The sequence below is a fragment of the Amblyomma mixtum genome, chromosome 10, assembly GCF_055824585.1.
Source record: "Amblyomma mixtum isolate Tamu chromosome 10, ASM5582458v1, whole genome shotgun sequence".
In the NCBI taxonomy this organism is placed as follows: Eukaryota; Metazoa; Arthropoda; class Arachnida; order Ixodida; family Ixodidae; genus Amblyomma; species Amblyomma mixtum.
Window position 1 is genome coordinate 9,786,165 of NC_143021.1, and position 144,179 is coordinate 9,930,343.

The following is a 144,179-nucleotide window of genomic DNA, read 5'->3' on the forward strand; positions in this document are numbered from 1 at the left end:
ACTGTATTTATAGTGTATATTACTGTATGTATTTATTTCCTGTGTTGTAATTTTCAAATTATTATCTCTATTCATGCATGCTCCTCAGAGAAATTTTTCTTTTTCTGCTATGGTTTTATATTTTTGAAATGCCCCTGTGTAGTTGGAAGAACCGGACACAGCAGCAAAGTGCTTACCTAATATGTGTGTTGTTATAATGTTGTTTGCATGTCACTAGTGGACAGAAGTGGAAAAGTGTGGGAAGAATAGTCGCTACTGAATTTACGTACCTCATAAGACAATTTCTTGGGCGGTACTGAATTGTTTATTTTGGAGACATATTTCTTCCGAGACAGTTTTTCTCGCGATTGTGAGAGTACGTCGTGCTTAGGACCTCGTTCTTTTTGAGTTCTCCGCTGTTGGGCACTTTCGAAAGATTCCTCATGTTTTGTTTTGTTGTTTTTTTAATGCGCACTCCTGTTTCCACCAAACCGTGTGATTTGTCCTTTGCAGCACAAATTATGCAGGTAGTAAATTTTTCGCTCATTTCGTCTATGCTTAGTCCATCATCGAATTTTTAAGGTATGCCATTTGAGGCAAGTAGTGACCAGTCAGATAGTTGCAGTTTCCAGCGCGATGTCGTGTTATAATGATTTCAATTGAGGATGATAATTTTAAAACTGTGTGTAAGTGGTGGCTTTCTCGAGGTTCATTTATAGCATCCCAAGCCAACCCATTGAAAACTGGTGGTCATACGAAGGTTAAGTCACGGCAGCTGATTTTTTTCTGAGCTGGGGGAGCAATATGGGACTTTTCCTGTATTAATTGGGCATATGTTATTTGTAACCGTAAGAACTTCAAATATTTGGCCTCTGGTGTCTGTACACTCACAGACCAGACAAAGGCTTTCCAAATCGCGGACAGTAACTGTGAGATGTGGTGGGATATATAGAGAGCGTATTTTTATTGTTTTGTGTGTAACTACACTGAGTGCTGCAGCCCCAAAGTTTGTTTTCTAGGATAATTTTCGTGCAGGGATGCCGCTTTGCGTTAGGATTGCAGCGCCACCTGCGAGCCTCGTCACCTGTCCTCTATCTCGTCAGAAAATTGGGAATTTTTTCGAGATAGGTGTGTATATTGGCCTAGGTTTGTCTCCTGAAGGCGCAATCCTAGGGCCGATGTATATTTCAGTTCGGCGGCAGTTCGGCGGCAGTTCGGCGGCAGTGCGCTAACCACACCTGTCTAAGGAACGTTCTCTGCTCTCTGCTTTTGCAGATTTTCTGCACGCCGCATCCTGCGCTACCTCGCAACGAAAACCCGTTCGCCGTGTTCCAGACAGATAGCATTCTGGAAGCAAGATCATCGTTTGCAACGCCATACCTGCGTCACGGAAATCTACAGGGGAAGAGGCTATCAGCGCTTCCGGGGCCATTCACGGCATAAAAAGGCATCCGCAACGAGCCCACCACGCAGTTCGGCGGCAGTGCGCTAACCACACCTGTCTAAGGAACGTTCTCTGCTCTCTGCTTTTGCAGGTGAGAATTCGTGTGCAACTGTTTCTACCTTATGTATGTCTGTTATTGTTATTGTTATTATGTCTGTTATTGTGGTGCACTGCTGCCGAATACTGCCCTTGCTGCATGATGTGTTAGAATGGGGAAGGGGAACGTGAAAAACGCTGGAAAAGAGTGTGAAAAAGAAACCACAGATATGAAGGAGCTGCAAGAGTTGGTAACCGCATTTGAAAATTTTAAGCGTGATTTCAGGGCTGAAATGCGCGAGCTAAAAGAGAGCGTTTCATTCTGCACTGATGTTTCCACCGAAGTGAAGAACACGGCCGATGAAATAAAGCAGCTCAGGCAAGAAATGCAAGAAATGTTCAGACAGAACCAGGAACTGAAGGCAGAAAACGAACGCTTAGCGCGCAAATGTGAAGACCTTGAACAATATCAACGATTAAACAACCTAGAAATCAAAGGTGTTTCCTCCGGAACTGATCCCCTCACTGTGGTTCAAAAGATAGGTGACCATGTTGGTGAAAAAGTTGATACTGCTGATATCGATGCATGCCACTGGGTTCGTACGCAGAATTCAGATGTGCAAAACATCATCGTGCGGTTTGTGCGCAGAAGCAAGCGAAATGACATTCTGAACAAATGCAGAAAAAAAAGAGTTGATACCACTGTGCTGGGTGATGAAACGGGAAAACCAATTTTTGTCAATGAACACCTAACTCAGGCAAACAAGGTACTGCTTTCTGCTGCAATCAAGAAAAAGAAGGAAAACGGTTGGAAGTTCGTTTGGACTGCAGGCGGAAAAATACTTGCCCGTAAAGAAGAACATGGGTCGGCTATTCAAATCGCTAGTCACGCGGACCTGGCCCTGATTACTGCATAAGAGTAGCAAGCGAAACACCAGCAAACACACCAGCACACCACAGGTTAAGCATGTATAGCTACTATAGCACCCAGGAATTCAATAACCAGCACAGCAACAGAGATAGTACTTTTTCCGCAATGCATGTGAACATTCGAAGTATTAAAAAAAAGAGTGACGATATAAATACGTTTCTCGAACCGTTCAAAATACATTATGACATCCTGGCCTTTTCCGAGACATGGATTACAACTCCTGATGATGCACCACTTTTCTCCGGCTACATTCCTCGGCATGTATATCGCGAACACAAGAGAGGCGGAGGAATCTCTGTATATTTTAAGGAAACACTCACGTATGAAATATTACAAGATTTCTCATTTATATCACCAGATATTGAATGCCTAGGAGCACGAGTTGGGAAGTTTGTGATCTTAGTTGTGTATCGTCCTCCAATGGGGCACAAAAGAAACTTCTTGCAATTTCTTGACACGTTTTTTTCCTTCGTTGGTGCAAAACAATATTCATGCGTTATTCTGGGAGATATAAACATAGACCTTTCTTCTAATGACTTGCACGCCAGCGAACTAAAGACTCTTCTTTCTACATACGATTCCGAAAACAGCATACGCATGCCAACAAGAATAACCACACAGAGTGCAACACTGTTAGACGTATGCGTAACAAATTTAGAACCTCATGAATTTTATTCTGGAGTGCTCTCATCTGACTTGAGCGACCATTTGCCATTATTTTTTATTGCGGTATCCCAAAAGAAAACCAGGAAAGACCCGGATGCGCTGCTTCATACGCGTCGAAAAATCACTGATGAAACTCTGCAGCGCTTTGCTCGTCTGATAGAAAGAGTTGACTGGAGTGAAATCTATAAACAAAAAGACGCTAACAAAGCCTTCGATATATTCTTCACCTTGTTACGTTCCTCGTATGATGTGGCATTTCCAGAAGAAAACGTCATTTCTCGTAGAAACAAAAAATTCCGAAAACCATGGATGAATTCACTTCTTTACAGCCGCATAAAAACAAAGGACAAAATGTACCACGAATTTTTGCACAAAAGAGACCCAGGTTTATTTTTGAAATTTAGAAAGTACCGGAACGCGCTAACATCCGATCTGAAGAAAGCTAAGGCAGAATACTTCCATAGTAAATTCGATAGCATAAGAGAAAATCCTAGAAAGGTGTGGGATGCAGTAAATACACTCACTGGAAGAACTAAAAAGTGTTTAAATATTACTGAAATCACCATTGATGGCAAGATTGTGCGCGGTGATGCTCTCGCCAATGCTATGAACATGCATTTCATTAAAGTAGGCTCGAATGCCTGTGCAACAAAGAATTGCACTGATCAGTCAGTATCGACCATAGCACCGTTATGCGAGTCAATTTATATGCGCCCAACAACTCCTCACGAAGTAGAAATGTTAATAAACAAGCTTAAAAATAATGCTGCTGCTGGAATCGATGTCATCGGCCCGATTGAGTTGAAGTATATATCCGCTGTGATATCCGTTAGTTTGGCCTTTATTATAAATCTTACGTTGTCCACAGGAGTCTTTCCACAAAAGTTAAAGGTAGCAAGAGTCACCCCTATATATAAAGGCGCGGGCCCTGAAAACTTAGCAAATTACCGCCCTATATCCGTCCTGCCAACGCTTTCAAAAATTTTTGAAGGTGTCATTCATAACCGATTAGTGTCATTTTTTGATAAACATAACATTATTACAGAAAGTCAATATGGTTTTCGAAAAGGGAAATCAACGGAGCAGGCTTTGTTATACATTAAGGATAAAATAATTTCTAACATTGAGGATCGAAAATACACTGTAGGACTTTTTCTCGATATTAAAAAGGCGTTCGATTCTATCCAATACAACATCTTACTACACAAATTATCTATGTACGGTGTACGTGGTGTTGCCCTGCAACTTCTGTCTTCTTATCTTTATGATCGATATCAAATAGTACTCATTAATGGCTCAAGTTCATCACAGTTAAAATTAACTCAGGGTGTCCCACAGGGATCGATATTAGGACCGTTGCTCTTCCTCGCGTATATTAATGATATTGTGAAAATACCTGAATCACCAGAGATCATTATGTATGCAGATGACACTAATATTTTTTTCACATCGCATGAGATAGCAGCACTCGAAACCAAAGTAAATAACTACCTAGTGCACTTGTCCAGCTGGCTGAAGGAAAATATGCTAGAACTGAATTCAAAAAAGACAACATTTATCGTATTTCGCCCAGTTAACAAACCACTGCACAAAAGAATAACACTTAAGTTTGATAACCAATGTCTTTCCTTGGTTAAAGAACAAAAATTCCTTGGCGTATGGTTCCAGGAAGAATTGTCATGGACGCCACATGTGAATCATCTAACAAATGAACTAGCACGAACTGTAGGATGTTTATACAAAGTAGGGCACATAATTCCTCTATGGCTAAAACAATTGTTGTACAACTGCCTGTTCTATTCAAAACTAATATATGGGATGATGGTGTGGGGAACCACAACAAAGGGTAATTACAATAAGCTCATAATACTGCAGAAAAAGATATTACGTTGTTATGAAAATTATTATGGACGTTACCAGCTCCTACAAACTTCTCCTTTGTTCTTAAAATATAAAATGCTTAGGGCTGACCAGCTATACTACTATAAACTACTTCAGTTCGTACAACTCCGGAAGCTGCACATTTGCGACAGGGAAGAAAACTCCACTTATCCTTTCCGACACAATAAAAGACGCATACCAAAAACTAGAACCAATTACGGTAAACAAACAGTTCCTTATCAAATGGCTTCGATTCTTAATAAACTTGAAGGTAACTTGAATTTCGCATCTAATATTAGCACATTCAAAAAGCGCATTAAAGATGTCCTAATAATATCAGGTGTTTTGTACGCGGAGTGACGAGTACATATGACATGCATACACAGGATGTATCCTTCTCTTGTACTATGGTTTTTCACTTTACTTTTGTTATAAGTGTCCTTCAATGTATTGTCTACTGCACAAAATCTGTATAATATCCTTGCATTTTTTGTACTTATCATACTGTGTTAATGTTGTGATTATAATGGCATAATTTACCCACATTTGTGTTAATTATGTGACTTACCTTCTTGTTATGCTCAAATTTGTATTGCACTTCCGTCCACTGCAGAGGGACAGAGGCCTCGTCAGGCGCCACAGCCTTTAGCCTCTGCCCCTGCAGCAGATGCTGTAACTGCTCTGCTGAAATAAATCTTTTCAAATCTTCAAATCTTCTATTTAGGTATGTTTGTAATTTCTCTGTAGTCTCTAATTACTGTCCTACTGCTCCACTGGCACAAAAATTCTATATTTTAGTGTGTTCCGAGATAGGGGAAGGATAGTTTTCAGCAGGCATTATTCTTGGCTTCCTTTTCTACAGAGCTTCGCCACCACTCTAACAAAACCATGCTGCGGGTGGTACTTTAAGTGCAATAATTCTTTTGTATTGTACTCTCAAGTGTCACTTTACTATTAGTGGAGTGTTTCTTGAAGAGGGAATATGTCTGAAATATAAAGAGCTGTCTGTAAGTGTACATAGATGTCTTGCTCGCATTCTTTCCCTCAATTTACCGAAAACCTGAAACAGCTGATGAGCTTCGCTCAAATTTCATGGTAGGAAGTAACGGAATCGCCGGCAATATTTTTACTCATGCTTCTCTCTGTATTTCTGCTCAGGCTTCGAGCCCTTCCTCTGTTCCTGTGGCTAGCGCGTCTGTTGCGAACAAATTTAACGCCAGGTTGATCATGACGGCTCTACTTCATGTGTCGTCCTTCGCAGTGTGCACTGTTCATTTTGCGCTCTCGCCTCCAGACAGAGTCTTTACTCGAGACTAGACTCGTTCATCTGAGCTTTTTTTTTCACTTTGGTGCAGTGTTCGTGCAACTCGCTTCTTCGAACCAAGCTGCTTTAGTCCCAGTTTTTCCTGGCCTTTCTACGAGGCCCCTCCTCTTCGATTCCACCTGTATCGGCGGTGCTCAACTCGCTTCTCTTTCTTTTTACTTTCTTTCAAACTGATTTATGGGGCACGCCCGATTCGCTTTCACACGCATCATCTGAGATGTCTTTTCGCCATGAAGGGATAGTTCAGTCCCTTTCGGTTCACGCCCGATTCGCTTTCACACGCATCATCTGAGATGTGTTTTCGCCATGAAGGGATAGTTCAGTCCCTTTCGGTTCTTCGCAGACTGAACTTTCTCCTTGCCCTGACGTTTTCTTCTTTTCCTGTTTCTGACCTTGCTTCGTGCGCAGTGCTCGAAGCTCGGCTCAGGGCTCATTGGAGAATAATTTTCCACAGTTCTGCTCTGCTGAGTACTAATTGCTCCATTCCTTCCCTTAGTTGATCGTTTTCAGTACAGTGGTAAAATGGCTTTTCCTCAGCCTGCTCCTTTTCTTCACACTGCACATGCTCCTTCCTCAAAGGAAAAATTCATTGCCTTCCTCATCGGGAAAGACCGCCTCACTGCTCGAGCATGCACTTGGTACGGCTTCTGGGTTTCAACTGATTGCGCTCTGCTCAGCTACATTTACGACAGAGATTTTACACTCACTGCCACTGAACCACTCTTTCTCGTGGTCTGATATACAACATTCAGACGTGTTGTATTCGGACTTCTCGATAGAGGTCCGAACTACTGCTTCGTCCTGAGGTGGCTTCCTCAATGCGTGCTCTGACAGAAACGTCAGGTTGGCCTTCTCCTCATTGCGTACTGCCGCGGTAGTATCTAGACTTTCGCTTTGCTTAATCTGCAGGGTTAAGCTCCAGTGGTTTGCTGACGTTCCCCAATTGCCAAACTTCAGCAAACTTCCTCACAAGGATTGCCATCTCTCTTTCAAAAGCTCTTTCGGCCGATCCTTCCCTCCTTTTTCATTTTATTTCCTAACGTTTTCTTTGCTTTTCTCCTTCATCGGCTTCTCTAACACTCTGCCTTTCTCCTCTTACACTTCTTGGCCCTCGTTCCATGTCTGATCCACCCACACAACAAGTTCAGTTCCCTTCAGACCTTTTTGAAGGCCTAATTCAGCTATCTCCTTGAGGTTCACTTTGATCCCGAGCTATTCAAATGCCGCACATAACCTCTGCTCGTTGAACCTCTAACCGCTTCAGCGCGGCGCCTAGCAAATCGCTCTGCTACTAACACTTGTTCACGACCTCTTCGTAAAGGCCTTCGGACTCTTCCTCCGTTTGCAGCACTTACAAAGCACCAAACCTCCTCTCCATGGACGCCAGTTTAAAGTCACCACTTCGCACTTACGCGGCGTTCCCAGACAACCTTAGAGAGTGTGGGGGCAGGAGTATCAGTCAGAAAGGAGATGTCCTCGTCTCAGCGTGCAAGCTAAGCCAGAGAACGGCTACCAATTTGTAAGGAATTTAGTCGTTCGTTGCCCAGCTTTCGTTCGTTGCCCGGTCGCAGGCCAGAGAATGGGTTTGAGTGAAAGGTTTACAAGCAAAGAAACTTTATACAGCAAAGTCAGCGATAGAATCACTCGCATGAGCGCATACAAAGTGATTAAGATGCAACTCCTGAGAAGTCACACTCGAGAGAGATTGCAATACAAATGTATTATTGTGCCTAAATGCACCAACACAAGAGACGCAACAAACGTAGCTTGTTCAGCAGACGCCGCCGCGGTGGCTCAGTGGCTATGGTGCTCGGCTGCTGGCCCGAAAGACGCGGGTTCGATGCCTGCCGCGGCGGGTGAATTTCTTTGGAGGAGAAATTCGAGGCCCGTGTACTGTGCGATGTCAGTGCACATTAAAGAACCCCAGGTGGTCGAAATTTCCGGAGCCCTCCACTACGGCGTCTCTCAGAGCCTTAGTCGCTTTGGGACGTTAAACCCCATAAACTAAACCAAACCAAACCAAACCTGTTCAGCAGACACCACGACACTCCGACGACCAGAGGCTCACGACGATGCCGCCCTGCATGCTGGTGGGCGCTGCCTGGCTGGACCGTGGCTTGGGGAGTGGCGTCGTCCCGTGAGTCCAGCGGGCGCGCTTCTCTTAAGCTTAAATTGTCGCTCGTTCAGACCGATAGCGCTAAACGCCCTTCATATATAGGCATGCTCCACGTCTGTTCTTCGCACCTAGGCAGCCGCACACATACACGGTATCAGCAGTGCAATATCTTTCTTCCTCTCCCGCCGAGCGCGCGTCCCTATTGGTCAGGCGCGAAGGCTGGCTTCCAGAGTTTTATTGTTTGGCACTGTCGCTGGCTCGCGAGGGAAGAGGGAGCGGGCATAAGAATCGGCTACTTGCGCTGACGTAATTCTTTGGCGCCGCGCCGGCGGGCGGTGTTGGAGAGGACAGCAACACGCACAAGGCTAGACGCTCTTCGTGGTTTCCTTGCGTTCTATCGGCGCGCGCTGGCGAGATCGCTTCTGCACGGCGCTGGTTTTTTAAAAAATGCGCCTAATTTTGTGACACTGCCCTAAGTTCTACGACCGTAAGGCGAATGACCGGAGCTTCGAACCGGGCCACATGGTGTTAGTAGCACTCCCAAATGATAGCAACAAGCTGATGCTGCATTAAATGTATGCATTCGAGGTCACCGCCGGAAAGGCGTCACCGAGACAGCCAGCGGGTCAAACATTTTTTCACGAAAACATGCTAAAAAGTAGGAAAGGAAATACGTGGTCGCCAAAATACAGGCCCTCGGAAACGGCAGAGTGATTGAAGCCGGTGGGGACAGCGAGTTGCCGGCTCCCGAGTTGGAGAAAACGGGAGCTGTGCGAGACGTGAAATTCCGCGAAGAAACGGGTACTTTTGACCGTTATGGGAGACTCACGCACCTAGTTTCTCAAATGTAGCAAGCAAAACCGACTGGGTGGAGTGCAATGTGCACCTGACGAAAACTGGTCACCTCCATGTCAAGCAATACGCTCTACCGTTCGCTGCGCGAAAATGCGTCGCGGAAAAGGTGAAAGAAGTGGAGAAGCGGAGAATTTTGGAGAAGTTGGAATCCGCATATAACTCTCCCGTTCTCCTGTTGACCGGTTTTGATCGGTATGTTCTAGACAGCCCATTCTATTGAACATATGGCTTTCATGAGAGCTTTGTGTTAGCTGCTTGAGCTGACTTTTGAGGTGAGCTTGAATATGCTCTCGGGCAGCGTTGTGCAATCCAAAGCTTCCAGTTTCCTTGTCGCAGCGTGCGGTGGTAGACCTAGAGCTCGTTTGTATGCTTTGCGCAGAAGTACCTAGAGTTGATCTGTATCTTAACGATTCAACGGGAGGAATGGGGCAGAGTAGAGAACCGGTCTGATTACTAGAGCTTCAACAAAGCGTATGTAACTTCCTCCTTCATACCACGCACGAGGCATTGTTGTGATACAACCGTCCGTACGCATAATTTGAGCGACTGCCTTACTGGGCCTTTGTACGGCCCTTCTGCAGCCTTCATCTGATTAGATGCGCAGGCAAAATCTCATATTCGAGTTACGATTTAGACTTCATCGCCCTCTAACATGCGTCGAATCGTCGAGGTGTTCATGGTATTTGCTTTATGGTATGCATTTGTTTGTTATTAGTTCTCATTTCTGTCTAGATCACGGTAAGCCAATTGTATATTCGTATCTGCACTACATCCGACACTTGCTCTAACGGGTTTCGGATCTGCTCTTTGGAGCCCGTTGTAGTACACAAAATAACGTCATCCACGTGCAGAGAGAGCTAGATGCACAAAAGAGGTTACGTTCAGCTGCTCTTGCAGCGTCATCATGGGCCCATTGCAGCGTTCATTAGTTGTGACTCGAGATCGAGATGACGATGGTTCGCAGTGCACCAATTCCCACAGCTCCTGTACGACTTGCAAGGAAGAAACGAATGCGGCTATAAGTTCCACGACCGCAATTTGTCTAATAAAGAAATATTGCCTGCGCGCAAATATTGTGAAATAAAATATTCCGATCCAGAACCAATATTGCCTTGGGGTTATGCTTTGATATGGGGCTTAGGATATCTTGTTTGATCGTTTGGTATAAATTGATCGTCAATATTTCGGAAAAGCTTGTTGCTTACATGGTAATTGCGAAGGATGGCGTTCATGGTAAGAGCGTGCACTGGTTCACGACTTCTGCTTGTGTAATCAGGACATCCAAGCGGGGATTTTCGTTGCTGCTATACTCAAATTGTTGGGCTCGTGTATCGGGGGCACTTGTGTCTCCTGTCTTTCTTTCATTTTGTCCACATGCCTGCTTAGCTAGTGGCGCGCTGCACGTTTATCGCTTTCTGTATGACCGCTTTATTTCGCGAGAGAGCACGGCGATGGCGGAGTAAAGTCCAGGTCTTGTTCGTGCCTATGGTGCACAAGTGGCTGTTGCATTGTTGCTGCCAGTTTTGGCAGTGTGTCTTGGTGCCCCCAGCGTGACACTCGCAATGCTGAGTTATGGTGCATTATGGTGCTTTTGTCGCTTCCGTCTTCCCAGTAGCGACCGCTGGCTTCCAATAGGTGAAGTAGCTGCTTGTAAACTGCAGTGTTTCTGTGGTTACTGTGGCCTCCTTTGGAGTTGATGCGTACTTCTAGTTGTAGCTCTTGCTCATCGCTCGTAGCTCACAGAAGGCCTTCGAGCCTGTTAGTGTGGTCTTGCGCATTTTTTCTTGATTCCTGTTGCTTGTATGGTCGTGGCGAGTATGCAGTGGTCGCTGCATTCCGTCGGTAGTCCGCGGTTGTTTAGAGAAGTGTCTCTGTTCACGCTGCTGCCTGAGTCTCCAACTATAGTGCATTAAACCTCTGCTAAACGAGTGGCAGAGTGCCGGATAGAGGGAACGGTTCTGTAGCCTGGGTTGAGATGCTGCTGCAGCATAGACTGACATGGGTCCGTGACTACAGTGAGGTGATGCAGTTGAATAGTGTGCTGAATATTATTACTTTTGGCAGTGGCTTTGAGGAATCCCTATTCCGGATCCGCTGAGAAGCCCCCAAAAGGCTGTTCTGGGCCAAGGCTGTCACCCTAGACATATTTTTTTCTATGCCTACCAACTATAACTTAGGGGCTAGATTGGTAGTCTCCTACAGCGGCCAAGTGGGAAAGGAATAATTTCTGTGAATGTGTGGTCGATGTCGCACACCTAGATGTCGCCTCAGATGGTTGCGGGTGTTTTCGATGTGAGCGTAGGCACCAGATTTCAGTCCGCCAGAGAGTCAGAGGCTCCACCTTTTTTTCGTTTCTTTCTTCCTCCCTTACACCAGCGCCTTTCTTAAGACGAGGCTGTGGATGAAGGCTGTGAGAGCAAGACCACGTCGCGGAACCGTTCCCTCTCTCTGACACTCTGCCACTCGTTCAACATAGGTTTAACGCTTTAGAGTTGGAGACTCAGACTAGTGGAATGTGATAGTGTAGGCGCGTACCCGTTTTTCGGATGCCGGCTGCATACGCACAGCGGAGAAGATGCGGCCACTGCAAGTGCAGAGATGGTATAAGACTCCTCTGGTACGTCTTCGCTACACTTAATGTCTAGTATATTACTAAGAGCCTCATTCTTCTAAAAAAAATCTCTTTTCGCAAGGATGCTTCCAGGATATCCTTGTAGATGTCGACTGCTATATTCGCTAGCCCTCTAGCGTCTTTGTCGGCTCCCTGGTTCCCGCCTGTTCGAATATAGCTTGGAACTCAACAAAATATTAGGACTTGGCTACTCTTCTAGACATGAATTGCCTTGCTACGCACCAACATAGAAAGCAGGTTCATCCAAGAAGTGATCGAGTTTAGAGCCAAACAAAGCGTGTCAGTGAACACAACTGACTGTCAGTATTTTTCCTGAGCTATATTATTCGCAGCTGTCACCAACCCTGAAAGTTCGGCTGAGAAAATAATGGCATTTGAGTTTATTCATCTCGTCGATCACGACGTCCTTGCTCTGCCACCACAGGCGGTGATCAGTCTTTTTGTTCGATATGCAAAGAAACTAGCGCGATCCTTATTCATTTGCTGTGCGGTCCATGAATTCATTTTTGATAACAGTTGCAGCGACAAACGCCTTTATTCTTGTAACGGTCAAGTTGCTCAGTTTGTGTTCCCCGTCGTTTTTGGGAGTAAGCCTTTGTTGACGTCCAAAAAACATTAGAAATGCATAAAACTAACGTTGCAAGACGCTTTTCATGGGAAAAGCGAAAAGCGGAGTTACAGTTATTTTGAAATCTGCATTCATACGTGATATTTCTGCTCAAGACATAATTTGGGCAATCGAGGAGGCTTCGAAGTGTTAGAAAACAATGCGCACGAAACAGAAATGTGTGCTTATCAAATGGTCACACATCTCATTCCGCATAGAGACTTGGAAGAAGACTCGCTCGCGAAATTCTTGTTCCCATTTAGACCTCTTCGTGATGAAGTGTGCGTTAACCTTTTTGCTTTATCATGCGTCTCCTCTGTTGGCTGAAGACAAATCTTTGTACCTGCAGGAGTTTCACGCTATTAAGGCTGTGCTAATGCTCCAATTTCTATACAGCTAGCTGTTAGGCGAGATGGTGGTTTTCTTCCAGAGTTACAGCCCGAGAGACAGGACACGAGAGGATGAGAGAACACACCACTTACTTGCAACTGAAGCCTTCATTGGCAAAGCACTCAATATAGTTAGCCCATTGGTGGCCAGAATTGGAAACGAGAAGATATATTTCTTGCATATGGAACATCGACTTTAAAAAAGCAATTGGCACGTGTCAACATTCGCATTCAAGATATTATCTTTCTTTCTCTGATAGACCTATTCAAAGCGCGCTGATACATTCCTCGTAATGTCTTGTTATCACCAGCGCTTCGATTGTATCTCTCGTCAAAGCATCATGGCTTCTTCCTACCACACTGCAGTCCTGATATAGGGGCTCACAATGACTGTCTTCATTGTCACTTCTTTCTTGCACACTCTGCAGTGCCTTGCCACGCGCCCTGTGGTGGCAACACGTGAAGCGTTGTGTTCATCTTTTTGTACTATTTCATCACGGCACCGGCCAGTTTGGGCGATGTAAAACCTTCAAATTTTTTAACGTGAACGCGCGAGCGTCGGTTGCCGAGTCGATAAGCGCCGTATGACTAAGTACAGCGGAGAAATGAGCCACAGTGCGTGCCTGCACTTAGAACTCCAGTACAGCTGTGTTCTGCAAAGCAGTTCTGGGAGCCGGGCCCCACCCGCGCATCGTTTGAGCGCCCTTTCGTCACCATCCTTTGTCTTTTGTGAACGGTGTTGCAGGAGCAGTTGAAGCCATCAGTGCAGCATGTGAGAGCGAGTTGGCTCCTCTCGCGCAACTTCTCGTGGCCAATAATTAAATGAACTGTCACCTGTCACAGTAAGTAGTTTGCTCATAAGCTAGCGACCAGGTTGTGAGGATGCTACCAAGTCACGGGACCTATGATATGAAGAGAATCGCATGTGACCTTTACAGTTTGTAATTATGGTTAGGTGCAAGAGACTGAGCAGACTTCTGTGCCTCAGATTGGCCACAGAGAGGCATCGCGGAATGGTTACCACCCTACGCCGGCCCTATTCCCGATCGCAATGTGAATGACAGCGACGACGAATTCGATGCTTAACGGGAACCTGAACGCTGTCGCGTTGAAAGCTGCGCGCACAAAAAGGCTTCAGCGACTGAAATCTCTCAGAGCCATGAAACTGCTGTAGAAGGCTGCCAAAGTCACCGATTCGTCGGTTGTACATAGCGTCAAATAAATGGTCTTATCCAAACAACGTTGCTCCAATGCCATTTGCCGACCCCTGTTCCTTCTAAAGCTAATGTTAATCCCCAAATTCACGCTCAGCTAGGCGGGCAAGCGTATTGCTCGTGCTAATCTAGACCAAGGTCGACCGGTTGATTAGGGCCCGGATGAGAGGCTTGAAGGGTCGGCCACGTGGAGTTTGGTAGAACTGGTGACAGTCTTCTGGTTTTTAGGAGCGAAGCCAGGTGTGTTTGCCTCACGGTCGCGCCTCTTTCCTCCGCAAGCACCTAGGGACTCTGGACAAAAAACGCGGCGCTGACCTGAGAACCCGTGGCCATCAGCCACTATTCATGGCGCAGGCAAACGCTCGCCGCCTAATGGTCGCACTGCCTCTAATAATTTTTTATGCGTATTTTTCTGCTATGTGCTTTGTGTTTCCCACTTTCCTGTTCTGTACCCGCCCCTATAAAAGGGGATGCATTCACAATGTAAAATCACTCCTGAAGAAGATCGGTCTTCCGATCGAAACGTCGAGTTGAATAAATATGTTTCCTTTAACGAAGCGTATACTTCGCTATATATATATATATATATATATATATATATATATATATATATATATATATATATATATATATAAGGGAAGAGGAATGAGGGGCTCGTTATAAATATGAAAGAAGCCAACAGCCACAGAAACCAAGGGGCACAGGGGATTTTTTTTTTTTTTTTTAATTTCTTTATTTTGTGGTGTTGATCAATTTAGAATATTACTGAACATGTCATCGCTTAAAACTAATTGATTAGAAAAGCAGAAGAAAAAACAACCACTGCCGCCGGTGGGATCTGAACCCACGACCTCCGAATTACGCGTCCGGTGCTCTACCTCTGAGCTACGGCGACGGCTGTCAAATCTTCTGCTTTCGGGGGTATTTATGTTTACAAGTAACCTAACCTTGAGAGTGTTCATCAGCGCCACCCACGTTCATAAGCGGCGGACGTAGAACGTCCTGAGTAACCGCAGGTAGTGACGTAGAACGTCATCGAACGGAGAGGGTGGAAGCTGCGTGAGAACCCTCTTATGCTTCCTATGGAGTCAAGGCTGCCAGAACCGAGGCCCTCGCTAAGCAATTAAGCAAACAAGGGAAGAGGAATGAGGGGCTCGTTATAAATATGAAAGAAGCCAACAGCCACAGAAACCAAGGGGCACAGGGGATTTTTTTTTTTAATTTCTTTATTTTGTGGTGTTGATCAATTTAGAATATTACTGAACATGTCATCGCTTAAAGCTAATTGATTAGAAAAGCAGAAGAAAAAACAACCACTGCCGCCGGTGGGATCTGAACCCACGACCTCCGAATTACGCGTCCGGTGCTCTACCTCTGAGCTACGGCGACGGCTGTCAAATCTTCTGCTTTCGGGGGTATTTATGTTTACAAGTAACCTAACCTTGAGAGTGTTCATCAGCGCCACCCACGTTCATAAGCGGCGGACGTAGAACGTCCTGAGTAACCGCAGGTAGTGACGTAGAACGTCATCGAACGGAGAGGGTGGAAGCTGCGTGAGAACCCTCTTATGCTTCCTATGGAGTCAAGGCTGCCAGAACCGAGGCCCTCGCTAAGCAATTAAGCAAACAAGGGAAGAGGAATGAGGGGCTCGTTATAAATATGAAAGAAGCCAACAGCCACAGAAACCAAGGGGCACAGGGGATTTTTTTTTTTAATTTCTTTATTTTGTGGTGTTGATCAATTTAGAATATTACTGAACATGTCATCGCTTAAAGCTAATTGATTAGAAAAGCAGAAGAAAAAACAACCACTGCCGCCGGTGGGATCTGAACCCACGACCTCCGAATTACGCGTCCGGTGCTCTACCTCTGAGCTACGGCGACGGCTGTCAAATCTTCTGCTTTCGGGGGTATTTATGTTTACAAGTAACCTAACCTTGAGAGTGTTCATCAGCGCCACCCACGTTCATAAGCGGCGGACGTAGAACGTCCTGAGTAACCGCAGGTAGTGACGTAGAACGTCATCGAACGGAGAGGGTGGAAGCTGCGTGAGAACCCTCTTATGCTTCCTATGGAGTCAAGGCTGCCAGAACCGAGGCCCTCGCTAAGCAATTAAGCAAACAAGGGAAGAGGAATGAGGGGCTCGTTATAAATATGAAAGAAGCCAACAGCCACAGAAACCAAGGGGCACAGGGGATTTTTTTTTTTAATTTCTTTATTTTGTGGTGTTGATCAATTTAGAATATTACTGAACATGTCATCGCTTAAAGCTAATTGATTAGAAAAGCAGAAGAAAAAACAACCACTGCCGCCGGTGGGATCTGAACCCACGACCTCCGAATTACGCGTCCGGTGCTCTACCTCTGAGCTACGGCGACGGCTGTCAAATCTTCTGCTTTCGGGGGTATTTATGTTTACAAGTAACCTAACCTTGAGAGTGTTCATCAGCGCCACCCACGTTCATAAGCGGCGGACGTAGAACGTCCTGAGTAACCGCAGGTAGTGACGTAGAACGTCATCGAACGGAGAGGGTGGAAGCTGCGTGAGAACCCTCTTATGCTTCCTATGGAGTCAAGGCTGCCAGAACCGAGGCCCTCGCTAAGCAATTAAGCAAACAAGGGAAGAGGAATGAGGGGCTCGTTATAAATATGAAAGAAGCCAACAGCCACAGAAACCAAGGGGCACAGGGGATTTTTTTTTTTTTTTTTTAATTTCTTTATTTTGTGGTGTTGATCAATTTAGAATATTACTGAACATGTCATCGCTTAAAGCTAATTGATTAGAAAAGCAGAAGAAAAAACAACCACTGCCGCCGGTGGGATCTGAACCCACGACCTCCGAATTACGCGTCCGGTGCTCTACCTCTGAGCTACGGCGACGGCTGTCAAATCTTCTGCTTTCGGGGGTATTTATGTTTACAAGTAACCTAACCTTGAGAGTGTTCATCAGCGCCACCCACGTTCATAAGCGGCGGACGTAGAACGTCCTGAGTAACCGCAGGTAGTGACGTAGAACGTCATCGAACGGAGAGGGTGGAAGCTGCGTGAGAACCCTCTTATGCTTCCTATGGAGTCAAGGCTGCCAGAACCGAGGCCCTCGCTAAGCAATTAAGCAAACAAGGGAAGAGGAATGAGGGGCTCGTTATAAATATGAAAGAAGCCAACAGCCACAGAAACCAAGGGGCACAGGGGATTTTTTTTTTTTTTTTTAATTTCTTTATTTTGTGGTGTTGATCAATTTAGAATATTACTGAACATGTCATCGCTTAAAGCTAATTGATTAGAAAAGCAGAAGAAAAAACAACCACTGCCGCCGGTGGGATCTGAACCCACGACCTCCGAATTACGCGTCCGGTGCTCTACCTCTGAGCTACGGCGACGGCTGTCAAATCTTCTGCTTTCGGGGGTATTTATGTTTACAAGTAACCTAACCTTGAGAGTGTTCATCAGCGCCACCCACGTTCATAAGCGGCGGACGTAGAACGTCCTGAGTAACCGCAGGTAGTGACGTAGAACGTCATCGAACGGAGAGGGTGGAAGCTGCGTGAGAACCCTCTTATGCTTCCTATGGAGTCAAGGCTGCCAGAACCGAGGCCCTCGCTAAGCAATTAAGCAAACAAGGGAAGAGGAATGAGGGGCTCGTTATAAATATGAAAGAAGCCAACAGCCACAGAAACCAAGGGGCACAGGGGATTTTTTTTTTTTTTAATTTCTTTATTTTGTGGTGTTGATCAATTTAGAATATTACTGAACATGTCATCGCTTAAAGCTAATTGATTAGAAAAGCAGAAGAAAAAACAACCACTGCCGCCGGTGGGATCTGAACCCACGACCTCCGAATTACGCGTCCGGTGCTCTACCTCTGAGCTACGGCGACGGCTGTCAAATCTTCTGCTTTCGGGGGTATTTATGTTTACAAGTAACCTAACCTTGAGAGTGTTCATCAGCGCCACCCACGTTCATAAGCGGCGGACGTAGAACGTCCTGAGTAACCGCAGGTAGTGACGTAGAACGTCATCGAACGGAGAGGGTGGAAGCTGCGTGAGAACCCTCTTATGCTTCCTATGGAGTCAAGGCTGCCAGAACCGAGGCCCTCGCTAAGCAATTAAGCAAACAAGGGAAGAGGAATGAGGGGCTCGTTATAAATATGAAAGAAGCCAACAGCCACAGAAACCAAGGGGCACAGGGGATTTTTTTTTTAATTTCTTTATTTTGTGGTGTTGATCAATTTAGAATATTACTGAACATGTCATCGCTTAAAGCTAATTGATTAGAAAAGCAGAAGAACGTCACTACCTGCGGTTACTCAGGACGTTCTACGTCCGCCGCTTATGAACGTGGGTGGCGCTGATGAACACTCTCAAGGTTAGGTTACTTGTAAACATAAATACCCCCGAAAGCAGAAGATTTGACAGCCGTCGCCGTAGCTCAGAGGTAGAGCACCGGACGCGTAATTCGGAGGTCGTGGGTTCAGATCCCACCGGCGGCAGTGGTTGTTTTTTCTTCTGCTTTTCTAATCAATTAGCTTTAAGCGATGACATGTTCAGTAATATTCTAAATTGATCAACACCACAAAATAAAGAAATTAAAAAAAAAAATCCCCTGTGCCCCTTGGTTTCTGTGGCTGTTGGCTTCTTTCATATTTATAACGAGCCCCTCATTCCTCTTCCCTTGTTTGCTTAATTGCTTAGCGAGGGCCTCGGTTCTGGCAGCCTTGACTCCATAGGAAGCATAAGAGGGTTCTCACGCAGCTTCCACCCTCTCCGTTCGATGACGTTCTACGTCACTACCTGCGGTTACTCAGGACGTTCTACGTCCGCCGCTTATGAACGTGGGTGGCGCTGATGAACACTCTCAAGGTTAGGTTACTTGTAAACATAAATACCCCCGAAAGCAGAAGATTTGACAGCCGTCGCCGTAGCTCAGAGGTAGAGCACCGGACGCGTAATTCGGAGGTCGTGGGTTCAGATCCCACCGGCGGCAGTGGTTGTTTTTTCTTCTGCTTTTCTAATCAATTAGCTTTAAGCGATGACATGTTCAGTAATATTCTAAATTGATCAACACCACAAAATAAAGAAATTAAAAAAAAAAAAATCCCCTGTGCCCCTTGGTTTCTGTGGCTGTTGGCTTCTTTCATATTTATAACGAGCCCCTCATTCCTCTTCCCTTGTTTGCTTAATTGCTTAGCGAGGGCCTCGGTTCTGGCAGCCTTGACTCCATAGGAAGCATAAGAGGGTTCTCACGCAGCTTCCACCCTCTCCGTTCGATGACGTTCTACGTCACTACCTGCGGTTACTCAGGACGTTCTACGTCCGCCGCTTATGAACGTGGGTGGCGCTGATGAACACTCTCAAGGTTAGGTTACTTGTAAACATAAATACCCCCGAAAGCAGAAGATTTGACAGCCGTCGCCGTAGCTCAGAGGTAGAGCACCGGACGCGTAATTCGGAGGTCGTGGGTTCAGATCCCACCGGCGGCAGTGGTTGTTTTTTCTTCTGCTTTTCTAATCAATTAGCTTTAAGCGATGACATGTTCAGTAATATTCTAAATTGATCAACACCACAAAATAAAGAAATTAAAAAAAAAAAAAAATCCCCTGTGCCCCTTGGTTTCTGTGGCTGTTGGCTTCTTTCATATTTATAACGAGCCCCTCATTCCTCTTCCCTTGTTTGCTTAATTGCTTAGCGAGGGCCTCGGTTCTGGCAGCCTTGACTCCATAGGAAGCATAAGAGGGTTCTCACGCAGCTTCCACCCTCTCCGTTCGATGACGTTCTACGTCACTACCTGCGGTTACTCAGGACGTTCTACGTCCGCCGCTTATGAACGTGGGTGGCGCTGATGAACACTCTCAAGGTTAGGTTACTTGTAAACATAAATACCCCCGAAAGCAGAAGATTTGACAGCCGTCGCCGTAGCTCAGAGGTAGAGCACCGGACGCGTAATTCGGAGGTCGTGGGTTCAGATCCCACCGGCGGCAGTGGTTGTTTTTTCTTCTGCTTTTCTAATCAATTAGCTTTAAGCGATGACATGTTCAGTAATATTCTAAATTGATCAACACCACAAAATAAAGAAATTAAAAAAAAAAAAAAATCCCCTGTGCCCCTTGGTTTCTGTGGCTGTTGGCTTCTTTCATATTTATAACGAGCCCCTCATTCCTCTTCCCTTGTTTGCTTAATTGCTTAGCGAGGGCCTCGGTTCTGGCAGCCTTGACTCCATAGGAAGCATAAGAGGGTTCTCACGCAGCTTCCACCCTCTCCGTTCGATGACGTTCTACGTCACTACCTGCGGTTACTCAGGACGTTCTACGTCCGCCGCTTATGAACGTGGGTGGCGCTGATGAACACTCTCAAGGTTAGGTTACTTGTAAACATAAATACCCCCGAAAGCAGAAGATTTGACAGCCGTCGCCGTAGCTCAGAGGTAGAGCACCGGACGCGTAATTCGGAGGTCGTGGGTTCAGATCCCACCGGCGGCAGTGGTTGTTTTTTCTTCTGCTTTTCTAATCAATTAGCTTTAAGCGATGACATGTTCAGTAATATTCTAAATTGATCAACACCACAAAATAAAGAAATTAAAAAAAAAAAAAATCCCCTGTGCCCCTTGGTTTCTGTGGCTGTTGGCTTCTTTCATATTTATAACGAGCCCCTCATTCCTCTTCCCTTGTTTGCTTAATTGCTTAGCGAGGGCCTCGGTTCTGGCAGCCTTGACTCCATAGGAAGCATAAGAGGGTTCTCACGCAGCTTCCACCCTCTCCGTTCGATGACGTTCTACGTCACTACCTGCGGTTACTCAGGACGTTCTACGTCCGCCGCTTATGAACGTGGGTGGCGCTGATGAACACTCTCAAGGTTAGGTTACTTGTAAACATAAATACCCCCGAAAGCAGAAGATTTGACAGCCGTCGCCGTAGCTCAGAGGTAGAGCACCGGACGCGTAATTCGGAGGTCGTGGGTTCAGATCCCACCGGCGGCAGTGGTTGTTTTTTCTTCTGCTTTTCTAATCAATTAGCTTTAAGCGATGACATGTTCAGTAATATTCTAAATTGATCAACACCACAAAATAAAGAAATTAAAAAAAAAAAAAAAAATCCCCTGTGCCCCTTGGTTTCTGTGGCTGTTGGCTTCTTTCATATTTATAACGAGCCCCTCATTCCTCTTCCCTTGTTTGCTTAATTGCTTAGCGAGGGCCTCGGTTCTGGCAGCCTTGACTCCATAGGAAGCATAAGAGGGTTCTCACGCAGCTTCCACCCTCTCCGTTCGATGACGTTCTACGTCACTACCTGCGGTTACTCAGGACGTTCTACGTCCGCCGCTTATGAACGTGGGTGGCGCTGATGAACACTCTCAAGGTTAGGTTACTTGTAAACATAAATACCCCCGAAAGCAGAAGATTTGACAGCCGTCGCCGTAGCTCAGAGGTAGAGCACCGGACGCGTAATTCGGAGGTCGTGGGTTCAGATCCCACCGGCGGCAGTGGTTGTTTTTTCTTCTGCTTTTCTAATCAATTAGCTTTAAGCGATGACATGTTCAGTAATATTCTAAATTGATCAACACCACAAAATAAAGAAATTAAAAAAAAAAAAAAAAATCCCCTGTGCCCCTTGGTTTCTGTGGCTGTTGGCTTCTTTCATATATATATATATATATATATATATATATATATATATATATATATATATATATATATATATATATATATATATATATATATAGCACAATAAGATAAACGTACTTGGTTGCTAGTTTAATAAAGATGCGAAATTGAGAAACGCTTCTTTTAAGTAAACGTTTATTGCGAGTCGACGTTTCAGACAGAGCCTGTCCTTTTTCAAGACTGAAGTTACATGGTTCTTGCTTCTCTTCTTAAAGGGTATTCATCTGTACATCACAAAATGAACAAGGGAGGGGAAAACCTCAGGTTGCTCGGCACATGAGCCAAACCAAGCCGACGATGCAGAAGGAATAACGGCTCAGGGAAGAAAAAAAAATTACCAAAAAACACACAAACGGGACAGGGAGCGGGGAGGGTAAATGTCGTCGCCCGCCACCCACGCATGCGGTCGCGGGGAGAAAAGAAAAAAAAGGAACAAAGGGGAGAAAAAAAAGAAGAGCGGGAGGGGAGAATGGACCGAGACTCTGAGTTCTAACACAGCGGACAGCTGGCAAAGTGTATGGAGACAAACAGTGGCCGACGCACAGCATAGATTTGAGATGCACTCAAATGTTCTCCACTTAAACGAGTAAACAAGATACAATGGAGCAAAAGGGCGGGGAAAAAACTTCCGCCATGTGCAACTTCTTTGGCAGGATGAGTCAAGGTGGGCAGAGTGGAATTTAAGGAGACACACGTGGAGTGTAGATGAGCTCACCTGCACACACCCACAGAAGCAACAAAAAAAAGGAAAAGAAAAGGCCGGAAACGGAGGCGACTTTGGGGAAGAATCGTCGCGTGGGGCCACTATGAATGGCGGGAGTGCTTAGGTTGTTTGACGGCGCCGCTCTCGTCGAGATGGTCGAACGGGGGAGGTAAGAACGCGGTGTGCGATGAGGACATCGGTGTAAGCGTATGGGAGAAAGCTTGCGAGGCCTGTCAGGCAGGCACTCAAGGTCAGTACTGGATTTGCAGGGGGCGTATTGAAGACAAAGCGCCCAGGTTCTCATTAATGCCTTGGGCAATTGTTCCAAACTTATAAAGTACGACTCGCGTTGCTCCCGTTCCCGGGTGTTGTTGAACCCGCCCTGTAAGGCTGTTAATTTAAGTGCTTCAAATGGGTGTTTTTTGTCATTAATGTGTTTTGACAAGGGGAGGTTAGGTAGAGATAGGGCATGAGCGCGGTGGTTATTAACGCGAATTCGTAGAGGGTTAACCGTCTGCCCAATGTACTGCATACTGCACACACCACATTCTAGGAGGTAGATAACGTTGGAGGAGTCACAATTAAAGTCGCCATTGATTTTGCATTTAAAGCCTGAGGCTGTGCTTATCGCACAGCTGGTTGTTTGCATATGTTTGCAGACGTGGCATCTACTTTTGGCGCAGGGTCGGCAACCCAACCCAAGGTGGTTATGTGTTTTTGAGTGTACGAGAATGTTTTGAATGTTTTTCGGTCGTCTGTAGACTACGTGAGGGGGAGTAGTGAAAATTTTTGCGAGGCGCTCGCTTTGTTCGAGAATGTTCAAATGTTTTTAAGGATTTTGTTTACGTTGGGGGGATTACTTGTGTAGGTGAGTACCAAGTTTGCCCGGTGATCTGTTTCTTCACTGCCTCGACGTCCATCTAGTATTTCATCTTGGTTGATGTGTAGATGCCCTTTCAATTGCATCGTCGACAATGGCGGGGGGATATCTTTGCTTGGTGAGGAAGTCTCGCATGCTATTGTAATTTCTCTCCAAGTCTTGATCTTGTGAACAGATTCTTTTAAATCGGTGTGCCTGAGAGTATGGGATACTTGCTTTGGAGTGGCGAGGATGACAACTTTGAAAGTGTAAGTATTGTTGACGGGCCGTCGGTTTTCTATATACGCTGGTGTTAATTGAGCCTTCCTTTACCGAGATCTCGACATCTAGGAAGTTAATTAAGGTGTGGGAGTACGCCTGAGTGAACGATATGTTGGGGTGGACAAGGTTGAATTGTTCAATAAAATGTAGGAGTTCTTTCTCTGTGTCAGTCCAAATTAGAAAAATGTCATCCAAATAGCGTTTGTATATGGAGTTCGTGCCTTATTCGTTTATCCACGATTTTTCTCAACTTTAATAATTTGGAATTATTTGAGGAGGGCTGTCGGTAGGGTGAGAAAGAGAGAGTCGGCGTACTCACGCGGCCTGATTGTCAGTGTTGACGAACTCGTTGTGCGGAACCACAGCGCTTTCGGAGATCGTTCGTCAACACTGACAATCAGGCCTCGTGAGTACGCCGACTCTCTCTTTCTCACCCTACCGACAGCCCTCCTCAAATAATTCCAAATTTTTAAAGTTGAGAAAAATCGTGGATAAACGATTAAGGCACGACCTCCAGATCCATAGCCTAAAGATCTATATGCAATCCAAAATCGCACCAAAAGGTTTACAAATTTCACTAACACCACCAATGGGTAACCTGTGTGATGAGGAAAAGGATAATTGGAATCGTGCACTAGAATCTGCCTCTGGATTTGCTTGGAGTTACGATTGGCCATTTTGAGAGGGTCTTGGGGGCTCTGAAAAAAGAAGAGAGTCGTGCTCGTCAACACATTCCCCTAACCGCGCCTGAGGCCATCGAACTTACGCTCTTTGAGGAAAAGAGAACCCGCGAGGTACGCGAGATAAAACGCAAAACATTCATTAGAAACGGGATTCCACACCTCGCGTGGACAAACCCAGCTGAACGAGAAGGATCCGAAACGGAGGTAGCTACTAACAAGGGCGTCCGCAGAGTTTTTTGCAGGGGGGGGCCCCGTTGGTGCCCCGAGGGGGGGGGGGGGGTATGTTCGTAGCAGAAAGGCGCTATTTGCGGAGTAAATTTATTTATTTATATATAAATAAAAATTAAACAAAATGCACACATGAAAGAAAAATTACAAACAGCAAATTAAAGCGCGGCTAGGAGAGGTACATTGGAGTTTATCAACGAAGAAACAACTAAAATTAATAAAAATGCAAAAAGATGCTATATCACTTCGTGGAGAAGAGTGCTCAGTCTTGCTGCATACGGGTTCTCGACTCACCCGGATTGATGACCAGCACACAGCACAATATGTTCACAAACACGCAACTACAGTCACTCAGTCAGTCTTCCTTGAACAGCAACTGTAGGCGCCTCGGATTTTTCTGGGCGAATTGCGTAATTACACGTGTGATAAATTCACTTCTGTGCTTCATTACACGCTCTCGGTGCACACTCATCATACACATTGATTGGAAAAACTGTTGAACGCGTACGTTGAAAACAAAAGATGACTATATATACAACGAAAACTTATTTACAAGATAAATGCACGCTCGCAGCTTCATACACCTCGCTCCATCTTGCTTGCGCATCCGCACAGTCGAGCAACCGCACACACACTGCTCTCCGCTTGTCGTTTTCTCGTCCGCTGTCTTGGTTGTTCTCAGCTTCGCTGACAACCGGCCACTAAAAACACCCAAGCACAAACACAGAGGCGCGCACACGTGCAAGGGCTTACTTGCCGCAGTATCCCCGAATGCGCACTTTGGGGGTGAAAGGAACGCCGCGCAACTTCCGAGGGGAAGGGACACTCGCCACTCCAGTCGGAAAATTTGTTTTTGTGTTTTTATGGGGTTCAGAGCCCCAAAACGACTCAGGCTATGAGGGATGGAGTAGTACAGAGTTCCGGGTAATGTCGACCACCTGGGTCTCTTTACCATGCACTGACACGCACAGTACATGGGCGCTGTTGTGATTTGAGGCCCAGCCAGAGGTGACAGGCGAGCCAGGCAGGCGCCATCGGGCTGCGTTGACCAAAGGCGCTGGTTTTCGCAGAAGACGCAAAGAACGTTGGTGTGGGGGCGCCTCGGGAGACTGCGTCGCCGTGAACAAAAGCAGCTAATCCCCTTTGCCGGAGATTCTGAAAGCGGCGCTTCTGCCGAACTGCGCTACCCGTGGATCGGAGGAGACAGCGAGCGGCGGCGGCGCCAACTCATCGCCCGCTTGCCCCTGAGCAGCCCGACAAAGCGGGGGTGGACACGGCTGATTTTACCTTCCCTCCTTAAGAATTCATCGGTGACCGGCGTAACGATAGGCGAAAACAAGATGCCCCGTGCACTGTCTGCCTCCGTGTCGCTATCTCTCTAGAGATCAAAGAAACAGACACCCATCTCAAGGCGGCTCGAAACACATGCTCGCCGGTACCGCTGTATGTCTGGAACAGGTCGCCCTTCAGTAGAGCTAACGATGGCGTGGTTTGAAAACGGCGTAACGACGCACGCCCGGACGCGGCATTTCGCAGATGTGACCATGCGGGGCTGCTTTTACCCTTTTGACTGAGCGCACCACCGCCCCTGGCGTGCGGCCATCACTCACGGTTCGAGGGAGTGATTTTCCAGGGGGGTGCAGCCGCCCCCCCTTGCCCCCCCCTCCGGACGCCCATGGCTACTAATAATCACCCCATTGTTACGGCAAGCCCCAACAACAAATTCAACGCAACGACACAAACACAAGCAGAACGCTCTGGAACGGGAGCAGCCACTAATGATAAACCCGTTGCTACAAGCTCTGGGTCTGGTTTCCAGGATAGCATTATTAATCTATCATCCAGCGCCCTAACAATTGACGAGAAATCAGTTCTTTCTCGACGTCTTACGTTCTGCCCCACCACAAGTAAATACAATGAATTGTCAGTTTTAAAAATTGGGACAATTTTGCACGAATGTTGCGGCTGAAAGAATACTTTTGTGATAGGCCCCAACTTCGTGCAGACAGCCGAGAATTCTGCGTTACAAACCAACACTGGACTCCTAACATGGGAAGAGACAAACACTTGGACATGTATATTAATGCGGTCCAGAACGACATAATTCGCGCTTACAAAAGACACACTCCAGGGAGACCGAACCTGTCCAAAAAAGAACGGGACGCATTGAAGGCTCTCAGCAGACGGACAGATGTAACCATAAAGCCAGCAGATAAAGGAGGCGGTATAGCAGTAATGGATAGTGAAGCATACATTGAGGAAGGCTTGAGACAAGTCTCTAACACTTGCTTCTACCAGCTTCTTGAAAAAGACCCAACTCCACAATACCAACAATATATAGCAGAGACTCTGGATCAGCTTTCGCAAAAAGGGGACATAACTCTAAGGTTATCTAAAGCCCTCATCGCACCACACCCGTCGCCAGGTCGATTCTACTTACTACCGAAAATCCACAAAAAGGATAATCCTGGCCGCCCTATAGTATCTGGCATTGGCACGATTACAGAACCAATTTCCAGTTACATTGACACAGTAATCAGGCATATTCCAACAACACATCCATCCTACATACGAGACACAAACCATTTCCTCGCGAAATAGCGGGGCTTAAACTTCCGGAAGGTGCCTTTCTGGTAACATTAGATGTAATCTCACTCTACACTAATATTCCTCATTCCGATGGCATCAGATCTCTGACCGAAGCGTACAGACAAGACAGAAAAGAGGAGCCTCCTGCCACACGTGTTCTAGAAATACTTGCGAAAATCGTACTCGAATACAACAACTTTGAATTCAATGATCAACACTACCTACAAATTAATGGCACAGCCATGGGTACAAGGATGGCCCCCGCCTACGCCAACATCTTCATGCATAGTATTGAATCTTAATTCTTGCAAGATTCTCTCATCAAGCCCATCCTATACAAACGCTATTTGGATGACATTTTTCTAATTTGGACTGACACAGAGCCAGAACTCCTACATTTTATTGAACAATTCAACCTTGTCCACCCCAACATATCGTTCACTCAGGCGTACTCCCACACCTTAATTAACTTCCTAGATGTCGAGATCTCGGTAAAGGAAGGCTCAATTAACACCAGCGTATATAGAAAACCGACGGCCCGTCAACAATACTTACACTTTCAAAGTTGTCATCCTCGCCACTCCAAAGCAAGTATCCCATACTCTCAGGCACACCTATTTAAAAGAATCTGTTCACAAGATCAAGACTTCGAGAGAAATTCCAATCGCATGCGAGAAGTCCTCACAAAGCAAAGATAACCCCCCGCCATTGTCGTCGATGCCATTGAAAGGGCATCTAAACTCAACCAAGATGAAATACTAGATGGACGTCGAGGCAATGAAGAAACAGATCACCGGGCAAACTTGGTGCTCAGCTACACAAGTAATCCCCCCAACGTAAAAAAGAAATCCTTGAAAAACATTTCAACATTCTCGAACAAAGCAAGCGCCTCGCAAAAATTTTCACTACTCCCCCTCACGTAGTCTACAGACGACCGAAACACATTCGAAACATTCTAGTACACTCAAAAACACATGACCACTTTGGGTTGGGTTGCCGACCCTGCGCCAAAAGTAGACGCCACGTCTGCAAACATATGCAAACGACCAGCTGTGCGATAAGCATGGCCTCAGGCTTTAAATGGAAAATCAATGGCGACTTTAGTTGTGACCCCTCCAACGTTATCTACCTCCTAGAATGTGGTGTGTGCAGTATGCAGTACATTGGGCAGACGGTTAACCCTCTACGATTTCGCTTTAATAACCACCGCGCTCATGCCCTATCTCTACCTAACCTCCCCTTGTCAAAACACATTAATGACAAAAAACACCCATTTGAAGCCCTTAAATTAACAGTCTTACAGGGTGGGCTCAACAACGCCCGGGAACGGGAGCAACGCGAGTCGTACTTTATTTATAAGTTTGAAACAATTGCCCAAGGCATTAATGAGAACCTGGGCGCTTTGTCTCCAATACGCCCTCTGCAAATCCAGTACTGACCTTGGAGTGCCGGCCTGACAGGCCTCGCAAGCTTTCTCCCATACGCTTACACCGATGGCCTCATCGCACACCCCGTTCTTACCTTCCCCCGTTCGACCATCTTGACGAGAGCGGCGCCGTCAAAGAACCTAAGCACTCCCGCCATTCATAGTGGCCCCACGCGACGATTCTTCCCCAAAGTCGCCTCCGTTTCCGGCCTTTTCTTTTCCTTTTTTTTGTTGCTTCTGTGGGTGTGTGCAGGTGAGCTCATCTACACTCCACGTGTGTCTCCTTAAATTCCACTCTGCCCACCTTGACTCATCCTGCCAAAGAAGTTGCACATGGCGGAAGTTTTTTCCCCGCCCTTTTGCTCCATTGTATCTTGTTTACTCGTTTAAGTGGACAACATTTGAGTGCATCTCAAATCTATGCTGTGCGTCTGCCACTGTTTGTCTCCATACACTTTGCTAGCTGTCCGCTGTGTTAGGACTCAGAGTCTCCGTTCATTCTCCCCTCCCGCTGTTCTTTTTTTGCTCCCCTTTGTTCCTTTGTTTTCTTTTCTCCCCGCGACCGCATGCGTGGGTGGCGGGCGACGACATTTACCCTCCCCGCTCCCTGTCCCGTTTGTGTATTTTTTGGTAATTTTTTTTCTTCCCTGAGCCGTTATTCCTTCTGCATCGTCGGCTTGTTTTGGCTCATGTGCCGAACACCTGTACAGATGAATACCCTTTAAGAAAAGAAGCAAGAACCATGTAACTTCAGTCTTGAAAAAGGACAGGCTCTGTCCGAAACGTCGACTCGCAATAAACGTTTACTTAAAAGAAGCGTTTCTCAATTTCGCATTTTATTTAAGCTAGCAACCAAGTACGTTTATCTTATTGTGCTATATATATATATATATATATATATATATATATATATATATATATATATATATTATATGCATACTCTCAAGGCCCATAGGCACTACAGAAAGGAGTGGTGAGTTTGTTTCTTTAGTTGCAGAAGAAAAAAAAAACATAAGGCCCTTTCAACCGCGAAAATGAAGTTAATGGCATCACAAATGGAAACTATGGAGGCGGGAAGGCGGTTCCCTTCAGTAGGCGTTCAAGGCAGAGAGGAGAAATTGCTCGAATTAGTATGGCAAGTTGGCGCTTCCACTTTGCGTTGATGGTCAATGCGAGATGAGACATAACTTGGCGTGCTGAAAAGATTTTCTTTCAGGAAAGGAATAAAGTAGCACATTTTATGAAAAATACATAGCCAAAGTTCTTACTACTTAAAGAATGACCAGGCAGAATAAGTTTTTGATGGACGTTACGCTGGATTGACGTGAATAATTAGGATGAAATGGGAGGCGCGATTCTGGGTGCTTTCAAGGGAAGTGATGAGATTAGAATGAGCAGGATCCCATATGGCGCATGCATATTCTAATTTTGGATGGACGAGTGTTTTGTACAGATCAAATGATAGTAAGGTGGGTTTCTTCCGGGGATGAATAATGAAAGCATTCTATATACTTCGGACATCGGTTGTGACAGAACACTCGCGAGGATATGAGTAGCCTTCTGTCGCGCTCCACGGGAGCGCTGTCATGAGTCCCAAAGCGCTGGTGCATATTATGCACAGAGTGGGGCAGTTAGCTGCTTGACATTGACTAGCGAGCCCTAGGAAGAAAAATAATGCGTAAGAATTGCTTCTGTACAAGCGGCTGGGCACGGGGTAGCATTAGGCGGCGAGCGTTTGCCTGCGCCATGAATAGTGGCTGATGGCCACGGGTTCTCAGGTCAGCGCCGCGTTTTTTGTCCAGAGTCCCTAGGTGCTTGCGGAGGAAAGAAGCGCGACCGTGAGGCAAACACACCTGGCTTCGCTCCTAAAAACCAGAAGACTGTCACCAGTTCTACCAAACTCCACGTGGCCGACCCTTCGAGCCTCTCATCCGGGCCCTAATCAACCGGTCGACCTTGGTCTAGATTAGCACGAGCAATACGCTTGCCCGCCTAGCTGAGCGTGAATTTGGGGATTAACATTAGCTTTAGAAGGAACAGGGGTCGGCAAATGGCATTGGAGCAACGTTGTTTGGATAAGACCATTTATTTGACGCTATGTACAACCGACGAATCGGTGACTGTGGCAGCCTTCTACAGCAGTTTCATGGCTCTGAGAGATTTCAGTCGCTGAAGCCTTTTTGTGCGCGCAGCTTTCAACGCGACAGCGTTCAGGTTCCCGTTAAGAATCGAATTCGTCGTCGCTGTCATTCGCATTGCGATCGGGAATAGGGCCGGCGTAGGGTGGTAACCATTCCGCGATGCCTCTCTGTGGCCAATCTGAGGCACAGAAGTCTGCTCAGTCTCTTGCACCTAACCATAATTACAAACTGTAAAGGTCACATGCGATTCTCTTCATATCATAGGTCCCGTGACTTAGTAGCGTCCTCACAACCTGGTTGCTAGCTTATGAGGAAACTACTTACTGTGACAGGTGACAGTTCATTTAATTATTGGCCACGAGAAGTTGCGCGAGAGGAGCCAACTCGCTCTCACATACTGCACTGATGGCTTCAACTGCTCCTGCAACACCGTTCACAAAAGACAAAGGATGGTGACGAAAGGGCGCTCAAACGATGCGCGGGTGGGGCCCGGCTCCCAGCACTGCTTTGCAGAACACAGCTGTACTGGAGTTCTAAGTGCAGGCACGCACTGTGGCTCATTTCTCCGCTGTACTTAGTCATACGGCGCTTATCGACTCGGCAACCGACGCTCGCGCGTTCACGTTAAAAAATCTGAAGGTTTTACATCGCCCAAACTGGCCGGTGCCGTGATGAAATAGTACAAAAAGATGAACACAACGCTTCACGTGTTGCCACCACAGGGCGCGTGGCAAGGCACTGCAGAGTGTGCAAGAAAGAAGTGACAATGAAGACAGTCATTGTGAGCCCCTATATCAGGACTGCAGTGTGGTAGGAAGAAGCCATGATGCTTTGACGAGAGATACAATCGAAGCGCTGGTGATAACAAGACATTACGAGGAATGTATCAGCGCGCTTTCAATAGGTCTATCAGAGAAAGAAAGATAATATCTTGAATGCGAATGTTGACACGTGCCGATTGCTTTTTTAAAGTCGATGTTCCATATGCAAGAAATATATCTTCTCGTTTCCAATTCTGGACACCAATGGGCTAACTATATTGAGTGCTTTGCCAATGAAGGCTTCAGTTGCAAGTAAGTGGTGTGTTCTCTCATCCTCTCGTGTCCTGCCTCTCGGGCTGTAACTCTGGAAGAAAACCACCATCTCGCCTAACAGCTAGCTGTATAGAAATTGGAGCATTAGCACAGCCTTAATAGCGTGAAACTCCTGCAGGTACAAAGATTTGTCTTCAGCCAACAGAGGAGACGCATGATAAAGCAAAAAGGTTAACGCACACTTCATCACGAAGAGGTCTAAATGGGAACAAGAATTTCGCGAGCGAGTCTTCTTCCAAGTCTCTATGCGGAATGAGATGTGTGACCATTTGATAAGCACACATTTCTGTTTCGTGCGCATTGTTTTCTAACACTTCAAGCCTCCTCGATTGCCCAAATTATGTCTTGAGCAGAAATATCACGTATGAATGCAGATTTCAAAATAACTGTAACTCCGCTTTTCGCTTTTCCCATGAAAAGCGTCTTGCAACGTTAGTTTTATGCATTTCTAATGTGTTTTGGACGTCAGCAAAGGCTTGCTCCCAAAAACGACGGGGAACACAAACTGAGCAACTTGACCGTTACAAGAATAAAGGCGTTTGTCGCTGCAACTGTTATCAAAAATGAATTCATGGACCGCACAGCAAATGAATAAGGATCGCGCTAGTTTCTTTGCATATCGAACAAAAAGACTGATCACCGCCTGTGGTGGCAGAGCAAGGACGTCGTGATCGACGAGATGAATAAACTCAAATGCCATTATTTTCTCAGCCGAACTTTCAGGGTTGGTGACAGCTGCGAATAATATAGCTCAGCAAAAATACTGGCAGTCAGTTGTGTTCACTGACACGCTTTGTTTGGCTCTAAACTCGATCACTTCTTGGATGAACCTGCTTGCTATGTTGGTGCATAGCAAGGCAATTCATGTCTAGAAGAGTAGCCAAGTCCTAATATTTTGTTGAGTTCCAAGCTATATTCGAACAGGCGGGAACCAGGGAGCCGACAAAGACGCTAGAGGGCTAGCGAATATAGCAGTCGACATCTACAAGGATATCCTGGAAACATCCTTGCGAAAAGAGATTTTTTTTAGAAGAATGAGGCTCTTAGTAATATACTAGACATTAAGTGTAGCGAAGACGTACCAGAGGAGTCTTATACCATCTCTGCACTTGCAGTGGCCGCATCTTCTCCGCTGTGCGTATGCAGCCGGCATCCGAAAAACGGGTACGCGCCTACACTATCACATTCCACTAGTCTGAGTCTCCAACTCTAAAGCGTTAAACCTATGTTGAACGAGTGGCAGAGTGTCAGAGAGAGGGAACGGTTCCGCGACGTGGTCTTGCTCTCACAGCCTTCATCCACAGCCTCGTCTTAAGAAAGGCGCTGGGGTAAGGGAGGAAGAAAGAAACGAAAAAAAAGGTGGAGCCTCTGACTCTCTGGCGGACTGAAATCTGGTGCCTACGCTCACATCGAAAACACCCGCAACCATCTGAGGCGACATCTAAGTGTGCGACATCGACCACACATTCACAGAAATTATTCCCTTCCCACTTGGCCGCTGTAGGAGACTCACCATCTAGCCCCTAAGTTATAGTTGGTAGGCATAGAAAAAAATATGTCTAGGGTGACAGCCTTGGCCCAGAACAGCCTTTTGGGGACTTCTCAGCGGATCCGGAATAGGGATTCCTCAAAGCCACTGCCAAAAGTAATAATATTCAGCACACTATTCAACTGCATCACCTCACTGTAGTCACGGACCCATGTCAGTCTATGCTGCAGCAGCATCTCAACCCAGGCTACAGAACCGTTCCCTCTATCCGGCACTCTGCCACTCGTTTAGCAGAGGTTTAATGCACTATAGTTGGAGACTCAGGCAGCAGCGTGAACAGAGACACTTCTCTAAACAACCGCGGACTACCGACGGAATGCAGCGACCACTGCATACTCGCCACGACCATACAAGCAACAGGAATCAAGAAAAAATGCGCAAGACCACACTAACAGGCTCGAAGGCCTTCTGTGAGCTACGAGCGATGAGCAAGAGCTACAACTAGAAGTACGCATCAACTCCAAAGGAGGCGACAGTAACCACAGAAACACTGCAGTTTACAAGCAGCTACTTCACCTATTGGAAGCCAGCGGTCGCTACTGGGAAGACGGAAGCGACAAAAGCACCATAATGCACCATAACTCAGCATTGCGAGTGTCAGGCTGGGGGCACCAAGACACACTGCCAAAACTGGCAGCAACAATGCAACAGCCACTTGTGCACCATAGGCACGAACAAGACCTGGACTTTACTCCGCCATCGCCGTGCTCCCTCGCGAAATAAAGCGGTCATACAGAAAGCGATAAACGTGCAGCGCGCCACTAGCTAAGCAGGCATGTGGACAAAATGAAAGAAAGACAGGAGACACAAGTGCCCCCTATACACGAGCCCAACAATTTGAGTATAGCAGCAACGAAAATCCCCGCTTGGGTGTCCTGATTACACAAGCAGAAGTCGTGAACCAGTGCACGCTCTTACCATGAACGCCATCCTTCGCAATTACCATGTAAGCAACAAGCTTTTCCGAAATATTGACGATCAATTTATACCAAACGATCAAACAAGATATCCTAAGCCCCATATCAAAGCATAACCCCAAGGCAATACTGGTTCTGGATCTGAATATTTTATTTCACAATATTTGCGCGCAGGCAATATTTCTTTATTAGACAAATTGCGGTCGTGGAACTTATAGCCGCATTCGTTTCTTCCTTGCAAGTCGTACAGGAGCTGTGGGAATTGGTGCACTGCGAACCATCGTCATCTCGATCTCGAGTCACAACTAATGAACGCTGCAATGGGCCCATGATGACGCTGCAAGAGCAGCTGAACGTAACCTCTTTTGTGCATCTAGCTCTCTCTGCACGTGGATGACGTTATTTTGTGTACTACAACGGGCTCCAAAGAGCAGATCCGAAACCCTTTAGAGCAAGTGCCGGATGTAGTGCAGATACGCATATACAATTGGCTTACCGTGATCTAGACAGAAATGAGAACTAATAACAAACAAATGCATACCATAAAGCAAATACCATGAACACCTCGACGATTCGACGCATGTTAGAGGGCGATGAAGTCTAAATCGTAACTCGAATATGAGATTTTGCCTGCGCATCTAACCAGATGAAGGCTGCAGAAAAGCCGTACAAAGGCCCAGTAAGGCAGTCGCTCAAATTATGCGTACGGACGGTTGTATCACAACAATGCCTCGTGCGTGGTATGAAGGAGGAAGTTACATACGCTTTGTTGAAGCTCTAGTAATCAGACCGGTTCTCTACTCTGCCCCATTCCCCCCGTTGAATCGTTAAGATACAGATCAACTCTAGGTACTTCTGCGCGAAGCATACTAACGAGCTCTAGGTCTACCACCGCACGCTGCGACAAGGAAACTAGAAGCTTTGGATTGCACAACGCTGCCCGAGAGCATATTCAAGCTCACCTCAAAAGTCAGCTCAAGCAGCTAACACAAAGCTCTCATGAAAGCCATATGTTCAATATAATGGGCTGTCTAGAACATACCGATCAAAACCGGTCAACAGGAGAACGGGAGAGTTATATGCGGATTCCAACTTCTCCAAAATTCTCCGCTTCTCCACTTCTTTCACCTTTTCCGCGACGCATTTTCGCGCAGCGAACGGTAGAGCGTATTGCTTGACATGGAGGTGACCAGTTTTCGTCAGGTGCACATTGCACTCCACCCAGTCGGTTTTGCTTGCTACATTTGAGAAAATAGGTGCGTGAGTCTCCCATAACGGTCAAAAGTACCCGTTTCTTCGCGGAATTTCACGTCTCGCACAGCTCCCGTTTTCTCCAACTCGGGAGCCGGCAACTCGCTGTCCCCACCGGCTTCAATCACTCTGCCGTTTCCGAGGGCCTGTATTTTGGCGACCACGTATTTCCTTTCCTACTTTTTAGCATGTTTTCGTGAAAAAATGTTTGATCCGCTGGCTGTCTCGGTGACGCCTTTCCGGCGGTGACCTCGAATGCATACATTTAATGCAGCATCAGCTTGTTGCTATCATTTGGGAGTGCTACTAACACCATGTGGCCCGGTTCGAAGCTCCGGTCATTCGCCTTACGGTCGTAGAACTTAGGGCAGTGTCACAAAATTAGGCGCATTTTTTAAAAAACCAGCGCCGTGCAGAAGCGATCTCGCCAGCGCGCGCCGATAGAACGCAAGGAAACCACGAAGAGCGTCTAGCCTTGTGCGTGTTGCTGTCCTCTCCAACACCGCCCGCCGGCGCGGCGCCAAAGAATTACGTCAGCGCAAGTAGCCGATTCTTATGCCCGCTCCCTCTTCCCTCGCGAGCCAGCGACAGTGCCAAACAATAAAACTCTGGAAGCCAGCCTTCGCGCCTGACCAATAGGGACGCGCGCTCGGCGGGAGAGGAAGAAAGATATTGCACTGCTGATACCGTGTATGTGTGCGGCTGCCTAGGTGCGAAGAACAGACGTGGAGCATGCCTATATATGAAGGGCGTTTAGCGCTATCGGTCTGAACGAGCGACAATTTAAGCTTAAGAGAAGCGCGCCCGCTGGACTCACGGGACGACGCCACTCCCCAAGCCACGGTCCAGCCAGGCAGCGCCCACCAGCATGCAGGGCGGCATCGTCGTGAGCCTCTGGTCGTCGGAGTGTCGTGGTGTCTGCTGAACAGGTTTGGTTTGGTTTGGTTTAGTTTATGGGGTTTAACGTCCCAAAGCGACTAAGGCTCTGAGAGACGCCGTAGTGGAGGGCTCCGGAAATTTCGACCACCTGGGGTTCTTTAATGTGCACTGACATCGCACAGTACACGGGCCTCGAATTTCTCCTCCAAAGAAATTCACCCGCCGCGGCAGGGATCGAACCCGCGTCTTTCGGGCCAGCAGCCGAGCACCATAGCCACTGAGCCACCGCGGCGGCGTCTGCTGAACAAGCTACGTTTTTTGCGTCTCTTGTGTTGGTGCATTTAGGCACAATAATACATTTGTATTGCAATCTCTCTCGAGTGTGACTTCTGAGGAGTTGCATCTTAATCACTTTGTATGCGCTCATGCGAGTGATTCTATCGCTGACTTTGCTGTATAAAGTTTCTTTGCTTGTGAACCTTTGACTCAAACCCATTCTCTGGCCTGCGACCGGGCAACGAACGAAAGCTGGGCAACGAACGACTAAATTCCTTACAAATTGGTAGCCGTTCTCTGGCTTAGCTTGCACGCTGAGACGAGGACATCTTCTTTTTGACTGATACTCCTGCCCCCACACTCTCTAAGGTTGTCTGGGAACGCCGCGTAAGTGCGAAGTGGTGACTTTAAACTGGCGTCCATGGAGAGGAGGTTTGGTGCTTTGTAAGTGCTGCAAACGGAGGAAGAGTCCGAAGGCCTTTACGAAGAGGTCGTGAACAAGTGTTAGTAGCAGAGCGATTTGCTAGGCGCCGCGCTGAAGCGGTTAGAGGTTCAACGAGCAGAGGTTATGTGCGGCATTTGAATAGCTCGGGATCAAAGTGAACCTCAAGGAGATAGCTGAATTAGGCCTTCAAAAAGGTCTGAAGGGAACTGAACTTGTTGTGTGGGTGGATCAGACATGGAACGAGGGCCAAGAAGTGTAAGAGGAGAAAGGCAGAGTGCTAGAGAAGCCGATGAAGGAGAAAAGCAAAGAAAACTTTAGGAAATAAAATGAAAAAGGAGGGAAGGATCGGCCGAAAGAGCTTTTGAAAGAGAGATGGCAATCCTTGTGAGGAAGTTTGCTGAAGTTTGGCAATTGGGGAACGTCAGCAAACCACTGGAGCTTAACCCTGCAGATTAAGCAAAGCCAAAGTCTAGATACTACCGCGGCAGTACACAATGAGGAGAAGGCCAACCTGACGTTTCTGTCAGAGCACGCATTGAGGAAGCCACCTCAGGACGAAGCAGTAGTTCGGACCTCTATCGAGAAGTCCGAATACAACACGTCTGAATGTTGTATATCAGACCACGAGAAAGAGTGGTTCAGTGGCAGTGAGTGTAAAATCTCTGTCGTAAACGTAGCTGAGCAGAGCGCAATCAGTTGAAACCCAGAAGCCGTACCAAGTGCATGCTCGAGCAGCGAGGCGGTCTTTCCCGATGAGGAAGGCAATGAATTTTTCCTTTGAGGAAGGAGCATGTGCAGTGTGAAGAAAAGGAGCAGGCTGAGGAAAAGGCATTTTACCACTGTACTGAAAACGATCAACTAAGGGAAGGAATGGAGGAATTAGTACTCAGCAGAGCAGAACTGTGGAAAATTATTCTCCAATGAGCCCTGAGCCGAGCTTCGAGCACTGCGCACGAAGCAAGGTCAGAAACAAGAAAAAGAAGAAAACGTCAGGGCAAGGAGAAAGTTCAGTCTGCGAAGAACCGAAAAGGACTGAACTATCCCTTCATGGCGAAAACACATCTCAGATGATGCGTGTGAAAGCGAATCGGGCGTGCCCCATAAATCAGTTTGAAAGAAAGTAAAAAGAAAGAGAAGCGAGTTGAGCACCGCCGATACAGGTGGAATCGAAGAGGAGAGGCCTCGTAGAAAGGCCAGGAAAAACTGGGACTAAAGCAGCTTGGTTCAAAGAAGCGAGTTGCACGAACACTGCACCAAAGTGAAAAAAAAAGCTCAGATGAACGAGTCTAGTCTCGAGTAAAGACTCTGTCTGGAGGCGAGAGCGCAAAATGAACAGTGCACACTGCGAAGGACGACACATGAAGTAGAGCCGTCATGATCAACCTGGCGTTAAATTTGTTCGCAACAGACGCGCTAGCCACAGGAACAGAGGAAGGGCTCGAAGCCTGAGCAGAAATACAGAGAGAAGCATGAGTAAAAATATTGCCGGCGATTCCGTTATTTCCTACCATGAAATTTGAGCGAAGCTCATCAGCTGTTTCAGGTTTTCGGTAAATTGAGGGAAAGAATGCGAGCAAGACATCTATGTACACTTACAGACAGCTCTTTATTTTTCAGACATATTCCCTCTTCAAGAAACACTCCACTAATAGTAAAGTGACACTTGAGAGTACAATACAAAAGAATTATTGCACTTAAAGTACCACCCGCAGCATGGTTTTGTTAGAGTGGTGGCGAAGCTCTGTAGAAAAGGAAGCCAAGAATAATGCCTGCTGAAAACTATCCTTCCCCTATCTCGGAACACACTAAAATATAGAATTTTTGTGCCAGTGGAGCAGTAGGACAGTAATTAGAGACTACAGAGAAATTACAAACATACCTAAATATACATCGGCCCTAGGATTGCGCCTTCAGGAGACAAACCTAGGCCAATATACACACCTATCTCGAAAAAATTCCAAATTTTCTGAAGAGATAGAGGACAGGTGACGTGGATCTCAGGTGGCGCTGCAATCCTAACGCAAAGCGGCATCGCCGCCGCGGTGGCTCAGTGGCTATGGTGCTCGGCTGCTGTCCCGAAAGACGCGGGTTCGATCCCGGCCGCGGCGGTTGAATTTCTTTGGAGGAGAAATTCGAGGCCCGTGTACTGTGCGATGTCAGTGCACGTTAAAGAACCCCAGGTGGTCGAAATTTCCGGAGCCCTCCACTACGGCGTCTCTCATAGCCTTAGTCGCTTTGGGACGTTAAACCCCATCAAACCAAACCAAAGCAAAGCGGCATCCCTGCACGAAAATTATCCTAGAAAACAAACTTTGGGGCTGCAGCACTCAGTGTAGTTACACACAAAACAATAAAAATACGCTCTCTATATATCCCACCACATCTCACATTACTGTCCGCGATTTGGAAAGCCTTTGTCTGGTCTGTGAGTGTACAGACACCAGAGGCCAAATATTTGAAGTTCTTACGGTTACAAATAACATATGCCCAATTAATACAGGAAAAGTCACATATTGCTCCCCCAGCTCAGAAAAAAATCAGCTGCCGTGATTTAACCTTCGTATGACCATCAGTTTTCAATGGGTTGGCTTGGGATGCTATAAATGAACCTCGAGAAAGCCACCACTTACACACAGTTTTAAAATTATCATCCTCAATTGAAATCATTCTAACACGATATCGCGCTGGAAACTGCAACTAGCTGACTGGTCACTACTTGCCTCAAATGGCATATTACCTTAAAAATTCGATGATGGACTAAGCATAGACGAAATGAGCGAAAAATTTACTACCTGCATAATTTGTGCTGCAAAGGACATCAGGACAAGAAAGAACAAATCACACGGTTTGGTGGAAACAGGAGTGCGCATTAAAAAACAACAAAACAAAACATGAGGAATCTTTCGAAAGTGCCCAACAGCGGAGAACTCAAAAATAACGAGGTCCTAAGCACGACGTACTCTCACAATCGCCAGAAAAACTGTCTCGGAAGAAATATGTCTCCAAAATAAACAATTCAGTACCGCCCAAGAAATTGTCGTATGAGGTACGTAAATTCAGTAGCGACTATTCTTCCCACACTTTTCCACTTCTGTCCACTAGTGACATGCAAACAACATTATAACAACACACATATTAGGTAAGCACTTTGCTGCTGTGTCCGGTTCTTCCAACTACACAGGGGCATTTCAAAAATACAAAACCATAGCAGAAAAAGAAAACTTTCTCTCAGGAGCATGCATGAATAGAGATAATAATTTGAAAATTCCAACACAGGAAATAAATACATACAGTAATATACACTATAAATACAGTAATATCTACAGGCAAACAGACAGCACCAGGCCCAGATAATACGCACTACCCCACGCTTGCTCATCTGTCTGAGGCTGCCATTGAAGGACTCCTAAAATTCTTGACAAAATTTGATTTGCAGTGAAGATAACTGAGGCTTAGAAGAGAGCCATGATTGTAAATTCCTTAAAACCTGAAAAGCCATTATCAAGTTCTGGCAGTTCAATTGCACTTACCAGCTATTGGGCAAAAACATTTGAAAGTTTGGTTAACATCCGACTAACATTTGTTCTTGAATCTCATCAGCTTCTTCACATAAATGAATGTGGATACGAAAAAACTTGCTTCACCATAGATCGTCTTGTCCGTCTTGAAAACGCAGCGCTCGGGGGCGTTCATACACAAGCAGCATTGTCTTGCGCTCTTTTATATGGAGAAGGCAAACGACACCACTTGGAGGTTCAGTATACTCCGCGACCCAGCACATCTGGGCATCTTGGCAGGATGCTGGACTGTTTGAGCGACTTTTTAGCGCACCATTCATTCAACGTACGTCTGGCTTCTACACCATCAGTTATTTCATGCAGGAGAACGGTGTACCTGAGGGGTGTTTCCTAGGTACTATACTTTTTTTAGTAAAATTGAAACCATACCAAAAATAATCCCTAAGTTGATTATTTTGAATAATCCCTAAGTTGAATAATCCCTAAGTTGATGCCTCGGCAGTCTGGTCACCGCACTTCGCTAAAGACATCACTAAACTAGAAAATGTGCAGAATAAAGCAATAAGATTTATATATAAACGTTATGACCGCCAGTTCTCTCCCACAGCTCATGCCCGCACCTTATCACTTGACACACTTCAACACAGACGCATATGTGATCGCCTTATCACTATTCACAAGATCATCAACAAATGCATTTATGTTGACGCCCCGCTCTTCTTTTTTTTCGCCAGTTCTTCAGCACGTGTCACTCGCCGTACTAACCCGCTTAACATTGTGCCGTTTATGCCGTTTTTGGACTCTTTCAAATATTCATTTTTTCCTTCGACAGTTGAGCTATGGAATAATTTGGATATTACATTACGTCAGATGTCTGTTGACCGCTTTGCGCGAGAATTGTCTAATCATGTATTTTCTTATTAATAGCACACTTTTGTTTATGTAAATGTTTATGTTTGTTTGTTTGTTTATGTTTATGCACTATCCTACTGTTTTATCTGTTTTCCATCCTATGTACCACTCCTGCAATGTCCCAACTGGGATAGCAGTATTTGTAAATAAAAAATAATGTATTGAGTGTAAGTGGATGACGTGCCAATTGCATGTACGTCCTGCAGGGCATCGACATGTGAGAGACAGATACAGATCGCTGTATATAAATTGGCTCATTGGACAATTAGACATGAATTAAAATTCTTCACCCAAAAATCAGTGACTTTACTGTTCTCGTTCAAACGAAGCTTACAAGCGACGACACTATGCCTCAATAATGTTGTGTAACCTGTAAAATAGGAACACAAGTTCTAGGCATAACATTTGATAACAAGCTCACATTCCTGCGTCACATAAACAATATAAAGCCGCTCGAACACTAATCGTACTTAAGGTACTTTCACGAAAACCCTGTGGTTCCGATAGAACTTGCCTTTTGCAGATTTATCGCTGTCTAGTTTTCTCGTGCTTAGATCATGGATTCTAGGTTTATAGCTCAGCCAGGCCATCAAACTTGTGACGACTAGACCCATTTAACAACTTACGTCTTCGTCTTTCAAACGGAACATACAGAACATCTGCCAAAAATAACATTTATCCAGAAACAAAAGAACAATCGCCTGCAGACAGAAGAACAAGGCTCATAAGAGCATATGTACTGAAAAAAGATCTATATCGATGTTAATTTGTTATCCGATTGTTACAAAGTGCACTCCCAGAACCCTGTTCAACAGTAAACCACAATCAATCAGACCACTGCTTGTCCGTTTCGAACATAGTTGCCAAAACATGGGACTACAGGACAGCCTTCCTGATGCCGCCTCAAGGCACGACCCACGGCCACCATGGTACAGTATTCCCATTGTATGCGACATCACGTTAGCGGACTTCCGAAAAAAAAAGGAACACCACAAGAGAACATATTACAGGAATACTGGGTGTTACAAGAAAACATGTGTGAACTGCACAGGATTTGACACTGATGGCTCAAAAACAGCAGAATATGTCGCAAGTGCACTTGTACAAAGGAAAGTGACAAAATATAGTGAGGCTTTCCAACTGTATATTCATTTTTAGAGCGGATTTTTATGCAGTCTCTATAGATGTAGGAAGAATATTAAATAACAGCCTTCAAAAAACAACGTAATCTGCACGCATTCATCTAGCGTGCTCACGGCATTACACTGCAAAAATGTAGTGCAGTTTTTATTAGGAAACATATTGTACAATATAGAAAAAGTCAGGACACAGAGATATACAATCAAATTCTCCTGGTCGCGGAGCTATGTTGGAATATACGGTATTCAAAGAGCTGCACAAGCTTGCAGTCATGCAATCAAAAAATTCAATATACCCCATGGAGACTGCATAAAATATTAGACAATAATCTCGGGCTATATGGCAGGAAATCGGGACAATGATGTAAATAACAAACTGCATTTGCTTAAGCCCGTGCGGATGAATGCAAAACTTTTAGTCATCAGGAGAGGTTCATAGAACGCATTTTATGCCGTCTCCATATTGTACATACACGCCTTACTCACTGCTTCTAAAAAAGAAGACAGACCTATTTGTGCAAAATGCGGAGTTTAAATTACAGTACGCCACATATTATCACTCAAACAACGTGATTCGCTGAGCACAAAATGTTATTCCTCGCTGCAAGGAACCCATTCCCCCTTCACCCGGCAGTGAGTTTAGGTCAAGATGCACTTATTGATAGCCGAAGTGTTTTTAGCTTTTTAAGGGAAGCAGGTCTCTTGAAAAGTACTAATTCCTACTGTGTGCCTTGCTATATATGCTGACATACCTAAGCCACCTTCCCGTTCTTGCCCAGACAAGGATGGTCGATAAGGATACCTGACCGTTTTCAAAGCTTTTCTATTGGCAATTTTTATCACGACCATCAAATACGAACTAAAGTTTCAGGCACCCTACAACAATGATGAGTATTCACATCTTTGTAAAATTCAGGAGAAAACTATTTTCCTACACCTTGAGCTTGGAGCTTGATAACGTTAGAAGCTTATGCGCCACTTAGCCAAACACAACTCTTTTCCCCAGATGTGCTCCGGAAGCAATCAGACGCATGCAAAAGCAAACTTTCGATATCCTCACCAGCCTTGTTTGCAAGCTTCCTATTCTTACAGAATGGTTTTATGGTGGCATCTTGGACGTAACGCTGTGTTTCGGCCCTGCATTTCGGTATGACAAAGACCTCTTCTAAATATCCCATGTCAACCTTGTCTTGCGGCAGCGGCGGCCACCTTACCACCAATGTCGCTGCGGGCTCAGGGCCGAGGGCTAGCAGGTGTATTCTTATAGAGGTTGGGACCAGGCATTACACTAGGGTGGCAAAATCTCGTTATATGGAGGCAGCATGTGGTCATTTCTCGTCACAGAGACCAGGCCGCACCCACGCTCTGATTGTGCAACTCCATCTACACGCAGATACCAGGAGTTTGTTTCCAAAGATATCCAATTTATTCTACATACCACGCTGCGTCGATTACACAGGGCAGATTTTTTCCCGCTCACCTAAACTACTGGTAGCAGTGGCGAGAGTGTCGACCAGATTCCTTGCGTAAGGATAACTTTTTATTGCCAGCTGTAAGGGGTGTTATGAGCTGCTGGAGGCATTGCGCTCTTCGAAGCGGCCATGGAGAAGTTGCACACGAGGCGCAATCTAACCTAGAGAACTAAAATGCATTTTCAGTACCGCTGAAGGTGACAACGGTAGGGCAGGAAATATAGATACAAGAATTCGTATCCGCAAAGTAGCTGGTATGTCATCTTCATTTTTTTGTACAAAATACTTGTTCGTCAATGTTTAGCATCGGTGCGTTCAAAATTTTGAAATGTTCTTTTTTGGATAAGGGATGACTGCTCAGAGAGCACAAAAACACTGCAGGAAGCGGAGATGCTGGATGAGGTGCGAAGGCGCTGGAATACTTCAAACACGAACCCTATATTCTTCGAAATGCATAAAAAAAATGAAACGAGTGTGCCGAGTAAGCACTGAGGGGTTAGCTTGCTGATGCCCCATTTCATTCAGCTCTTTTTTGTGGACATGACCTAAGTACAGTGTGGGATATTGTTAGAGCCGCTTTACTGCAAGTAATACTGCGCGTCTGCATTGATATTGATTCCCGATTTAGTTTCCTTCGTATTGCCGAGGCGTGCTGCAAATTACCGGGCTCCAATATAGTCCAAGTGAACAGCTCGGTGACCATCTTTTCAGGTAGTCTAAACAGCAGCTCGAAATGAACATCTTTCTGCAGTTCTGGGTAATGAATTCGCTTTTAACGCTGCTCGCAATCAATCTGACTACTGTCTGTATATTCTGCCAAAATGTACATTGATATGTCGCAGACACAGTGGGAGCCGACTCCATCTTTTCTCTTTCATGATCCAGGATACCCTGTGTGTAATAAATGCAATCATTTCTATATTTTTTCTAAATAAAGGAATCATTCATTCATTTATCATTGACACTTTCTTAAGCGTTCAGTATATGTTCACTGAAACATCCTTGAAGTGGCGTTGATTTGCCTACGTTTAAAATCATTCCTATAGCACACATTGCCATGATTTCCAGCATAATTAACAATTCATGTACTAAACATAAAAGCTGAACTGCCGCTTTTATGACAGGTTATTTCGTTAGAAATAACTTGATGCAAGCCGCATTTGCGCTTACAGATATGCTAAGCGTTTCTATATTTTTAAGGATAAAATATTTTCATGCAATTTCGTATATACTTTGTTTTTTACGTTAAAATAAGAAAACAAATTAGGAACAGGTGCAAGTGCTATTCCCTGTTTCCCCTTCAGAATAACGTTTTTCAGCGTAAATGTGGCTTCTTTTAATTTATTTGTTATAAGAGTAATAGGCTGCATTCGCGTTGTGATGTTTGAGCTCTAGTGCTGGTAGAAATAAAGTACGTTTGCTAAATGTCACGTCATTGCAGTTAAAAGATCTCCTTTTGAGGCGACGGAAATGCACTATTTCACTTTTCAGGAGCACAACTGCAGTTCAACATTATTTGAATAACGTTTGAGTCTGCCTATCGCTAAATTTCCAGAGAATTACAAATGCGAACAGACAATCACCTCGGCATAATCATGGGCGAGTATAATCTGGCCTAACGGAGTTAGAAAACAATTTCCACTCACTTTGTCCACAATTTATATAATCATTATAAATACGTTTCAGCAAAATTGCGTATATCAGCTGCCGTCCCAGCAGAAGAGAACCATTCGTGGAGCATTCCACGTGGGACAGCCCGGGCATCCGACATCAACGTTCAGTGCCCAACCATGCACCTCCCTGGCGAGCTGTTCTGGTGAGCACCAGCCCCGAAGAGCATCGACAGTTCATCAAGCAGCCTTGCAAGATCGCGGTGGCAAATGGGGCCCTCAACTGCGTGTTTCATTATTGACGGATTACACCGACGCTTCACTATCAATACGTTTGTCCCTCTCCTCTTGGCGGACCGACCATTCCTCCTTGCGAGGTGGATTGTACAGAGGCTGCTTTGAAGGAAGTAAATCACTTGGATTTCTTTACTTTGTAATTTTTCACAAACAGTGCTTCATTCTTTAATATAATTTTTATCAATAAAATTCAATAAAATCAATAAAATAAAGGGGCTCTGCCGCAGTGGTCGGGCGTGTTCGTCTGTTACAATGCGGTGCTTGGCAAGCCGGGTTTGTCGCACATTCGATGCTGATGAAAAGCAATCGCTGTACTTTTGAAGAAGACTCCGTATTTGGTCTTGTCTGCTCCGGGGTAATGCCGGGTTGATGTTGAACGTGGGTTGATGGCCTTGGTGAGATGGTTTTGCGGGTTGGTCGGGGAGGGCAAATATGTCTCTGATGCCTGGCAACTCGTCGAGAAAGGCAATCGTCGTACCTTTATTCAGATGCCGGTATTCTTCGGTGAAGTTGGTTAGCGGCACCTGGGCTTGGCCATTTCGGATTTCAGCGACTCCCCTTCCGACGCCCAATCCTCGATCCAGGAGTAACTGGGTGTTCCCCTCGATGACGCCTTCAGCATTTTCGTTGTCTCCATTACCTATGCTGGCGAGGATACTTGATCGGGGCGGCACGCTCAATGCTTCGTCGAGGACGTTTAAGGCAACGTTATGAGTCGCGCTCGTCGCAACAGGTATGGCTTTCTCCGTGGAAAGCTTGATCGACTTAGATCGAAGGTCGATGATCGCTCGATGTTCATTGAGGAAGTCCATTCCCAAAATCACGTCTCGCGAGCATTGCTGTAGGATCAGGAAGGTTGTCGCATAGGTTCTCCCATTTACTCTAACTCTCGCGGTGCAGCGTCCTGACGGCGTAATCAGGTTGCCACCTGCGGTGCGGATCAGCGGGCCATCCCAAGTTGTTGTTACCTTCCTGAGCCGAACAGCGAGTGGGCCACTCATGACAGAGTAGTCAGCTCCAGTGTCGATCAAGGCAGTAACCGCGTGACCGTCGACCGTAACTTCAAGGTCACTTGTTCGCGTTCTCGTATTGTACGTTGTCTTCGGTGTCCGATCTCGGCTTCGTCGAGTAGTGAGGCTGCGGTGGGCGTACTCCGACGTTACTTCACTGGGCAGCGGTAAACGTTTCAAGTCTTTCCGCGTCGTCGTTGTCGGTGCTGTCGTCGGTGTTGTCGGCGGTGTTGTCGTCGCAGTTCTCGTCGTAGTTGAGGCATGGTCTTGTGTTTTCGTCGATGAGGGATCTTAGTTCTTGCGCTTAGAAGCAACCTCACCTCCAGAGGCTGCTTTATTCAGTTTAACCTTCGAGGGCTGGGGAAGCGTCCACGCACTGCGTAGCCTCGGTTAGGAGATACAACGTGCGGGGACGATGGCGACGGGGAACGTGATAGGCGGCTCGGTGACGAGCATCCTTCCCGACGCAAAAATTCCTCGATTTCGGCTGGTCGCTGGCCAGGTCGGGGAGGTGGAGCGTCGTAAGTGAACACTCGGATGCCCAGTCTTTTGTATGGGCAGTGCCGGAGGACGTGACCGGCTTCGCCACAGTGGAAGCATAGTGGGCGGCGCTGGTCGGGAGTTCTCCACTCGTCGCATTTCCTCGGCTGCGCGCGTCGCTCGTAGGACGGGCGGGTTGGGGCGAGTGGGCGGCGGTCCAACGCAGCTGGCTGAGGGTGATAGGGGCTTGGGTCCCGTCGTCGAGGTGCAGGACGGCGCACAGCTGCGGCGTAAGTCATGGCTGGGGGCTCCAGAGGCTGCGTGGGTGTCGGCGTCACACCCAAGGCCTGTTGAACCTCGTCTCGGATGACGTCAGTGAGCGATGAAAGTTGCGGCTGCGTTCCCGTTGGCAGCAATCGTCAGAGCTCCTCTCGCACAACTTGACGTATAACCTCCCGCAGGTCATTGCTGTTAGCGGTGTCCAGGCAGCTTGCTGAGAAAACGCACTGCTGGCGGTCATACTGGCGGGCTCGTGTATCAAGAGTTTTTTCCATCGTGGATGCCTCTTCTACAAATTCCGCGACAGTTTACGGTGGGTTGCGGACGAGGCCGGCAAAGAGCTGCTCTTTAACTCCTCGCATGAGCAGCTTTACCTTTTCTTCTTCCTTCATGTTTGCGTCGGTACGCCGGAAGAGACGCTTCATTTCCTCAGTGTACACAGCAACGGTCTCGTTTGGATGTTGTATGCGAGACTGTAGCAGCTGCTGGGCTCTCTTCACGGGCTTCACGTTCGTGAAGGTCTTTAGAAGCTGCTCCTTGAAGGTTTCCCAGTTTGTCAGGCTAGCTTCCTCATTCTCAAACCAGATTCTTGCTGGGCCCTCCAAGGCGAAGAAGACGTACCTAAGTTTCGTGGCATCGTCCCCGTTGTTCTAGATAGCCACACGGTCGAACTGCTCCAGCCATTCTTCGGGGTCGGCGCCAGGCGAAGCGTCGAAGGTTGGTGGCACACGGGGCTGCTGAAGAATGATTGGAGTCATTGTCTGGGGCAAGCTCATGCTAGACGTCGCTGCTGGCTTCCGCCTCCGGGTAGGTTCCGGCAGAATCCCGAACTCTGGTTCGTCCCCTTGCAGGCGTCGGCTTGCGCGGTGGACTGGACTCAGGTCCTGCGGTAGATGACTGAGAGGGCTGGCGTCACGACTTGTAGGGGGTGTCCGGTACATGGAAGGCTACCCAGCACCTCCATCAGATTTCACGTTTTAGTGACGGCAGTCCAGCGGTCACGAAAACACCAACAAGACTTTGAAACGAAGCTCTTTATTTGGGCTGACTTGCGCCCGGAAAAGAATTGAATCACTCGGCGGCGGCGTAAGCAACAAACGTGCTCGTCGGTCGTCGAACTACGAATGTCCGCCGCTCGCGGCATCGCTCAATTTAAAGGCGGCAAGGAAACTTCGAGATAACAGGACAAGATCATCTACAGTAATCTGGAAAAACCTAGATGCAGCCTTTCATGGCTGCGATCAATAGAGATTAGTCTGGTCGCTTCTCGCGTCACGAACAAAAGTGATAACAACCCTTTCCTGCAGCCTTGAGTGTGAACGAACAAACACTACAATGATACGTGGCAATATTTACTGAAATACCACTATTTCAATGACCATCATTCCCAATTGATGTAGGAGCTGACATTGCTTTTCTCTATTTTCCCACTGAGGATACAATTGAGCAAGTTTGTCACGAAGCAAAAATATGAATAACCCCAAGAGTTGACGAAAACTTTCATGCGATGCGTGAAATTGTGCTTTGGAAAGGCCATTCAATTTTCAGTACTAAATAAATTTGCCTTTAGGTCTCAACTTTGTTGTGGTTTAAAGCAAAGGTGGTGCGCTCAGCTTTAACGACCAATTTTCACTACTGATACATTGTAGTAGACTATTTCAATGAAGGCTGTGGCTGTGATTATTTTCTAGTATATCACACGTGGCACAAATGCTGAAACGCGAAAGCAAATGATGGAGTACTGAGACTTCAAATGGTTTCGTAACTGTACGGTTATTCGTACTGTAAAGAAGGCTGGCACTTGGTATGATGTTCAACTCAAATGTTGTCCCATATGCTCGCTCATGTGAGCTACAGTATTATCGCCAGCATAGAATCGGAAATGTATGTCAGGGACTTGGGCCAGCTGGTGGGAGAGAAGGAGAAGGGCTATGTTGAAGAGGATAGGGGACAGCACAGCACGCTGAGTCGCTCCCCGTGCTCCCAGTGATCCACCGGGGAGCCGGTTGTCGCACGTGGTGGGTGTGGCTTTGCCTTCCGCGAGGAAGTCGCGGACGTATTTCTACACCCGCAGACCTGAGCCTAGGGCGTGGAGGCCTTCTAGGACGGCTGCGTGAGTAACGCGGTCGAAAACGTTTCTCAGGTCGACGCTGAGGATAGCCTTGGTGTCGCCCTCGGGATAATCAAAGAAATGGTGTTTGAGTTGTAGAAATTCGTCCTAAGGTGGATAAGGTCGGGAGGAAACAAAACGTTCACGAAGGCATGAGGTTGTTCTTAAGGCCCCGGCTCAGCCGTATCCGAAGAACGTGTTTGATGAGCGTGTCCACACACGACGTAAGGGAGGTGGCACGGAGGTTGGCTGTAGCACGGAGGCTAGCTGGAAGAAATGGGTTGCCTAATTTGGGAATAAAGACTACTATGTCGTATTTCCACCCAGTTTATAGGGCGCCGTGCAACCAGCATTCGTTGAAGTGGTCGGTTAGGGCTTTGATGGAGGAGCAGTCGAGATTGCAGTGTCTTTCTTATCTTGTGCACACCGTCGGGCCTAAGAACTGAGGCGGTGTTGAGACGCTGAAGTTCTGAGTAGACTTTCACCTAGCTGATTGTTTGGTGGATGAGGTCGTTGCGGGAGCCTGTAGAGTCAGGTTGGTCTGCGGAGAGCTATGCAGGGAAGCAGAGATCACGAAGCTCCCCGAGGAGTTACTGGGAGCTCCCCGAGGAGTTACTCCGATGCCTGCATGAGATTTATGAGCTTGTGTTTCGGGTGTGTCTTTGGTTGAGCCGAATCAATGAGATGGCAGAATATGTTCTAGGAGTGGGGCAGATGTTGCCGTCCAGCTTGTTAAATAGGGATTCCCAATTTTGGCGGGATAGAGTCGTGGGATGTGTCCCAATTGACTTCTTGAGCCGGGCTTGCCGGTATTTGAGTGTTCTACTCAAGCGCTGAGGACGCCATCTCGGCTCGACTCCCGCTTTGGCCTCCTACAATGGCATGCGATGAGAATCCATGGCCTTTGCAGCGCAGTCTTATGGGAGGGGGCGAGTAAAGGAGTCGACGCACGCTGGAGTTGGTCGGACAAAGTAGCTATATTTGACATGATGCCTAGAGAGCGGGCTGCTCGGGAGTTGACGAATGAGTCCGACTTCGTGATGGTAGCAACACGAGGGTGTCTGCATGTTGGGCCTACTTGTAGGAGAGTCTAAATAATGTAGTGATCACTACCCACATTCTTCTGAGTGTTGCAGCACGCAGCGTGAGGGAGGCGGTGGGTGAAGGTTAGTTCACGAGTACTGTCAACGCAGATGCTGTTCCCGGCAATAGTAGGGTTGGTGGAGTCTATGGGAATTCGGGAGAACACAGTAACCTACAATTAGAAGGGGGCCTTTTTGTGCACCGCACCTGGCAAGCGCGAATAGTCGGTCGAAGTCGTGCAGCAGGCATTTCAGGTCGCTGTATACGCTGAGGATGACGAGGCAAGTATCCCGAGTGTGCTGCGGCACGAGATCTATAAGGATACAGGACGAAAATGGCGCAAAAAAAACGTGGACAAAATAGACAAACACGGCAGGACCACCGCCCTAGTCCTGTCGCTGGTCCTGTCGTGTTTGTCTCTTTTGTCCACGTTTTTTTTGCGCCGTTTTCCTCCTGAATCATGAACCAACTAGCCCAAACGAGTTTTTCTTGATCTATAAGGAGATTATCTATATTGGGGATGTCTAGGGGGGGGGGGAGGTGCAGAGCGCACCAGAAATGCGATCCGAGGGGTTGTAACAGAAATGGGGACGATGGGTACGTAGCTGAGTAGGGTGAGGGAATTGGCGGGCTGTTGCAGCGTGAGTATGCCCAGCCGTCTGCAAAAGCTAGGAAGTGGTGAACCAGTCACCGCTTGGAACCAAAGCCTCGAAAGTTTCACTGCCAGATGGTGAGGCTAGTCCGCCGTCTCGCCGTCACTGAAGGTGCCGTTTGCCACGGAAGGGTTAGAAAGGGTGTGGAGTCGGGCTTTCTTTTTGTGCTGCGTGTTAGCCCAGGCTGTCATTTGGCCAGCCTCTTGCTCCTCAAATCGCTCATCGAATCGCTCCTCAAAGTCGTGTAGACGAGTAGTGAGTGGAAGAAGTCATTGTTGAAGCTCTGGATGACTATCTGCACCGTGGTCTGAATTCAGGTATCGATGAGTTGTTCCCGTTTGGGGCGCAGGGCTGGGGTTTGCTCTCGCGGGGTTCCTGTGGTGAGGGAGGTTAGGAAAGTTGCATCCCGCTTCTTGGCCGGCCGTTCGCGAGTATGGAGAGTTGGCGGTGAAAGAGTGGGGGTAGGAGCGGACGGGGCCGCTGACTCCGGGGTAGGAGTTTAGACCAGCTGGTGGGCATGCAGCTGGGCCTGGAGGTGAAGGTTGGTGGTTTGGAGGGAAGCGAGCTGCTTGCAGAGACGCAGCAGCTCGCCTCACTGGTGCAGCGTCTGGGTGCCAGGGCAGGTTGTCTCTTGGAGAGTGGACCAAAGTGCTTAGAGTAGGAGTTGGCAGAAGCTTTGCAGGAGATGGCATCTATTTTAGTGAAAGGTAAGAGCAGAGACCGGCTTGCACTTGGCAGGCAGGGTAGTAGCTTTTTGAGGGGTTCCACGGGGGCTCAAGGCGTAGCGGTAGATAGAAGACAAGCATAAAGTGTAATAACGGCGGCTGAGCCCAAAATATGGCCACTAGGAGGTCCAAAAAGAAAGCTACTGAAAAGAAATTTAACTCCACGATCAGTTACATAAACATACAAGGGGGTAGAAATAGAGCGAAATGTTCAGAAATCTAACAGCAGTTAAAGCATGAAGACCTAAGTGCGTATGCTATATGGGAGACACATCTCAGATATCTAGATCATCAACCATTGATCGATGGTTATATCTGAGAAGAGCAATAGAAGAACAACGGAAGGAAAGGGTGGAGGGGTAGGAGCGCTGATACATCATGCAACAAATTGGCAAAGAATAAAATCAACTAGCAATGTCTCGATATGAGGAACAATTGCCGGTAAACAGACATGACTACGGGTAGTTAATTTAGCCAAAGGGGACAAATGCAGGCAAGAAAACAAGGCTGTAGTTAAGTGTCTCAATTACGCTATAAACCAGTTTAAAGACGGTCCGTTCCAATATTATTCTGCTGGGTGACATGAATGGTCACATCGGGGATCTGGATGGATACACGATTATAATGAAATGTTAATGCGAAACATCGGGGAGCGGCACTCACTAATTATTGTCAACAGAGAAACTAAATGTGAGGGAAACATTACATGAAATTTCGTAACAGGCAGACGACAACTGTCTACCGTCTAATGTTGTAGCGGATCTGTAGCAAGCTCGCAATAATGGAAAAAGTCGAAGAGGGGAAGTATAGTCTGGGAAGTGATCATGGACGTAATAGTATACAATGGGAGCCTTGATCAAAATAAAAATGCTCAGAAGTCAAAAAGAGAATGCAAATTTAAACGACGAACAAATACCCCAAATAGCAGATTCGATTGAGCATTAGCGATACGCCGCTTAGAAAACAGAGACTATAATCAGTTACAACTGCCCATCAGTCTAAAACTGAAACAAGTAAAAGGGGTAAACCGCTGGCGAGGAAAGAGGAAGCCACGCAGCTGGTGGCATATGGAAATTAGGGAGGCCATCGATCAAAGACGGCTGTCTTGAAGGGAACACAGAGAAGCAAAGTGGGCAAAGTTATCTGAAAAAGAGATAGTCTAAAAATAGAAATTTTATCTCACGAAAGAAGCAGGAAATGAGGTCCTCGTCCAGGCTAAAATAAAGCAGTCGTCTGATGACTCGGTGAATGAAGTTAGTGGTGTAACTAAATGGGAGCCAAGAAAATTCTGCAGCCACACAACCTGGCTGGGTAAAACGAATCAAATAAACGAAAACAGATTCTAGATGCTAAGAAAAATTGTTTAGAGGGAGGCGACGCTTTGGACTACATTACAACAGCTATAGTTCAGTCAATTATGACTTAAGATAAAGTAATCTCCCCAAATGATCGAGCAGCACAAGTCAGCACAATAGAGAAGAGCTTAGCACTAATTAGTCTGAGATCGAAAAAGGCCGATGTAAATATTCTTACATCCACATCCGCAGAGATAAATAAAATTCCAATTCTTTAAAAAAGACACGGGTGATCCAGAACTGGACGGGACATGCGCTAACTTGCAACTTCATTCTCGAAAATCCACCTCAGTTTGTTCGCTTGTCCACCCAATAGCAGCAGAACTGATTCGCTAACAGCCACAGAAGTAGTGGTAGCTAGCTCCACAAGTCAGAGTTTGGTTGTGGAGCTGCCTGTCGCCGCAAGTGATATGGCAGAGTGAAGTCCAGACCGCATTGTCGAATTCGCAGGAAAGTGAAAGAGTGCGTACCACCAATCTAGTAGGCAGTGACGAGAGGGCCTCTACAGTCAAACTTTACATTCAGGAAGCCGCGTGAGAAGCCATAGATTGAAACAGTGGTCAAATGACATCCGATAAGAAAGCTGCGACGTAACTGTAGCTGAGGAAAGCCCACTGAGTGAAAAACCAGACTGTTGCGAGACAACCCTCGAACAGCATTAAGGTAGGCATTAAGAGCAGCAATAGATTATCTTTTCGACGCTTAGAAAGCCGAAATTACGTTGCAAGGACTGCAGCGTATTGAGAGGAAGGCTATTGACAACTGCATTATTTGAACGACTGAAAAAGGTAAGAGCAAATGGCTGGAAGTGCTGAGAGTGAGTCTTCTATGTCTGGTGAGGCGTTCTTTCAGCACTGTACACCAGGAAAGGTTCGAAATAGCAAAGAGAAAAAGAAGGACTTAGAAAGAAAACGTTAAGGCCACAAAAATTTAAAAAGAACTAAACAATGGAATTCATCACGTGAGCGCCACTCGGGTGATGTAAGTCAGAACGAAGTCGGCCTGCCCCGGAGAAGACTGACAAGAAGACCAAAGAAAATTGTAAGTGAGTCGAACACCGCTGAAGCACGTGAAGTCGAACAGGGCAGGCCTCGGAGAAAGGTAAGAAAAAAAACTGGAAATGAAGCGAACTAACCTGAAGAAAGCTGAGTCACGTGCGGCCGTACTGAACGAGCACCGCAATAAGTTGAAGATGGTGTTTACACGAAATAAAAGTGAAGAGAGAGAAAGAAGCAAACGAAGAGTGAAAGCTCCAAACGCGCTTTGGAAAGGTAGTGTAAGTGCGACGCCAATGCAACTATTGGAACTGTAATACTTACAGAAGCTCAGGCTAAGTCGTCTTCCATTATCGATGGCGTGCTGAAAAACGAGGCGGAAGCGGGAAGAGTACATCGCACCTCGATATATGGAGCCGTCCAAAACGAACCTTCCGTTCGCAACAGAGGCGCTAGCCACATGAAATGGAATCGAAGTCTAGGGAACAACACAGAGGAGTACAAGCAGGGAGAGGAGCCAGGACTGCCTTCGGAAGTTAAGCTTGCCCAGACAGAAGAAAAGAAGCAGAACTCTTGACAGGAAGAAAACCAGCACCAGCACCCGTGTTAGAAAGAGAACCACGGGCGCTAAGGAACGACCTGGGCAAGCGGCAGCGTGGGAGGGGGGCAAGGGAAAGGGCGGTATCTATTAAGCCAGCGTCTTCGCTTCGGCGGATGCGGTTGTTGCGACGCGCGTCGTTTTCGTTCACTCTTTCCTTGCGTATCCTTCAACTCTACTCTATCTGCACGTGGCAGCGGTTATGGCTCAGATCGAACCAACCGGCAGGCCTGTGAAATTTGCATCCTTCTTTTAGTCGCAATAACAAAAGCCGGGCAAGTATGTCCCGAAGAGACGGGGTAAGCCGAATGTGAAACTATAAGCGGAAACATGCCAGCATATGTGTGCTCCGTTTTTGGACAGTTGTGCTACTTTGTTTCAAAGTTGTGTAATTGAAGTATATCTTGACAACTGTCATACGATGCGTAAGTGAAACCTCTTTCTCTTGATGTATATTTTAGCTTCTGAGCACATGCATGTGCGCACGATTTTTGTGTTTTGCGAATATTGTTCTACAATATTCTTAAAGGGAGGCGCAGTGTTAGGTGATTCGGCAAATATTCGGAAATCTGGCGCGGCGCGAAAGGAATAAGGCCCTCGCGCGTCGTATATGGTTCGAAAAAAAATCAGGGGGGCACTTTGTTCACCTAAAGTGCGGTGAGGCGAAAGCCTTTAGCGCGGTGTTGCTGCTTCTGTCACTGATGTTTTGTTAAGATGTTAATTAGGCACACAATTGTTGGTGAATCTTAAACGCTGGAGACACTGGAGGGCGTTTGGGAGGCTTCCCTCTGATTCGACTACTTTCTGCAAACACTGTCCACCGTCCTAGACAAGGACAACTACATTTGCGTTGGCAGGAAGTAGCGTACCCATGAGCACGCCCGGCTGCGGAAGGGAAGGATGCTGGTTCGAATCCCACCATGCACAATGTTTTTTTTTCTGGTCTGACTGAAAAAGCGTGACATCTCTGCTGACACCCTTCTGTCGACAACGATGAGGAATTATAGGCTTTCGCCTTAAAATATTGAGAAACATTTGCGTGAGAACACTTGAGTGCTAAGTGATGCCCTCTCCACTTCGATCGCACGCGGGCGACGCTGGGGCGGAAAGACGTGACTCGACCTTTCTAGAAGCCTGTCTGCATGCCTAACCAATGGCCATGCAAGCCTGGCGAGGTAAGAGAGCAGCTGAAAGGTCATCACTGTATGTGTGTGCGCGCCTGCCTTGATGAGAAGAAACGAACAGGTGTGTCGCGCACTATGTGGGAAGGGCTTCTAGCGCTGGCTGTCAGCCGCTGCAGTAGGTACAGCTAGGGAGGAACACGACCGCACGATTCCCGGGGAGCCCCGCTTTATGCACACAAAAGGGGGGGAGGGGTCCAAAGGTGTCAAAATGATCAGTGTGGAAAGCCAGTGCTTAATAACTGTAAAATTAAAAATGGGTTCATTTACACCACCATCACCTGCAACACGCTGTCACGTTCCACTCTTAAAAATGAAGCGTGAGCGTTCGCTAATTTTTCAATCTTTCGCGAGACCAGCACAGATCGGACAAACTTACCTGCATTATTCATTTGCATTACTAGCACTGACAACTAAAACGGCTGTTCAAAGTTTTATTTCATAGTTTATTGCGCTGGCTGACATCTAATGCTTAATTAGGGTGTTCATTCTGCGTAGTATTTTTTTCCTATTTCTATTTGCTCTACCATAAACATTTCCAGGACCAGTATTATATGTATGAAACATATTTCGTGTTTCCCTTCTTAAGTATACTTCAAATGTTTTCGGTATTTGCGTTCTGAATTTTGTAATGTTAGTTGACTTTATTTATCGTTTTCTTTTTTTAGAACGCAGCTCTTAGGCGCCCGTTTCTGCGTTTCACAGACGTCGCCGTCGCAGTTGTCTGTTGTAACCAGAACAGGGTAAGAGCGCAACCGCCTCCCCTATTTAGCAAGAAAGAAACAAAATTTACGACAATTACATTGTTTCCTAATGGGAAGTTTCAGCGCAGCTCATCAACCCTTTCAGCGTTTCGAAAGATTGAGGCAAAGAATGCGAGCAAGACATGTATGTACAATTACAGACAGCTTTTTGTTTTTCAGACATATTCCTTCTTCAGAAACACTCCATTAACCGTAAAGTCACAGTTGAGAGAGATTACAGTACGAAAGAACTATTGCAGTTAAAGTGTATTATCACAAAAGAGAGACGCAAACAAACAAAACACAATTTGTTCTCCGGGGCTTAAACGGCGGCCCGGAGAGTCAACACCCTTCTTGCATAGGCTCGCTCCACGTCTGTCTATTCTTCGGGCCAAGGCAGGCGTGCACATACACAAAGCGTTGGCTGTGCAGTCTCCTTCTCGCGCTGGGCGCGCGTCCTCATTGGTCAAAGGCCGGGAGTCGCTTCGAGCAGCATCTAAAAATTTCTGTCGTGGCGCCGCCGCCATCGTACGAGTGAAGAGGGGGAGGGCATCCCTCGACGCACGCAAGGCTACGCCGTTTCCGGCAACAACATCGCGTAGAAACGACTCGGGCAGTCTAGAACAATACACAGCAATGCCCCCGCGCGCCGCGTCGGCGATCAGTGGGAGAGGGGGCAGCCACGCACACAACGATAGTCGCTCTGCAGGGGTTCCTTCTCCCCCGTTTTACGACGCGCGCCGGGGAAAACTGTCCGCGCGCCGGTGTTTTCCAGCGAAAAGCTTCACTAGGCTCGTCAACACCGCGCTTCGCGTGGGCTACCCCTGGGCGCCGCCACGGCGCGCCCTTCCTCCTCGCCACCTGTTTTACCCTTCGCCGCTGCCGCGCGGTCTCCGCCGCCGTCCCAAGAGCAGAAGGTTCTTTCGCCAGGCGTTGCGATAACGCTCGAGCGGCGGCCACCGTTTGCCCTTTCGTTTCAGCCGCGTGTTTACCACAGTTACTAAGCATGCGGAAGGAGGGCTAATAACGCGTTGCCTACGCCGTTATCGTGGTGCTCCTAGTGCATTGTGCGCGAACTGCGAAAGCCATGACGTCAAACAAAGCATAACTGCAGCTTTTCGCTTGTATATCCAGGCTTAACCAGAGCTAAGCCAGTGCCAATTTATTTTTTGTTTCTTGCTAAGGAATGGAGGAAGTTGCGCTTTTACCATCACCTGGTTACAACTGCGACGGCCACTCCGCGAAACGCAGAAACGGGCGCCTAAGAGCGTCGCTCTAATAAAAAACATCGCCGCGCGGACGGCCCTCGCCGGCGCGCGTCGTAAAACGGAGGAAAAGCAACCCCTTAAGAGATTAGCCTGTGTGTGTGGCTGCCCTCTCTCCCACCGCTCGCCGACGCGGCGCGCGGGGGGATTGCCGTCGATTGTTCTAGACTGTTCGAGTCGTTTATACGCGCTGTTGACGGATAGAGTGTAACCTTGCGTGCGCTAAGAGATGGCCTCCACCTCTTCACTTGCGCAATGGTGGCGGTGCCACAACAGAAAGTTCCAGATGCTCCTCGAAGCCACTCCCGGCCTTTGACCAATGAGGACGCGCGCCCAGCACGAGAAGGAGACTGCACAGCCGACACTGTGTGTATGTGCACGCCTGCCTTGGCGCTAACAGACAGACGTGGAGCGAGCCTATTTAAGAAGGGCGACCACCCGAGCCGCCGTTTAAGCTTCAGTGAACAAATTGTGTTTTGCTTGTTTGCCTCTCTCTCTCATAGTAGTGCACTTTAAGTGCAATAATTTTTTTGTATTCTAATCTCTCTTAAGTGTAACTTTACTCTTAATGGAGTGTTTCTTAAAGAAGGATAATGTCTGAAAAATAAAAATCTGTCTGCAATTGTACATGTCTCGCTCGCATTCTTTGCCTCAATCTATCGAAAATCTGAAACAGCCGATGAGCTGCGCTCAAATTTCGCATTAGGAAATAACGTAATCACTGGCCATTTTTCCTTTTGTTTTTCCCGTCTCCTCTGTAATGTACTATGTACCCTGAGAGAAAAAATAAATGGATAAATAAATGGCCAACTTACCATAGCTAGCCGGCAAGTTTCACTGCGTATATACCTTCAATTTAGTTGTTTTATTTTTGCTGCCGAGAAGTTCAGTCATTAACTTATCTGCTGTCGGCCCTCATTTCTGTTTGTCCTGCAGTGTGCGCATAGCTGTATTATTTTTGGTGTCGTAAATCCAACTGTTGGAACACGTTGTTCTGAAGGCAAGCTGCTTTATGTAGTAGCGGAACGCCTATGTTGGATTTAAAATTTGTAGGGCATTTAAGAATATTTGAAGTCCATTGTTCCATTCATTGCTCTGTTCAAGTCTATTGTTGAAGGCCCAGACCACAGAGTGGCGACTGGAGCTTTATTTCTGGAGTGGGCGAAAAATACAGTTTGTTTAAAGGTTTAGGAAACGTTACAGTTCGCCTAGGGTTTCTTTCAAGAAATTCACGCAGATCTAGGATAGCGCTGTAAGCCATATATCTGAGCAGCTTCGACGGGACTGTATCGACGTTTCTTCCAGGTAGCTTTAGTGGCTCTTCAGCAAAACTTTATCTTGTGGTCGAAATTTGTGCCACAGCTAAATCTTAAAGTATTAATGACTGAATTTCTAGACTGCGATCACATGAATCTTGGAACTCGTAAAGTTCTTTGATCTCGGTGTCAAATTAAGATGAGAATTTCGAGAAGACAGAATCGCGATAATCAATTGTTTGGAATACTCGCAGAATGGCCATGCAGCCGAGACTGAAATATCATTCAGGTCGGGCCATCCCCATTTGGCTGCGCAAGAACTCACAATACAAGAACTTTGTTGAAAATCTGCCATCACTAGACATAAAGGTAATTGCTCCCTTTAATAGTAAATTCTGCTCCCTTTGTAAACATGCTCACTGGCATTTTAAGTGTACAGCTTGGTAATCTTTCCATCACAAATTACTCCCTTGGCTTCGTTACTTTACGTAATACATCCTTTTTAGGCCATCCCATTGCTTCACATTGTTTTGGCGTTGCACCAGAGCAACCACTGCCAGTCGCCCACCTTTTATATGCCGCTCTACTGCATAAACGATCAACTGTTGACTGCAAGGACGCGCTGCTGCAAAATGAAACATTGCTTTGGAGGAAGGGAAATGGCATACTAATTCTCTCACATATCTTGGTGGACAACCGAACGACGCCGTAACAGAAGGAAGGAAGGCGGAATTAAAGAGGAAATAGAGAAAGAGGTGGAGGTGGCGCAAAACTTTTGTGTGCGGATGCACTTAAGGAGGTTTTCCGTGACCTGACCCAGAGGGGGCCAAATCTTACAGGTACTACGTGGAGGTCCCTAGTTCGGGAAACCAGTGGCGTTGGCCGCCGCCCAGGCTCGTCTGACAAAGGCCCGTTGGGCCTACAGGTCAGAGAAGCCGAGTAGCGTCGCCTCCCAGTCCTCCCGGGTTGGGTTGGGGTGAGGGAGAATGATCGGTTTGGAGGGGCAGGCCGACACCATGTGGTGGCTGCCAGAAGACTTCGCACAGTGCGGACAGATGCCCAAGAATGAAGGGTCGATGTCCTTGAGAGCTGCGGGGCAGAGAAAAGAATTAGTATACAGGCGAGGCAGAAGCCGCTCCTCCGCCTTCGAGATACCTTTACTGTGGCGGGGATAAGATCGTGGCCAGATTGATAAAATAAAACTATGTCTTTGAAGGAGTAAGCTGGAGTGAATTCGAGTTGCTGATCGTCGGGGTTGGAGAGGAATGTCCGCTGAGAGAGCGCGCGGGCGGCGCCGTCAGTTGCCACATTTCCCTCAAGACCCATGTGAGCAGGACCCAAACGATACGCCAGTTAGGGGGATCCCCGGTGTGGACGATGCTTTGGAGAATGCAGTAGGCTAGGTACAGTACCTAGCCCTGCGTGACGTTCGACAGGCCCCTCACAAGTCGGAAATAATTGTTTTCGAAGTGGGATCAGATGCATTCAACGCAATGGTCACCTCCTCCGCATGTATTATGTCACGGGCTCGGAATGTAAGGCCGTTAACTCTTTTGGATTTGCGGACGACAGCGACCGTGTACTACCCCCATGGTGGAAGCCGGAGGCATCCACATAGAATACGCCGGGTTTCGATTCATAGTGGCGGGCCAAGGCTTCGGCCCACTCCAGAGCTGGTATTATGGTCCTCACGGTTCATGTTCTCGGGAGGAGGGCGCACGTGGAGGGCGCATCTCCACTAGGATGGATTGCGTACGCGGTCCTCCATTAGAGTGAGGTGTTGGATGTGTAGTCGAGCAAGGAGGCGACGATCCGACGAGTTCTTCCAGAGATGTGTCTATTGGTTAATCCGACGAGTTCTTCCAAAGATGTGTCTATTGGTAACACGCCGAAATAGAGAACTGCTTCAGGCAACTAAAGTCTGTGCCAAAGAAAAAGGCTATAAGTTCACTTGGTATGTCAATGGAAAGGTTTTCGTTAGGCGAAGTGAGGGAATGAGTGCCATTCATGTGAAGGGAAAGAGCGATTTGGATCGGCTATAGCACTCAGCATGGTATCTTTCGAGTTTCTTCTTTAAACATAATCGACATGCAGCAGATGTATTATCTGCCGAGTGACTTGAACCGCACTGCTTCGTGTGTTGCGCCGACAACGCTTAACGCTATTCACCTGAACGCACGCTCTGTAAAAAACAAGATATTGTGTTTAGAGGAGTTCTTTGGCGAATTTTCATTTGCTTTTTCTTTGATCATGCTCAGTGAGACTTGGAGCACAGATGATTCCGGCGTTTTCAGGATGACCAATTACAAAACTTATTACTTGAACCGCTCCGGCCTCCGGGGGGGGGGGGGGGGTGGAGTGGCTTTACTGGTGTCAGACGACATTGAATGCGACAAGTTGGACTCGTACAGTCTTATTACTGAAGATTTTGAAGTGCTATCAGCCTGTACTGGAAGGTTCGTGTTTTCTGTTTGCTATCGTCCACCGAAGGGAAATATGGTTAGGTTTTTGGAATTTTACGACTGTTTTCTTTCATTTATAACAAATAACAAATACACTCTAATAGCTGGAGGTGATTTTAATATCGATATGTTGAAGGATAACTCCTCTACTAGAGACTTTAACGCAGTCTTGGCCTCGAACGGATTTATTAATCTTATTAACGATCCAACAAGGGTAACACAAGAAAGTGAGTCACTTCTTGATCTGCTGATTACGAACACTTCCCAACCGATAGTTGAGTCGGGCGTAATATCATGTGCGATCAGTGACCACCTTCCAGTGTTTGCATGCATAAAAAAGACTAGACTGGTAAAGTACCGACAGGAGAAAGCGAAGTAACAAAGTATAACCAATGCTACCCTCAATTCATTTCACAGCTCACTGGAACAAGTTGAGTGGGATAGTATTGACGTTACCAGTGACGCAAATGAGGCTTACGATGAGTTCCTCCGAGTATTTAAACAGCTCTACCATTCCTCTTTCCCGCTAAAAGTGCGTGCGTAAAGCGTAAAACTCGCAAACCTTGGATATCTTCTGAGTTGCGCCAAGAAATTAAAACGAAAGACGAACTGTACAAAATCTTTTTAAACACACGTTCAACAGATGACCTAAGCATTTTTATGAAATACAGAAATAGATTAACAAAAAAGCTACGTCTCGCTCGTGCGGAATACTTCGCGACATTTCTTGAAATTAAAAATGGTCGCCACGATCTGTTGTGGTCAAGGTTGAATTTCTTACTGAGGCGTGAGCAACCACAGGCTGCCCCACGGGCTTTAAAGCTTGATAATAAAGATGTATCCGGCAGAGAGTTGGCAGATGCCTTCAACAACTTTTTTACCACCCTTGCCCATAACACCCCGTCAAGTGATTTCAACACCTATTTTAGCTCTTACAATAGGGACACAATATTTCTGAACCCAGTTACGACAGAGGAGGTTATATCAGTCGTACAAAGCCTAAATAACAGCCATAGCTGTGACATTGACGGCATTCAAGTGAGGCCTGTCAAGCATGTTATAAGAGTTATTGCCCCTGTTCTTGCAGATATATTTAACTTATGCTTTACTACGGGCACATTTCCTAAAAAAATGCAAATAGCCAAAGTAACGGTTTTGTATAAGAAAGGAGACCGCAATGATTTAGGAAATTATAGACCAGTATCGATACTCCCAATCTTCTCGAAAGCCTTTGAAAAAGTTCTGTATACACGGTTGTCTGATTTTATTGATAAACATGACCTTTTGTCATCTAATCAATTTGGGTTTTGTAAAAATAAATCTGCCGAGTTAGCACTACTCGAACAAAAGGAATATATACTAACACAGTTTGAAAATAAGGCCTTTGTTATTGGTGTCTTCGTGGACTTCTCGAAGGCATTCGATTTAGTAAACCACAGTGTACTCCTAAAAAACTTGGAGCGTTGTGGTATTCGTGGACTGGCTCAAATGATCCTGAAATCATATCTTTCGCATAGAAAACAGGCTGTAAGCATAGACAATGTGACATCTGAACTAAAACTTGTTACTTCTGGCGTTCCCCAGGGTAGTATATTGGGACCATTACTTTTTAATATGTACCTAAATGATATCTCCAACATTAACTCCGCCGCTAAATTTATTATCTACGCTGACGACACTAGCATATTTTTTACTGGAAATGATCTTGATCTCCTTGTTCGGGAATGCAATGACACCTTGAGTGAATTACAAAAGTGGTCCGAATCCAGATACATGCGTATAAATGAGAAGAAAACAAAAGCTGTCATATTTCGTCCTAAAAACAAAGTACTTCCTTCCCCCATCGAGATTAAACTAAACTCGCGACGTATAGACATAGTTGAACAATTTAAATGCCTTGGAGTAGTTTTTTCTTCCAGCATGTCTTGGGAACACCACACGGACCATATTGTCACGAAACTGGCTCAAATAACCGGAGTCATAAGTCGGCTCAGATACGTCATTCCAAGAACAGTAAAGTTACTCCTCTATAATTCACTTTTCTACACCTATTTAAACTACTGCCATCTAGTGTGGGGCACAGCTACGGTTAGCTGTCTTCAGCGTATCTACATTTTTCAGAAAAAGTTTCTTCGTCATGTTTACAATGTCCCCTGGGACTCGCCAAGCAAAGATCTCTTTCTACAAAGTGGTGTGCTAAAAATACACAACTTGTATAAATATCGCTTGAGTGTCCGGTTTAAACTCGAAACACGTAGAAATGTAAACCACATACGTAAACTTTCTGAACTACATACCCGAGATGCAAGCTACACAACAAGGTATGCGGAGACATGGATAGTCCCGACCCCACGGTTAAACTCGGGTAGAGAACGCCTGCAGTTCACTCTTCCGTCCCTGCTAAACGCGTATATATATAATAATTTAGACCTTTTCAGTTCGTCAAACAGGTCTTTGCGTGCTTTGTATGCTAGCATGTAGGATTTTTTGTCCTGTGCTTTTTTTTCTTCTTTCTCTTTTTTTTTGTTTGCTGCCATTACCTGTGTCTACCCAATGTGAATATTGTGTCAATATTGTATAATGTTCTTTCGTTTTCTCTTGTACCTGCTCATTATTGTATACTTGTTATCACGCTTTGCAACTGCCTTTTGTATTAAAAGCCTTGCTGTCAAGCTGCTGCCAAGCGAAAGGGGGCTGCGGCTTAGTCAAGCTGTCTCTCAGCTTTTTCTGCGCCTCCGCTGTCTGTATCTTTACAAGGCAGAAATAAAGAATTTGAATTTGAATTTGAATTGGGCTTCCCGGAGCTCCCGAAATCTGTTCACCATGCCCAGCTTCCGGAGGCACTTGTTGGAGATGTTCACGGGGGGGGGGGGGGGGGGGGTTCAGAGCTCGCTTGATAAGTTTACAGAGGATGACTTTGAGTGCATCATCGTCTTGCGTCCGCAGGTAGTGGTGGTGAAAATATTTTAATGAAATGGTTTAGGAGGTAGGAGCTCTTAGTCCGGAACCCCACTGGTGGAGGTATGGAGTTGAATATAAAATTCCACTGGTTACAAATGCATGCGGCAGCAGCAAGGGGTCCTTACATCGTAACTGTCCGTGCTTGTTGGAAACCCGGCGGACCATGCAGCCCACCTGGTCACCAACCTTACGTAGTTTGGCCAATATCGTTTCTGTCTTAAATAAGGAGCGTATACGTCGTATATAAAGAGCGCCAGTACCCGGACTTCGATATTTACACGATTCGGACCGGTCTCAAGAGACAATGAAATTTTGGGTGGGAACTTTTATGAGGGGCGTATGTGCAGAATTCAGACTTTTGGGTGGAGGAATGGAGGCCACAGCGGCGAGCATAACGTTCCACTATGGAAGCCTTCTCCTGCACATTGGCCTCAGTTTCTCCGGAAAAACGTGTGTGGCCCACAGCGTGGTGTCATCGGCGTTCAGCGCGCACTGCAGACCGGTGACAGCGCCCATCTGGACCGGTAGGCCCACCATGACCAGCTTGAGTAGCATGGGAGAGTTCAGCGTGCTCTGCGATGTACCCCTGGCTCCTAAATGAAAAGGGTCATGTTCCTTATCCTAGATTCGAATGTACGATTGTCCTTGGTCAATAAATAACAAAGGTTTCGAAAGGCGTTTCTGCCGCAGTTAGTTTGAGAGAGGTGAATGAGAGTGATCTAGCGCGTAACGTTGTCGAATGCTTCCTTCAAATCGAAGGCGAGCACGACGTTGTCATTGCGGGGGCATCCGACGGGGTCGAGGACAGCCCGATTGAGTTGTAGCAAGACATCCTGTGCAGATATGAATGAGTGAAACTCGAGCATGGTGTCTGCGAAAAGCTGTTTGGATTCCATGAAATCCGACAACCTGTCGCTTACCAACGTCTCCATGAGTTTGCCCATACAGGAAGTCAGAGAGATGGGGCGGAGATAGTCAGTGTTGATGGCCTTGCCATCTTAAGGAATGAGGGTAGCTAGGGCGGTCTTCAAGGCGATGGGGAGTGGCGCTTCGCCAAGCGAGACTGAGGTAAAGTAATCCAATAAAGACAGGTTTGCCGGCTCGGGGAAGCAGGCTAATAATTTGACTGTAATCTTCTCCCGATCCGGAGCGGTACCTCATTTAATTTTTGCCAGGGCCACCCTCAGCTCACTGAGGTGGAACGGTTTAGGCAGCTCAGCAATCTCAGAGGCTGCATAAAAGTACACCGGCCCGCGGGGGTCCAGGACGGTGCACGTGTACTTGTACTGGAGCTAGTGTTCCAACTGAGTTGTGTTGCCCTGAAAGCACTTTGGAGGTGTTTTTGAGTTTCCGTGCGTGTTTGCGTGGGGTCAATTAGAGAGTGGTGTAGTTGAGGGCTCCGGTATAATTTCGTCATTTTGGGCATGTTTTGGGATGGGAGCGCCGACATCGTGCAGCACACGGGCGCGTTTTTGCGTTTCGCCTCCATCGAATCGCTGCCGCCGCGGTGGGCTACGCAATACAGGTATCTGTACAGCACGTGTATGGCCGCCTGTCCGGCACCACGTCTGTCTCACAAACCGCATGTAGCGCCTGTGCTGCTGCCAGCTGGGGAGGCAATCCGCGTTTGCGAAATTAATTACGGCTCTGCTCTGAAATGACTTGTTTCCGCAGCAGTTGGCGGAACCCACTGGTTGAACCACGGCTGTTGTTCACTATTACTCTTCGTATGCAGTCACACCGCTGCGCAAGCGGCAAATCCACTGCTGTTGAATATATTTCAATCCCGGTTGAAGCAGAAATATATAAAGATACAGACCGTAGTATGTCCCTAATTTGCCGGAGGAAAATAATCCTGTCATTGCGCCATTCAAATTTATACCTAAAATATTTATCGCCGAATGCGTGCTGCAGTAAACAAGTCTGGAGAATAATCTACATTCACAAATGATAGTGCAATTTAAGGCATTAGGGCAGCTTTTATGGGCATTGGTGCTCTAGAAACGTGAATAACCTAAATCGCGAACCACATGTGGCGATAATTCGCACCTACGCGTTGAGGATTGGCTTCGCACAATATACTGGCACCCTTCGAACCGCTGTCGCTCATAGCGTTGCTCAGGTTCTTCGTTTGCAGAAGATTTCGCTCATCGCCAGGAGCGGTTGACGAGACTTACCAATAGCTTCAGGCTTTGCCTGCATGTAACTTCCGCTCTAGTTACATTGGAATTTAAGAGTTTTTCTAGTGTAAATTCAACGAACAGTGGACTGAAGCTCGCTTAACTCTGAAACATCCTCGATATAATTCAGTCAAAGCGTAGGAGGATTGAAACAAGATAGGCAACCCTCATCGGGGTGCTTACCTCCAGATTTGTATACGACAGTGGTGGAACTCTTGGAGGACAATGGAGTGCATATTGCAACTGCGCAAAACGACGCAGGACGAAGAGAGGAAAGCACAGGACAAGACGCGCAACTTCAGCTAAAGTTTACTTCAACTAAAGTCATTGCACACCCAGGTTCCGCGACACAATTGTCATAAAAAAATTGACGACCCAGCTTAGCAGGGAAAACTTCGAAGCCTACTGCATAAAAAAAGAAAATGATCGGTGCATCAGCTCCACTTCAGTCTTTATCTAAGAAAGAGTTAAACTATCTAAATGCTAACTTGTGCCACATGCGCCCACGTGCCTGTGTTATTTGATGGTTTCGGCTGTTTATCAGGTGTGATTACGGTTCCTGTATAAATGTGGTTTTCCTGTAGTAAACTTTAGTTGAAGTTCCGCGTCTTGTCTTGTGCTTTCCTCTGTTCGTCCTGCGTCGTTTTGCGTGGTTGCAATATGCACTCCATTGTCAACCACCAACTAGCCCGCCTTCACTTGCTACTCTTGGAGGAGCAAGCTCCATCGAGCGAGACAGCCGGAGGGCTCCTTCAAAGTGGCATCTCAGCGCAGTGTGTGATCATCGCTGGCCACCTTGAGTGGTCGTCCGTACGGGTACGGCCGCAATTTTGTCGTTGCCTAAATGATGTCGAGACATTCCTTGTCGCGCATCGGCCTTAGGCGGAGAACGGCTAGCGTACGAGATTACTTTCTCTACTCCGTCGCCTTTGTGAATAATGACGGCACCTAGGAGAACACTGATTCCGGTGGTACAAATTTCAGTCTCAGCGCTTTAATTAAAGTGCATGACGACCGGAAAGCAGTTTAAGAAGCTCTTAAGTTCTTTGAACGCTTCCGGTAGTGGGTGCTTCCAGTTTAAATAGCACACGTCCCTTCTTGAGCTAGGTCAGAGGTGCGATGATGTGCGATAAATCGTAGTTAATGCGCCCAGCCAGAGGGATATGAGAACTTTTTTGTACGCCGTCGGCTGAAATTTTGCACAGCAGCAGTTTTGTGTGAATATGGGCGTACTCTAACCTTGGTTACAATGTGTCTCCGAAACAGCAGCCTCTCATTTGCAATGTGGCCCTTCTCTGCTTTCAAGGTTTACCCTGACGTTTCGATTGGTTTCCAGCACTGTTCCGAGCCTTTTCAGCTGGTCGTCAAACTTCGAGCCGAGGACAACGGCTTCATCTGAGGGAACAAGAAAATTCCGTGAATTCGGCCCTGCCTGTACTGTGTCCATTACTTGTTGGAACGACGCTGGCACGGGACAAAGTGCACGTGACTCCACCTCGAACTCAAAGAGGCGTTTTGGAGTGTTCAATTTTCTGCAGGAGGAAGCGCTAAAAAATGCTAAAAATGAAAAAAAAATATTATTCCAACTAGCTCCATTCGACGGTTATTGGATTGATCAGGGCGGTCTTCTCTGGGCCTCTTCTGTCGACTACGATTTGCCAGTAGCCGCCCTTCATCTCCATCGAAAGCAAGTACATGGCGTTTCAGAGCCGGTCCAGTACGTTTTCAATGTAGTGGAAGGGATAAACATCCTTCTTTGTGTTGTTAAAGTGGTGGTTATTGGCGCAGAATCTGAATGTGCCGTCTTTATTTCTCACCAGAACAGACGGTGTCACCCAGGGGCCATTGGACGACTGGATAACGCCGTCGCGAAGCATTCCTTCCACTTGGTCTCCGATAGCTAACCGTTCTCGAGGCGGCACACGCTATAGCTTTTGGTGGAGAGGTGAGACGTGTTCTTTGGCTGCAATGGAATATTTTTCACTCGGAGTTTGTCCGACTTTCGACGACAACAAAAAAAGCACTCCCTGTAAGTTTGAACAAGTGTGCGTATTTGACCTTGCCTGTTCCTGGGCACCATTTTTTTTATGTCGAAGGTGGGCGAGTTGTCTTGGTTAGCCGAATCTTCTAAAGAGCGGATGGAGAGTGCGAAAGCCTCTGGTACGTCGAATAGTTCGTCTGAGGAACGAATCGTCGCGCCTCTACTGACGTGTTCATGCTGTCTTTGTTCGGCTTCCTTTTTTCTGTCGAGCTCCTCTCTTGGGCTTTCCGCTCAAGCTCTACAAGCCACTCTTCAAAGACTCATCGGCTTCTTCCGCGGTTACCTTCTCTACCTGCATTAGCTCCGAAATTTGCTTTTTGCGTTTTGCTGAGCCAACTGAAATTCCCAGCACCTGGCAGATATGAAGGTCTTGGACTTTATGCTTGTACATCCTGACTTCGCACTCTGCGCCGTTTGCCATCAGTTAAATTTTGTACACAGACCACCTAATTCGTTGCATGTGGAAAATTTTCAGCAATGATCTAAATGCACTAAACTTAACTAACGACAATCTGCGCTAGAGAAATCTTGGGAATCGAGAAGCAAACAGGCGGCGCTCACCAGCCCAGGATAGCTGACACCGGTGGATCCCACCAAGCTCACATCCACTGTTGTTGGGACTTGGTCAGTGACATCGGCACCTCTGGCGTGGTGTCGGGCCCGAGGCAACACACATGCCAAGTTGCGAGAAGACGAAGAGCTTTATACAAAATGTTACATATTGCGGGTTGTCGTGAAGAGGGAGCTGATACATGGTGATGGTCTCTATAAGTAGAGTAGGTGTTCCCCAGGTCGTCACACATTGGCTCTGTGTTTTCACGTCACATTACGTAGCCGTGGGTGAGGGTCAGGAGGACCACCTATAAGGTCGAAGGGCAGCTTGACGCGGCTTTGTTTAAGAGCCGCGCAAGTGGCACGGCACGTCGGAGGATCAGTCGGAGCTTTTGGGAACAGACCGTTCAGTAGGTCGCGTTCTTTCCGCCGCTGGGAAGATGGCCCCAGAGTCACGTCTCGGCCGTGGGTCGCGCACAAGGCATTTAGCCACGAAACGTAGGCTGGAGTGGATTCGCTGTTCGAGACCAGTTTACTGCTGCCTTGAGCGAAGCACTTAGGGCCATAAGTCACGTTGAAATCACTTTCTGATTACAACAGTATGCTTCACTGAAGGCTCTCACCAGCACCTCTCCTCGTCTATTTAGAACGCCAGCGATGCCTATAGCGATGCCCATTCCTCGATTTCAAAGAAAGAGCCTGTTTGTCTCGGTGATACCCTCGGGGGTGTTGGTAATCGTGGCACCGAATCATGACAGTGACTCCAAACGGGGGTTGAAGTTCATTTCTTTATCGAACACACCCAAGGGAACGTGATGCTCTCGTGTAGACATCGACGGTACAAGATAAATAGCTGCTCGATGTTCAGACAAAACGTCCATGCCTAAATTATGTTACTGACCATCGGTGCAGGACAATGAAGGTTGAAGAGTAGGTATTACCGCAGACCTTCACTCGTGCGGTGCATTGTCTTGAGGGCGAAACTAAGAGGCGTCCAGCGGTGCGGATTTGTGGCCCATCCCATATGGTCGTCTCTTTAAGATTCGTGGCGAATGTTCTACACGTACAGTAGTCAGCTACTGTGCGAGCTTAGGTAGAAGCTTGGCCGCCGCCTATTCATAGCTCGAGGTGTGTAGTTCTTGCTCTAGTGTTACATATCGCACTAGGTGTGCGTTCTTGGTTTTGTCGCTGCTGTGACAGCGGATTGCCTAGGCTGTTTCCTATTGTTCTGGGCGGCGGCGTCATAATGAAGTTGGGTTGTGTTGTCGTCTAGCTGATCCTCGTGTGCAGCGTCACCGTAGTTGGTTCGGCGAGCTCGTGTATACTGGTCGTGAAGGATCTCGGTCGCTACGAGGAAGGGGTACATCGCCTCCAACGATTGATTTCCTTAGTTTCCCTTGCAGGCATTCGGGATCTTCCGGCCACTGCCCCTACGTTGCTACAGCCTCACGACGTAAAGCTGAGGCTGCCAGTGATTTATAGCGCGAAAGGTGATTTTCCACATGCTCCTCCCAACGTAACTCGGCGTCGATAGCTTTCGGGCGCTGGCCGGTTCATGGCTGTGATGCGTTTATAGAGAAAACATGGCGACCGATATGTCGATACGGTCTACGAACAAGAAAGTGGCCGGGGTCACCGTATTGCAAGCACAGCGGGCAGTCGCTGAAATTGCGCCCGGCATCGCATTTTTTGGGGGTTGAGCGGCGCTGGAAGGCCGGGTTGTTGGTAGCTAGCGGGCGGCGTTCTGCAACAACTGGTTCGCTCTAAACAGGACATGAGGGACTCGTGGGGGCTGCCGACTGCGTACCGCAGCAGCATAGGGGTTGGCTTGAGGTTGTAATGGAGACGTCGTGGGCGAGAAGCCAAGAGCAGGCTGTACTTCTTCACGAATGATTGCCGCAAGGGTCGCTACTTCAAGCTGGCTGCATGCACCAGTAGCCCATGCAGCTCTTCGTGGACAATGTTGCGGATCACACCCCGCAGCATGTGCCAGATTTCCGTGCTGTCTAATGGACGCCTCTGGGCAACTTTAGCGTTCGTGGGTAATGGAGGCCTCGTGCGTGCATGGTTTGGTCATTCATGGACGCTCCATGTATTCAGTGACGGTATTGGGTGGGCTGCGAAGAGGCCCAGCAAAATCTGCTCCTTGAACAGGCCCCACCAAAAGTTGTACCTTCTTCTCGTTTCATATCTCAGGATCGATAGGTCGGAAAAGACGTTTCATTATTTCTATTTAAGCAGTCACTGCCTCATTTGGCAGTTCCAGAGGGGTCGCAGAAGCAGCTGCCCTCTTTCTTCATGGACTAGGCTCACAAAAGTCCTTGGAAACTCCCATTTGAACTAAGGAAGAAAACGCGCCTCACTTTTTTTTAGTCTTCCCTACTGTTGAACCCAGCGACATGCCCAAACTGGTCCAGTCATTCTTCGGCATCCTCGCCCGGTGAAACGTTGAACGTTTATAATAAACTCCTAACTATAATAAACAAATCCTCAAGAAAAAACTGTTTAAAACCCTAGCGTTTCGGAGCCGCCAAGGCTCCTTCTTAAAGGCTCACTGAGGGTAGTAGCTAGCGTCTTTAAGTATGTATGGAGGGTAGATGAAGGCCTAAAGAACAAAACCTTGATGCGAAAGGCCTGGGGGAGGGGGATTAAGGCTTTGCTTCAAGCTGTCGAATTGTGGGGAGGCGGTCAATGGCGACTTTTCTTATTTGAGCTGCAGAGTGAAGTTGCTGCGCACATACCGCGATGAGGTTTGCCTTTGCGTGGCAGATGTTGTTATGGCTAGTTTAATTGTGCCAGGATTCAAGTCAGAGGCATTTTGGGTAATCAATTTTGGATCCGAGGATGGGGGCTTCGTCCAGGCTGATTCTGTGGTCTGAGTCTTCGGAATGTTCGGCTACACCGTCACGCTCTCTTGCGAAATTACGGGCGTCGTTTTTATGTAGCGTGATTCTCTATTTTAATGTTTGATTTTGCAGATGTGGCTTGCGTCGCAGTCGGCACAAGGAATTCTGTAGATAATGCCTTCCGCCCTGGCCGGTCTTTGAGAACAGGTAGGCAAAACGCTACAGTCTTCCATGGCTTGTGCTCAACCTGGAGACCCCCTTTTTTCGGTATTCGGGCGATATAGCTTTGCTATCACCTTGGACATTAGGCAGAGTGCCGTATTTTAGTGGTGGCTTTGGTGGTTCTACATTGATTTCTTGGCCTATGTTGTGTTTTCTGTGGCCATTGGTTTTTTCAATAAAGTTTTTTGGGTAGCCGTTAACGTTTAGTTCTATGAGTATCGCGCCTTGTTATTGTCACCTGCCAAGTGCTGTCACCTCTTCTGAACAGTGTCTTCACCAAGCATGATTTATGGATGGTCGAGTGTTTTTAAGTGGATTAGAGATATCGACCTGAGGGATCCAGATTGCGCTATATGGAGAATAGAAGGAAGCCATGTTTTCTGGATGCGAAGGTGTCCAAAAGTTTTCTTGTTCCGCCTCTAGCGTGAATTGAACATCTGCTTCTACGGAGTTTGATTGAGGTACGAAATTTGGATCTGAATTATTTTGATAAGCGCGGAGCAGTTACCTGAGGAAAATATTTGGTTGTGTATGCAATCAGAACCAAAGTCACGTATGTCGACGAGTGCTCGGCAGTCATCAAGAGATCTGACATACAAATGTCCTATCTCATTTAAACTCCTTCGAACCAGATATTAAATTTCCACTTAAGGCGGAACAAGAAAAGTCCCTGCCCTTTTTGGGACGTATTCGTATCCCCCTGTGCTCAGCTATCTCTGGTATTTAGGCAGCAAACACTGTCAGGTAAAGACAAAAAAACGCCCTGGAATGTGGTGCACATAAAGGAAGCTAACAGCCATCGAAACCAAATTAAGCGTAGGTAACGTATACTGTCATGACATTGGAAAGTGGACGAAGGCGCAAACTATGGTGTGGGCGTTAGCGTGAAGCCTCGCCCTATCAACAGCGGCACATGGTAGGTGCCGGTTAAGAGGAATTATCTATCTCCGCTTGGCAACGTTGCTAGGTAGCAGCGGAGATCCCACCCCTACTGTACTTCTTTGCGGAAGATGTCCGACTAAGAATTACCTAAGAGGGCCATGAATGCAAAAACTTGGCAATGGTGGGTATACGGAAAAGCGCAAGTGCTACTAGGAACCAGATAGAACTGTGAGGGTGACAGCAGTACGAGATCTTTCTTACGCTTCGTTCGGCATATCTACCAGAAGCGAGGCCCTTCTTAAGATATAATGTACAAAAGGGTAGCAGATATGAAATGAGCATTAGACATTCATATGAAAGAATACAAGAGCGAATGAATCCAAGGCGTATACTGGGCAATGTTTCCATTTTGTCGTTTTTGTGAAGGAGAAAATACGGTACGGTAGCCGTTTTTTGCCTAAAAGTTAAATGATTAGGACAGGTAAAAAAAAAAGAAAACCATCCCGCCAGAGAAATCTCGACCCCAAGCTACGCCTTACGCTTGTGATGCTCTAAAAATTGAGGTCTGGCACGGCGCTAAAATTTTGTACTCTCGAGTTTATGTGTACCGTCACTGCTGTGGTGGTGGCCATTCTCTTCGAAAGCATTCCCCGGTTTCCAATTTTTCACAATCAGCGTACCCTCCTCATTCATTAGTATATACCTCTCGACTGGTTATTTTGCGTTCGCCATACCCTTCTTCATCGTCAGTCACAACGCTTCGTACGTTTCCACGGTAACCAGTTTGCTGGTGAGCATTGCAACGCTTTCGCTACTCCCACCTCCTTGTACGGTACCCATTCTCTAGACGGTTCACGTGCAAAGTATCCTTTTACTCATTTATATATTCTTGCCCTACCCTTCGCCTTTAAGGCTAACCTCCCTCCGGGCGATTACCGGGGAAAATCATGCCAGATCATTAGTTATGGATTCGTATGCTCTCAACCTACGCTTCTTCTTCGACGTTAACCGTCCTCCTTCACCTTCCAAGGTAACTGTGCACCGGGTGGTTATCTGGTAAGTACGCTCCATTTGCGCATTATTATGCTATGGCCATACCCTCCTCTCGGTGGTACTAAGGAAACACCCTCGCTATGGTAATCAACCAAAATCAGGTAACGGAACGTCGTTGCCTTAGGAAACACCCGGAGGGTTTTTACCTTGAAGATTGAGTGTATGACGACAGTGGAAAAATCCCCAACAGCAGGATGGTTATCGTGGAAGGAGGGCTTAGGGCGAGTGTGACGAAAGCTCAACCGGATTGCGGTCCCAAAGAAGACCGCCCTGAGAAGTACAACCTTTCAAGAAAAAGGGTATAGCGAGAACCCTAGGAACCTCTCGGGGGATGATTACCATGAAAGAGGTGCATTTCCAAGGAAGGAGGTTATGGCGAGAGGGGAGAGCATGGCCTGAAGGTTGTTAATGCAGTATACATTCAGTAGGTGATTGCGATTGAAAGCCGAGGGTATTGCGCTAGCGCACAAATGCAAACGGGGACGATGGTTGCCACTGGAAGGACTCTGAGAGCAGTAATCGTAAAAGGAGGAATGTTATCAAGAAGTACTGCGAAGAAGAAAAGACAAAACGGACACAGAGCGCTATTTTATAAAAAATCGTTCTCTTCACGATTGCGCAATTTTCACAACTCTGTGTAAGTCTAGTCCCTTCGAACAAATGTGTGTTTGAATTAACATGAAGACTAACTGCATCAACATTCGCGCAGTTTTGTTTTCAACTTAGATACAAAATGCGTTCTAGATATTCATCTTATTGCGACTTATGAAACCTATAATACTTCTCAGTCTCCAGAGAAACATGATGTAAAAAATAGCGCACAGGGAACACACGGGACGGAAAGTAAACGACGCAGACAAGCGCTAACTCGCAACTGAGGTTTATTGCTGACGCGCGCAATATAAGGTAGTCACTTTAAAAACATAAAACAAAAACAACCACAAACAGTCCTTCATGGAAAGACCAAGTCAGAGGAAAAAATTGAAATTGAAGCATCAGGCGCCACTCATCGCAGCGGAAGATCAGTTAAAAAACCGTTATCAAAAAAGGAATTCAATGCAACGCTGAGGCTAAAAAATCGATTTCACAGTCTGCCAAGTTAACAGAGGGCTCACTGATACACGGATTCCGACATTTCCTAATATGGTATGCCTCCATTATCTTGCGTTGCGGAAGATCAGTTAAAAAACCGCAGCGATGAGTGGCGCCTGATGCTTCAATTTCAATTTTTTCCTCTGACTTGGTCTTTCCAGGAGGGACTGTTTGTGGTTGTTTTTGTTTTATGTTTTTAAAGTGACTACCTTATATTGCGAGCGTCAGCAATAAACCTCAGTTGCGAGTTAGCGCTTGTCTGCGTCGTTTACTTTCCGTCCCGTGTGTTCCCTGTGCGCTATTTTTTACAACATGAACGTTATCCAACTTGCCCAACTTTCCGCTTTGCTGAATGTTATTTCCAGAGAAACAGTTTTGCATTTTGACCTACCAGTCTCGCAACATTTCCAGGCACTTTACTTAAGCCAAACAAAGCAGATAGTGAAATTGTTGCAGGAGTATTGCGAAACATTCCTCTCTAGTTCATTCTACGTGAACATGATCCAAGAACATCCTCGCGAGAAGGCACTACTGGCGGTTCTGGTGGGGTGCATGTGGGACTTCGGATCACTGAGGATGTCGGGAATTGGTCTACCTGCGTGGGAATGCATAATCGGAAAGAAGATATTGAATTTGCCTGCACTCCTTAGCCATTCTAAAAGTATAAAAGTATCCTTGCTACCTCGTGCCACAGAGTTCATGAATATTCGGGAAAATCTCGCAACCGAGGTCGTCCTGATGCACAAGTTTCCTCTTCTTGCAAAGCGCAAATGTCCCATCATCATAAAAACAAGATAAGGGGACTGTCAGTACAGGATGCGCCACGCTGGCCCACGACGGACATAGACCGCAATATTCACAAATGCCCAGGTGCATGTCTTCCGCGCTTATGCCATCGTACGCCAGCGATGAGCATTCTTTGGTGACAGTTCGCTTATCGTGTAATTATGAGGCTTGGACATTTATGTGCCACACGCGGACGAGATCTAGAGTTATGTCTGTAAAACTCGTCCCACATTCTATAATAGCAAAATACAACCAGTTCACCAAGCAACACAGGCTGCTGAAATACGTAATCAAGAGAATATGTACTGCTCCTTTGCTCAACCCATCAGCTGCCTCAATAGTCGACATATGCAATAAACGTTTACCTTCTTTGCCATTAAGAATGCCACAGGTTTTCTACATGAGTCCGATCCTACTGTTACCGCCATCATTGTTTGTTCAATAAGAATTCGAATTCAGTTGGAGATTTTTGGGAACAGAAAATTATCATCTCGCACTAATAGCATGGGCGCATCAGATGGACTTTCAGAGCTTGTTGATATGACATTTTATTGTTTTCGAAATCCTATAGTCTTGGTAGCTGTATATGTGCCGACAAAACTGTCATTGTTAAACACCTGCGTAAACCCCTAGCTGAAATTCAACTTTCGTGCCCCAGTTTTCATAACGTGGTCATATAACTGTCAAAAACCCCAGCGGTAATTAAATTCCAGTGCATCAGCTCCCTGACCATGGTCAATCAACTACGACCGTTTCAACCAATGAATCATCACTGTACTCGAGATTGTGTAGAGATGACATTTCATTCCAGCCCTGCCAACTGGGTATATAAGTGCTGGCAGGAGCAATACGCATTTATAATCTATTGTGAGAGGAACTTCGAGCAGCAGCGGGGTGTTGAAGGTAAATTGTCCTCACTTAACGTCGGCCTGTCCTTCCTTAACATTTTGTTCTGAATAGAAAGGGTACACTTTTTGGAAAAATCAGAACTACAACGTACAGCCTTTGTCAAAAGTTTAGAGCCCAGGGGGTTTGCTTCTGGGCCACACTGCTTTGCTCGTAATGCGTCCTGAGCGTCCAAAATCTCCTCAAGGTAAGGAGATTTTCGGTCCTGCTCCCTCCGATGCGTAGGACTTCCATAAGGCCTACAGGAGCGTCAGAGTAGTGCTCAGAAGCAAACCCCCTGGGCTCTAAACTTTTCACAAAGACTGTGCATGGTAAAAGTGTATGCATATGGCGTTCTTGCGACGTTTCAACAGCTTCAACTTGCGTTTCAACACCTTAGTTAAACATATGAGACGCATAGCAGATAGTCAGCCTTTAGCACAAGTTAATTTAATTACTTGAAATATTTTGAGCATTTATTCTTCGACATTTGCAGTGCAACTAAGGTTTAAAACAGAATTATAGAGGGTGTGCAGCCCTATCTGCTCATTGTTGCACGTCAGGCTAAGTGGAAGAGAAAGCCGTACAGACCTTAGCTTTACAATTTTAAGACCACAGCAGCCAATTAGCCCATCAATTTCATAACAATCGTATACAAAGAGAACGCAGCCGATTTTTACCACACATATTTTTCCACACAATACACTGTTCTATATGAATTTGTGCACTAAGAAATTTCCAAGCAAAACAAGTACCCTAAGAGTGAGACTTTGTTAAGTGCCTTACTGGTTATCTTACACAGGCTGTTTCCTGTAGGGAAACTTCAATTGTCTGGGCAGATACAAAGAGAGCACTAATTTTCAAGGGGAATATAGGAAGTCTGATATATTAGTCGTAGGTCGCAAATAGTTAACGAACTCAATCTCAGATTTCAATTCTGCTGTAACGAAGACAGTATATCTGTGCTTATGCAGCAAATGTGTCTCTCCTTCCACCTACCTTCGTAATGTGCAGTGGTGTGCTAAGTACCGCCGATAGATTTTTATCATATCTGCTACTGGACTTCAAAATGACATTGCTAGAAGCAAGATGCATTAGAAAATTGTTTTTTTTTTATTTCAGAAAGTTACCGTGACTTATACTATTTTCAGCTCATCTGCTTTACAGCTCCTAAGAGAAATGGCTCACCTTGGAGTGTATCTCATGTACGCCATCCTGATAGCAGGTGAGCCTGCGGGCAGTACACCGCACATTTTCACATATTTCATTTATTCTATCATAAAGTCCCGAGGGCATGGAAGAGGGCAGTATATAGTGGTTGAGTACATGGCGTTTCAGATCTAATTATACAGTGGTAGCTAAGGCGGAACAAAATGCTCATGGTCGATGATGGAGGCTGTACTTCCAGGAAGGTGGTTCCAGTAATTTGCTCTTCGTGGAAGGAAAGACTCAGCTGCGCATTCTGTTCTAAAGAAAGGAATGCCGATTTTATGCGCATGATCATTTCGCGATGAAACATATGACGCAGGTAGTATAAGATCGCGGCGCAGACTGGGGTTATCATACATTATTTTATGAATTAAGTAAAGGCGAGCGTGCTTTCGACGGCTAGCAAGAGATGGTAACTGTAATGCACTCTTCATAGATGTTGCGCTAGCGGTGCAGTTGTAGTTCTGAAGGATGAATTATTTCGAGGGAACTGATTTTGAACTATTTCGAGGGACCTGATTAGTTTTCCCGTGAAGGAATCCCAAATGGACGCAGCATATTCGAACTTACTACGAACTAGAGATTTATAGAGGAAAAGTTTCAGGGAGGTGGGGGCAGAGAAAAAGTTACGGCGAAGGTAGCGGAGGGCATGGCTGACGTTGCTAATTATTGAATTGATGTGAAGACCAAGTTAGATCACTTGCTATGTAAACTCCTAAATAGCGGTATGAAGACACTTGTTATCTAGATGATAAGAAGTGGTTTGTGTAAAATGCATGACACACGTAGCACTTTACATTTGGTTTTGTTTAGTTCCATGACCACGTTTTACACCACTAACGAATTGCATTAATGTCTTTTTGCAAAAGAAGGGGGTCGTTGGAGTCATTAATTTCACGAAATATTACGCAGTCATATGCAAATAAATGAATGTGGGAGGTAACGGAAATAAGGAGGTCATTAATTATATATATCTTCATAGGGCCAAATAAAGTTATCCTATTCTACACCGCGGCAATATGATGAAGAGAGAACGACATGATGAGTGGTGATGACATGTATTATTTTGTGTGGGCGTTACGCCAGCACTCTAGACCCACGACACTGCCCATTTCGTCTCCTAGTCCGCGACAGTGTTGTCATTGTCATGCTGAGCGGCAGCCTAATTATGCTGAGCGGCAGCCCAAAAAACTGCCATTTGCCAGCTGCCCCCATGCAGCTCCAATAATACTCCTGATGCCAAATATTTCTTAGGATGACAGGAACAATGGTGCACTAAAAATATAGTGAAGATGACTTTACTATTAAGAAGTGCAACCTGACACTTTGCAGAAAACTTTACCCTAAATAGATATTTACTATAGCTATGGCACTAAATAACTGCATCATTTTTTCAAACATGGCGAGAGCGTCGTCCACAATCGTGCACTCAGGGTGCCTTGCAGGAAAAATTTCGTACGCATGTCTGTGTCGATATGCAGCCACCAACGTTTGGCATTTTACCATACCCTTGTACAGAGACAACATGGTTGCCAATTTTTCCGCGCCGTCATCACTGTGCTCACTAGAAGCTGTGGCCACCTCATACCAGCCGATTTTCTAATTTGATTCGCCCACGTGCTTTTTGCCGCCTCCTGCTGTGCTTTCAACCTCCTGGAATTTTCAGCGTTACCAAAAGATAATAGGCTATTTTGCCTCTCAGCCCGGCTATAAGGTTATTTGAGATGCCTGAGTATTCCTAGTCCTAATAAGTTGCCATTATTTAGTAGTTTCAGGAAAGCGTGCGATTGCTCACCGTTTTGTGGCAAAATAAAATAAAATACCGCATTGAGTAACCAATGCAACATGAAGAAAAACAAAATAAAATTCTACATTACAAAGGACAACGGGTAAGAACTCTGATATCAGGATAGTCGGGCCGCCCTTAGCGAAACCCTTAAATATTGCTTCCTCCACGACGAGATTCATCCTTGCTGTCTAGTAATATACTCATATTGCTTCTTGTCTCCTTAATTGGTGCCGTAGCCGTCTGTGTAAGTAATATACTCACTTCCATAACGCTGGCCACCGTTCAGATAAGGCACCGGAGGCTGCTGGGCAAATTGGGCCAAAGAGGCGAGTCTTACAGAACAACTCAACTGACTTACTGGTGCGCAACCCTACTTCGACGAGGCCCCGCAAGACTGTAACATAGAGTACTTTTCTCTGGGATCAAGAGCCTAGCTGTTTTAACGGTGTCTACATTACTAAAGGGATGACACTGGGTCTGCCGTCAAACTTGTGAAGTGTCTTTCTAACGATCCCGGCTATCGATCCCCAACACCCACTAGGCGTGTTTGCTCCTAAGTCTCATGAGCAGCTTTTCCAGTTCAAAGCCTGTATTGCACCCTTTTTCGCCAAGAAGGCTCCATTACCGTTCACCGCTATTACAGTGCATGCTGATTACCTTTACCTTTTGCAAGCCATTTTAAAACACCCACCAGAAGCGGGTGTCCAAAGGGCAAAACTATTCTAACTTCTGGATGTATTCTTATTTGCAGTGACGGTGCTCACTAGAGTGGCGGAAGCATCCCCATACAAGTTCCTTATACTACAGGAATTGCGCCGTCGAAAGGCCGAGGGCAGAGTTGAAGAGCTGCTGCTCGCACCTGGTGAATAAAAGCGGTTATGAGTATCGCGCAAACCTACAGGTGTACGGTCTGAGACAGACATCATTGTGTCGTCTTCGAAATAAAAAATTCATCTTAATCTGTGCCTTTGAAACCTCTATTTAGGAGCAGTAAAGCAAAGCTGTTGCTTGGAAAATAATTGTGTTTTCGATGTGCAATAACGTCCTTGTACATTATAGTAGGAACATTGCTGCATCATATCGGGTGTGGCCCGAGCCGCCCATCGATGAGAGCAGGAAGTGCACAGGATGCTTTAAGCGCATGAAGCGCACACTCTCTTCCAGTTGCGGTAATAATGTGGTCGATGAATAAACCTACTAGTGTTTGTTCCCCTTGCTCACGGCCTGCGATGTCATGTCTTTGGGAGGGGGGGGGGGGCGTGAAAACATCGATTAGTCTGTAAAGGAAAAGGAGGTGTGCTTGAATCACACCGTAAGGGATCGGCCCTAACAAGCACTAGGCGGACGTCACTTGTTTCTTGACCGCAGTGGCAGTGGCCGCCACACGGATGCGCCCAACTAAGGCTTCTGGGTCTGCAAGTCGTGGCTGCCGAGCAGGATCGCATGCGATCCGCAACGATATATGGTGTCAGAAGTGTGCTTGCTATCGACGCCATGTCTTGGTAAATTAAAAATTTCTATCGCAATGAACTTCCGGTCACCGCCTGGTCCACTGACAACTGCTGGGGATATTGCCAAGAACTGGCAGGCATTCAAGCAAAGGATTGAATTTGTCTTGGCCGCATCAGAAGCTACTGACAAGGTGCGCACGGAATCCGCGAATACAGCGGTTCTGCTGGTTGTGGCGGGCGATGAAGCCATCGAGATATTCAACACGTTCTGCTCCGGCGAGGATGAAAGCAAGAGTGAACGCAACCGTCGGACAGTAATTTGAAGCATACTGCTCAGCGCATCTGAACGACGCATATGCCTAAGAAAGGTACATGAACGCTACATTCTCCTTACGAGAGTCCAAGGTCCTGGCAGCGCTCCGAACCATTTATTGTAGACCTGAAGAAGCAGGCAAGTGTATGCAATTTCGATTCCCAAATCGATTCAATTGATTAGGGACCAAGTTGTTTCTACAATCAGTGGTCAGAAAGATCGAGAAAAGGTGCTCCAGGACCACAAACTGACGTTCCAGAAGGCTGAGCAAGTGGCTATGTCGGGAGAAGTGACCGCGACCGAAGAGAAGTAATGGGCTCGTCAGGAAAGCGACGTGGATGTTGTGCGGAAGGAAAATTTCAGCCCTGAAAGCGAGGCACCACCCAAGATTTACAAATGTCTTAGGTGCAGACACGCCACGCACCAAGCAGCTCTTCTTTAAATGGAAAAAAAAATATGGAGGAAATGTCCCGGGCCGAATAATCTTTCTGCTTTCTGCAATCTTTTTTCCTGATTTAGGCTAGCTACAGGGCTCTAAGGATAACTTCGACATTCGCGACGTATCGCCAAAAGCGCGGCAAAGCACCACGACTTTAAAGTACGTGGCCAAATCTGTAAAATGGCTCTTGCATTCAAAGTAAATACGGGGGCGCAGCAAACCAGATCCCCTTCGGACGCAACCAGTAAATTCACTCGAAGCCGCCCCTGAACCCAAGTAGTGCTGTGATGTGTGCCTACGGCGGGGGCATGATCAAGCATGCTGGTCTCGGTGTAACAGAGGTAGCCCTTGGTTACCGTTGCGCGCTCCTCGGCTTGTTCGTAGTACGCAAGGCCTATCAAGCCATCTTAGGCCTACAATCCAGCGGAAGTCCTTGACATCTGTCACGAGAACACACAATATCTAGAAAGAGCTCTGAGGGAATTTAAAAACAGTTTCACTGCCTGTTCACGGGAACCGGCTGCGTTCAAAGAGTCTACAAAATAGTTCTGCGTGGCGACGCCACAGCAGCAATACAATCAGCCCGACGTGTTCCTCTGGCGCTCCAGGAACTCGTGCTTGAACAGCAGGGAAACAAGGAGCTCGCATGAATCATTACAAAATTAACCAAGCCCACGGATTGGGCAAGCTCCTTGGTTATTTTCTGTAAGAAAAACTGAAAAATGTGGTTGTGTATCGGCACTAAAAAGATTAACCATTGCATCCCGAGAATGCATTATACAATGCCATGCAGGGATGATATAGAAGCTGAATTGTCAAGCTCAACACTGTACACACGCCTTGATGCAAACTCTGGTTTCCACCAAATTCCACTGGATGTTGCAACATCTCAAATCTGCCATTTTGCGGACCATTTGGGCGGTACAGATTTCTACATGTACCCTTCGAGATACCATCTGCGCCTGCAGTGCTCCGAAAAAGACTAAAGGAAATTTTTGAAAGCCTTTCAGGGGTCAGAGTGAACGTTGATGAATTACTGGCACGGGGGTCGTCGCGACAAGAACATGCCATGCGCCTGAATCTTTGCTGCTTGCGGCAAAACGAGACGGGCTAGTATTCAACCCAAATGAGCGTTCTATTGATCTACAGAAAATTGAGTTCCTGGGTGATGTGATTGATAAAGAAGGCATCAGGCCAAGCCCCTCACTGATAAAGTTCATGCTACAAATGCCTGCACCGACAGACAACCAGGCCGTTCAAAAAAAAGCTCTGCATCGTTAAATATTTCAGCGAGTTTATGTCGTTATTAGCGCTGAGCACGACGCTCCTCAGAAATTTTATCAAGCAAAATGCCATCTTTGACTCAGCATCAAATCATGCACAAGAATGGAAGCAGCTAGCTATGTGGCAGTCTAAATAGAGAGCCCCTGCTAGCCGCGTTCGGCCCGACAAAAGCAACCAAGGTGTCCTGTGACACGTAACAAAATGGCATTGCAGCCGCTCTGCTCAAGGACCCGGTAACACGCGGTAACTGGTGACGTGCGCTTCGCGCGCCCTTACGGAGTCTGGGGAGCGTTATTCGCAAATTGAATAGGAGGCGATGGCTGTGGTGTATGGTTGCGAAAAGTCTAATAACTTCGTACCGCGCCCCAGAGTGATGCTGAAACTGGTCATCACCCTTTCGTAGCAATATAGCAGGAGGCCATCGCGGGCATGCTCCCGAGATTGCAGCGGTTTTTGTGCGCCTTCCTCGCTACGACATAAAATGCAATTCATTCCAGGCAATATGTTTTTGCTGGCTGACATGCTGTCGCAGGCAACAACGGAGTCCAGCACAATCAACCACGGAAACGACGACGGGGAAATACTATCAGTAAGTGTTGTCTCTAGACTTGTCAGAGGCAATACTTGGAGAAAGTTGGCCGAGGAAAGTAGACGCGACGAAGAACTAGACAAGTTCTTAAAAACTCGGGGGCAGGAAGTGCGGTTACAGGCCGATGAAATTCACTTGAAGGAGGACTTTCCCTATGAAGGGAATCTTGTTAAAGGGCTGCAAAGTCATTTCCAACCAGCATGAGAACCGAAATTCTGGAAAGAATCCATCTGTGACACCTGGGCGTTAGCAAATTCAAATCGAGTGCAAGGCACCTCGTAATTCTGGTCAGGGATCAGTTCCAACGTAGAAGCTTTCGCTCAGGCGTGCTTTGTTTGCACGATGTACGCAGCCTCAAGAACCCTTGACGTTGCGCCCAACTGATGAAGACCCACGGTATCGTGTCTGTATCGACCTCTTTTAGCATGGCGGACGCTGTGCGTTTCAGTTGATTTAACTTTACTTAAGTGGAATTGCTCAGATACTTCCTCAAAGGCTGTCATTGAGCCAGCAAGTGCGATTTTCGCTATATGCGGTATACCGCTTGAAGACTGCTCGGACAGCGGGGCGCAATTCGCAAGCCATAATTTTGAGTCTTTTGCCCGCTCTTATTTATTTATTTATTTATTTATTTACATATACTGCAGCCCGTATCGGGCTATTGCAGGATTGGGAGGAAGAAAAAAATAAAAAAGAAAAGGCAGAGAGGAACAACATATTCAGAAGTGAACACCATTAAAATACAGAGCAGTAATTGAACAGACTAATCACAGATTTGCAACAACGTTCAAAAATAGGTTTGGTTCCAGGGAGCGTATACCACTGGGTAAAGGATTCTATCGTTCGATAACACGAGGAAAAAGCTAAATTTGAACATATAAGTGGGCGCGTGAATGGGTGTGACATTCAATGGGTGGTAGCTCCTTGTAGATTAAGATGCTTAAAAATGCAAATACTCACACAATGGAGCAATGCGAATGAATCAAATCAAGGCTTATGATTTCAACCATACAACTTCGACTTCCTCAATACTTCAATTTGCCCTCATTCCAGTGGTACGTCAGAGAAAGAGGTTCAAGTGGTTAAAAGAGTTATGAAGAAAACTAAGACCTTGAATCAAGACTTTTGGCTGGGTGTGCTTGCCTACAGGCCTACACCTTTGCAATCTGGGCTGTCACCTCGCAAAACGCCTCAAGGAAGGATATTACAAACAACGCTGCCTGATGTATGATCGGGTATGGTCCGCAACTTGAAGCGTCGACATATTAGTCTTTTAGTCTACATTCTAGCTGATTACTTCTACCGCTCAAATCTGGAGGCGTTGTTCCCCTCAAGAAAGTAGCTTAGGCAACCAAAGCACAGGTGCTTCAAATTAAGGTATTCTACATCGCACGAAGTCATTACAAAGGACGGAATGATCCTACGGCGCAACTGACGGCACCTGCTGTCAACGAAGGAGGTATATTGAAGAAGCCCTTAGAACATTGGTGAGGAGGCCAGCCAGGATGCTCATCTAAGTCGTACTTCAGCACCACGCAGCCGCAATGCCGCACAGCTTCCGGCAACACTTCCGAGCATGCCTCTTGCCGACAACAAACCTGTCACGTTCACCAGCGTAATCAAACTTCACCTCCACTGAAGAGGTCATTGAGACCGCGAAAGGAGCCACAAGGGTTCACTTGTGAACGGGACTTTGGACAAGTTCTACAGTCTGAGATCTTAACAGTTTGGTTCCCTTCTACAGTGGGATGTGTACTGCTTCTTTTGTAAACAAGAGGGGATGTATGATATCGGGGGTGGCATGAGTGACGCTTCCAGAAGTGCGTGCCGTCAACAGGATGCTTCCAGTACAAGGGACGCGCATCCTCTCCCAGTTGCGCTATATAAGTGACCGATGAATAAACCTACTCGGGGCTGTTCCCCTTGCTCACGGCCTGCCATGTCCTGCCTGCGCTGCGCAACAATACAACTGCTAAAGTGCACGACCTCATGCAAATGCTCTGGTCGAAGATTCCAAGTCCGAAGAAAGTTGAAGGTATTACTGCAACAGGTCCACCCTCGATGTTCAGTCCGCTGCTCTGTGTTTAACGACGGCAGGAGACACTTGCAATCTCCACGTGAAGTATAAAGAAGTCACTATTTCGCATATGCGGCGCGCAGAATGGCTTGAAGTACACTTTTATAAAGGCAGAGTTTGAAAGAAAGAGCAAGAATGAAAAAAAATCCACAATATCTTCGGCGCGTACTAAGCGATGAGGAGTGATCACAGTGCCAGATAACTATTCTGATGCTCCTTCGGAATGTGCTACTCAATTTCAGTTTCGTCTTTTTTCAAACAGCGCAAAATGAGGCGACTGTACTTGCCTTATGCCATGCACTGTACCACAGTATTCTAAGTTTACACTTATCGTAAAACATGTTGTCGCCGCGCCTTTTCGATAAAAAAGGAAATGTACCGAGATAGAACGTCTCATATGTGTCGTCGAAGGCAGCTTTATGCAGCCAAAAAAACGGTGACAAAGCAGCCTTATGCATCGCTCAGGGAGAAAAAGAGCGAGCAATGCTACTGCACATCCATAATCGAGGGACGACGAGCGCAGCGCACTGCCTAGGAAGAAAGTGATAAGACTTAATGCGGCACGTCGTAAATTGCAAGCAAAGATCCAGCGCCAGGAGGAGGAAGAAGAGGAGTTATGCGGTCTTTTGGGTAAGGTCCTCATTCAGGGGCTCCACTGGATTGAGCTGCACTGCGGACCTGCTGTATGAGGGCCAGTTGGCCCTCCAGGTTATCGCTTTTTAGTAGCGCCTCCCACCGCTCAAAAGCCGTGTTTTTTATCTGTAGAATGTTTGGTATGCCCCCATTTCCACAAAATGTAGAAGAGTGCAGGGCGGGCCCGGTACCAGGGACGCGGGTGGCTGCATAATGTTGGCTGTAAGAGATGTAGTCTATGGACTTTGGAAAGGTGTTCGTGTGAATCTGCCGCCAAGAGGCGGCATTTGAGTCGTCCAATTTTCTATGAGGTGGGGGAAGTGTCTCCTTTGAAGACCCGGAAGCTCGAGGCGTTCGTTAAGCCTGGAAGGTAGAGGTGTAAAACCGGGAACGGTGTGTAGCCCCGCTTGATCGGTGATACCTCGAGATATAGGATGTGCCATTTTGTTTCCCCCCAGTCCCTCGTGGCCAGGGGTACGGGTGATTTGGTAGTGCGTGGTGAGGGGTGTAGTGCTCATGAGCCGGCTGACGGGCTTGGGAACTGGGCCTCTCAGGAAGTTTCAGAACACGTGTTGTGAGTCGTTTATCACATGAGCGCTTTGGCCTTGGCAATTGCAATGCCTAATTGCAATGCCCACGGCAGCAGGTGTTTCGGCTCTTGCAGAAGCAGTCAATAGAGTGGAGAATCGGTGGGCCACTGCCGCCACTGCATGCTTGTGCGCTGCTCGGATAGGCAAAAAGCTGCTGATGGCCGCGGCTGCTCGACGACTCACAACGTAAACAAATGCGCTGCACGCGCCCTAGGTCCAAGAAAACCGCTGAATGCTGCAGCCTATCATACAACAGGAAGCTCTACTGGTCACCACATGTGTGTGGCCTGCGCTATCTATGGGGCGTACTAGAGACTGCTGGAACTTTCATGAAGTGCATTTCAAGCCTACATCTACTCTCGACGACTAAAAGGAGTATTTTTGATGTGAGCATTGCATATTGTCCAAGAAATACACACAAAAAAAATGGAGGACTCTTAAACTTCGCCTTTCAGAGTGCAAGCGACAGCACGTTGCAGCACTGCAAGGCAGACCAGAGAACACCATCCTCCACTCGGCGCGGTGCCTTGCCCATTGGACAACCGTATGGAGTCACAGGAGGCCTCTCAAAATAGCCTGAGTCGCTTTGGAACGTTAAACCTGTCTAAGCCAAACCAAAATTTGCTGTGATATTGAATCATAATCTGACATAATGGTGCGAATCTTTGTAGTGTTTGTTCTTTCTTGAAAGCTGCCAGCATGCCGCTTTACCGCTGTGTTTATGACGCAAGACGCCACCAGAATTTTCTCGGTTAACCGCATCCAGGCGGAGCCGATTCTATGTCGTTCCTGAATGTGCTCGAAACTTTCCACGCTTTACCTAGAAAGTTCACTATTAGGTTTAAAATAAGCATGATTGACAGCGGTGGCCGTTTTCTTTGACGACCACCGAGCCCCTATTGCTACGCCACCGCCAAGTCATTAAGTTTTTTGCGGGTGAAACTTAGCGTAAACAAAGAGTTCAGTTTGGAACCCATTCTCCCGGTTTTTTCGCTCGCCGGACTGCAGTTACTACTACGTGACATCTGGTGAAGGTGCTGACCTGTTATCCTGCTATGCCTTCCACGAAGGTACTTGGTTTACAGTCAACGCCCGTCGTGCTTCGCCAGCACCATCAGCCACCGACGTTTCATGGAGAACCGCACGAAGAAGTAGATTACTGGCTGAAAGTCTACGCCTATATAGCAGTGCTGAACACCTGGGACGACAGCACCACGCTTCGAAACTTTTATTTAGCTTTAGACGGTCCTCGCAGAACGGGGTTCAAGAATAACGAATCTTCCCTCTCGACCTGGGCTACCTTGAAGAAGCAGCTTCTAGGTATGTTTACTACTGTCATACGAAAAGAAAGACCGGAGGTCTTGCTGCTTGAAGACGCCGTATGAAGACGCCGCAACCACTGCGCCTGTGCCCCATGCAAATAGGAGCTAAACCGCGGGGCTATCCGACTTCACAATGACTCCGCCACCAAGCAAAACACCGATGACACGCCCTACCCATGAGTCACATACACAACGAAGCCACGACGAGACGCCTAGGAGAACGTGCAACGCAGGACCTAGCGCATCCGACATGAAAGTGGGCATCGAAGGCCGTACATTTACCGTTCTGGTCGAGACTGGAGCCGATTATTCGGTTATGAACGGATCACTCGCGGAGCAGCTTAGGAAGGTCACGACCGCTTGGGACGGCCCACAAATCCGCGCTGCAGGATGCCACCTGATTACTCCATCGGGACGATGCACAGCGCAAGTTACCGACAAAGGACATACCTATCTTGCAACCTTGGTTGTGCTGCAGCAGTCTTCCCGCGAAGTGATCTTGGGCATGAATTTCCGTAATTAGCATAAAACAATCATTGTCCTGCGATGCAACTTTACCACGTTTTCAACGGACGAGACCAACTACGGTGCAGCATGTTACCCTGAGTACCCTGGATGAAAAAGTCAGCGTCCCACCCCGATCAAGCGTCATAATCACCGTAGGGGCCACGGATCGGAAGAACATGGAATTTCTCATCGAGGGGAACACGAAGTTGCTTCTAGAGCGAGGAATCTGTATTGCAAGAGCATTGCTGATCTGCGCAGTGGACAAGCTCAAGTGCTGCTGACGAATTTCAGCGAAGAATATTGGAACCTTAACAAAAGGAACGACGAGTACTTTCTTAGACGAGCTATCCGACGTTAACGATGCCTTCGCCCTCTCCGAACGTGTCCCAGAAGATTCACCTAAAGAAGTTCACAAGCACGTCTTCGGCACAAACCCAGCCCTGGCCCGGAACAGGCCCGACAAGATCCGCAACCTGCTTCGAAGCTACAGCGAGTGTTTGATGAGCAACTAAAAAGGCTTCGAGCAGTACTAGAAGCAACAAAGTCGTCCAGCTTAACTTTCAAACCACAAGAGCGCCACTTTGTATATCAGTAGCTGCTGTTTCTAGCCCACATCGTTAACCAGGAGGCAGTACGCCCAGACCTGCAGAAAACACCTGCTATCGCATTGTTTCCAGCACCGGCCGATAAAAAAGCGGTGCGCAGATTCCTCAGACAGCGCTCGTATTAGCGATGATTTGTGAAGAACTTTCCGCGCATCGGCGAGCCTCTGATTGAGCTGAAAAAGGCAGACAGGTCATTTAAATGGGAAGCGGCGAAAGTGGCAGCCTTTAAAGAATTTCATCATCATCATCATCATCATCATCATTTATTATCCCTTAAGGGCCCTGGTTTGGGCATTACATAAGGGGGGGGGGGACAAGAAAGTATGGCCATGGTCATATTTATACAGACAAGAAAAACACAACCAGGCATGGTGATGTACGTGCATTTCTATGATCCGTACATTTTGAAATATAGAGAAAACAAACGGACGAAAATTATACAGGCTGTTATGGTCCGCATACTTTTAACAAACAACAAAACAGTATATTCACACACAAAAAGGAAAAGCAATCGGGTACTGAACAAAAAAAAATGCAGTGTATTAGAGAAAAGTAAAGCAAAAGAAAAATGAAATCCTATTGCTGCTCATCAGTTTATTTAGAAAAATGAGCGGATGTTAACTGCCTGAATTTTGAGTTGTCACGCTCATGGACAATAGTTTCGGGAAGTGAATTCCATTCATCAATAGCCAAGGGCAAGAATGATTTATTAAATGCATTTCTGGAACCAGTAATACGTTGCACGCTCAGGGAATTGAAGAGCCGACGGGACGTTCGTACAGGTGGTACCAGAAGGGAGGTTCGCAGGTCAGGGCGGTTGTAACATAGATTATGAAATAAACTCAGCCGTAATGTCTTCCTTCGATGAGTTAAAGAGTCGAGATCAATGGATGATTTGATGGCACTAACGCTGATCCGTGTATCATATTTTGAGCAGATGAAGCGGGCTGCACGATTCTGGATGCTTTCTAGTAAGTCAAGTATTGTTGATGAGGACTCCATATTGCGCAGGCATATTCAAGTTTAGGTCTAATGTATACTTCATATGCGAGCTTACGAATGTTACTGGGGGATAAAGAGAGAGAACGCCTGATGAAGCCAAGTGTTTTAGATATGTCCGCCACAAGTTTCGTGATATGCTCAGACCAGTTCAGTTTGTCTGTGATAACTCCCAGATATCGGTATGATTCTACACGTGAAATGATCATGGAGTTCAATGAGTATGAATAATCAAGGTTGGAGCGTTTTCGGGAGACTTGCATGCTCTTAAACTTGGACACATTCAGTTTCATCAACCAGGTGGCGCACCAGGTTTATATTGTGTTGAGGTCTTTCTGCAGGAGCAACTGGTCAGATGTATTAGTGATGCGACGATAAAGTACACAATCCTCAGCGAAAAGGCGGATTGTGGATGAAATGCCTGTAGGGAGGTCATTTATAAAGACTAAAAATAAAAGTGGACCGAGGACAGAGCCTTGGGGTACGCCTGAAATGACATTGGAGTTTTTGGAGCGATGGTCGCCAATAACAGTGAACTGAGTGCGGTTTGAAAGGAAGGAGGAAATCCATGATAGTACCAAGGGGTCAAGAGAGAGGGATGAGAGTTTAAACATCAGACGTTGATGTGGGACACGGTCAAAGGCCTTAGAGAAATCCAGATAGATAATATCAGTTTGAAATGAAGAATCCAAATTGAGGTTAAGGTCCGTAGTAAATTCGTAAAGCTGGGTACCACACGAGAAACCAGAACGGAATCCATGCTGGTTGGCAAAGAAGAAGGAATTTTTGTCTAGATGAAGAACAACCTGAGAGTATATGATATGTTCTAGCATTTTGCAAGCAATAAATGTTAATGAAATAGGGCGACAGTTTGATGGATCAGAGCGATCACCTGACTTGAAAACCGGGACAACCCTACTTAACTTCCAGTCATTTGGAATCGAACTACTTGAAATTGATTGGCTAAAGATTATTTGTAATATCTGACATGAAATTTCTCTAGTGCCTTTTAGTATTTTGGTAGGTATCTCGTCAGGTCCAGGGGCGCTAGACGACTTCAAACTGTCGATAAGTTTACCTATGCCTTCGGCAGAAATGGAGATTAGGGGCATCTGGCTGAAATGAGAGCTGTTATGGTTGGGTGCATGGAGGACGGGTTCATGAGGGAAAACAGAAGAGAAGTAGTTGTTCATAACATCTGCACAGCGACCTGCAGAGACGTGCGAGCCATCTTGCTCACGCAAGATAATACCCTGCGGCGAGTTGTGGTTTGGCAACAGAATCTTCCAGAATTTCTGGGGGTTATTTTTAATTATGTTTTGCAAATCATTATTAAAAAATTTCTTTTTGGAGCGTCTCAAAAGATTCGTATAATTACGGAGACATTCGAAGTATTTATCACATTTTGAAACGGTGCCTGAAATTTTGGCCGCTCGGAAAAGACGCTTTTTCTTTTTTAATAATCTTTGAAGAGAATTGGAAAACCAATGCCTATCAGCATCTCCGCGTATGCACACAAGAGGCACATATGACTCCATCAGCGATAGCATTTTCTGCTTGTAAAGCAACCAGTTACTATTAACTGTTCGAGAGGGAGCAGAGTTACGGAAATGCCGCCGCGGTGGCTCAGTGGCTATGGTGCTCGGCTGCTGGCCCGAAAGACGCGGGTTCGATCCCGGCCGCGGCGGCTGAATTTCTTTGGAGGAGAAATTCGAGGCCCGTGTACTGTGCGATGTCAGTGCACGTTAAAGAACCCCAGGTGGTCGAAATTTCCGGAGCCCTCCACTACGGCGTCTCTCATAGCCTTAGTCGCTTTGGGACGTTAAACCCCATAAACCAAACCAAACCAGAGTTACGGAAATGACAAAGAAACTTTTCTAGAACCTGGTTAATTTGAGCATAGTCAGCTTTGTTATAGTCGCGAATATATTTTATTGATGGCTTGCGGGAAGGAATGACAAATGACAAATTAAAAAATAGCAGGTTATGATCGCTAAGGCCACTGGTACACGAGGGAGACTTAAACAACTCAGGCTTCAAGACGAATACAAGATCGAGGACGTTGCTACCACGCGTTGGAGTATTAACACGCTGAACCATGCTAAACATTAGAATTAATTCAAGAAATTTTTTTGACTGACGAGAAGGTGCTGATAGCTGATCCCAGTCGATGTCGGGATAGTTAAAATCGCCACAAAGGACTAAGTGTGCACGGGGAAAGCGGGACCGCAAGTCTAGAAAGACCGAATACAATTCATCAACAAAAGAACAGTCAGAATCTGGCGGCCGGAAACAAGCGATAAGTATGGTCGCGGTAAAAGTAAGGGACAGGTTAACACAAACTAATTCAAGGCTACAGCCGACTGGCACGAAGTGTGAGCGTATGCTAGATTTTATCAGAACCAGAACACCCCCTCCTCTTCGGCCAGCTCTGTCAAACCTGTAGATAGTGAAAGATTTACTGCCCTCGAGTAGTTCATTGTCTCGAATGTCATCGGTAAGCCATGACTCAGTAAGGATAGCAATATCTGAGCAGTGATCTTCGAGAAGCGCTTCCACAGCCTCTCTCTTGGGTAAGTAGCTGCGAATATTTGTTAGCATGACAGCCATCCCTTACGAAAATGGCAGATATGGGCCAGATATATTTTATATACGGCTGTATATACTCATATATGGGATCATATACAGTTAAATAGGTCCATATATGGTCGTATATACGGCCAGATATGACCATGGGAAACCTGATATGCCGCAATATACTGCTATATATGGGCGTATAAGACCACAAATACGGGCAGATACGGCCATAAGGTGCCTTATATAGTGCCATATATTGCTATATATAGTCGTATTTGAGTCCTTATATAGATGCTCTTTCTTTATATGGGGACCTTGAAATCCTTATATGGAAACAATCTCGCAGATATGGAACATATCCTACCTCATATGTGGGGTGCTTGTGCCATATACTTCCGAACTTATATAATTAACTTTGTGTCAAACATGATAATATTGGTTAATTAAGATGGTGAAACACACCGCACAACAAGGTACTAAGCTTTGTATGATTGAGGCTTCAATCAAGTTAGACTGCTATTACATAGCGGTGTTTAACTAAGGTGAATTAAAGTACAGTGCTATAAATCACCTTCAACTTTGCTATGATTTAAATGCACTAATACATGCATATACGCGCTTTCTATCTTGGGTGGACTTCGAACCTTCCTGACGAACTGAACCTTCCTGACTGGGTCTAAATAAGTGGATTACAAGTCCAGCGAGTTGGGTGCGATTGAAATCATAGTTTTTAGGATTATTGATAGATTATAGAGTCCCGAACGTACAACAAGCGCTTGGGGATCGAACTCAGCCCCTTCGCAAACGTGATGAATACTCAAACCATCAAGCCGGTTGTGCGGTGTACGTTCCTTCTCTGGGCGCTGTTCCCCAAAACTATGTCGTTCTGAAGGACTGGGAAACCTGCATTGTTTGCGGTAATGCCAGACAACAAACGTTTGCAAAACCGCTGCAGCATACAGCCATTTCTTATCTAGGAGCGTAAATAACACATCGCTCCTTGCGGCACTGTGATGAAGATTAAAACGCTCTAGTATAATTGTCAGAGAAAAAATACAAAATGTTTGGAAATTCATTTATCTAGAGTTGCCAGCAAAACGTTTACAATGCAGAGGAGAAAAACTCCACAGCTACAAGCAAATCTTTTACCCATCGCCTTTTCCGCGCCGCCGAGTCTCCGTGGTGTACTGACCAAGCTCGCCATTCTACTCCGACTGTTGTGCCAAGCTGAACAGTTTGTAAAAAATCTTCTGCAAATAGTTCTTGATACTATGCGCGTTGGTCTGTTTCTTTTCGCCTCAGCTTTTTCTTCTCTTCATAATCCAACCTCCCCTGCCGGCCGATATTCAGATGGCAGTTCTGAGACCGGCCACCACGGGGAAGCAAGACATCCTTTATTTGCGTATTAAATGAGTCGCCGCTGTGTCCACGGTCAGCCACCATATAGTGCCTAGAATATAGCCACCACTCACGGCAAAATGTTCCTTACCTTACTGAGCGAGAGATGGCGTTGCTGAGGCGGTGAAAAAGCGGACCCTCGAGACCCCCCCAGAACAGCAGAAAAGCGACACATTGCCGCCTTCGGCGGTGCTCAGCAGATAGCTGGAGGGTGGATAGTCCAGGTCCGCGTCACTTTCCCCCTTTCTTTCGCTCCGAAAGGCACGCCGAGGGAACCAGAGCTTTGCAGAGGGGCGTTGCAAGCGCGAGTGAAAAGCACCATAGCACCGTCTCCCGCGACTCCCCACAATTGACCGGACAGACCTGTCACCCATACCATTGAGAAGTTGCGCCTAACGCCCTTTCTCTTGAAAAAAACCAGTTCCGCACATGCTTTGCACGTGTTGGACTGCCTGGAAATCTGTTAGCGCTGACGCTTGCTTTTTCCTTCGTGCTAGAACGCTGACGAGATTAAGAGGATTAGGAAAATGTACAAGGGCGATAGAAAATAATGTGAACAGCATGTTGCCTACGCACTGCGAAATTGGAATTCATGTCTGTAGCGTACTTGTGTTCGAATTAGGCGCTGCGCTGTTCGCATTTCTTTCTATCGCGACAGTACCCTCTCAGGTGCAGGTTCCATGAAAGAGTGGTCAGCGATTTTTTTTTTCTGCGCCGAACCTGAAAAAAAAAAGATAACTGACAGTGCATCAGGTCCACTTCGTGGAGAAGATATTTGACGAAACCGCCGTCACCGTTGCGCCGACATGTATGTCGCAAGTAAATGGCAAGTTCATTTAAGACGTGGAATTCGAGCTTAATACCTTTTTTTATGGCACGGTCATTTTCGCAAAATACTTAATTTTGTTGAATAGCTGAGCACTTCGATGTACGCAACTTTTTTGGCCAAATAGTTGGAATTTCTTTACGTTTTTCGCCGAATAAGAACGAGTATGTGTTTATTTGGACGTAAAATAAAGATAGGTGAGGCTGAAAACAAAAACGAAAATACGCGCGAAATGTGCTTACCAGCTGCTCGCTTACGGCTAAGAGAAAAAATGCTATAGTTTGGTCAGTCACTACGCAGTGGTTGGTACATTTAATTTAATGCCGATTGCAGCGCACGTGCATTCCCAAAACAATATATTTGCAGAGCCATCTCTTATATTCAAATGCTCACTCATGTGCAAGCTAATATCTTTACTACTTTTACTTTTAGACATTTTTTACATCTAGCAAAATAACTTGGAAATTGAGCCGGGCGTCACACAAAGGAACAATGAGGCGATCACTGACCTTTCCTCACATGCGTCTGCCTAACGCAGCTGTTGATGTCAGCCTCCAAAATATTTGTTTGCGTTACCTGACCGGCGGAGGGCTTTACAGGAAAAAAAAATAGTTTCGTTAGCGTGAGCTCTACGACTAAACACTGCATGCTTAGTGAATTACAATGAAAATTCGTCAGAAATAATATACAAGCGCAACATACCAAACCAATTTAGCAAGAGAAAACCGCCTACTTCAGCTTGCGCACAGAAGTTATCCAGGCTTGCCGTCTCTCGTTCTCAATCATTTCACAGACAACAATTCCCTGGAAAACCATTTTTGAATGGGAAAAAGTGTATGAACGCATTTTTTTTATACACTGGAAGATTTCACTATACCAACCTCCCGTCGACATGCGTGCATGGTTTTGTTTTTTTTTGTCTTGCTATTAATGTTTTTGTTATCGCTCGATGCGAGCGATGGAAAAGTTCTGCAAGATTTTGCTACACATCGAAAAGATTCCCCATTACCTCCAAAATTTCCTCAGCAGTAGATTACAAATTTCAAATATTGATTTTTTTTTCCAAGAATGTGGGACATATGTCCAGGAAATCTATAGAGTTACACTGGCTGCTCTTGGCCGTTGATGTTGTGAGAACTATTGTGGCAGCAAACGACACAACAATACGTTTCTCCACTCTCTCAACGTCGCGGCATTCCACTCATAACTCACAACGAGCGGCAACCCCTCTTTTGTGCACCCACGAGCAGGACGGCATGTACGCACAATGAAAGAAAGAGTGTCAGCAGCGCGAGCAGCACAGGTACCAGTCGAGGCGTTGCTGACTCAATGCGCTCCGCCGGCGACGTGCCCCCACAGAATTTCGGAAATGGCCAGCAGGCATGAAAAAAGTGCAATATAATCGCTGTTTTACGTTCTTTACAAGTCCGGATAGTGAAGCTGGCTGACTGGCTCCAGCATTAGGTGAATTAAAACGAGGACGCAGCTATTATATCGCAGTTTTTCATGCCTCACTCGACGTCCCGCTCATAGTGAAGTTATTGAAATTTAAACAGCAAGACAAAAAATCGATAATAAATTATTTAGCGGTTCTAGGAACACCACGTGGTACTCCATGTATACTAATGCCTCACGCATCATTACAAAGAAGAAAACACGCACTCAAAAGTTAGGTGTCCATACTCCTTTAATAGCCCTTAAAGTTTGAAGAACAGGTGTCTAATTGACTCACATAATGAAATCAGCCGCATACCTAACATCCGCATACATAGCATGGTCGGCTGGAATTGCGAAAAACGCATCGTTACTACACAAAGACAATGGTAGTGCTATATACTGGATGTCTCAGGATGAACACTGCTTTTCTTTATGCACATGTATCCCGCTCAGAGAAGCATGGGTGTAAGTAAACAAAAAGACTAAGCATTTCTTGCTGAGTATGTTACAGGACTTTTGTGTTAGGTATTTCCTCAGGGCATTCATTTAATTAGGGACAGCAAAGGAATTTTGACGTGATGTATCGCATTGTGATGATAAACTTCAGGAAGGGTTTAACGATGTGAAATGCAATAAATTACTTTACAAAATGTAATGCACTTTCTAGTTTTCTTTCTATTGATCCAGAAAAGGGTTTTAGATGGCGGGAATTCACCAATATCAATATAAAAATTTTAAACCGCTCTATGCAACGTGATACAAATCCATACAGAAAAACTTGTAAGCGAAACATCGTGAGAAACTACATAAGCACGCACAGAAAAACGACATCGTACCCACAACGCGCACGCATGCATGTAAAAAAAAACCGCCCTAACCCGCTGAACCACACAGATGTATAAAAAACCGTAGTCTGAAACTACAGATGCCCGCTCCAAGAACGCCCCCCCAAACCACTGCCTATTACTCAGCGCATTCCTTCTCTTTACACAAAGAAACAAAGCAACTCCTAGGACTCCTACCAGTGATGGCACATTGAAAACACCCCAGACTATGTAAATCCGCTCCCAGTTTGCACGCATGAATATAGTTCCAAAATATACTCTGTTCCAGTGGACCCTCATGTGCATGCGCAAGCATGCATGATCTCCATGGAAAGAGATGTAATTTTATCTTCGATTTACAAACACAGCAGTAGGTCGAGCCACGCATAATTAGCGAAGTTTGTTTTCGCTTTTGGAGGGAATATTTTGGCGCTCTCCTAGCTGACTGCAAACTGAACGAGAGAGCGACGTCCACCTTCCCCCCCTCCCCCTTTCCTGTTACCCAGATGACGTCACTCGTGCTCGCCAAACTGGAGCGCATGGAGCCTTAACTTGGACACCACAGCCATCGTTCGGCTATTAAAACCCCATTCGAAACACCATGTGAGAAAAAAAATGCTATGTAAATTATTTACTGGTCAGATGTTAACAGCCCATTTTGTTCCGTCTACAGCAAAGCAAGCGAACAGCCCATGTGAACAAAACAAAATATTTTGCCTGTATACTTTAAGCTGTTGTACAGAACTAGGCTGATTCCTGTATCTGGGTGAAGGATCTACCTAAGTACATATTTTTTAACTGGCTCCAAGTGAATACTTCTCTGCAATGTAGAAAAAGAAGGCGATATGCGTGTTCGCGTTTCATTCCGGCTGGATTGTATAGCCGATCCTAGTTATAATGAACCTGACGCTCCCGCTCATTCTGTTTGCTTCTTAGTATGATGACTCCCCATATTTCCTCAAAAAAATACTAAATCATATAAAGATAGCTTTTGTCTCTTGAATTGAAGTCCACTGAGCACGCAACCAGACCATATCACGGCGCTTTCCGAGCTCTCCAGCGCCGTCATGAGCTGCTTCGATGAGACCCTTGCTTTCAACGAATAAGCGCTAGTCCGCATTGTTCGCGTATGTGGTCTCGGCTTTTGTGGAGAGCGAATACACAAGTTTTGGCGAATGCAAATGGTCATAAATGAAGTTTTGGAAACTGCAACCCTTAGAGGAGGATTGCTGATATCGCAGGTCGAATAGAACGAGCGGGAAGCGCCGGTGTCATCCGGCATGCCGAGCATTGCTTTAGGGAGCTGTCAACAGTCGACCACTGGCGCCGCTCGTCGATAACAAATCAGATCATTTTCATTCATGCGATCAATCGTCGAACATGTTTCTGGATAAAGCAGTTCAGCACCGAGTATTTGTGGTATGGAAGAAAGCGGATCTACCACGACCGGGAAGCGCCAGTTCTCCGGCTATCAGGTGTTTCGTCGCAATCATCCGGTCTTCTTGCAGTGATCATGCTGTGTAAACGAGCATAATTACAATCCGTGCATCAGAAAGAGAATATTCAACATAGCTTGCGTTTTATGCCATATACAAACGATAACAGGTATGCAGACAACGGTGGTACTGCAGTGCAGTCGACATTTGTGTATTCCCGCTGAAATTTCACGCGCACGCTGTAAATGCTGAATGACGAGTCATTAACTTGAAGTACTAAATTAGCGACAACGCAAGCAGTGTGCTAAACAAAGAGGAGAAGAAACATGTCAGCAGCAGATGTCGAAATCAAGAGGGCCGAAGCAGTTGCGGGACGCGGCTCTGAGGCAAGATAACGGCCACCGCCAATGACAGGGGCGGTCTCTGTTCGCATTTCGTAAGCATTTGAAACCGTCGAATGTCGGCCGGACGCCGAAGAGCCTCTGAGTGCTCAACTTTGCGCTAAGATATCTTTTTCTCATTTTACCGCAAAGCTCCCTCGACTCGAGTGGCGATCGGTTCGACGGGATTTCAAGCAGCCGTGTAGCACGCATTGGGCATGGCAAGGAAAATACTAGCGATAACGTCAAGGGGAGCGATTAGAGTATTACAGAACAAACTGGTGTCATCCATATCTTAGCACTAACAAAATGCGGAAAAAATGAGCTTAGGGTGGCCAAGTAACGAGCCGAACAAAGGTCGGCGTTTAGAGTGGCAGAGTGGACTCCAAGGGCAGCGAGTCACAGTCAAAGCTTATGGAATGTCTGATGTGCAGATGTGACAAAAAACAAGGGTAGCCTGACCCTGCCCGACTGAATTGAACAGCAGCTAATCGGTGGTCGATGGGAGGGTTCTTTGTCTTGTAAAATTGATCACGGATGGCGATGATGGCGATCCCCGTCTTCAACTTTGGAGTGAAAAGCGACCCTCAGATCAGGCAATTCGGTTCTTATAGCCGTTGCAGCCTTCTGCTTCTCCTTAAAGAACTACAACATGTTGTTGTGTGCTGCAATGGAGTACAGCGCACACAAATCGCCCCCCCCTCCAAAAAAAATAAAAATTCCGACCCAATCCGTGCAATTATGCATGGAAAACAGTATATACCAGAGATCTAATTGTTCCAATGAAGTATGCTAACTGCTGTTCCCTGGAAGAAGGCATTCGTTGCTGAGTTTTGTGTGTTCATGACGACGAGCACTAGATGAAGCTGAAAAGTGTTTTGTTTCATTCTAGGCAAGAGAAATCGAAGAAACATCACGAGATGCACCTGGTCATCACACCAGGGAAAAGTTTGGCGCCCTTGGTCACTCTAGTCAGATCGTAATCACGTCGATTTAACCGGACATTGAAGATACCTCAGAACGCCGTCGTTTTTTGAAAAATTCAGGGAAAGATAACGCCCTAACACAATGACTGCCTGTGTTTTCACAAAAACAAGCACTTAAGCCTGAACAAGTAATTAGAATTTTAAGAGGTTTGTTAGGAAATTAACGGCGATAATTCCACCACACTATACGGCCGCTTGGCCGAATAACTTGCATACAGAAACCGCTGTGGTGTACCGCTAATCATTTCTTAATATAAATTGTGAAACCGCACCTTCACAACATCATTTATGTGTGCAAAAAACTCATGAAACCTATTTGCCCAAAACAGAAATTGCGGTTTGACTAGCTACATATTTGATAGAGAAGGCGCGCCGTTACCTTTGATAACGAGCTGAAACGTTCCCGTAATCCACCCTGTCCTAAAGCAACAAACATGTAAAATGACGTGATTATGTGCCACAACGGGCAGCTAGTATAGGCATTCAAGAAGAGAAGACCGCTCACGCATGGGGTGCCGAATCTGCGGAACAAGCAGATGCTAAATCTGCGAGCGAATGGAAACGTCAAGCTGCGCATCGTATCAATCTCTAGGAAAGGCGATTGGGACCTTTGTGATGTATCTGACGTGATGTATGGTCGAATTCATTGCGCAGTGTCCAGCACAAGGAGCAGAGAGCTAGCGATTTTCGAAATTCGCTTTAACAATCACTTCGAATATAACAGGTCTCAATCAATCCTCTCTTTGGTTTATGTAGATAGGACGAAATATTTATTCGGTTCAGTTTACATAATACGTTCTACAGAGTGATCCGAAAACACGACGCAGCAGGGGTATCGTTAGTTATATTTATTTTGATAAATATACACGCGATATAAAGCCCCATATCGATGGACACTTCCAAGGCATACACGCGAAGCGCCTGCGCGCCCAGCACGCGCCGCGACGGGCGTCGAAAAGTGGCATGAACCTCCATGCTCCTGGTGCTGGCTCGCTCCCCCTCGGGAGCCGACTGAAAAAAATGTCAAGCCGTGAACAGAGATGGTCTGGGAGCTGCAAGGATTCCAAGAAAATTTAGGGGAGGCTGAAAGAGCTTCAAGCCATGAAGAAAAAGAGTCCCCGAGAGCCCCCGCGGTCCTCCCATTGTTGTAAACCGGACCCTGCTTCTGAGGCGCGCGCGCGAGCGCCCGTGCGCAGGTGCCGATATCTGACATGCACAGATATGCACAGATATCTGCTAAGGAAGGCATTGGTGGCGCCACACTTGACTGTCGTCTGTTGCACAGAGCTAGAAGCCGGACTCTGCAGTGTGGTACGCACTTTCGTGCCGGGCGAGCAATTTCCGGTTATACCCGTTGTTGCATCCACTTGTTTTCCCTTTGAAATCATGGTACAGCGCCACACTTGTGCGTTTTGAGGAAGAAGACACTTTTGACGTCGTTAAAATGACCTGCGCCAAGCATGCATGGGATGATGAGCCATCGGAAGGATCCAGGGTGCAAGTGAGCGGGAAATAACAAGGTTTCTGTGAACTTGCAATCATCAATATTTCAGGTAAGCGTGAACAACCATTTACTGTTTTTCCCGTATTGCTTTGTTGTTTACCTTTCTCAATGCTGTCGGCAGTTTTCGATGATAGGGCTATAAATTAAGCTAAATGGTATCATAATGCATGATTTATTTGTAAGCTGGGCTATGTGCAGTCGAAGAGTAATCTCTCATTTTTCAGTAGCGAAATTTTTACCGCCACCGAGTTGCGTTCCTGCCAGCGGTAGTTCAAGTGCATGATATGAATTGTGTAACGCAAAAAACATAGACTAACCTCGCTATGCACATTGCGGGGCTAGTTAGGGATGTATTTTCTAAGTAACGAGACGTAGACAACAACCTGTCATGGATTCCGTCATATGCACGTATCAGGAACTGAACCCTTTTCATTGTCGTAAGTAATAGTGCTAATTCTGTTTTAACACGGGATCAGCATTGCTGCGTTCTGCGTATCCAATTAGGTTACAATGGCCCCATTACATTTGCCACAAGGCTTGCGCTCTACAGCTAAGCAGGAGCAGTGGAATGAAGAGCTGGTACGCGTTTTATTTCGAGTCGTTAGTGCGAACGAACGTGTCTCAGAAACAATTGGCGTATACCTGTTCCCGTTCGCGGTTGTGCCAGGAAACTTTAATGGTAAAGCCCGAGAAAAAAAGCATGAGACTAAGCTTTTAAAGGGGCATCGCGATGATTTGCTCAGTACCAGTTAGTATCATTAAATAGATTCATCATGCGTTCCAGAGACCAGCGCAAAAAGAATTATTGAAATCGGAGCATGCAAGCGAAAGTTATTCCACTCTGCAAATTCGAAATGAAAAGCTCAGACGAAACCCCATTCCACTCTCCCATTTTACTCACCCAGTACCGAGATTGGGCGCTACCAATCAGAACCGCGCCTAGCGCACATGCACTGGAAGCGTGTATGCAGTTGTTGCTTTGTCAGGGCTGTAGACAGCCGCGCATTTTGACGGTGTCTTCCCCCCTTGTACGCGACGCCATAGTCAGGGCGGGGGCGACTAACGACAAAGGAAGCTCCCCGAAGTTTTTTTTAGTCGGACTTTAAGGCTGTCAGCGGTAGCCACCCTCCCCCCCAAACTCGACTCCCGTCTCCTGTCCGGCCTTTCTCTTCACATTTTGGGCAAGGTGTGTCGACTGCTTTTTTTTCGCTGCCGTCTTGGTATGGTCACGGCCGGTCTCGACGCGCGCGCTTTCTGGTCTGAGCCAACGTTATTTAACAGCGCTGGCCGCCATGAAGGTTTGAAGCGGAATGGAAAGTGTCGCCCCTAGCTGTATTCTTGTTAGTTTTCGTTCGCTTTCCCTGCTTCTTTCCAGTTTTTGTGGCATGCGAAAAAGCTTTCAGTACTCAGAGACAAAATATTTTGGATCCATTTCGCAAGTATGAAGGAACAATATGCAAACTCGACGCCCAACCAATGAGAAAAGCAGCGCCCTATCTAGATGCCACCTCATTTCCGCTGCCGCAAATGGCCGCCGCGTCGCGACACCATCGGCTCGAAACAAGCATTTCTAGCGAAGATTAAAATATCAAATATTATGATTTCGGTGATCTCATTTCGCGTTCAGGACTCACAATGTCCTTTACTCTGCATACAAAGATTAAAGAACCCATGCTTTATGTACGTCGCAGGGCACCTTTAATATCCCACAATGGATTTTAGGTAGGATGTCTCGGATTCAGTGCATAATTCTTCGACTTATGCTACTGTGGCCATATGCACAAGTTCTGCGCAGATTTATATCATGATCGCTCTAAATTATCTCCCACGCAGCCTACACAACGGCCCTGCCGACCAAGAAGGGGCGGGAGCTCTCCGGAAAGCTGCTGTTGCTGGCCGTGGGCCCTAAACTCAGCGAAATAAGGAGCGAGAAAGAAAAGCATCGACGATAAGAAGCATAGAGAACTATAGAACCACAAGAGCATTAAATGTACCCCAATAAAATTTCCTGCGCAATTCCTGTGTGGTAATTGTGTTACTTTGTGTTACTTGTGTTACCTATGCTATAAGATTATCAGGAGCTTTAGAGCAGCATAAAACCGAGTGGTTTTTCAATTTAAAGCAGCACTTAGAGATGTATTGGATGACATTTTTTAACGTTTACACATTTTTTTTTACAAAGTGCGAGAGATATGTCGGTTTGGTCAGTGACGGTGGACCGTACAGCAAGACGGGCATTATGTACGTAATAGAGCTCAATAATCTGAAAAATGATTAATTATATTTAACTAATCAGCTTTCATAATTTTGATTTTGGGGCGTAAGTCTGTATCGCGAAAATGAAGGCCGTCAGTAAAAAAAGATAACCTTAGCTTTTAAATTTTCGTAACCGTTAATGTGGTTCGAAATACTGAACATACACACTTGCAAGCTCAGTGAATTGCCTTGTCCGCTTCGCATATTCATAAACGCGTCGCTGCGCGTCGTATCGTCGCCGAATTCAAAGAAACTTTTTCTACATCACAAAATACACAAACGGTGTCCGTGTTTGATGCATAAAAAAAGTGGCCGACAGTTTTATGCATTTTCAATGCGGGTAAACCAACTCAGCGAGCTTTGAAATGCGCAAAATCTGGCGCTCGATATTTCAAACCCCTATAACAATTAAAAAAAAGTTAGAAACTGGGCTCACCTTTTACGATGACGGCCTTTAATTTCGCAACATAATATTGCCCCTTAGAATCAAAATACAATGTTCATTAGTTAATGTTAGTTAATTAATCGCCTATTAAATCAGGTTTATCGCTTACATAATGTTAACCATCCTTTATAACCCCCCTACACAGCACCAACGTATCTCTCAAAGTTTTAAAATAAAAATCTGCGTCAAAAATTTAAGCTGTATTACATATCTGAAGTAGTAGCGATAAGGACGTACTGCACAGTCGCTTACGTCTGCATGTGGCGATAACGGCATATGTATGACAGCATTCTGCAATGGTTGTAACTAATTTCATTACATCTTTTGCTTGGCCGCCCTCCATCACTGTTTGGAGACGCCATGCCCCAGGTTCACTCTTTATTGGCTAATGTGATAGAAGGCCACGACGCTGTTGCAGGCAGTCACTGAGACGAGCAGTAAAGAACTCGAATGAGAATAGTTTTACTGGCTGTGATGCTGGTGTGGTTCTAAAGTAGCAGCCTGCAACATTCGAGAAGGGGAGCCTAGGTGCTTGCAGAGATGGCAGATGAAGGGCGCCGCAAATCGTTGGATTTCTTCAATTTTTTTTGTACCATCTCCTTCGGTAGATATCCCCGTATGAGGGCACATATACATTGGCTGCCATTTATTTTATATTTCCGTATGAAAGCTTATAAGGTTTTAATAAGGGAGTAATCACTCATTTTCATTCCGCCAAGCAGTCACACGGCTACAAAGGGACCCGACACAGCTTCCACAGAAACTTTTGTTCTTTCATTAAAAGATTCGTCCTGGTCTGGGGACATGGTGTATGACTGTGCTTGGATGGATGCGAATAAGTAATTAATACCTTAATGGAAGTCTGCTCCGCCTTAGGGGAAATTTCCCCTCAACATTTAACCAAAAGTATATAAGGTTATGGGCAGATCTGTCAGTATATGTTCGTATATAGGACTAGAGCCATATATGAGCTCCAGCCAAATATGGACATATACAGATTTATCTATATTTGGCCATATATGGCCCATATAAGCATATTCATCCATATATGACTGTTCGCAGATATGGCTATATACGGATTTGGCTGTATCTGGGTATATAAAGACCATATATAGAAATCCCATATATGGGCTCCATCAGATATGGTCATATAAGGATAGGACATATCTGGCTATATAAGGACCATATATACATATATTTCCATATATAAGTTAAATCCATATATGAATATATAGGGAATTGGGCATATCAGGCTATATATGCCAGATATATCCATATATGAGTTCAATCATGATATGGATATATAGGGAATGGGGCATATCAGGCCATATATGCCAGATATATCCATATATGAGTTCAATCATGATATGGATATATAGGGAATTGGGCATATCAGGCCATATCTGCCAGATATATCCTTATATGAGTTCAATCATGATATGAATATATAGGGAATTGGGCATATCAGGCCATATATGTCAGATATATTCATATATTGTCATATATGAGTTCAGTCATGATATGGATATATAGAAAATTGGGCATATCAGGACATATACCACCATATATACATATATTTCCTTATATGAGTTCCATTCAGATAATGGTATATAGGGAATTGGGCATATCAGGCTATATACGCCCATATATTCATATAAGACCTTATATGCCCAATTCCCTATTTGCTCATATCTGGATTTTTTCATATCAAACCAGATATGACATTTCCGTACGGATGTGATGATAATTGCACGTAGTGGCAGCGGCAGCAACGGCCTGTGACCGACTGTACATAATCCTTTCAAACCGTGTTTTACAGCTGCTTGGCGGTGTGGCCCGACAACACTGCATGACCTGCATCGTTGCCTGTATCCCGATTGGCCCGTCCGGAGCAACGTCATCAGTGACAGCACATGGACAACTATAAGAAGCGGTTGACGCACCGAGCTTCGCATCATTGCACGTAGTGGCAGCGGCAGCAACGGCCTGTGACCGACTGTACATAATCCTTTCAAACCGTGTTTTACAGCTGCTTGGCGGTGTGGCCCGACAACACTGCATGACCTGCATCTTTGCCTGTATCCTGATTGGCCCGTCCGGAGCAACGTCATCAGTGACAGCACATGGACAACTATAAGAAGCGGTTGACGCACCGAGCTTCGCATCATTGCACGTAGTGGCAGCGGCAGCAACGGCCTGTGACCGACTGTACATAATCCTTTCAAACCGTGTTTTACAGGTTGGTGCTATTTTTCTTTTTTTGCTTAGATAGAAATAAGCTCTAAACGACTAAGTAGTTGCGAAATTTTTTCTGCTGCCGCTGCTGCTGCTGTGTTTTCTGTTTGCTGTGTTGCGGTGTTTTCCTAGACGCTATGCCTTGTGACGTATGCCTGGCTTGCCAGCAGACTATTTGGAAGGAATCTACGGCTATAAAATGTTCTGAGTGTTCATTCTCTTATCATGCTGGCAACTGCTCAGGAGTGGGGGAAGCAGCAGTGAAATCCAAGCCGCATATAGGAAAGTCGTGGCTCTGCCCGACATGTAAAGCTTCTAAACTAAGGGGGGGCCCAAGCTCTGCAAAGGGTAAACCTGAACAAGATGCTGATATTGCGGCTAGACTAATCGTGATGAATCGGAACATCACCGCCCTACTCCCACTTCTTGAGAAAATTGATGATCTCATGTCAGTCAAAGAAACTGTCGAAAGCATTGAGACAAGCATCAGCTTTTTGTCTGATAAGTACGATAAGGTTATCGAAATGGTTGGCTCACAAAAAAAGGACATTGACGACCTCAAAGAGAGAGTGGAAAAAATCGAAACACAAACAACGACTGAAAAAATCAAAGAACTTAAACTGCAACTAAACGACCTGGACCAATATAACCGCCGACAGAACCTTGAAATTCACGGCCTCAAGCAGACTGATGATGAGAATTTGTTGAGCAAGTTGAACGACATTGCACGAGAGTTGAACATTGAAGAAGTCACACCCAGGGACATAGAAGCCGTACATAGGCTGCCGTCCAAACCCCCGAAGACACCCATTGTCCTTGTGCGGTTTGCTTCACGCGCCGTAAAAGAACAATGGTCCGAACGAAAAGCACTTCTCCGAACGAAACTTCCCGACCTCAGTTTTTTTGACAACATGACTTCACAAAACCGGAAACTGCTGTGGCTGGCTAAGATGAGGGCAAAGGAACGTTCGTACCAGTTTGCTTGGCAAAAAAACGGCAGGATCCTTGTCAGGAAAAAGCAAGGTGAAGCGGCCATCCACATAAAGTCAGAAGATGACATCACGCAAATCGCTTGATCGCTTGAATAAGTCACGTGTCTAGAGGAGCGCCTATCATCATGGCTGAACAGTCTTGTAACTGCTTTTATCATGACACAAACTCTTTCAACAAATTTATAAAAGAGCAACCACGGAGGAAATCTATATCTCTATTCCTTCTTAACACCCGAAGTTTGCAAAATAAGCATATCGATGTTGGTACATATTTGGACGCACTGAATCACAATTTTTCCATACTAGCCTTCACGGAAACTTGGTTCGAAAACGCACAAGATGCTGTGCACTTCGACAACTATAACTGCGAAACACTGTGTCGTCAGCGGCAAAGGGGTAGCGGCGTGGCACTTTATATCAGCAGAGATATTATGTACACTGTTATTCCAGAATATACACTTATCACAGAAGACTACGAATGTCTAACAGTTGTAAGTCATGCTTTTGCAGTAGCTGTTATTTACCGTCCACCTTCAGGGTCTGTTTCCGCATTCTTAAGCTCCTTTGAAGAACTCGGCGAATACCTGCTCTCATTACATATTCCATTCGTCATGCCAGGCGATTTCAACATAAACATGCTTTCTTTCGACAATTGTTGCAATGCTTTCCTCGCGACGATGCATTCGATAGGACTTGTTAATGTGATTGGTATCCCAACACGCGTAACACCAGACAGCGAGACGTCAATTGATCTATGCCCTACAAACTGTTTAGAGGATACCGTGTGCTGTGGAGTGTTTTCAGTGAACATTAGTGACCACATGCCATTTTTTTGTTTTTTACCTATCATCCAAAGACATAGCGGACCCCAAACTGAAACATTGCGCAGATTTATCAGCGATAATGGCATTGCGCAATTCCGTAACCTTCTATCAGAAACAACATGGTATGACGTCTTGAGCACCGACGACCCGAACGATGCGTATAACTCATTCATTCGTACAGTAAAAGAATTATATAATATTGCTTTCCCTCTCAAGCAAATAAAAAGAAATAAGAAAGGGAGAAAACCATGGATTACAGATGAATACATCAATAGACTGAACTATAGAAATAACCTGTTCCACTCATTTATTGCGACTAAAGATAGCTCTAAATTCCTAGAATTCAAAAAGGTTAGGAATAAGTTAAACGCTGACTTAAAGAAAGCCCGTACATCGTACTACATGAACAAGTTTACAGCAGCTTATACCAGTCCGAAAGAAACATGGGCACTTATGCGCTCTCTTGTCTGTAAAAATCAAGATTTTGTTCCCCAGCAAATAGTCATTGATGGCAAAACCTGTTCAGGTCCTTCACTGGCAGATAAATTTAATGATCATTTTCTAGCATCTGGTGCGTCACAGAGCACGCAGAGCTGTTCATCTAGGAGTTACATAACTAAGATAGAAACTAGTTCCATATTCTTGTCTCCAACCACGCCAAGTGAAATCGAAACAGTCATCAAAAGCCTCAAAGATACTTGCGCATGTGCTCATGACGATATTGCAGTCCGTCCGGTGAAAGGATGATGCGACATTTTGAGCGTACCACTTTGTCATATCTGCAACTGCATAATGCGTCATGCGTCATTCCCTGATGAAATGAAGATCGCCCGAGTGTGCGCAATACATAAGAGCGGGGCAAAGAACAATCTTGGTAACTATCGCCCGATATCCGTGCTTCCAGTTTTCGCGAAGGTGGCGGAAAAAATAATCAACACTAGAATCGGCAGTTTTTTGTCCTATAAGGGTATAATTTCAAAACAACAGTATGGTTTTCAAAAAGGGAAATCCGTTGAATCAGCACTACTGAGTATTAAGGAAAAAATAATAACAAACATAGAGAGACAGCTATATACTCTTGGTATATTCCTAGATTTCAGGAAGGCATTTGACTCCATTAAACACGATATATTGTTTAGTAAACTTTACGACTATGGAATCCGCGGCAAAGTACTTGATTTGATAAAAAGTTATTTATACAACCGCCTCCAGTTCGTCAGTATTCATAACAGCAGATCAACAGCACAGGTAATTAAATATGGCATACCCCAAGGCTCCATCTTAGGTCCTCTCCTATTTCTCTTATATATTAATGACATTGTATCAATACCCCAAACCCCCGAAATAGTGTTGTATGCTGATGATACTAATGTGTTTTTCCATGGCAATTGTCTAATCACCCTAATGAAGAATGCCAATACATGGCTCGAAGAATTATCGACGTGGTTGCAGCATAGCCAGTTAAGACTCAATACAGACAAAACGAACTACATTATCTTTCGGGCTAAAAATAAGGCGATTGACACTAAACTTAAACTAGTCTTCGAGGGGCAAACATTAAACCGTGTTAGCGCTCAGAAATTTCTGGGTGTACATTTCCATGAAAACTTGAACTGGACACACCACATAAACTATTTGACTATGGACCTCGCGAAAACTATTGGAATGCTAAATAGATTTAAGTTTATGCTCCCAGCGTGGTTCAAACGCCAGCTTTATTACACCATGATTAATTCAAGATTGCAATACTGCATACTAGTTTGGGGCACCACTACCACTGGTAATTTGGAACGTCTTCATATTCTTCAAAAGAAATGCATCCGATTCATAGAAAATGCAGCGTTGCGAGAACACACAGCTGCACTGTTCGTAAAAAATGAAATACTTGCAATTACAAGTATATTTCGACAGCGCTTGGCACTCAACATATTCACTCAAATAAAAAGCAACCTAAATTCATTTCTTGGGAAGTACCGACGTCAAGAATGCGGCTATAACTTTAGGGCAAATTCATTTGCTAAGAAAAAAGTCAGAACTTCCTATGGTACACAATCGTTAGACTACCAGATTCCGGTCCTTTTAAATTTGTTTCCAGAGCTTATTGACATCGCAGTGAATGTACAGTCACCGTATACTTATAAAGCACGGATAAAAAAAGTACTCCTGGTAGAAAAAAAATGATCTGTCTCCTTGTTATCTCATTTAGGTTTGTGTTTCGTTTGTATTGCTGTGTTCATTGTTAGATTATTGAAATATGCCGATACAAATGTTGCTTCTTCATGCTTTTGACACTGTAATAATTTTTCTGGTTAGGAGCTAATCTTTTGTTGAGATAAATATTTATGCAACTGTGGTTCTTACCTTTTGACACAATAACTAACAGGTTGTGACGTAAGCTTTTTTTTTGAAGAAAAATTCTCTTGTTTTCTGTAGTACTTACAGTTTTAATTTCATATAATGCTTGTTCACAATGCTTCTGTTTTCTGCACGTAATGAATGGTGTAACATACTTTTTTTCAACGGCTTTTGTAGCATAGAGAGTGCAATGTATCTCGCCAGGAGGCGAGGCCTTGTCAGGCGTAGACGAAACGCCTTTTGCCTCGTCTTCCTTGGTAGAATCATCCTCTTTTAAACTCTCTTGCTCATGATGTATACTTGCTTTCTACCAGAAATAAAGTGAATTTGAATTTGAAGATGGGATGGCGCGTGAAATATGCAAAGGCTGGGGCGGCGCTTTAGAGAGAAACTTGGAGGCGGACGATGACTGCTATGATGAAAGCTCGACTACTGAATCTGTGTCGGCGTTATATATGTATTGCTTTTTGTTGATAAGCAGCTTGTCGTAACGTATTTTAAACGTGACATCTCTTTCCTTGCCAAAACAGTATAACTTCTTTCGGGCTAATCGAACATGCGCCGAATAATCTTCTCGAACAGAAAAGTTTGTTTCTTTCAGCTTTGGTCCTGCAGCCAGAATCTTTGACTTTACCTTATAATGTGCCAGTTTCACAATGATTGGGCGGTTTTTCGATTCCTGAAAGCGGCCCATTCGGTGGGCGCGTTCTATATCATCACTGTTTATCGACAGTTCAAGGTGTTGTGAACAGAAGGTGACAACCTGCGCCTCTGATTGCTCCCAGGTTTCGTCGCTCGTGTCCGCGATACCAAAAAAGATTAAATTTGACCTGCGTAAGCGATTTTCTGCGTCGTCGCACTTTTCCGTGAGCATTTTGATTTCAGAGGAAAGTCTGGTAATGTCGGCGTTCGAGCTTGAGGGCGAAGCTTGTTCTTCGGTTTGACCAGCATGTACAATTTTTCCAAAGCATCAACCCGCAATGAAAGGGCGCTCACGTTCTTTTCAATACTAATCTGTGCGCCACGTATGCTGGAAAGCTCGGACAAAACAGTATTCTGGGACAATTCAAGGCGCGATATTGCCGCAGCGATTGATTCTAGGGTTGCTGGGGTGTCGTTTTGGTCAGGTCCAGGGTTCACTTCAACATCGCCAGAGAGCATAAGCAAGACACGAAAAAAATAGGCGTTGATGCAATGTAAACACATGTCGAACAACAGTTTGCGGCAAGAATCAATGAACTCAAGTGGGCACGACACCGCGAATAAAAAAGGGTCGCTTGTACGGGTAGAACAAGCGTTCGGTAAGTAACTAACCTGCGTAAGGAACGGAGTTGACATGACCGTGTTTGAAGCGGTGACGTGCCCCAAGTCGCGCCGGTGCTTGTGCCACGTATTTATACACGAAGATCCCGCGTTGATTGTGCCACCAGGTTGCCAGATGAGAGGTTCGTTCCGCTCCGGAAACAGCGTGAATGCCGAGGTTTGCTGATCAGTGTTCTCGATCCGAGGTAGCTGACGGAACGGCTTCGTGGGATGATGTTCCTCGACCGGGTAGAAGTGGCCGAAGCAGAAAGGCAGCGTCGATACGGTCCATATCAGGACAGCCTGCGTAAGGAACGGAGTTGACATGACCGTGTTTGGAGCGGTGACGTGCCCCAAGTCGCGCCGGTGCTTGTGCCACGTATTTATACACGAAGATCCCGCGTTGATTGTGCCACCAGGTTGCCAGATGAGAGGTTCGTTCTACTCCGGAAACAGCGTGAATGCCGAGGTTTGCTGATCAGTGTTCTCGATCCGAGGTAGCTGACGGAACGGCTTCGTGGGATGATGTTCCTCGACCGGGTAGAAGTGGCCGAAGCAGAAAGGCAGCGTCGAGACGGTCCATATCAGGACAGCCTGCGTAAGGAGCGGAGTTGACATGACCGTGTTTGAAGCGGTGACGTGCCCCCTCGTCGTTTACATTCCTCAACCATCGTCGCGCAATTTGATGAAAACGCCTTGACAGAAATTCATACCGACGCAAGCAGCCTGGGCCTGGGCGCCATCCTCGTTCAGAAAACCGACGGGCTAGAGAAAGTAATCGCGCACGCTAGCCGCTCCCTGACCAACGCCCCGAGGCGAAATTTCGCCACTGCCTGTATGGGCGACCGTTCGAGGTGGTCGTTGATCACCACGCACCTCGCTGGCTTGCTAATTTGAAGGACCCCTCCAGCCGCCTCGGTCAATGAAGGCTGCGGTTCCAGCAGTGTGAGGTCACCATCGTTTACAAGCGTGGACGCAAGCACTCTAACGCCGACTGCCTGTCTCGAGCCTCTGTAGATGCACCGCCGACGGACGACGATGAGGACGCCTTCCTGGGAGAAATCAGCTCCACCTCTTTTGCACAGCAACGCTTGAACCTCGGTCTAAAAGGTCTGATCGAATACTTAGAAGGCAAGGTTTCTTCACTCTACTCCTCGTTTAAGCGAGGATTGTCTTCGTACTCTGTAGAGAATGAGGTCTTCGCGAAGAACTTCGCAGTGAACAAAACAGCCTACCTCCTTGCTGTACCAGCAACTCTGCACGAAGATTTTCTTCAGGCTTCACACGATGAGATAACTGGACATCTGGGGTTTTCTCGTGCCCTCCGCCGCATCCAAGAGAAGTATTACTGGACCCTACTGTCTGCCGATGTCGCACATTATGTGAAAACCTATTGAGACACTCAGCGCCGAAAGACACGTCCCACCCGACCAGCAGGATTGTTGAACCCCATTGAATTCCCTTCAATTCCCCTTTCAGCAGATCGGCATGACTTTCTCAGAGTCAATGTCTGGAAACAAATGGATCATTATAGCGTCCAACTACGTGGCACACTACGCCGAGGCACAAGTCCTACCGAACGGAACAGGAGCAGAAGTCGCCAAATTTTTCTCGACTGCTTTCTTCTCGCGACACGGCGCCCCCGATCTTCTTATCACGGACAGAGGAACAACATTCAAGGCGGAACTGACAAAAGCCGTCCGGCATTACAGCGAAACCAGTCACCGGAGCACAACTGTGTGCCAAGCGCAGACCAACCGACTGTCCAAGCGCCTGAGGAAAACAATCGCAGATACGCTCGCCATGTATGCCGATGCCGAACACAAGACCTGGGACGCAGTGGAGGAGACCAACCAGACGACGACTTTTAGGCTCTTCCATGGCAGGGAGGACACGACCACGCTAGACGCCAAGCTGCCCAACATTACTGAAGAAGAAAACTTTCAACGCGCAGAAGCCCCCGATCACTTGCCCCATTACCAAGCAATGACCTGCGGCGGACGGACGCCAGACGCTACAAGCTATGAAGACGCAACGCAGAATACAAACCAGGAGACCGAGTCCGGGTTTGGACGCCCATTCACCGCCGCGTATTGAGGGGAAAGATTTTGAGCCGCTATTTTGGCCCGTACAAGGTTCTTCGTCGGGTAGGCGAACTGTACTATGAAGTCTTCCCTGTCGAAATTACTCCATCCCAGCGACGCCGTATATGACCAGAAGTTGTCCATGTCTTTCATCTAAAGCCCTATTATGAGCGCTAAAGGGCGCTGTGTTTACACACTCGGTCTTTATTTTTGCACTATCCGTTTTGGTTGTTTGTAGTCGCCATGAGTTTTAAAGCATCGGGCCGATGCCTTATGAAGAGGGGAGTAATGCCGCTAATCTTTTGTAGTGTTTATTTGTACATCTTGCAGCGCTGTCAGAACGCCGCTTTATTTTATTATTATAGTAACGAAATCTACTGAGCAAAAATCTATAGCCAGAAAAAATGATATAGCAACTAGCTCCAGTGGTCGCGTTTTCTCTTTATCGCTTTGTGATGCAAGACGCGACTAGATTTATCTCGCTTGATCGCATCCAGGCAGCGCCGATTCTGTTGTTCCAGAATCTCCTACTATCTTTTCACTGTTTATCTAGAAAGTTTAATGCGAGCTTTAAAGTGAGCATGGCCGACAGCGGCGGTAATTTTGACTACTGCCGAGCACGCCTGTTGCTTTGCCGTCACCGAGTGATTCAGGTCTTTGCGGGAACAAGTCATCCCAAATAAAGAGTTTCGACTGGAAGCATTGCTCGCTGTTTGTCGCGTGATAATTTCACATAAAAACAGATATATATAATGCTCTCTGAAGATTTCTCTGATACACTCAAATTTATCCGTCTATTTATTTATTTATTTATTTATTTATACATACTGCAGCGCAGTTATATGCGCTATGGCAGGAGTGGGAAAAACAAAAGGCAAAATACCAAAGGTAACACAATGCAACAAAATCTACAAAGTGAGCACAATAAAGTTCAAAACACACTAAAAGTAACAAACAAGAAAGGAACTGTCAATGGCACTTTAGGAATATTCAGGTATTATGTGTCTTCGATGGCAGTTATAAAACTTTGAATTGGAGATGAACGAATGGATCCAGGTAGAGAATTCCATGCTTCTATTGTACGGGGAACAAAACTGAATTTGAACAAATTAGTACGTGCAAAATACGGTATTAAATTTAGCTCGTGATGACTTCTTGTAGATGATAATGGTGCAAAGTTAATGTAGTGGTTAACTGAGAGCCTTACCGAGGAATTGACGATACAATGTAAGAACTTTAGTGATTCAGTGTGGCGACGGGCGGAGAGCGTGGTTAAATTCAATGAGAGAAGTGTAGAAGAGGGTGAGAAATCGCGATCATAACGATGACATATAAAACGCACAGCTTTTTTCTGGACTGCTTCTAACATGTTAATTTCAAACTGCTTATACGGGTTCCACACTACAGCTGCGTAATCAAGAACAGGGTGGATTAAAGTTTTATACAGCAGTAACTTTGTGTCTTTTGGTGAATTTGGTAACGTGCGTCGTAGGTAACCTAGTTTTTTTAGTGCTTTATTACATACGTAATCAACGTGATTAGGCCATGATATGTTATGCGTGAATATGACACCAAGATATTTATACTGAGAAACCCTATCTACCACACGGCCATTGAACGAGTAATTAAAAAGGGAAACGGAAGACTTGTTACAAAAAGACATGAGGACGGTTTTATCAAAATTAATTCTCATTTGCCAGGTGCTACACCAACTACAAAACCTATTAAATGACTCTTGCAGATGGCGATGATCATTAAGGCCCTTAATTACTTCGTATAAAATACAGTCATCAGCGTAAAGACGAATGTTAGAAGAAATGTTATGTGGCAAGTCATTTATATATATTAAAAAGAGTAGCGGTCCAAGGACGGAACCTTGAGGCACTCCTGACGTCATATCAACAGCAGCGGAATGAGAATAATTATGAGATACGAACTGGGAACGCGATGAGAGAAAGCTAGAAATCCAATGAACCAAGTGAGGATTGTTTAGTACAGCATTTCGTTTAGCAAGAAGTTTGGAATGTAGAACAGTATCGAACGCTTTCGAGAAATCTATAAAAATGGCATCAACTTGGTTGCCGATATCGAGGTTGAGTAATATATCATGAGTGAATTCTGTTGTGTTACCGTACTAAAACCACGCCTAAACAAATGCTGAAAGTTAGATAGCAAATTACTGGATTCAAGAAAAAGCATGATGTGTTTATGAATGACGTGTTCCAACATTTTGCATGATTGTGATGTCAAAGAAATCGGTCTATAGTTAGACAAGCGCTGCCTATCACCGCATTTATAAAGAGGGAGCACTTTGGCTAATTTCCATGAAGAAGGGACAGTAGCAGATGATAAGGACTTATTGAATATGATGGACAGGTATTTCGATGACCACATGGAGTAACGAACCAGGAACGCATTGTATATTCCATCTGGACCGGTACATTTCTTAACATCGAGGTTTAGTACAAGATTTAGGATGCCATCAGGGTTTACCACAACATCACTGATTGCTGAAGAAGAAATTATATTGGTGAGCGGTGGAATGACATTGTTATCGGGAACGAACACTGAGTGAAAATATTTGTTGAAAGCATCTGATATTACTGCCGGCTCACTGATGACGTCATTATCTAATCTGAACGAAGTGGATGAAGTATCGCGAGGTAAGATGGATGGCCAAAATTTTCTGGGGTTAGTTCTTAACAGATCGCGCAGGTGGACACGAAAAAAGAAATCTTTGGCCGTATGCAACTTAAGATTAAATTCTTCTTTCGCCTTGTGAAATCTTTCCAAAGTTATGGGATCGTTGCTTCTTCTAGAACGCCTTAGCCTACGAACGCGACGAGATAAACGCAAGATGTCTCGAGTCATCCAAGGAACATTAGTATTTTTTTTTCTTAGTTCTAAAAGGAACAAAGCGTTGGACACAATCCTTTACAAGACATTCAAAGAAATTAACAAGAAAATTTACGTCTTGGCTGGCTGAGAAAGCAAAGAACGTATCGAAATGATCAGCTAAAACATCAATGATGGAATTGTCGTCAGCACGAGTGAAGTCAGGAAAAGTAGTAAACAAATAGGGTGATTTGGAGATTGGACAAGAGAGTGAAACTAAGACGCCTTTGTGGTCTGACAGTCCATCAATTACTTCGCAAGAGAAGGAATTTTGGGCCAAAGAAGCGCTTAGAAAAACTAAGTCGAGAATTGAATTCAGCCTAGTAGCACTAGATACAACCTGAGTTAGTCCAAACAATAAGGAGACGTTTATTAGTTCTCTACAAATTGCAATGTCACGGCCAAATGCAGACAACGAAGGCCAGTGGATGCCTGGAGTGTTGAAGTCTCCCATGCAGATAAATCTTGATGAAGCAATGTCGAACTTGCTCATGAAATTTGCGACAGCATGAAGGATATGAACGGAAGAGCCAAGTGGACGATAAATAACACTGATTATAATACTATAATTGTTTAGATAAACTTTACACCACAAGGATTCTGTGTCAGGGGGAGAAGGTAACCCCGAGAATCGCAAATCCGATCTGATCAGCAATGCCACACCGCCACCAGTACTGCAACTTCTGTCTAAGCGCGCGGCAACAAATCCTGGTGGAGTAAATTCAGAGTCGTAAATTCCACTATGCAGCCAGGTCTCCGTTATGCCAATAATATGGGGAGAGTGAATAGAGATAAGGGAAAGTAAATCAGGAAATTTTTTAACAATGCTGCGAGCATTAATATTTAAGACGACAAGCTTATCAGGACGGCCAGAGCTAAGTCAAGGAGACGATGATGCGGTAGTCAAGGACGCAGGCCCAGAACAAGAGGATCATTATATGCTTTTACCAATGAATTAGAACTTTCATCCCAATTATAACGAACCTTGTCAGTGAAGGCATGATCGAAACTTAACTTCACGACAGAACCGTTGTCACGAAAAGACACTGATGCGTCCCATATCTTTTTCCGAATGGACCTAACCCATGCAGAAAAATCCTCTGTAATGAAGAAGGCAGAGCCCTTCAGTTTAGACACGTTTTTGAAAACCACACTTCTGTTGGTGAAGCTAGAAAGATTTAGAATAACTGGACGAGTATAACCTTTGCGAGCTACACCGAGCCTGTGGAAGCGCTCAATACTGGGGCAGCTAATCTTCAACCTATCAGTAAATACGGATGAGATGCAAGTCAACAATGTGTTAGCGGTTTCGTTCGGATCTTCTGAAATGCCGTGCATTATAATGTTATTTCTCCGAGAGCGATTTTCTAGGTCATCGTTTTTTTTGCCCCAGCTGCGTTACTTTGGAATTTAAAGAGTTAATTTCAGCCTGTAAATCACAAATTAGATTGGTATTTTCGGGCGTGGGTAAAGGCTCTAATGCAGCCACACGCGACTCCAAAGCATCAAAGCGACTGGCAAAAGATTGCTTAATGTCCGCAATGTCACAGGCCAACTGATCCTGTCCTGCCAGTATTCTAGAGAACATGTCAAACACTGAGGAATTTGAAGAGATTTCACTGTCAAGATTTACAGTGGAAGCACTCGTATCGTCAACCTCCCCGAGAGTGAGACTGGAACCACTCACAGACCGGGTTAAAGGTCTGCTACCAGATAGACTGTTTTTACTGGAGTTCGCTGACTTTGATGGGGGGCCTGGATTGAGTTCCACGTCACCACTCAGGAAGAGATGACTTGCGCAATAAAACGCGTGTACGCACCAGGACACAAGAGTACGTGGGCAAGGGTACAGCAGCAAATATCGATCATCAGATCGGATACACTCAGCGCCAGAATAGTAACATACCTGCATGAAGAGCAAGCAGCGGTTAAACATGATGCCGGTGCCGCTGCAGCCTTGCCCACTGAAGAGTCGGTCCATGCACATGGCTTTTAAATCCTTCGTAGGTGACGTCATAGACCAGCAGTGCAGCGAAATTGGCTGGTCCAACGAGAAGTTGGCGAGGTGACTGAATTGCAGACATTTGACGAAAGCGGGAAACCCGACGCTATCACGCAGGGTATCAGCTGGCAAGTCCAAGGGCAAGCACACGGTGGTATCCACGTGCCCATCCAGAAGCGAAGAAGCCAAGCCAGACGAGACGATTCCGCAGGGGCCGTGGTCAGCAAAACAAGCGATGAACTGCATGAAGAGCAAGCAGCGGTTAAACATGATGCCGGTGCGGTTAAACATGATGAACGCTGCAGCCTTGCCCACTCAGCGGTGTGGGCGCCCCTTTATCTTAGTCTGCGGTCGAGATGTCAAAAATACCAAAGGAGAGATCTTCAGGGTTGCTGCTGTAAATATGACAGCGAACCCGCCACGGTGGCTCAGTGGTTACGGCGCTTGGCTGCTGACGTGAAAGACGCGGGTTGGATCCCGGCCGCTGCAGCTGTATTGCGATGAAGGCGAAATTCAAGAGGCCCGTATGCTGTGCGATGTCAGTGCATGTTAAAGAACCCTAGGCGGTCGAAATTTCTGGAGCCCTTCACTACGGCGTTCCTGACAGCCTGAGTTGCTTTCGGACGTTAAACCCCAGTAACCAACCAACCAAATGTGACTGCGAGCTGCTTTTTTGCTGGTCCTTTGCAAATGCATTTCAAATGGATGCCACGTGAAATATTGTGGTCTAATGGACTACAACCTTTGAGGAGATGACTAGTTCAGCAATACCTTTTTGAGCCTGCTATCGAGTGAACTAACGTACTTTCGTGATGTGTCAGTTTAGCAGTTTTTTATGAGTTTATGTTCGTTAGTTTTTCTCTCTTATTCTCTGAACCTAGGCTCTTGATCCTCATGTGGTGAGATGCCTATATTTGAGGAAAATAAATTTTTCTGCTGTGATATACAGTGCTGTGCCAGCATTTTCTGCTCCTCCTACGCAGGAAAGAGCTGTTCAGGGCCTCCTTAGGGCAGGAACTTGCGAACCAGAAAAACGTGAGGATGGCAGGCGCGCCGCAATCGTCTAAGAAAGGAAAGTTCCGAAGCGGTGGTCGCACACGCCGCCGGTGCCGGGATGCACCGATGGTTTACGCAATTCTTGCGATATCAGCTTGCCGGCCGGCGGGCCGTGCAATGTCCGCTAGTGCTGCATAGGCCCTTCCACGGACAGCTAGTGCAGGTTATCGCATACATTGTTATCTACCGCCCGCGGTAGAGGGAGGGACGCAGTGATAACCTGATCTCCCTCACAGGCGAACAGACTCTTATATCTCGTCACTCCGCTTATCTTTCAGGAGGCCCTCACCTGCTCCTCCGCTGCAAAAAAGGCTTCCCTCGACTCCGTCCGGCCATCTGCGCGGCCGCTTAGCGTGCATCCTGTTCGAACGCCATCGTCGATTCCGGTCCTCACGACCACCTGGTTTCGTCACCGTGCTGCGCCATTGCGCATGCCTATTTGCGCACAAAGCCCTCGCCGGGATGCATCTGAGCAGTGGTTCTTCAGCGAAAGTCTTGCCGTCCTCATGGCGTTCCCATAATGGGTCGTGCAGCATGTGCAACACTCTTTATGCGCGCTGCCACTCGTGCGTTATCTTCTCGCTGAAGCTGCTATAAACCGTTCAATTGCTGTGCGATATTGATGCCCGGTAAACATTCTAGAGAGGTGTAAATTTTTAAGCGACCCTCCACTGTGGTTGGCTTTCGCGTTTCGTTCTTTCGCTACCACATTTATCCTTTCCCCCGCGGTTCGCGTATGGGCCTACCGAGTACTGAGAGAGTTACTGCGTTTTTCAGATTGCAATTTATTTTTTTATTGTCCTCTCGCGCAACGAAGAAACAGCAGTAAACCACTGCTCGCGGTGGCTTGACGACGTGGTTGCTTCGCTAACAGCAGCTACGCACTGATCTGGATACACCTCAGTACAAACATATGAATGTACAAAAGTGTAGTGCACACATTATGGATAGAAAGAGACGAGTTTAGAACAATACACAAAAGTATGAGATATACCGACAGGCCGTCAGTTGAACGCAAGGCAAAGTCGGAATTTTTCAACCACACAGCCAAAAAGAGCCAAAACACGAGCAGCTTCAAAGAAAAATATTTAGAAAAATGTTCTTGGACAAATATGGACAATCGATGTTCACATGTTCCAAAGCATATAACATTGCTCGAAGGGTATGTGTTAAGAATGCAGGTAGTAATTGATACACGGGGAAGGAACGTGTCATTACTTGGGATGCTGGTGCTCTAAAGCAGCGAGTTTGGCGGGAGTTTTCGTATGCCCAGAAGAAATTATTTATGTTAGTGGCAATGAGATATGACTGAGCTAGGTGCTATTTATAAAAAGCACCTAAAGGGAAGTGACACCGTATATTTGAGACAATTCAACACACTTTTCAGCAATAATGGGAACTTTTTATTATTATTTTTTGTTACTCTCTCCAAAATAAGACTCCATAGTTTACTTCCGACGATATGAAGGAATTATATATCAGCAGTTTCACTTTTACAGCATCGTACCAAAAATTTTAATCCATTTTTATTTGGTAGGCCAATGATGCGGCATAAATTTTATGCCGAAACTTTCTATACGACTCCCAACCAAAATTACAGAAGTGCTGAACCCGAATAGTATTACGGGCTCCATGATATAAATCTGAACGGCACCAGCAGACTTCTTGGGCAAAGACAGTTTTATTCTAAGGCTGTAATAGTACACATTAGTACCCATTTAGTGTTGGCTGTAGTTAAAAGTCCGCAATTTTTACTCATTTTTTCTTCAAAAACAATTAACATTTTGTAAGCGGCTTTTCCAGTGCTCGCTTTTTTACCTGCGATGAGGGAAATCATAACACATGAGGGTCACCTGAGCATCAAATATAATACCTCACAAGTCATTGATACATACAGCTATCTACAGTAGCCCCAGAACACTATGCTGTGGTACCACTGCGCTAATATATTTAAGTTTAGAGGAATGTGCACGGAATAAAGTGTACTCCTTGCTACAGATTCTTTAGGACGTCTGCAAGTGGTGCACGAAAAGAAAAAAAAAAGTTTGCGAATTAAAATACTGTGACGGAGGGTATCATGCGCTTCCGAGAAATCTGTTAATTTTGGTTTTGAACAAATTAGTTTAAGTTTGCAGAATAATTAATTTTCATTATTAACTCGGGTTGAGGTAAAATTTTGTAAAAGTGTTTTGTAAACTACTATCAATGAGTATTTAAGGAAAAATTTGTTCAGTCTTCTGTGTTTATGTTTTTCAAACGTATTAGATAATGTTCGGAGGATGGAAATAGGTCTATGCTTCTTTGAAACTTAAAATCACTTTAGCAGCTTTCATTCTTTCTGTAAGGATTCCCGTCGATAACAGCAAGGTAAATATCAATGAGAAAGACCATGCTATCAGGCCGCCTCCGTACTTTATGTGTTGAACTTTTGAGTCTTTTTTACCATGCACTACTGTTGCTCACGTCGAAAAGGACGAACTCTACTTCTCGTTTGTCGACCGGGGATAAAAACCGCGATTTATGTTTAGGTCTTACGAACAACTTGTTCAAATGACCGTTTTAAGGTAAAGTTGGAGAGAAATGTATATAAATGTCTTTAAAGAGCTTTTCATTACTGAAGCGAACAGTCGCAAACGCAAAAATACCTAGGTGTTTTTATATGTAGTGTCCATCATTATGGATTAGAAAGCAGAACAAAAAAGTCCTCCGCCAACACTGCCTTTGTGTTCAAGTGTTTACATCGGTGTGCTTGTAGCGCCACCGCTTCAGCACGCGGAAAAAGACGGAGGTGGGCACGTAGAAGAGAACGCTCTGGACTCAGCCTCAGCCGGACGCTGCCGCCGCTGCTCCGCCGCTTTCAGTTCTCCGGCAGCCTTCAAATTAACGTGGCCGCTGTCGCCTTCTGGACGACCTCCACATCGACCTCTACAAGTGGTGACCCGGCGAGCCGCGCCTTCTATCCCAGCGGGGTCCCAGCATGGCAGGCTGGCAAGACCCGGCTTGCAACACCCTGCTCCCAGCGTGCCTGACAACAAAACAGGTGTATACTACGTGGACGCATCCGGCCCTCACTACGGGGAATGGTACACGGCCGCGGTAGTTCACAACAGCAACACAGTTAACGGCCTCACTTTCAGAGCCCGCAGTGCAACACAAGCAGAAGAGGTCGCGATTGCTCTCGCGGCCTCACATTCTGATTCAAAATACATAATCACCGACTCGCGAGGGGCCTGTCGGAACGTCGAACAAGGCTGCACTCCCTTCCTAGCCTATAGAATATATCAAAATTGCATACGGGATACGGACCCCGCACACCGTTACCTTATATGGGCCCCTGCTCATCAGGGGTTGGCAGGAAACGAGGCAGCAGACGCAGCCGCTCGCGCGCTCTCTCACCGGGCTGTTTTCTCCTCCCCAGCTGATCAGGAACCCGATTTTAATCCGGTCTATACGTTCAAAGATACCACAACTTACTACCAAGATAGCCATCGCCTTTACCCTAGCCCATGTAAAGGCCCGAAGAAGGCGGATGAGCGGCTCCTTCTCCGCCTCTTCACCAATACATTGCTGTGCCCGGCAGCACTAAAACATTTCGACCCCTCCTTTAGCGGCAACTGCCCGCGCTGTAGTGCGGCGTCTTCGGACGCCAATCACAATCGCATGGTGTAGGCCTGCCCCTCCAACCCGGCTATTCCCCCCCATCCCCAACCCAACCCGGGAGGACTGGGAGGCGACCCTGCTCGGCTTCCACGACTTACAGGCTCAACAAGCCTTAGTCGGACGCGCCCGGGCGGCGGCCACCGCCACTGGTGTCGCATACTAGGAACCTGCACCTAGTGTTTGTAAGGATCAGTCCCTTAAGAACTGCTCCAAACATACCTCCTGTCCCTTTCTAATAAATGTTTTTACCACCACCACCCAGCGTGCTGGCCTGCAGGCGTCGGTGGGTTGTTCGCCCAACTGGAGGCTGCGATGTACTTAAACGCCATTACCATCCAGCCGTTTAAACATGCAATCTTTTGCGACATTCTTCCACCCGACCTCCTCTGCCGCCTTATCTGCCCTGCCTCAGGATGCCGGCCCTACGACGAGTTGCGCGCTGCCGACGTCACCTACTACGGCGCATCCTACTACCCGCTGCCGCTTTATGACGAGGGGGACCTGCCTTCGCCACCTCCAATGCCTGCCCCCCCCCCCCCCCCCCACCAGCACCACACCTGTCTCCGGCTGCATCCTCAAGAAACAGCACACCGCAACCGTCATCGGCCAGTACTCTGCCGCTCTAGTCCAGAGTCTCTGCCCCCCTGGTTTAACATCCATGAATTCCTGCCCTCTCGCCAAGGGCCTGCTCAAGACTAGTGGCAGCCACCCGTGCTTAACGACCCTTCGCTTCTGTAGCTGTGGCCATTCCGCCCGCACTGCTCCGTAATTTGGTTTGTGCAGGTGGAAGCTCAGATAATCGGGAACGGCGTCGGATCAGAGATCTGGCGGTACAACCATGTGAAGAGGGAGTTGCCTGCTGATTTCTTTTCCCAGCTCTGACTTCCGCTGCCGAGTGAACACTTTTACGACGACTTGAAGGGCGCCTTATTCAAGTTTTTCGTCGTAAACCTTCTCTTCCCTGCATCCCGCACGGTACAACCTGCTTTGGCTACGGACGCTCATCCACCTGCGACCTCCCGTCCCACGGCTTCTGCCCAGCTCTGCTTGCCAGCTGTGGTGCCTGCCCTGGGACCAGTTCTCCACCAGCCTTCAAATAAACGTGGCCGCGGTCGCCTTCTGGGCGACCTCCCCATGCTCATCAAACATTGAGAAGACCAAATCCAAACATCCGCGGATGTTTAATTTCCGGAACCATCCCTTCTAAGACACAAGCAGAGCCATCAACCTCATGGATTTTTCACTACTATTGCGATTGACAGCCATGTTCGCTATCTAAGGTATATTTCCTCATTATATCACAAAACAAATTTTAGAAACATGTGTCGCACAACGTGAAGAACCATTTCACACTATCCGGAAGTTCCTGCGACACACAGTTCAGCCGTAATAGCCGTCAGAATATCGTCGGATTGCAAGCATTGTGGGCAGAAAGTTCGTCCTTGAGAATCTCGTACATATTCTGGGCCTCATCTCAATCAGTAATTTTATCCTCAAGAATATGCTAAGTCATTTGGCACCACTTCGAACATTCTGTATCGAACGGGTGGCCAAAAAATTTTACAGAAATGATGATCCTTGGGGGGTCCCATTTCAATGGCCGCTATACTGGCACATTTGTTGTTTATGTTGTTGCTTCTAAAAACTTTGGCACATACTCTCATATTTATAAGAGGTCGAAAGTGTAGGTATCAACTCAAGCGCTGCTCGCCACTCTTGCTATGTAGCATAAAGTGGTCACGTGGTTGCTGTAGTCAATTTTACCTTCTTTGCAGACAGACGCATCCTTGACAAACATAAGTAGTAAAAGTTGGCACTCTTAAAACAACTTCATGCCGCCGGTGGAATCCGAACCCAGGACAAGAGGTTGGTGAGCCGAGCACCAGAGAACCTGCGTTAGCATGGCAAATTGTCTGCACTTCATTCTTTTTCTATTATCATCATCATCATCAGCCTGACTACGCCCACTGCAGGGCAAAGGCCTCTCCCATGTCTCTCCAATTAACCCTGTCCTCCGCCATTTGCGGCCACCGTATTCCACCAAATTTCTTAATCTGATCCGCCCACCCACAACTAAACACGATGTCCAAGTTTCCCTAGAGTAAAACTGAACCGGTAACATTTCGTGAAAATATATGGTTGCAATAGTCTGCTCTTACTTTTTTCAGGATTGCAACACGTTTATTCCAAGGAGGCTTACAACCTCAGAAAGCATTTTAATCCTTAGTTTCAATTATCGCTTCATAGAGACCATCTGTTAGGGTAAGATTTTGTAATAATTTCACGCATACCAAGGACTTACGACTCAATTGTGCCTTTTCTGCAGTTTTGTTAACAAAAATAGATTTAATTCGGCAAAGCTATGCTATAGTCCCCATCGAGGTTACGCCCATGATATAGTCAGTCCCATGAAACGTTCGCGGTGGTCTCCGTAAAGCGGGATAAATTGCTCTGCTGGATGTCTCTGTAAATAATTGCCTTTTCTTTCTGTTTATAATTCTACTTCTTACAAGAATATACACCGAGAGCCGATACTCTATATGGGTGGGTGCAGCATCTAAATAAGTGGCAGTGGATGGTTTCTTATCTAGAGGCCTGTAAGTGTAGCAGATGCGCGTTCACTCTGGTTTCCTAAGTAGATTACATTTCAATGTCATTTAGAATAGCCATTAAAGACAGGCCCACTCTTTTTGCAGCACTTGTGAGCAGATTGAGACTGAGATCACCCTCTGAAGATAGCGGAAGAAGCACCAGAAGAGAACGCGCTCACAAATAGGGCTAGTAGACAGGACGACGCTCCTGTCTACTGCTTCCACTCAGGAGCGCGTCCTCTCCTTCTGCCTTTTCTGTGATCATGCACCAACTGGCCTATCAAGCTGCGCTTCTTCAACATCTCCTCAAGTTTTCAACTGCAAAGATCAATGGCAGAAATCAGCACGTGTTCAGGCAGTGTACCTAAGACAATCAAACTACCAGTGCCTCAGCTGCACAATCTCACGAGCATGTAAGCGCCATTACTGATCGCTAAGCTATCACACAGCGAGAGGGAAGGCAGGTGGGCCACTCCTCCAAAGTTAGGCCCCATGCCGCCTCTCTTCCCATCGTCCTTATGTCCCGGAATATTTGCCATTGGCCTTTACAGCTATTCGCCGTTGAATACAGTATAGTTATGTTACAGCATAGCTATGACCAAGGCTTGGAAGCAATCACTGACGGAGTCACTATGTTCATTAGCTGATATAAGAGCCGGGGACTGCACGAGAGAGACACAGAAACGTTTGTCTTTATTGGAATGGACAACGAACCGAGGACGTGAGATTTGCTGACACTCTGTGAGGCAAAAAACTGCGGAATGGTTTTGCTTTTCTCATTATTTCGAAGTTCTTTTCGAAATCTCAAGGAACTACCGCTCTGCGATGTGCTATACATCGCCAACGCGCCGAAAAATCTGAAAGTTATGCACCTCGTAAGGTTCGCATGCTTTCCTGTGGGAGCTGTACCTGCTGCTAATAGCGTGTTAGGTATTGCGTCACAACTTCGCCATTCCGGTGTCCCTAAAACTTTATCTTCATAAGACAGTAATGCATCCTAAACTGGAAAACGCACTATCTATACAGATCCTAGGCATCAAAATCTAATATATCTGATTGAACGTATCGAAAATAATTCTGTTCGCTTCATCCTTTACAATTATAACCGTACCGCATTTACCACTGCCATGAAAGCTCGCCTTTCCCTCCAATCTTATGCGACTAATTTTCCGGCGAAATTTTAACTCTCTTCCGCTAGGTATATCACCTCATCACGCTGCATGAAGATTTCATGCTACCACCCTTCTGGATTTCCCGTCGCACTGATCATCGTCACAAGGTCGGGAATAAAAGATTATATGCGAACGCCTCATTTCAGTCTGACCTCCACCGGACTTCAGTCTAGCGGAAACGTTTTTCCCCGGATATTGCAGCTATTGAAGATGGGCTACGTTTTCGCAATGCATTAGAGCTAAATTTGTACACTCACTAGGAAGTTGAATTGGTGTTGCAATAAAATTCACTTTATTGCATTCACTGTTTTGTTTAATGTATGTAACCAGCGCCCCTCTCCAATGCGTTCGGCTTTTTGGGCACAAGAAATAGATATAAAAATCGTATTCCGTCTGTTCTACTCGGAGTTGAACTCGCGTAAATACACTCACTTTTTCGCTCGCGATCAACTTCCATCAGATATCAGTGTCTTGATTCCTGCGGCGGAACTTTCCTCTCATCTTGAGCCTCGACTATGTGCAAAGACGGGCGAAGCCTCTGCTCGACGGCCCGGAATTGCCAAGGCACATCACTCTCGATAACAGGCATTCTTATTAAAGTGCCAAAGGTAAGCGCTGGCGCATGCCATAACTTATCAGAGCAGATCTGTTGTTGCCCGGCTGGTGAAGGTTTCAGTTATTGTCAGTGAAACGCTTAACTGACTGGCTGTTTTCAAGTAATATCATGCAAAGCGGATGCGAACAACATTGATAACTTAGCTACATTATATTTCACTGGTTGAAAGCTAGGAATTGCTTATCTACTTCAAGTTTTGTTGAAATAAAAATATGTTAGCGGAAAAACATTTTTATGAAGATGCGGACATTCCAACGTTTATGCGTGCTGCTGTTTTTGCCAACTTAGGTTCCGAATAACTTATAGCATGCCCCGGAAATAAGCCTTAACATTTGCACGGGGAATCTATGATTACTGTAGAGTACACACATTCATTATTCTACATTATTAAAATTGTCTAACTTCGAACACTGGCGCAGAGGCGATATTTTTTGTCTACCCTTATATTAGAAAGCAAAAACATTGGGCCGCAATTATTTCGTGCAAACTTGTACGGAAGCTGATCTACTCAGAAGAATATGAAATTTTCTGACATACCTCTCACGGAAAAAGAAGTACGACTTTATCTCTCCGGCTACAGCCCGGTAAATACCCCACTGAAATTTATTGCCCGGAATTCTCCCAGAACTTGCGCCTTGTTCCATCAGTTTTTTTGCACTGCTTCTATTTCTCCAGGAAATTATAGTAGTATGACAAAGTTTGCTTTAAAACACTTAATATCATGCTCTCCCGTTTGGAGCCCCTATAGTCCAGCGCGGACTCGCGTCTCCTTGTTGTGTTGTTCAATAAAAAATTGGTGTGGTTCTCCACACGCTATATACTATTCAGCTCCGTTATCCGCGAATTGCGCTGCCTTTTCTCACACCTTACGGATGGCCGCTGTTGTCGCCAGCTCCTGAAGTGTGAGAGCCAGCTATGACACCAATTTGGTCCTCGCGCGATTAACGCGAGATGCGTTCAGTCATCACCTTGTAATGGAAGGGTTGCACGCGTCAGTGTTGTTTGGGCTGTTCGATCTTTGCTTATGCTGGTCAACGTGTGGAATTGTGTTCGGAGTCAGCTTCTCTTTATGCTCGTGGCATGAGTTGCTGACAAAGAAAATGCAACTTCTGCGAGTGACGCCCAGCAGCACACTGGTGTATCCTCTGGGCTGTTGGGTTGGTATAGGTTGCATAGGCTAGCTGAAACATAGAAACATGCAATTCAGCGTCTATCATGAAGCCCTACAAAACTGTTAATCCCATGAGCAGCGTGAATATCACGCTTTCTATAAAATAATTTTTCTGACTGCACAACTTTCATGTAAAATTGGCCACGACAGCCATGAATTGCAAGGAGTTGAGGAATAAAGCGAACTACCAAAGCGAAGAACCGAGACAGCATCCAAAGTTGCAGAAAAAGCAAAAATGAATAAATTTATTTATTACACGGGAGATTATTTGTGACAAAAAATGTGTATATAAAAAAAAACTGAAAATTCCACCGGTGGTGGCGAACGATTGGACACGTTTTCAATTACGCTTCTTGAGTTATCAGCCAGGCCACACGACACAGACCCTTCCCTGGTGTGCTTATGAGGGGAGGGGGGGGGGGGGGGCAAAACTGTTAATCCCATGAGCAGCGTGAATATCACGCTTTCTATAAAATATTTTTTCTGACTGCACAACTTTCATGTAAAATTGGCCACGACAGCCATGAGTTGCAAGGAGTTGAGGAATAAAGCGATCTACCAAAGCGAAGAACCGAGACAGCATCCAAAGTTGCAGAAAAAGCAAAAATGAATAAATTTATTTATTACACGGGAGATTATTTGTGACAAAAAATGTGTATTTAAAAAGAAAACTGTGAAAATTCCACCGGTGGTGGCGAACGATTGGACACGTTTTCAATTACGCTTCTTGAGTTATCAGCCAGGCCACACGACACAGACCCTTCCCTGGTGTGCTTATGAGGGGAGGTGGGGGGGGGGGGGGGGGGGTTCTAACGTTCTGCGGTGAGCGCAGGACGTCTAATACCGCAGCGTCCTGCGCCCTACTCGAGTGTGCGGTTCATGCGACCCAACATCAGTAAAACACTTCCCAAAGAACAATGCGAGTCTGTTTTGGCGCATAAATTGGTAGATCAGTAAAGGGGAGATATTGAAGACCTGTGATCGTTCCACATCTGTAGCTTCTTCTATGAAATTTTGAGGGCTAATTTGAAAATAGCATAATAAAAATACTCTACATTTTCATTCACGATTTCTTGGCAGTGTGCAATCTCCATTTCTTTCCTCGACGAGTGCATTTGACCTGGTTTCCTGTTTGCTTAAGTAAAGAGGGGTGTATCCCACAGGCACACCTGTGAGATGCGCATTATTTCATTTCTCTTTGAAGGTTAATGCGCCGCTATGTGAACGCTTTGTAGCATTCACGCTTTCACTAGTAAAAATCTCCCTGCCTTTCTGCCCAAATTGAAAAAAAATTACCTTGGGCTGGCCTCCACCCCCTCTCAAGAAAAGAATCTTTGCTGCGAATATGTGGCCTAGACTTCATATTCATCATTAAAAGCAGTAAATTCACGTTTAAGATAACAATCACAGGGCCAGAGCAAAAGAATAGACACGCCATGACCACGCCTGTCACCACGTGCAACAAAAATGATATTACGATGGCGGTGGGAACATCTCAGGCACTTCGTTGTGCCATGTTTCTGCAGTGCATGGAAACGAAAATGATAGTTTAGTTGCATGAAAACTCATCCAGCTAAGCCCCTTCTGACCTGGCAGACCGCTAATTTAAGTTTAGAAAGACCTGTTTCTCCGCTTTAGAAATAAGCTGAAAAGCTTATGTCAGAAGTCTTTCGTAAGTAGTATTTTAGCACTTGATTGGCACAAAAAGCAAAAGCTAGACTTGCACAAATCGAAATTGGTCGCGGTTCAGCTTTATAATGTTTTCGAGAAAAGACGACTGGCTTTTCGCTTCCTGGAGTTTCGTCCTCTTGGGAAGCCACATGTCCATATCTGCCTGGCAGTGGCAACGAAAAAGTATTCCTGATGAATCATCAGCTTTCACTACAATGCCATGTATAGCGTAGGTATGATTCTTTTGTGACTGCATGGACGTCTCAAACCGGGGCTAGTTCGATGATTTTTTGCGGAAGCTGTTCTACACACGTCACGAAAATTCCGTGAAATTATATATCAACCGATCTGATGCGCAAACAAGCATTAATTATACCTCCCTGCAGCTTCTAGTGTGTTTAGATAACTTGCTCATTGTGAGTTTTATCTGGCGGCTTTTTGAGTAATTATTGGTCTCTTTATTGTTCGGCTAGCTGTCTGGCAACGTCATGATATTTCCGCGATATGTGTTTCTCCGATTAGTATGACATTCACTGTATATTTAGGTGGCAGTAGTTGCTCTAGATTTTCAGTTATCACGGCAGGGCTCACTACTGTTTTGTCCGTATCAATGCCGTTATTGCAGCGCGCCGGCTAAATTCTCTGTTCTTCATTAAAGAGACTCTCTCTCTCTCTCTCTCTCTCTCTCTCTCTCTCAGGCTTCTTGCTTGTTGGTGTGGGTTGCGAAAAATAACACATTTGCATTTCTTCTGAACGACTTCTTTTCAGATCTCAGCGTCCTTTTGCTGACATCATAACAGGACCCTGTGTGTAACTCTTCGTGCAAGAGCACCATCTGATGGCAAACAACCATGTGCTCAAGGCTTCCTGCACGCAAAGGAGACGTCACAAGTCAGAGATAGCAAATGTTTGGAAGCAGCGGCAGCAAGAAAAGTATTATAAAAAAACATGAACCAACCTTCGAAAAATGATCAACGGTGATGTTTCAATGCAGTGAGCATGCTCTCGGTGGTGCTAATGACAGAACGGACGGCTGCGCTGTCTTATATGGAAGGCATTTGAGACCGGTCTCCCAGCTCGTGCGTTCCGCTGCTGCGCAAGTTGGTGGCTCCGAGCGGCGATTGCTGGTGCTACGGTAGACCCGGCCTCGCTTATCGTTCTGTGAAAAGCAATTCACTGTGGTCTCTTGATACTCTGGGCGCGCTGCTGCGGCTGGCAATCTTCCTCAACAGCTATATTTTTTCACCGAAGCTGTTGTAGTTGAACAGCCACCGCTACAGGCTTCTCCTGAACAGCAACCTGGAAGCAGAGTTTATGAGATTTAACAGCTTAAGCCAGCCATAAAAACATTCCAAAGTAGAACCTCGTAGATGAGCGCCCATCGAGGCCCTGCTTAGTGCTCCAGCAGGGGCGTAGGAACGGTGCGTGACATGAGAGAGTTTGACTGCCGCATTCCCATCAATTTCGAAACTTGAAGCTTGGCTTTGCACCGCCCTCTTAGAGCGTGTTAACGTCGCGTTCTTTTTTTTTTTTTTTTGTAACAGAGCAGCCGGGACCTGAGCTACTGTGACAGGTTTAACCTTGTTACTTGAGTTATATCGACCTAAGCATGCTAGCATTTAGCATTTTGGTTTGGTTTATTGGTTTATTGGGGCTTAACGTCCCAAAGTAACTCAAGCTATGAGGGACGCCGTAGTGAAGGGTCCGGAAATTTCGACCACCTGGGGTTCTCTAACGTGAACTGATATCGCACAGTACACGGGCCTCTAGAATTTCGCCGCCATTGAAATTCAGCCGCCGCGGCCGGGATCGAACCCGTGTTGTTCGGGCCAGCAGCCGAGCGCCGTAACCACTGAGCCTCCGCGGCGCGGCCATTTCCATTTACAATTTGCATTTTTGAGCGGCGCGAAAAAGCGACGACTATGCAAGAAACACACACACACGAAGCGCTGTGTTCATAAGACCATAAATAACCAGAACGATCACTACATCTTGCAAAATGCGCTTCTAGCTGTTCATTAGTGGTGCGTAAAATGGGATAAGCAACAAAACCTTGATAAAACTGTTCTCTTACGCATTTCGCGCAAAAAGCATTTTAGTTCCTTCTCTTACACCCTGCAAAATCACGTAATCCACGAAGTTACACAATATAAATATTTAGGGGTTACGTTAACTCATGACTTAACATGGACTTCACACATTGCAGACATTTGCTCCTCGTCCTTTTCAAAGCTTTGTTACTTAAGACGGAAGCTTAAAGATGCCCCAAGTAAAGTTAAACTCTTTGCATACTCAACATTCATTAGGTCCAAATTAGAGTACGCGTCGGTATTATGGGATCCATTCATAAAGAAAGACATATACAAGTTAGAGATGGTGCAAAGGAAAGCGGTTAGGTTTATTTATAACAAATACAGGAGGTTAGACTCACCTATAACACTAATGAAAACCAACCATATTCCATTACTTGAAGTACGCAGAAAAATTTCCCGTCTGTTGTTTATGCATAACCTTTTAACACATAAACTAAACATAGCCCACCCTGTAATTCTCAAACAATTGTCGCGCAGAACACACCATTCACGAATTCATTTGCTGGAACCCATTTTTGCAAAGACTGACTCATTCAAGCACAGTTTTTTTCCACGGACTGTTTCCGACTGGAACTCTCTTCCCGAGGCCATTTTCCAGTCCTCAAATTTTAGTAAAGCTCTTGAGAAGCATTTTCTCGAGTGAATGAGCGTCGTATTTCGTTATTCTGCTCATTGTTGTAACCCCATGTATTTTCTTAGTATTTGTAATTTTTAATGCCTTGTATAGCCCCTCCTGCAGTATTATGAAATAAATAAATAAATAAATTAAATAAATACACTCAATGCGCAAAAATACCCGGTTTTCGGTTCTATTCATGCTACAATGCTTACGCTTCATTCTGACCGCGGAATATTTTTATGCGAAGCATATTGCTAGGGCTACCACTCACGCCGTCGCCGTGGGACCCCTAGCCGTGAAACCACGTGACACCGTGACGTCACACCACGTGACCCCGTGACGTCACACCACGTGACATCGGATGAGAGAGCCGGCCTCCACCTCGCGCCGTCACCGTGGGATGCTTCGCATTCCTAAGGCTTAGCCAAGCTGAGCTTCAGCAATTTTTTTTGCCTCGTAACTTGTGTTGTCACTCTGTTGCTTGCGGCACTCGGCTGCCCGCACTGCGTTCTTCAAGGGGAGGGAGTTTTTCTCATCGCTGCATTACACAGACATCAAGATTGGTGTTGTGTTAGTTGTTTTAATTTGTTGTAGGTAAAGATAGTATTTTGGATGCTGCCTGTATTCTGTTGCCGGTCAGGTACGACCATGACCCTCCCGACTACCATTTGACCCGTATATTTTGAATCTGCGCAAAACGCAGCCACGGTACAGTTCGTAGGTCCTATGAATGTCGATGATGTCCTACACCGGAAATATCCGGTATCGATAATACCATAACGGTAGAAATTTATGGCATCGATATAAACAGGCTCTACTTCTGCAGGGATATGCTAATACTGTCGCATGTAGTAATGAATAGTGTTTGTTCGACATGCAAAAATATGTACAGCGTCCTCTTCGCGTGGCAGTAACAGTTATGAATGCCGTCACAAGAGGGTTACGAATAACACTGAAGAATATGGCTGTTCAAAAGAAATAATCCACACAGTGGTAGTAAGATTGTGCTTAGACACAACTTCTACCCTGCGCCAAAAGTTGCGCTTTGAGAGCAAACTGCCGCCTAACCTACTACTTTTGTAGTCCAACATTCCGATCTACCGGCCTTGTGAAGTCACCGGTCCTGTGAAGTCTTCCTAAGTTGCGCAGAAGCTTCATGTCATGTTAAACCTACTGAAGACACCTTATGCTGCAAAGATGTAGGCCATAGCACTGAACTGTGCGTAACAGAAGTGACAGGTCACAAACTCTGTCACTCGACTTTAAAGCAACTACTACCATACGGTGTGGCGGCCGCACCTTTAGCTCTCACTGAGGCGGTCACCCCAATGACGCACGACAACGACCAAAACGTAAGTTGCTGTATCAGTTTAAGCGGTTTAGCTCATTTCGAGGGTACGAGCTGTTCATCCGTGCTCGCATAAGATTTTGATATGTACGAGTCCAATATGGTATGACATGACACTCAAAGAAAATGCGTTTTTTTTTTCACCTGAGCAAAAGTAAATCAATGGCCTCCCATTTGTCGCCCAGAATTCTGAGACCTGCGATAGCATGTCAGCATTAGTACAAAACACGAGAGCCCTTCTTTAGGGGCACACAAAACAGATATATTGCCGCGTATGCAATAATATCCGCTAAGCGGCTGCTTGGCACGCATCGAACCACGCTAGCGTTTTGAGTGAAGAAACTGATGTTCCGCTTCGGCCGCCTCTCTGTGCTTTTGCAGCTTCTCAGAGCTTCTTGGTTCTCTGTGCCTAGGCAACACCAACTGATACGTGACACTGGTGGAGGTTGCGGGCTTGACGCACCCATGTCCACAATCCCTCCAGACAGCCGCTCATCGAGTCCCGACCAGCTACTGTTTGTCTGCACGCCTGTCCACCGCAGCCGCCAGCTGCTGGGACTGGCCGCAGAGTTTGTCCCCCAAACGCAGAGGCACCCACTTCTCGACCCGGTGAGCATACCACAATGGCGCAGGCCAGAGCGTCTCTCGTGACTCTTCAGAAGCCCCATGTGCCAGCCAGTTTGCATGGCGCCACTTATGAAGACGTTGAAGACTGGCTTTAGCAGTTTGAGCATGTCGCCGGTTTCAACCAACGGAGCTCTGTGTAGATGTTCCGGAACGTTAATATCACACTCGAAGGCGAAGCCAAGACTTCTTTCCAGAACAGGGAGGCCGACATCCACAGCTTAGATAACTTTCGCGAGGATGTCGGGGCATTTTTGTAAGCACGATCCGAAGGGATCGTGCACGGCGCCTGCTGGTCGCTTGCGTACAAGAACCTAATGAGAGCTTTGCCATGCTCGCCGACGACGTGATCCGTCTTCGTCGGCGCGCTGACCCAGGCATGGCTGAAGCCACCATGCTCTATTACTTGATGCAAGGTGTTAAAGACCAGCTCTCGGCTGGTTTGGTCCGTAATCCTGCGCAGTCTGTGGCAGGCTTCATGAAAAAAGCTACCGCTATTCAGCGGGCCTTGAAGCAGCGTTACCGCCTAAATGACTCCTTGTGCAGTGAGCCATGCAGAGGTACGAACGCTTTGTGCGTGTCTAGCCACTCTTTTCTTTGCGCAGCTGATACGTGCGGTGGTCCGTCAAGAGCTCCTTAAACTGAACCGCGGTTCGCCTGAGCCGACATCCGCCGCTGTTTCTCAAGTCTTGCGCAACGAGATCCGGCAGACATTTTCATCGCCTCAATTCATGCCGGAGCCCTCCCCATGAGCTACGCCGAGGCTCTTGGTTCCGAGCTGCCACCTGTGCAACGTTTGCAATACCACCCACTGCCGCTGACCGCTCCACCGCTGTCATTCTATGAGCGGCCCCAGCGAGGACCCGCATCGCGTCCACCGGCTCGGAAGGCGGCTTTTTCGCGCACTTCTGACCTGCGGCCGCTCTGATATCATTGCAGGAAGCCCGCCACCTCGAAATTGGGCGCCGAGTTTTGACATGTGACTCTTCCTTGACACGTGAGTCCCCGTTTCGGTGAGCGACCCCGTGAAATCGAGGAATACCTTGCTGCCCGTGACACCTCCCCTACCAGCAGACCACGATTTCCGCCTCACGCGCGCTGCACGTCACCCGGCCGCCGGGCTTTTGCAGATGGACTGCGCGGCAGGTCTCCGAGCCAACGTCGGGGAAACTGAAAGCCGCCACCACAGGGTGGAAGTGCACTGATAGCAGATAGTCCTAACACCCCCAATACCGCCGCAACTCGACGCCGACATCCCGATGAAGTCGCAGCTTAATTATGTGAAACCGAAGTTCTTGGACGCCAATGCAGTTATCCGAATTCCGCCGCAGCCTGATTATGTGACACCAAATTTCCCTGGCACCGATATAGCTGTTAGTGCCCACCTCCGCATTCACGTTGATGGGCACCCAGTGACGTCTAGTTGATGCAGGCGCGGACTGTTCGATAATGATTAAGCATCGCGCGGATCGCCTTAAAAAGGTGAAAACAGAATGGTATAGATCGGAAATTCGTACTGCTGGTGGTCACCAAATGTCGCCTATCGGTAGGTCCACCGCTGAAGTCGCCCTTTCCAACTCTGCTTTTGTTGGCACTTTGTTGTTATTCCCCACTGTTGCAAAGACCAGATCCTCGAAATGGACTTCTTGAGTTAGCATGGTGCTGTCTTAAACGTTCCTGGCCATTTGGCAAAATTTGTGACTCCTGGAACAGTTTTAGCCGACAATCAACCAGGCATAGTGGCCCTGCGCATCATCGACGCGTTTGTGACTATTCCTCCCCTAGCCTCTGCTCTCGTTGCCGTCATTTGTCACGAGAGGTGCAGTGCTGACGGCGTTGCGGGACAGAACACTGTGTTGCTCCTCTCTCATAGGGTCTGGGTGTGAGACGTACCGTAGCTCTGACCCGCCGTGGTCACTCAGTGGTTACGGAGCTCGGCTGCTGACCCGAAAGACGCGGGTTCAATCCCGGCCGCGGCGGCTGAATTTTGATGAAGGCGAAAATCTAGAGTCCCGTGGGCTGTGCGATGTCAGCGCACGTTAAGGAACCCCAGGTGGTCGAAATTTCAGGAGCCCTTCACTACGGCGTCCCTCATAGCCTGAGTTGCTTCGGGACGTTAAATCCCAATAAACCAAACCAACCGTATCTCTAACCTACGGCCTGGCCGATGTCCTTCTTACAAATTTCGGGACCGAAATGCTACTCATCGCCAAGGCCATCACGTTCGCCTACTTCGAGGACATCACCGACACTCACGACTGTCTTGGCCTCCAGAGCGAAACATCCACCTCTCCAACACCTCAGTTGGTCCTTGATGTTGACTAAGGCTTCAGCAGAGAGGGAAAGACTAGTCAGCCTTCTGCATCAGTTCCAAGACTGTTTCTCATCTACCTCGGCAGTCAAACACGTCTCACTAAACACTGCATAATAACGGATGACAGTACCCTACCAGTTCGAAAAAACTATTACCATGTCTCGTTGCGGGAGCGCGAAGCCAGAGCTCGCCAGGTCCCAGAAACCTCACATGAAGGTGTTATCCAGACAACGAGTATTCTCTGCGCCTCGCCTGTGGTTTCGGTTAAGAAGAAAGATCGAGTGCACGTTTTTTTTTTTGCGTTGGCTACCGGAAACTTAACCAGGTCACAAAAAAGGCGTTTACTCGTTGCCACGCATTGACGACTGTCTTGACAGGCGGCGGCAGGCGTGCTGCTCTTCGCTGGAATTAAAAAGTGGCTATTGGCAGATCCAAGTTCATGGGCTGTATCACGGGTAGACAGCGTTCGGTACGCCGGATGGCGTTTATGAGTTCAATGTCGTTTTTTCAGTTTGTGTTCGGCTCCGGCAACGTTTCAAAGAATGATTGGCACTGTTTTATTTGGCCTTAAAAGGCAAACGCACTTTGTATAACTGCACGACGTCCTTGTGCTTTCGGAAAAGTTTGAAGGACACCTTCAGCGTCTTTCGACCTTGCTACAGGCTATATGATCTTCCGGCCTGACGCTAAAGCCTGAAAAATGCCACTGATTATGAGAAGCTCCTTTTGCTGGGCCATGTCGTCAGACGTCGTGGAGTCCCGCCGGATAATGCTAAAACCGACGCAGTCACCAACTCTCCCACGACTTCGGACAAGAAAACGGTCCGATATTTTTTTGGCCTCTGGGCTTATTACCGGCGGTTCAATGCCAACTTTTCCCCACTGGCTGCACCGTTTGCACGTCTGACATGAGATGACGTCCCATTCATGTGGGCAGAACCGCAGCAGCAGGCGTTTGATGATGATGGAGGGCAACGAACAGGGTTCAGCTTAAGTTGAGGACAACGTAGCGTGCTATGGAAAGAAAAATGACAAGTGAGTGTAATTTGAAGAGATCGGAAGCGGGCGGAGATAATTTTTGTAACTTCTCCTGGGGCGCTATCAAATGCAGCCTTTGCATCGAGAATTTATTGCGCCCTTGATAGAGAGTAGCTGATCTGGCGTGAACCATTAGTCCATGAACTTATTTCAGGCGTTTATCTTCAAAACTAAAAACAACCCCTTTCTGGCAGCTGTGCTTAATACGAGAGTAAATGCTCGCCTGCATTTTCTGGACATGCTCGCAACAAAATTTGTGTTGCTTCATTCGGTTTTCTCACCCTTCGCTTTTCCTTGGAATACCACAAGGCAGATGAAAAATGTTGCAATTGGTCCTTACTTCCTCTACTCAATTATCTATAGCCTCACCTAGACTTTCTTGATACCAGTGTAACCCAACTGTGAATGTTGTACTACTGCATTTTAGCAGGGCCGACAGATGTGTACATCGATGTTCGTGTGATCAGCTACCGCACTTTGATTCAAGACAAGAAAGACGGCAAATCTTGACGATACCGGCCGACGCCCTGCCTGCAGCTGCTCAACATCCCTTGGAGCATCGTGACGTCAGCGTGACCAAGCATGTCGCTGCCAAGCGTATAAGAACGGCGGAAGCACCTTCGGCCGAGCTTTTTGGCAGCAGCGGCGTCAGCAGCTTAGTCGACCAACTGTGAACGTAGTTCTACTGCATTTTTGCAGGTTAGTCAAAAATTCGTCTGTATTATTGTTACCTCTCTTCGTTATCCTTGCTGCTACTGTTGTTGCTGCTGCTGCTGCTACTGCTGTGCTGATGTGTCGTTGTAATTTGATCTGTTTCTCTCGTAGGTCGCGGCTAAATACGCGTGTGTGAAATTGTGCTTGTATGCTGCCATGCCTGCGGAGGTGCGTTCGGCCTGTAATGACGATTGCCCAGATGACGAGGACTCTCCATGTGTGGATTGCACTTATATGCATCACTTCGGAAAGTGCTCGGGAGTTGCGGAATAAACGTTCAGGTCGAAGGGGGAAGCATGGCGTAAGGCGGGGCTCTGTACAGCATGTCAGCATACAAGCAAAAGGGGCCGCCAAAGTGGCAGGTCGAACACGGAGCAGGAAACTGATTATGCCAGCTTGTTCATGAGCATAAATGACAGACTGGAACAGCTTATGACATTGAAGTGCACGGTGGAGAACATAGAGCAGTCGGTGCTATGTCAGATCAGTATGACACAATTCTTCGGCACATTACCCGTCAAGATAAGAACATAGCCGAATTAAGGAAACGAGTTGACGCTATAGAATGCAGGGAACCCTTGCTTGCCTCTGAACAGATAATGAAGAATATTACTGACCTTGAAAGGCAAAGTAGGAAGTTAAACCTCGAATTCCATGGAAATTCAGAAAGCGAAAATGAAGACCTGCTGTCGAAGGTTAACGCTGCTACGAGCAAGGTGAGCCTGCCCGCGCTGACTGTGAGCGATGTGGCTGCAGTGCATCGATTGCCAGTAGCTAAAGATAAGGTCCCAGTGATTATTGTCCGATTTTCAAGACAATCACAGAAAGATCTGTTCTTGAGCAAGAGGACAGAACTGAACCAAATGAAGACAAACTGCTTTATGCTCGAGAACTTGACGAAAAGGAGCAAGGAGTTGCTTAGGGACACAAAAAACTGGGCTAAAAACAACTTCAAGAACGTTTGGTACAGAAATGGAAAAAATTTTTCTCAGACAGCGAGACGGAGCGAATGCCATTCATGTTGCCTGTACAACAGACTTCGATAAAGCTGTTTAGCTTAATTACGTGTTTGTTTTTAATTAGTCTTTTTCAGTTTCAGTTTAGTCAGTGACAGCGTCAAGGTACAATTCCTTCATTGCACATGGCGTTAGACACTTATGGTTGTGTAATGCCAAGTGAATTTCTGAATGTTTGCGGATCTCAGAACCCTCAATCATTTAGTGTATTTCATTTAAATGCTCGTTCAGAGGTGGCTAATACGGTCGATCTCGAGTTGCTTTTTACGCAGTGAGGCTTTGATATTGATACGGTCATGCTGACCGAAACTTGGTATACTGAACATAACAATGTATTCAAGCTTCCTTTGTACGACTCACACTTTATCAATCGCACGAACAGTCGCGGTGGTTGCGTACTATTGATGGTAAAAAACATTTTCAATCGGGCGTACGCCGCCACGGTGGCTCAGTGGCTATGGTGCTCGGCTGCTGTCCCGAAAGATGCGGGTTCGATCCCGACCGCGGCGGTTATATTTCTTTGGAGGAGAAATTCGAGGCCCGTGTACTGTGCGATGTCAGTGCACGTTAAAGAACCCCAGGTGGTCGAAATTTCCGGAGCCCTCCACTACGGCGTCTCTCATAGCCTTAGTCGCTTTGGGACGTTAAACCCCATAAACCAAACCAAACCAATCCGGCGTGTTTCATCAATTTCTTTTTGTCAACCCTGATTATGAAGTCCTTTCTCTTATCATCGAAAGGAAGGTTGTGGCGCTTATCTATCACCCCCTAAACGAAAACTTAAAATATTTTTTTGCCTTTCTTCAATTTTTCTTACCTTTTATAAGCGAAAACAAATACGATGTCATTTCAGGTGGTGACTTCAATATCAACTTCCTTGTAGATAACCCCACGAAAATTGAATTTGAAAATCTCTTGAATTCTTTCGCTCTTCTGAACGTGATTTCCAATCCTACACGTATTACACTGCAGTCTGAATCACTAATTGACCAATTTATAATCAATATGAATATGCCTGTCCTGAACGCAGGTGTAATAAATATAGATATCATTGACCACCGCGCCACTTTTATGTGCATTCTGAAAAGTAAATTTCCTAATAGAAAAGTCACAACTAAATTATTTCGGGATATTTCTACAAAAACAACTGAACGCTTTCAAAGAGGAAGTTAATAGTCATGATTGGAGCGACGTCCTCAAGGAAACAGCTGCCAAAACGGCTCATGCTTTGTTTTTAGCGGCCTTTTTACGTATATACAAGTGTTTTCTTTATAAACATGTAGAGAAACGTAAGAACATTAGGAAGCCATGGATCACACCTGAATTGCTGAAGAAAATTCGTAAAAAGGATAGGCTTTACAAAAAGTTTGAAAAAACACGAGACCCTGACCTATTTAAAGCGTTTAAAGTGTTTCGAAATAAACTGACGACGGAAATAAGGAGAGCGCGCGATAATTATTTTTGTGACAAGTTTTGCTCTATGAATAAGTCAGATGAATTATGGAGGAAATTGAATGCACCGCTGGGCAGGTCTTCAGGTTCAAGCCCAATAACAGCAATTCAGAATGGGGGTAAGAAATTGACAGGCATTGACTTAGCTAATCGATTTAACAAACACTTTACAGATATAACTAGTAAGTTTGTCGATTAAAATACTCTTGATACTCGAAGCGAGAAATTATGTTCTTAACGCCAATATCAGTCAGAAGTGATGTCGGGTTTCATGGGCTTAAATAACAGTAAAATATGCTGACGCAGACGACATTGAAATAAAACCAGTAAAGTATGTGATAGAAGACATAGCAGGGTGCTTAACTCAAATATATAACCTTTGTTTATCTCAAGGAGTATTTCCGAAGCAAATGCAGCTTGCCAAAGTGAGTGTACTGCACAAGAAAGGAAGTAAGAATGAATTTACAAATTTAGACCCCTGTCAATGCTTCCAGTTTTTTCGAAAGGATGTGAAAAAAACGATTCTCTCTAGAAAAACAAATTTTAGTGAACAATGTAATATTCTTCACGACGCGCAGTGCGGCTTCAGAAAACACAGATCAACAGAAATGACACTGCTGGAGCAAAAGGAATTTCTTCTAGAATCTCTCGAATACAAACAAGTAGCCCTTGGGGTATACGTCAATTTCACAAAAGCTTTTGATTACTTAAATCACTCTATCTACTGAAAAAACTTGAAATGTATGGCTTCCGTGGAACTGTGCTATCG

The 144,179-nt window shown here is 46.1% G+C and overlaps 1 long non-coding RNA gene across 2 annotated transcripts; it reads left to right on the forward strand.

Moving 5' to 3' along the window:
* Positions 1-1,271: 1,271 nt before the first annotated feature.
* LOC149325108 (uncharacterized) lies at positions 1,272-81,570 on the forward strand. 2 transcript variants are annotated; one of them, XR_016286562.1, is made up of 4 exons: positions 1,272-1,514; positions 72,903-72,977; positions 78,813-78,915; positions 81,440-81,570. It is a non-coding gene; the product is annotated as an uncharacterized LOC149325108 (long non-coding RNA). The 2 variants fall into 2 exon arrangements; XR_016286563.1 differs by having other exon boundaries at positions 1,466-1,514; positions 78,842-78,915.
* Positions 81,571-144,179: the final 62,609 nt, after the last annotated feature.